The sequence below is a fragment of the Callithrix jacchus genome, chromosome 9 (genome assembly GCF_049354715.1).
Source record: "Callithrix jacchus isolate 240 chromosome 9, calJac240_pri, whole genome shotgun sequence".
In the NCBI taxonomy this organism is placed as follows: domain Eukaryota; kingdom Metazoa; phylum Chordata; class Mammalia; order Primates; family Cebidae; genus Callithrix; species Callithrix jacchus.
In genome coordinates, this window is record NC_133510.1 from 78640474 (window position 1) to 78784652 (window position 144179).

Genomic DNA, 144179 nt, shown 5'->3' on the forward strand with positions numbered 1-144179 from the left:
AACACAAAGCGAGTGCATTACATTGGAAAAATGGTGCACACTGGCTTGACACAGCATTGCACAAACCTTCAATTTGCACAAAATTTAATATCTGCAAAGAACAATAACACTAGGTATGCCTGTGTTGTTTAAAAGAGGGATTGGAAAAGGGAAGGGGTAATGGCAAGGAAGTCCTAAGACGCTACTGAGACATTCCAAACACAAGGCAGGAAGGGCCCACCGGCTTTTATCCAGGTGCTACTAACAAGCAACTGATTAAAAAAACATTATTCGGTTTTTTTTTTTTTTTGGATGCAGAGTCTCACTCTGTCACCAGCTGGAGTGCAATGGCACGACCTCGGCTCAACACAATCTCTGCCTCCCAGATTCAAGCAATTCTCCTGTCTCAGCCTCCTGAGTAGCTAGGACTACAGGCACATGCCACCATGCCCACCTATTTTTTTGTGTGTATATTTTGAATAAAGACAGTGTGTTGCCATGTTGGCCAGGATGGTCTCATTCTCTTCACCTCATCATGATCTGCCCATCTCAGCCTCCCAAAGTGCTGGGATTACAGGCATGAGCCATCACGCCCAGCCTATTTGGCTTTCTAAAAAAGCAGATGCCTGAGTCACACACAAGACCTCTGCTGAACCAGAATCTCTGGGTGTGGGGACCAAGTATTTACATTTTAATCATTCTCTCCAGGTAATTTTTAACTCATTAACTAATTTAAATAATTACAAGTATAAGAAAATAGAAGATCAACTAAATCAGGGGTCAGCAAACTTTCTCTGTTAAAGGCCAGATAGTAAATGTATTAGGTTTTATAGGTCTAAAGAATTTTAGGCTTTGCAATCTCTGTCACCAGGACCAGTTATATAATTTGTAAGGCCCACTACAAAATAAAAATGCAGAGTCCCTTTTTAAAAATTTATCAGTATCTGCAAGATAGTTGCAGCTGAGCATTAGACCAAGCATGAGATCCTTCTAAAGGCTGGGGCTTTCTATGACTGTGCAGGTCTCACACCGGTGAAGCCCACCCTGTCTGTTACAACTATTCACCGCTGCCATTGTAGTGCAGAAGAATCCATAGACAAGTAAAATGAATGGGCAGGGGTACCAGGATTTGGCCCAGGGCTGTTGTCTGCCAACCCCAATAGAGCATCTTTTAGCATGTCAGCATGTTCATAATATTCAGAAAGCTTACAAAATGCTAACTTAGAAAATAGAAAATAGGCCAGGCACAGTGGCTCATGCCTGTAATTCCAACACTTTGGAAGGCCGAGGCAGCTGGATCATTTGAGCGCAAGAGTTCAAGAACAGCCTGGCCAACATGGTGAAACCCTGGAGACCACCCTGGCCAACACGGCAAAACCTCATCTCTACTAAAAAATACAAAAATTAGCTGGGTGTGGTGGCATGCACCTATAATCCCAGCTACTCAGGAGGCTGAAGCAGGAGAATTGCTTGAACCCAGGAGGTGGAGGCTGCAGTGACCTGAGATCATGCCACTGCACTCCAGCCTAGGCAACAGAGCTGACTGTCTCAAAAAAATAAAATGAAAAGAAAATAGAAAATAATACAAATAAAATTGTATATTTACTGAATAAATACAAATTCAAACCGGGGTTAATTTAGCTAGGTAGATCTGCAAGTGAGTTTTAGTTGTACTGATAGTTTTAGTTAATGCAAGAGAATGAACAAATTGCACTGAACAGAGAAAGAAACAGGGATGCTTAGATACCAAAGAACACCTGTGGTTCAGGACTTCTCTGCTGCTGCCTTGTTCCGGGTTTATCTCCCATCTATACATCATAACTCAGTTCAAATTTACTTCAAAGAAATCTATAATCTGTTCAATTCTACGAGATTATTCAAAAAGTAAAGACAGTTTTTTTTATTTGACTCAGAAATCAAATTATGGCAATAAGGAATTTTCTATCAGAGTAATCTAAGAATGATTTAGAATTCAATTGAAATTGGAAAAAAATAGGAACTTCCAACAAGCAATATCTAATCAGCTTTTCCCTGAGTAACATTCCTGCTATAACACTATATGTTCTACTGTGGCTGATATGGTATTACTGTCTCCTACCAAAAGGCCTTAGCTGTTCTTTCCACTAATAAAATTAAACCATTAAAAAAAAACCCAAGATAGCATATTTAAATGTAATAACATTTATGAAAAGCAACTAGCTCAAACACATAGCCGGTGTGCAAAAAAAAAATTTTTTTTTAAGTTTGCTTTACTGTCTTTAATGATAAAACCATTCAAAACAAGAATTAAAACAAAAACATTATCAGATTATCAGAAGAAGAAAAAAATGCTTCTTGGCATTTTTTCCAGTCTTAATTGTTCTGGTGCCCATGGCCATGACTGTTTTAGAAAAACAGATGCTGCACAGCTGCAAATGCAAACCTGATTACCTCTAAATTAACAACATGTAGGAGGCAACACTTGCAGCTGTGAGAGAGAACCCCGGTGCAACACAATCTCCCTCACATTAGCAACTGTTTATATTGTTATAAATATCTTTACATAATCATAATAAAAATCCCTAAAGAGAAATGAAACACAACAAAAGCAATAGGACTCACCATTGCCACTTCTTTGTTCTTGACCAACCACTTGGGGTCGTTATTATCTGAGGCCAAGCTGTTTCTCGTTAACTCTCTGGCACTGAAGACATGGTACCTTTCAGCAGCTAAAAGGATCACAAAGGAGAGACTGCAGAGTACCTTTCAGCAGCCAGGGAGATGACATTTCCAGCCTATACACCTCACATCAAACACGGGAAGTTAGAGAAGAAAAATCACAGCTGGGTATTTCTGCTTAAGTTTGCTTTTTCAAGAGCAAACAAAGGTGCCACGTAATGAGAGGTCAGAAACCAGTCTCGGGGCTGGGGGCTCATTTCCTCAAGACATAGCATGTCTTTCAATAAGCACCAAAAACGAGAAGAAAGAAGGTTGTAGGTGACTTAGGGTCTGAACTATTTTGGTTTGGCCTGAACAAAGACTAACACCTGAGTTGTGAAGAACAATTAGTAAATTCATCAACCAGAATTTTGCTGAGCTCATGTTCAATGAATCTTATGTATCAGTGGTGTTCTCCACACTGTGTAAGAATCTTCAAGAGACCCAGAAAACTACAGCCATGCACCAAATAATAGATATTTCAGTCAATGACGGAAAGGGAATATCGTATTTTTATTGTACCTTTTTTTGTTTAGATACACCAGTACATACCATTGTGTTCCAGTTGCCTACAATATTCAGTACAGTAACATGCTGTATAGGTTGCAGCCTAGGAGCATACAGCCTAGGCTGTACCATATAGCCTAAGTGTGCAGCAGGCCATGCCATCTAGGTTTGTGTATGTACATTCTGTGATGTTCACATGATGAAATCTCCTAATGGAGCATTGCTCAGAGCATATCTCCATCATTTAGTGATGGAGCATTGCTCAGAGCATATCTCCATCATTTAGTGATGGAGATATGCTCTCCATAAGCATAGAACTCTTTATAAAGGTTCTATGCTTGACCTAGAAGCTTTAACTCTATTGTGGTTGAAGAGGCAGGACATATTCTTACAAAACCATGGAGAACTGAGTACTAACTGATTTGGTGAAGACCCTAAGTGCTGTGGAATTGGAAGAAAGAGGAGAGTAGCAGGCAAGTTATGACTGTAAGTGAATTCCTTAACCTCTCTGAGTTCAGATTCTTATGAGGACTCTTAGTCCCAGATGAGTATTATAATGCACACCTCATAGATTGTTGTGAAGATTACATAGGGTTATAGAAGTGACTGGCACATAGTAGGCCTGCAAAATTTTAGCTGAATCTGAAGCAAATGTCTAGAGAATCTGGAAGTGGAAAACATGAGTATGCAAACACGGTATTTTTATTCAGCAGCAAGGAAACTGGGCAAAGGATTTGTGTTGGACTGTACCATGAGGTTCAAGGGCCCCAGTGGTGGTAGGGCCAGGTAAAGTGATAGACTGTTGATCATGAAGTCAGGAGAACTTACTGCTGGTGTGTGACTTAATAAGGCAAAGGCTGCCAGCTTTTCTCCGGACTTCATGGTCTCATCATGTACCTGGGCATAGGTGGATCACATGCCCAGACTCCCTTGCAGCTAAGTGTGACCATGTGATTGAGAACCAGGCAACAAACATGGGTAGAAATAATGTGTTCTGGCCTGGCACGGTGGCTCACACCCATAATCCCAGCACTTAGGGATGCCAAAATGGGCAGATCACCTGAGGTTAGGAGTTCGAGACCAGCCTGGCCAACATAGTGAAACCCCATTTCTACTAAAAAAATAAAAATAAAAAAAATTAGCTCAGCATGGTGGTGAGTGCCTGTAATCCCAGCTACTCAGGAGACTGAGGCAGGAGAATTGCTTGAACCCGGGAGGCAGAGATTGCAGTGAGCCAAGATTGTGCCATTATACTCCAGCCTGGGAAAAAAGGGCAAAACTCCAACTCAAAAAATAAATAATAATAACAATAACATATAATTCTTACTATGTACCAGGAACTGTTGCATTTACTTTATGAATATTAACTAATGTTAGTTCTCTGAACTCTATTAGGTGGGTACTATCATTGTCCACATTTCACAGATGAATAAACAGAGGTAGAAAGTGTTGAAATAACTTGCCCAAGACCACACAGCCATATATAAAACCTCATTTGGTTCTTCCATCAACTAACTCTATGAGGTAGGTGTTGCCATCCCTATTTTGAAGATGAGAAAACCAAGACTAAGGAACCCTGAGTACACTTAAGGACATACCGCTAGGAAGTTGCAGCCATGGTGGTTGGACCCCAGAATTCCGGAGCCTGTGTCCTCTCACCCTGCCACGCTCCCTCGGAGTCTGCAGCTCAGGAGCTCAACCTGGAGGCTTCTTGGGAACTAAAGAGGCAGCGGGAAGATGCGATTTACCCTTTATTGTCAGAGCTAATTATTCAGTGGGTTAATCTTCCTCTCCATCTTTCATTAGATTTATTGCTGCTTTCCAGCAGAATAAATAACGAGCTTGAATTTCACCAATCTGTGAGAACATCTAACATTTCCTGAGGGGATTCAAGGCTTTTTTTCAGCGTTTCTCCTATGAGAGTGGCTCAAACTGAGACAGGGGACCTCCTAAGGCATTAAATTAATAGAGTGGGTTCATGAACAAACATTTAAGAAGCTACTTTATAATAAATTGCCTTTTCTATTTTAAAGAAAAGCAGCAGCAGCAACAACACAAAAAGACACTGCAGGCAGGCCCCCCACAGCTGTCCTTTGTTGAGGGTGGAAGAGGGAGTACTAGGCACAGCTGGCAGGCTTGTCTTCTGCTCTGGCCTCCTCTCCACACCTGTGCCTCCTCCTGGCAGCTGTCACTCTCCACCTGTGTCCCTGCCCCTTGTCCCATCCAAATCAGGATGGATTTAAGTAAGTCATTTTCAGCCACATTGTTTGATTATACAGTAACATGAATGCATTTTAATCCATTTCTTCAACAGTATTTGTATTTTAAGGCTTTCATTTATGTTTGATTTGGGGGTAAAATCCATAGTTCCCTATTAACTGAGATTTATGTAGTCCCCTGACAGGTAGAGAGCTAATTATCTGAAAAGCCTCTACTAGACTCCCGAAGTCACATTGATTGACTGAGTGATGTGCTGGTGATTTCATTCAGAGCACAGATTGTGTCTTACTCAAGTTTTTACCACAGACCTTATCACAGTTCCTGGCAAGCAGGAAATATCCAATGAATGTTTATTGAAGGAAATTAAAAAGGGGAGCATGATGATGAACTAGAACGACACAACAGTGGTTTCCTGCCCCTCAAATACTCTCTCACACACATGCACACACACACAAGTACATGCACATGTAGGCATCACACACACAACACACACATGAACACACAAGTGCATTGATACACACAGACACCATACACATCACACCACCAACATACAAGTAAATGCATATAGACACCACACATAAACACACATCACAAACACACAGGGCCTCCATACAGACACCACACACACAAACACACATGCACACACATGCAGACACACATACAAGTACATGTATACACACAGTACATTTACACAGACATCACACAGACATTACACACATACCATAAGTGCATGCTAAACACAGACACCATACACATCACACACACACATAAACACAACACACACATTACCAAGACACACATATGCACACACACAAGTGCATGCATACACAGACATCACACATACATATCACCCACACACATACACACATGCACACACCACACACACACTTGGTTTTCTAAGGACTGGCTCAGGAATGGCTACAAGGGACCCCTGCTTGGAATAGGAGGTGACAAGTGATACTAGCCCTTGTCACTAAATTCCTTCAGAATAGGAATCCACCACTCTCCTTCCTTCCCTGGCAGGAATAGGGCAGGGCTCCTTCCTAATCTCCCCAAACCAAAGGTCAGTCCAACTTCCTGTTGCTCAAGACACTGAGGCATATATTTTGTGCTTCTACAGCACATAAATTCCCTCCAGTCAGTACTGACTGTTTTGCTACCCCTTACTCTGTCATTCTCAATTAAACACTGTTACCTCTTCTCTTATCTTCACCTCTGGTAATGGAGTCTCTAACAAGATGTTGTGAAAAAGCGCTGTGTAATTAACAGAGGCACTGTGGTATCCTTGACCATAAATCTAGTGACGTACCAGGTAAATAAAAACCGAATAACAACAGCTGATAGATTTTCAGCTTTACTATGCCCTACACTCACTTCCTTGTTTAATCCTCCCAACAAGTTATTAAGGTATGTATTATTATTGTTGTTCTTTTTTATAGATGAGAAACTGAGTCTTGGAGGCATTAAATGGCCTACACTCACCCAATGGGCAAACGGGAACTAAAATTCAAAAAACCTGACAACAAAGTAAATGTTCTTACTACCAGTATGCCCACTATCCTCAATATGCCAGCTATTATCTGGTGTAGCGGAGAGAATATTGGCTTGGAGTCCAAAGACCATGGTTTAAATCCTGATTTTGCCACAGGCTATTTTGGGCAAGTTCCTTAACCTCTTTATTTCCTCATCTATAAAGTTCAGATAACAATAATTCATTTATAGATTTATTGTAGGCATTACAAGAGGTAATATATGAGCTGGTCATGGTGGCATGCACCTATAGTGTCAGCTTCTCGGGAGGCTGAGGTGGGAAGATCACTTGAGCCTGGGAAACCCAGAAACACCCTCTTAAAACAAAACAAAAAAGAGATTTAAGCACTTTGGCAGGCTGAGGTGGGCGGATCACTTGAGGTTAGGAGTTGGAGTCCAGCCTGGCCAACATGGCAAAATCCCGTCTCTACTGAAAATACAAACAATTAGTCAGGCATTGTGGCATATGCTTATAATCCCAGCTGCTTTCGAGGCTGAGGCACAAGAATCATTCGAACCCGGGAGGCAGTGGTTGCAGTGAGCCAAAATTACACCATCGCACTCCAGCCTGGGTAACAGAGCGAGACTCTGCCTCAAAAACAAAAGGTAACACCAAAGCATCTTGTTACCATAGTGTCAGACACCAGGAAGGGGTCAGTTACAGTTAGTCTTCTTCATTTTCCCCACCCCACTGTTTATAGCCCTCATCCATTGGCCAGATGTCAGAAAAAAATTGCACTAAACTCTGCGTCCCAAAAAAACTAGATCGCTTTAACCTGTTGACCAGATTGAACCATTTTAAAACAAAAGCAATCTTTCTATCCCATAGGCAACACAGGCAGATAGTCTTCAGCAGACACTGCAGGAAAGCAGGGAGAGCGATGTGGCATTTGTCCTGCACAGACCTACCCTTCTTACTGGTTGGTGACACCTCACCTAGAGAATTTACACACCCAGTCACTCTTCCTCTTCTCACTTAGATTTGAGGCACTCTTCATGAGAATCATCATAGCTACTAATTCCTCCAGTTACTGGCACATGATGTATTGAAAGCTAATGATTCTTGACTTCTTACAGATATGGACAAGAACAGCAAATGTTTCCTTTCTGCTTATTAAGAGCACAGAAATTTTGGATAAATGTGAAGTGGCATAAGAAAGTTGCATCTATATAGAATGATTGTATCAGATGGTAAAATAACAGTCGATATCCATACATGGGTTTCAAGCACCTGAGTGTTTACTTAAAAGCAGGTTTTTAATCTAGCTGATAGAGCAAACTGTTCCAATTCTTAATATTCATTTAGAATTTAGACACAGGATTAATCTGCTGAAATGTGATATTGTTTCTCATCTCAAGAATAGATTGCTTGTCAAATATAATGACTGAATTTCAGGTAAGCAAAATCAAACAGAAATGTTGGTCTATTCAAACTTCCTTTCCTTGGCTTAAGATTTATTAATTTAATTGGCATAAAGTAATACTCCATTGTATTAAAAATCATGGTTTAAAAAAAGTAGTTTTATAAGAGAGGTAGAGACCATAAAATGTGTTTGTGCACAGTATTTAACCGAATATCCAACATACGGTAAGTAGTCACTAACCAGAAGCTACTTGCAGAAGCGCTAGAAGTGGTAACAGTTGTATCTCTCACTTATGTGCCTGGCACTAAATATATTTATTTATATACATTTATCATTTCAAAATAAGGCCTATTCACAGATCAACAGTTATCATTACCATTTTACAAACCAGAAAACGGGTTCAATAAAATATAAGTCCTCTAAGCAGTAGAGCTGAGATGCGGTCTAGGACTAATTCCACAGCTCGCATAGGCCTTGCTCTGTGCCACCAGGCTGTGCTGAGCTGGAATAACTGGTCAATGAGCAAGGCTGTCTCAGGACCTTAACCACTGGAAACCCACCCTGTTTGGACATCAAAGAAGACCCAATACCTTGGCCATCGGCCTCTGCATCCCCTTTCCTCACATCCTTGCCATCTCCCTTCTTTCCCACCCTGGGAAAATCTGGCTGAGAGATGGCAAACACTGGGGCTGAGGAGAGGGCTTGGGAGGCTGGAGGTGGGTTTGGAAGTGGCTCTGGGTAATCACACATGTGTGTTTCTTGGTTAGAGTCAGAATGCTCTGGCAGAAAGGATGCTGTGAGTTGCCAAAAGCCAGGAGGGTATTTTCCTGTTTGCTGAGTGGCTGATGCTCGTACACAGTTCAGTATTCTTTGATGCTGGTCTGCTTTGTTTACAGTTATGCCCTAGTCATTAGCCAAAGGGGACTTTGGGATCAGCTAGTTCTGGGAATACTTCCTGTCAGGTTTTTCCCAGCCTGTCTTTGGAATGCCTCTTTAATCTGCTTCATGACTCCAGGGGTGGTCCAATGTGCCCAAAGGGACTCTGCCTTTGTGCTCAAAAGGATTCCCAGCACTCAACCTCAAAAATAGCTTGGGGCTTATTAAAACCTCCTTGAAAAAGTCCCTGCTTTTGCTTAAAAACACAAGTCTAGCCTGGTCTCTACAAGTCACTCATAAAAAATTATTTTGCTACTTGCTTTTTCAATTATATGTCACTGTCAGGTGCTAACCTGTATGCTTATTTTGGAAATTGAGAAATGGCTACTAGGGTTTCTCTATCTGTGTGAGGAACCCCCAAGCCTCCAAGGAGAAACAGCAACAGGACTTTGGCCTTGACAATCAGACACCTGGGAGACTGGGCTTAGCGCTCCTGAGCTAAGAGGAGACGCAAGGCTGCCCTGCTTTTCTGGAAGAGCAGAGGAGGAGGAAAGAAAGAAGACACACTGCTTATTAGGAACCACCCTGAGGGAAAGGCAGCCAAGGGCAGGGCCTGCCGGGAGATCCAAACTGATGGACACCTGTGAATCAATAACACACTTGATGAGGCTCCAAATGGTACCTGGCCCAGGCCCAGGGCAGCCTTTCTAAGTTCCTCAGGGGATGACACTATGAACTGGAAAAGACAGGCTCACCTGCGATGGAGGCCGCAGCAGCTGTGGTGGATAATAGCTTTGTCCATTAAGGGTCCACACCAGGTATTCAACAAGCTGCCTAGACCTTGTGGGGAAGGAGATGAGGATAACAATGAGAGGGTGGGGAGATCAAACCAAATACTATTGTCACTGTTGCCCAAGCCGCATCGATCTCCGTGGTCAGGGGCTGGGATCTGGGACACTTCGATTTCATACTATGCTATCAGTGAGGACTAGGTCAGCTCCTTTCCTTTTCGTGCCACCTGCACTTAACCCCACTCAGCTCCCCATGAGGCCTCTGTCTTCTCAGCCGTGAGTCTGACTCTCCACTGAACTCCATTTTCATCTCCAAGTCCATTCCTTTGCTGATGATGTGCCATCACATGCTCCAACTATACTTGCCACCACGGAAATTGGAGCTGCTCTGTTCCTGGAATGCTAGCGCTCTTAAGCCCCAGGCATTCCATGAGACGAGCCTCCTTTTGGAAAGTCCCATACGCACCTCATGCTGGGTGGTCAGACGTGCACCAAGAGCTGATTGTGAGAAGTGGCGTGGGCAAGGGCAGGCACAGGCCCTAGGCAGGAATCACAGATAAAGCTTCTATCCACATAACAGGCAGATTTTCCAGATGTCCTGAGCAAGGTCCTTGAAGAGATGACGTTGCAGGCAGACCAAAGAGAAGGTGGAGGAGGGGAGAGGAGGAAGTACTGACACAGAGCTTTTAGAAAGATGCTCACTGGCCAAGCACGGTGGCTCACGCCTATAATCCCAGCACTTTGGGAAGCCAAGGCGGGTGGATCACGAGGTCAAGAGATCCAGACCATCCTGGTCAACATGTTGAAACCCCGTCTCTACTAAAAATACAAAAATTAGCTGGGCATGGTGGCGCATGCCTATAGTCCCAGCTACTCAGGAGGCTGAGGCAAGAGAATTGCTTGAACCCAGGAGGTGGAGGTTGCGGTGAGCCAAGACCGGTGAGCCATTGCACTCCAACCTGGGTATCAAGAGTGAAACTCTATCTCAAAAAAAAGAAAGAAAGAGAAGAAAGGAAGGAGATAGAAAGAAGGAAGGAAGGGAGAGAGAGAAAGGAAGAAAAAAGAAAGAAAGAAAGAAAGAAAGAAAGAAAGAAAGAAAGAAAGAAAAAGAAAGAAAGAAAGAAAAGAATGAAAGAAAGAAAGAGAAAAGATGCACACTGTGGGCAACACCATCACCTCCTCTAGAAGGACCAAGTGAAAGTGTGAGAGCTTCGCCATTACTCTTCTGGGCTATTTGCTTTTAGTGTCTTTGTAACACTTAGAGTTTGCATCTGTACTCAAAATCTCTCCCCTGTCTGCTTCCCTGGCAGATTCTGTCTTGCTTTTTGCCTCTTTGCCCTCTCCTTAACTCCTACATCCCTTAGAAACCTGGTCTTCCTGGGATATGTCTTCCACACATACCCAACTGCATACACTCAAAAATTCCCCAACCCCCCACACAGGGGGTAAGTGGGATCCCTTAGGACAAAAAGGTGCCTATGCTACCTAAAGAGCAGCCTGGATTCTGCAGACTGAGGGAGGCAGCTCTGCTTCAGGGCGTTGCAGTCTCTGAGATGCAAAGCTGGGAGGAGAAGGATCAGGGTCAGCTGCCCCTTTTATGCTCCCAAGCCTAGCCTCAACACCTCTCCTGCCTGAGCGGTAGCCCTGTCTGAACGCCTAGGGCCTGGGCCCTTTAGGATTAGGCCCGAACCCAATAATCCCCAAGGAGCTGCAGAAAACCAACTTGACCAGCCTCCTGGTGATCTCATTGCAGCCAGAGAACACACACGGGGTAAAAGCAGTCAGATGAGACAGCCAGGACAGGAGGGGCGGCAGCACTTTCACAACACCGCAAAGACCCACACATGCTTATTTTAGCAGGGTGCAGTGGCTCACACATGTAATCCCAACACTTTGGGTGGCTTAGGTGGAGGATCACTTGAGTCCAGGAGTTTGAGACCAGCCTGGGCAACATAGTGAGACCCCATCTGTACAAAATATAAACTTAAAAACATTAGCTGGGCATGGTGGCATGCTCCTGTAGTTCCAGCTACGTGAGAGGCTGAGGTGGGAGGATGCTTTGAACCCAGGAGTTCGAGGCTGCAGTGAGCTATGATCGTGCCACTGCTCCACTCCAGCCTGAGCAACAGAGTGAGATCCTGTCTAAAAAAAAGAACAAAAAGATCATTTTTAAATTTTTAACATTTTTGGGTTTTGTTTTAAATAGAGATGAGTTGCGCATGCTGATCTCGAACTCTTGAGCATGAGTGATCCTCCTGCCTTGGCCTCCCAAGGTGCTAGGATTACAGGTGTAAGCCACCACACCCAGCCAGAAAGTTCTTTTTAAAAGGGGAGAAACAACAGCTCCAGAAGGGGCTTTGATAAATTATATCTCACACACACACACACACATCAAATAAAAGCAAGGAACGTCAAGAGCAGGGTGAAGGCTGGGTAAAGAGCTTGAATGTCCATCCCTTTGCTGAGATGTGATGAGCTTGCCCTCATCCCATCAGCTGAACAGCTCTCCACTGAGGCTCCCCACTCACCATGATTCTTACATTTTCCTCAGCTGGGACCTGGGTGCACTTACCACCGTGGGGGGCCTCTGGGTTGATGAGATGTTCTCATTTCTTCCTCAGACAGCAGTGTTTGCAGTTGGGAGACATGACTTCCATCCCACTCCTTACAAAGTCATCTGTTTTTCTTGAATAAATGCTAAATCAAACTAGTCTTTCTGTTTTTTCCCCTTGATTCATAACCCCACCATTCCACAAATAACACGATGCCTGCAAAGCCCACACACGGTTTTGCAGGGTGGTCTGGGGAGAGATGCCGCCTGAGCCCGCCTGTGTCTCCAAACTCCTTGCTGGAAAATCGCAGCTGCCCTCTCCCCCGCCACTCTCTTCTCAAGAGGAAAGGTGAGCCCAGCTGCCCGTCTCCCCGATGCCTGCTTACATTAAAGGGTTGAGAGCCAGCCTCCTGCCATGAAAGAAATAGGGGTTCTGAAGTCCCTCAGATCCATATCAAATCACAGCTTCGCCACATAATTGCCCTCTACTCTTGGGAACTTTCTCAAACTTCTGTAAGCTTCTGTTTTCTTATCGGTAAACAGGTGATAACAATACCTATCTCGAGGCACTGTTATGATAAATGACCTGTCATAAAATAAATGCTTAGAAAATGGAAACTATTATTGTTCACGTTTTATTATATTTCCTCAATCGTTTTCTCTCTATTTACATAACTGAAGTAAAACACTGCTTATTAGAGCGTGCAGGTAATAGAGGATTTGGCTTACATAAATGTTCTGCCTAAATCAAGTCATTCAGAACCACCTGTTTTCACTTTTAGGTCACGGTGTAGAAAATAAATCTAAATCAAGTTAGAATACATTCCGACTTTAGCGAGCAACCAGGTATTTCAATTGTTTAGCATCTTTCATTATTCTAAGAAGTAGTTCTCATTATATAAGTGGGTTGAAGGCACACTGTGTGTCAAAAGAACCAAAACCAAAACAAAATCCCATGAAACAGCAGATCTTATGTTTTCTTTCTTTTTCCTAAAGGAAGGAAGGGGAAGAGTACAACCAGATGCTTTTGTAAATTGATGGAGATGTTTGCTGCATGTGACACTAAGATACTGAAATTAAAAGGGCAGGGTGAGGTGGCTCACACCTGTAATCCCAGCACTTGTATAGCTGAAGCAAGATGATTGCTTGAGCCCAAGAGTTTGAGACTAGCCTAGGCAACATAGACCCCATCTCTACAGAAAATTTAAACCATTAGCTGGGCGTGTTGGTACATGCCTGTTGTCCCAGCTACTAGGGAGGCTGATGCAGGAGAATCACTTGAGCCCAAGTCAAGGTTGCAGTGAGCCATGTTCATGCCACTGTACCCCAGTAAGAATCTATCTCAAAAAAAGAAAAAGAAAGAAAGGAAGAAAGAAAGAGTAAAAAAGATAAAAGAAAGAAGAGAGAGCAAGAAAGAAAAAAGAGAGAGAAAAAGAAAGGAATAGGGAAGGAAGGGAGGAAGGGAAGGAAAGAGAGAGAAAGAAAGAGAAAAAAAGAAAGGAAGGAAGGGAAATGAAAGAAAGAAAAAGAAGGAAAGAGAAGAGAGAAATAGAATCATGAAATGGGGATGCTCTTTAGCAGACAGTGGAGACAAGAACTTTCTAGATGTTTTGGCTAACTGGAGACAAGCTTCTCAGCAGGGAAAGAGGTCTTCAGTGTTTTCTCTAAACTCACTAGATGAACTGAAGAGACTGTTTTTTGATTTACAGATAAAAGCTACTGTTGTAAACCCATTCCTTTCTCAACTCTTCCAATGCAGAGAGAGATTACAAAAAAAAAAAAACCCTGTCTTATTTGGATATAAAGTAGATGTTAAACATTAAGTACTAAAAAAGAAAGTGCTAGAATGGGTTAATGGCATATTTATTGATCATCTATACTGTACCAAGTGCTCTCACATCTCGTTATTTATTTTAATCCTCACACTAGCTCTATGAGGCAGGATTTATTGCTCCTATTTCACAGGTTATTAAACAAAGGTTCAAAAATGTTAGGTGACTTGTGCAACGTCACACCACTTATGAGAGTCAGCGCTAAGATTCACATCCAGGTCCTTCAAATTCAAAGTTGTAGTCTTTCCAAAGAAAGGCAAATGAGTCCAGAAATAACTAATTGTAAACTATTACAATTGAAAAGGGGCAATTGAAGAATATTTCTACTCTAAAGACAAAGAAACGAAAGTCCCGAGACACAAAATCATGTGCTTAGGGTCACACAACTCATGAACAGCAAAGCCCAGTCTAGAATCTAGGATTCTTTCTACTGTTCTTTGTTGACCCTTGAGAACATCCTGGGATAGCGTAAAAGCATGTTCCTCTTGTTGAGCATGAATGAAAAGCCGGGTTTCTTCTCCTGTTTTCTCGGTTTGGATCTTGTGATAGTCTGTGAATGGTGCTGGAATGAGGTCTCTAAGGGAGCTGGCTTCTGTAAAGTCACCTAGCACCGCTGTTGGTTTCTTTGGCTTTATTGCTCCAGTTTCTGCTAAGAACCTTCGATCTTTCTTGTATCTTTACCATGTCAGTATCACTCTGACAGGAAGGCATTGAAAGCAACTACGCATTTCTGTTTTGAAATTTAGTTTTGTTATATTTAAATTGTTCAGATGTAACAAAGGACCAAATGAAAATCACTATAACAGTACCATATTAGAAAGTATAAAACTTAGTAAGAATTATGAGAATACGTAAAATACTCTAAACTAATGTCTTTCAGAGCATTCCCAGTCGGGCATGGCGGCTCACATCTGTAATCCCAGCACTTTGGAAAGCCAAGGCAGGCAGATCACCTGAGGTCAGGAGTTCGAGATCGGCCTGACCAACATGCAGAAACCCTGTCTCTATTAAAAACACAAAATTAGCTGGGCGTGGTGGCGCATGCCTGTAATCCCAGCTACTCAGAAGGCTGAGGCAGGAGAAACACTTGAACCCGGAAGGCAGAGGTTGCTGTGAGCCAAGATCACACCATTGCACTCCAGTCTGGGCAACAAGAGCAAAACTCCGTCTAAAAAAAAAAAAAAGAAAAAAAAAGAACATTTCCATCTCTGAGAGAGGTCTGCATCATATTTTGGTGATAGCACACAGCCATAGTTGGCATAGTGTTTAAGCACAGACAGTCTAGTTAAACGCCCAGATCATAATTCTCATCCTGCTGTTTGGCAAGTTTCTTCAGTTCCCCAATCCTCAGTTTCTCATCTATTAAGTGAGGCTAATAAGAACTATAAAAGAGGCTGCTAATTTCCTTTCCAATAACCATTCACCCCTCCTTCTTTGCTAACAGAACCCTAATTTTATTTGGGATGGCAATTTGGCCAGTACATTTCTAACGCTCCCTTGCAACTCTGGATAGCAGATGAGGTGTTAAGTGGAAGTTGCCATATTGGGATGCCAAAATTTATCTAAGCCGGACAAGATGGCTCAAACTTGTAATCCCAGCACTTTAGGAGACCAGGCTGACAGAATCACTTAAGTCCAGGAGTTCGAGACAAGTCTGGGCAACATAGGGAGACCCTGTCTCTACAGAAAATTTAAAAATTAGTTGAGTGTGATGGTGCATGCCTGTGAACCTAGCTACTCAGGAGGCTGAGGCAGGAGGATCAGCTGAGCCCAGGAGGTTGAGGCTGCAGTGAGCTGCTGTTTCCCTAATTTTCTTTCTTTATGGTTGCTGGAATTCCAGCAGCCTTTTTGGATCATGATTAGAAGTCCTGTACCAAGGGTGGTAGAAAAGAAAGAAAGAAGGAACCCGGATCTGTGACAAACTAAAGTCACCTTACCTGCCCTGGGCCACCCACATCTAGACTTCTTTTACATAAAAGAAAAGTAGGCCAGGTGCAGTGGCTCATGTCTGTAATCTCAGCACTTTGTGAAGCGGAGGCAAGCAGATCATGAGGTCAGGAGTTCGAGACCAGCCTGACCAACATGGTGAAACCCCGTCTCTACTAAAAATACAAAAATTAGCCAGGCGTGGTGGCGTACGCCTGTAATCCCAGCTACTCAGGAGGCTAAGGCAGGAGAATCACCTGAACCCTGGAGATGGGGTTGCAGTGAGCCAAGATCACGCCACTGTACTCCAGCCTGGGCCACCGTACTCAGCCTAAGGTATGTTTACATAAAGCACTATTTTTTTTTTTTTTTTTTCCAGAAAAAACCTAATGTGCAAAGCAGGACAAAATTCTGGCCACTTTGACCCAAAAGCCGTCTATCATGCACCGTCACACACTTTTAGCAGTCTTCTTATTACTGTGGCTATTCTTTACTGAGCACTTCCTGTGAGCCCAGCACTAGGCTAAGCATTGTATTTGCTTTGTCTGAAGTAGTTCCTGACATCAGTCCTTGAGTATATGGGAGAGGTATGATTATCTCCATTTCTTATTGTAAGGATCTAGGAGGATATACTATAGTCTAATGAATGTTGGCTTTTCAACCTCAAGCCAAATTACAGAGACTATTTCCTAAGGGATTTGAGCCAGTAGAAAACTCTCACAAGTATTCTGGGCTTTTTGTTTCTTTTTTTCAAAGAGTCCTTTAGGGAAGAAACAAAAGTCTTCAAAACAGAAGAAAGCTTAGCTCCTTTTTCACAGTTTTTTTGAGGTATATGATAGATGTTAAAGAAAAAAAAAGATATGCTTAATGTATATAATTGATGATTTGGGAAGGAAACCATAATTCTTCACCTCCCTTTTCCTCTAAAATAATCTTCATTTCTTAAAAAAGAAAAATAAATGGTGTTCTTAATCACTTGTTAGAAACAAATGAAACCCTTAAAGATCCATAGGAAGTTTATATCTTGAGTAATGATGAGTAAAGTGAAAAGAACTTTTCACTTCCTAGGTCTGCTGGGAGCCCCTTGCCTGGCCTCATCTATCAAAAGAATGGAATCCTTCGCTGACTGTTAGAGCTCACACACTTCCGTTTCACACCTGATTCTTTTGTTGTTGTTGTTTGAGACAGAGTCTCACTCTGTCCCCCAGGCTGGAGTGCAGTGGCTTGATCTCTGCTCACTGCAATCTCTGCCTCCTGGATTCAAGAGATTATTGTGCCTCAGCCTCCCGAGTAGCTGGGATTACAGGCATACACCTCAGCTAATTTTTGTAGTTTTTAGTATATACGGGGTTTCATCATGTTGCCCAGGCTGGTCTTGAACTCCAGACCTCAAGTGATCTGCCTGCCTCGACCTCCGAGAATGCTGGGACTATGGGCGTCAGCTGTCACACTCAGCCTGATTGTTTTGTTGTTGTTGTTGTTGTTTCTGGGACTCAGACTTGCTCTGTCACCCAGGCTGGAGGGCAGTGGCCCAATCTTGGCTCACCACAACCTCCGATTCCTGGGTTCAAGCAATTCTCTTGCCTCAGCCTCCTGAGTAGCTGGGATTACAGGTGTGTGCTACCATGCCCGGCTATTGTTTGTTTGTTTGTTTTTGTATTTTTAGTAGAGATGGGGTTTCGCCAGCCTGATTGTTTCCATACTTTTAATTCACAAACACGCTTTGTCTCTCATCCTGGTTCCATATGTTCATTTCTGTGCAATGAGTTTGAAGTAAGAGTATTGATTATATATGTCAGGTTAAATGCATACAACTGAGAAGGTACCCTGATTATGACGCTGACATAGTCATAAATTTGTTTAGGGCACAGGGAACCAGCTAATTCCACAAAAGCTGCCCTGCTGGAGTGCAATGGTGTGATATCGGCTCACTGCAACCTCTGCCTCCTGGATTCAAGTGATTCTCCTGCCTCAGCCTCCCAAGTAACTGGGATTATAGGCGCCTGCCACCACACCCAGCTAATTCTTTGTATTTTTAGTAGAAACCAGGTTTCACCATTTTGGCTAGGCTGGTCTTGAACTCCTGGCCTCTGGTGATCCGTCTGCCTCAGCCTCCCAAAGTAATGGGATTATAAGCATGAGCCATCGTGCCCAGCCCGCCCTGTGGTCCTATTTTACACAGTCATTTGGTTCAACTGAATATCATTTTTTAAAGCCACATTGAAATCAAAGTGTTTTCCCAGGCTCTTAGAGTGCCCGGGTCAAGAATGCTGACAATCTGCTGTCAGAGAGAGAGGCTGTCCGTATTACCCCCTATCAGTCCTCCCAGTCATCACTTGCATCAGAACCAGCAGGCAGCCCGCTGCCTTGTGACAAGCACTGTGACTCCTGGAGGGAGCCAAGTACTATGAATGAAACCCCGTAAAAGGTCACTTTACATAAGAGGAAATACTGGCATCACCCAGAGTGCATACACAATTTTGAATTAAAAGTCAGATTGCTGGATGAAGGAGTACATCTAATTATTAGGGATCCTGCTCCTTTTTTCTCCCCATCCTTTCATTAAAAGTTATTACAATTTCTGAAATTTTCTCCAAGTTCAATCCTTAAGTAAAAGAAGCACGCAAGAAACCATTGTGTGGTTTGAAGTTCTTAATATCCTATAGGTCAAAAACTGTTATTTATGGTTTAATTTGGAGCTGTGTGAATTGCATTCACCTAGTTCCCCAGAAGGGCAGCAACACATTTTATCACCCCATGTATTAGGATCTCACCAGTGCCCACAGATCCCCTACCCTCAACATACCTTCTTCAGAAACTATTTCTCCCAACACCTACACAGGCTACAAAACTAGGCAGCTCCCTCCTCAAGTAACTGTAGAAACATTCAAATCACTTCAACATTTTTCAACTCCACAGATAATTTCAAGACCTGAGGGTGACTAGCAACAGGAAACATTCCAGGAATATCTTAAGAGTCGTAAGATAAAATCAATTCCAAATGGCTTTTTTAAAGAATATATTCTAACGACCACATTTTAAAATAAGTCCATTTCAAAATATACTTCTGGAGGAGAAGGAGGGAAAGGAGGGAAAAAAATACAAAATGTGGACACACACACACACACCACACACACACACACACACACACACACTGGTTTGCGAAATTACCTGTTTCCTGAAGTTTTGTTAATCCACGTGGATTACATTTGAAAAGGCTAAAACAAGATTAACACTTTTTTTTTTTGAGACAGGGTCTCACTCTGTTTTCTAGGCTGGAGTGCAGTGGTGCAATCAGAGCTCAGTTCGGCTTTGAACTCCCAGACTCAAGTGATCTTCCTGCCTCAGCCTCCCAGGTAGCTGGGACCAAAGGTGTGTGCCATCACTTCAAGCTACCTTTTTTTATTTTTCATAGAGATGGGGTCTCATTTTGTTGTCCAGGCTGGTCTTGAACTCCAGATCTCAAGTGATCCTCCTGCCTCTGTCTCCCAAAGTATTGATGTTACAGGCATGAGCCACTGAGCCTGGCCATGATTCCCTTTTTTAAATCTTAGAATTAAGCAGTTTACTTTCAATCTTATTTATACTTTTTGGGGAAAAGATGTAATGAATCTTGTCATCTAAATGCTGAAAAGATTATAAATGATGTCTGAATGCTTGAGTGATTATTTGCAAGAATAACACCTTGGATTGATATAAACTGTCTTTCAAGCTTTACAAAGGAGTGATACAGTATTGAAAGGGCATTAATTAAAAATCAAGGGAACTGGAATTGGGTTCTAATCATGTCTTTAACTGTCTGTGTGACCCTGGGTGGATAACTGACACCTCCTAGCTTCATTTTTTTTCCAGTGTAAAATGGGGAAGGATGGATGCTACATTATCTAAACTTCCAAAATGCCATTATCAACTCTGATTCCAAACTCAGTATTTCTGCAGGTAGGAGAGAGAGCCTAACATTTTATAGAAAACAAATTCAAACCAGGATCCAGCAGCCATTAAGATAGCCACAAAGCTCAGGTCTTCCAGTAGCTACCTGGCACTACTTACAGGCATCAGAGATTTCATTTGCACCTCTGGCAATAATTACAATTATTCTGTAGTGAGCCAGCACATTGTGGCCAGCACGTGCTTTCTCATGCCTGCAAATGCAACCCATATACAAATGCAATCCACCTCAGGACGCTCCTTTTCTGTCAGAAACTCAAAGAGTAAGTTACTGAATTGTTCTCCCACTGAGACCAGAGTCATCCCCTCCAGCAGTGGTGTTGAAATGTGGCAACAGGAAATTACAACGGGACCTGGCACCACCACAGACCACGGCTTTGTAATAGGTATTCAGGCAGGATAGGCCTAACCCCCAAAGCCGAGCGCTCAGAACTCTAAGGAAGCCACTCTGCCCAGGGCCGCTGCAAACGCTTAGAGATCAAGTTCTACACCAAAAAACTGTCCAGGCTGCCTTCATATGCCATGAAAAGTTACCAGCAACAAGAGTAAAAATAGTGATTATAATACACACACACACAAAGGCAGGTGTTTACCAACTACAGCCAACCAACTGCAGCCAAGTTTTGTTGAACATTTCTTTAACGACTAAAAACCAAAAAACAAGAGACTATGCCTAAAACTGCTACAAGTTTGGCTTCTTTATGATTAGTCACAAAGCTGGTCTGAAGTTTTGAGGTCATGAGTCAGCCCTGACGGGGTAAGTCACATTACTGGTTAGAATTTGCTACAGCAAACTTCAAAATACTTGTAAAATAAGTCAACTGTATGAACTGCCAGCTTCAGGAGAAAGTCAGTAGTTTCATAATTAATTTGAAACTCCCAAGGGTCATTTCCTGTTTCTTCCTCTCCGATACTTGCATACTCATCTATCAGTTGCTTTGGAAGCACAGGATGTCTGGTCTTAAAGGCCGGCAGCACATGTTTGCTCACTCCATTATAAATGACTTTGGCAGGCCTTAAGAGTATACAACATAACCACATTGACTATTTTTTCAAGTTTTCATTTCCGGAGTCTAACTAAACAACTAAACATCAAATGCTTCAGGTGAATGCTCTGGCAAAAAGTAAGCCATTCTCACGACTCTGTCTCAGAAGCAGCTAATTCTGACTCTGTGTCTAGGAGTGACAAAGTGGACCTCTTTATCTTCAGGTCCTAACAATCCCTTCAGGATAAAATCAGATTCTGAACAATCCTCAAACCAATTAGATTTGCCAATAGCAACAGTCTATCCCAGATCATCTATATTTCCACAGTGTTCTGGCCCCACTGGCACCATCTTTGATAACCAGACTTACTTTGTAGGCAAGTGAGGCTAGAGCTGTAGAACATTTGTGTATAACATTTCTTTGAGTATGGCCTTTCTAGGTAGCTGGTGTGGGCTTCCCATCAGTTCTTTGAGAAAAAAGCAAATAAGGACATTTTACTGAATAGATTTATGTGGCCAATGAGTTCATTATTCAGGTTTTCTTCTGTAAATAATTCTGGATAGTTGCAATGTTGTGTTGACACAACACTTTAACATAAATATAAATTTGGGTCAAATTCTATAAAAAACTAGAAATTCCTTGATACTATTTTGTTTTTATTTATAGTAAAAGCCTATTTCCTTTCTTTTTTTTTTTTAAATCTCTGTTTCTCCTTTTTTATAAGCCTTTGTCAGAATATTAAAAAAAAAAAAAATAGAGACAGGGGTCTTTCTACGCTGCCAGGCTGGTCTTGAACTCCTGGCCTCAAGTGATCCTCTTGCCTTGGCCTCTCAAAGCTCTGGGATTGCAGTCATGAGCCACCATGCTCAGCCCATTCTGTTTCTTAAAACCAGATAATTTGGATTGAGATACACATATGTATATGAATATATAATATCTAATTCCTCTTAAGATGGTATCCAGATAATAATAATGTTTGCATTTTCATGATGCTTTACTGTAAGTAAAGTGGCTAAGTGGTGCCTCTGGGACTTGAACTCATGCAGATTTTACTGCCACTTCATAGTATGTTCATAATAGCTCCTCTCAGGCAGGGCTATTATTCCCACTTAGAAATGAGCAGACTACCGCTAGTAGAGATTTAATGAGCTGCTAATGTCAGAAGACTAAGAATCAGAACTAGAATTCCAGTTAATGTTTTATTCAATATAATATATGCATGAAGATGTTTATTGCAGCTGTATTGTTAACAGCATAACAACAGAAAATCACCAGATGGCAACAGGCAAATAAGTGAAATAATATACCAACTAAATGGCATATTATGCTGTCATTAACATTATGACTCTAAACAGTAATAATAATGATGATAGCTACCACTTATTGAATGCATACTTTGCGACAGGAACAGCCACAGTCTTTTATGTGAACAAACTAATTTTGGTTTCACAACTCCACGAGGCAGGAACTATCATTGTCTGCATTACACACACTGAAAACTGAGGCTAAAATAAGCTAAATTACGTGCCCGAAGCAACTCAGCTCCTAAGAATGAGACTATCTGATTCCAAAGCAGAGTTTCTCAACCATGGTATGGCTGACATTTTGGGTTAGGAAATTCTTTGTTGTAGGTGGGGCCATCCTGTGCATAGTAGGATATTTAGCAGCATCCTTGGCCTCTCCTCACCACTTGGGATAACCAAAAATGTCTCCAAACATTGCCAACTGTCTTCTGGGGGGACAAAATTGCTCTAGATTGAGAACCACTTTACCATTACACTGTATACTCCCTTCCCAACACCACCAACCTTCCTACAGAACCTGGTGGTGGGAACATACATATATTCGCATACAGAAACAGACATGGTCACAGGCAGGATTCCCTGAGATACAGGTTCTGAGACTGAGATTTGATGGCAGGAGGTTAGGGGGAGAACAAGTGTTCACACCCCAAGTAGTGTTTTTGGGAGCCTCACCTGTGAGGAAGCACGGGAAACAGAATTGGGCAGAGTGAGAGTTGAAGTGCAATGCCCACAGGTTGTGAGAGGCCTCAGCCAATTCCACAGGCCGCTCTGCAGCTTGGATGATCCTTTACAGTTGGCCTGGCCTTCGTCCACTCCCCATAGACCCATCACTGGATATGGGCTACCCACAAAGAGGGGTGTGCTCTAGGAAACAGTGGATCCCCAGGGAAAAAACTTGCTGTGAACATGATAGCCACTGACACTTCCACATATGGTGACTGAATGCCCTCTCTGTCCTGAAGTAGCAATCTGGGAAGAGCACCACAGCTACATATATGATTATTTTTATTGAATAATTTGTTAGTAACTTAAAATACATGAGTAGGTGGACCGAGACTGGAAAGTAATAAGCAAATAAAAATGGTCATGAATATGTTAGTGCTTGCATGCATGGTGACTGATACCTGTAATCCTGGGACTTTAGGAGGCTGAGGTGGGAGGATGCTTGAGCCCAGCAGTTCTGGGCTGCAGTGAGCTATGATCACACCAGTGAACTCCAGTCTGGGCAACAAAGCAAGATCATGTCTCTAAAAAGTAATAATAATAGGCTGGGCGCGGTGGCTCACGCCTGTAATCCCAACACTTTGGGTGCCCGAGGCGGGTGGATCACCTGAGGTCAGGAGTTTGAGATCAGCCTGGCCAACATGGTGAAACCCCGTCTCTGTTAAAAACACAAAAATCAGCCAGGCATGGTGGTGCATGCCTGTAATCCCAGCTACTCGGGGGGCTGAGGTTGCAGTATTGTGCTACACTGTACTCCAGCCTGGGCGCCAGAGTGAAACTCCGCCTCAAAAGAAATAATAATAACCATAAAATTTAAAATGGTATTTGCATAATGTATTTTTCTCTTTTTTCAAAGTTGAATTCAAGGAAGTGGTCAAACATACTATTCTTACAGTTTAAAAAGAAGTGCTGAGGCCAGGCATGGTGGCTCAACCTGCAATCCCAGCACTTTGGGATGACTTGTGGTCAGGAGTTCGAGACTAGACTGGGTAACATGGTGAAACCCCGTCTCTACTACAGATACAAAAATTAGCCACTGTGATGGTACACGCCTGTAATCCCAGCTACTCAAGAGGCTGAGGTGGGAGAATCACTTGAACCCTGGAGGTAGAGGTTGTAGTGAGCCAAGATGTACTGTACTCTAGCCTGGGCAACACAGCAAGACTCTGACTCAATAAATAAATAAAGATGTGCTGAGATCTCAGAAAATACAATGCCTAGCTTCAGAATACCATATATTATATAGTATGCCTATAACAATTCTCCGTTTATCTGTCCTAATGCAAGGCTCTTTCTTTCATAGCAATGCCAGGCACTGCTCTAAGTACTTCTATGTATCCTAACATATTAAATCTCCTCAATAACCCTGAAAAAAGTACCTTCATTCACTCCACTTTACAGAAAAGGAAACTGAGCTTCCAAAGGTTTAAGTAATTCAAGATCTACACAGATAATAATTGTGGAACTGGGACTTGAACCTGTGTACTATGATTCTCAAATCCTGGCTCTTACCAATCCTGGGTTACCGCCTATTATATACATTCATTTTGCACAGTGTCCCTAAAGTCCCCTCAGCATGACAGTCATTTGTCTTCTCACATTGTTTCTTTAAAAAAAAAAAAACTTGAATAATAAAGCTGTCAATGTGAAACTATGCTAAGGGATAAAAACAGAATGTCTTCAAATCTCCTATTTTAAAGTCTTTTGAGATTTAACGGCTTTTAGATGCCAGTGAGGATTGTAAGAATAAAGTTAATGCTATTTTTCTTTAAGGAATCAAGTTCCTCTTCTGCTTTCAACACAAAATAGGAAGGGTTATGAATACCTGTTTGAAGGATGACTCAGAGTCAAAGCTCTACCCTCCCAAGAGACCTAAGAGAATTTAACTACTTCTCGGACTCAAGAGGGAATTGCTGTTGAGCTAATTCACTAGGGACTGTTTCTGGTCCTTTGAGAAACTATGGAAAATTCAACTAAACATTAGCATTCTGAAAGCTAAGTTTTTCACCAACAGACCTGAGTGAATGTTCATATTCCAAATGCCCAGTGAATTAAAAAAAAAAATGAATTCCCAACTTCAAAAACAGTCTTTTTCTTTTCAGAATGGCCAAGCGACTCAGAATCTCTGTTTCACAGGAACACACAACGAAGGTGTCAGTTGAATGAGGCCTTCAAAAGGTCCACAGGTCAGTTGTCTCAATAGATACTTTATTTGAAATGGAATGCATTTTGAAAATATGAAAAATAAATCACATCTCCCCAAAATCCTCTAAGAGATATATTTACACAAGTTCTGACCATGCTAATAAATTCATGAATGTGATGGTGTATAAAGCATCTGGTACATGGTGATACTTGCTTTCCAGAAACTGGCATTTGTATACTATGAAACGTTAAGCAGAAGACTGACCTCGGAATGTAACAGACAACAGTTTTATGTTTCTTCTCAACATACAGTGACCTGGACGGATTACCTATTGTTAAAACCTGCTTCCCCACTGCTCAGCCTGCCATCAGCCGACCAGCTGCAGAGCAGTGGAGAGTTAAGTCTCACCAGCTTTTATGCAGATGCTTCTAACCCAGAGTCCTCCTGTTTCCTTCATTGGACAATATTGCCCTTTCTAAGAAAACCCTGTTAGATCCTATACTCCATTTAGCAAATGCCCTGCCAACGAAGTCACAAATCACTTTTTTTCACCCAATCTTAGGTAAATCTGGATTGGCTGCTCAACCGTGCAAATCAAAAAGCCATCTTTGAAAACTGTGTCAAGAATTCAGGAAATAGGCCTTAAGAACCTAGCCAGCATAATTCCATAACTAATACATCTTAGGTTGTTTTAGGCAAATAGGTGTATCTCTTGAATCACTGATGGATTCAATACCAAGATCTATAATTTTCTTATTTAAAATGTATTCTGCTTAGGATATTTTATTGGCAAAGCAAAAACCAATGAGTTTGACACACAAAAGGAAAACAGATGCTCACAGATCTATCTTTATAGGATTCTGTGCTATGGGATCGCTCCAGGTTCCAGTCTTAGTCCACTCTTCTAAGCCTGCTACTGCATATAATATTGTTAACATTGGAGCCATGCTAAAACCACATGACTTGTTTCCTAGGGACAGAAAACAAGGGATGTGGTTGAACTCATACACTTGTAGCAAACTTTAGTGTCAGATTTAAAATGAGGGCTTTCTCTTAAGAGTAAGGGCTTCTTTACGAGACATACAAAGTGTTTGGTAGATGAGAGCAAAAACGGAGTTAAAGCAGGACTTTCAACTTAATCCAGACTTCCTAATAGTGTTTACATGAGAGCGAGACTCCTTAAGTAATGTGCGTTTTTTATTTTTACCACCATTGGAGACAAAAACATAAACTTTTGAAGTGAAATTATAAAGCTGCCTTGATTTCTACATGAGTACAGGATCCCAGCTTGTTCAATGAGGAAAATGTTCATTTTAAAAGGGCCCCTGATAGATATTTACTCTCTGACGTCAGCACTGCCCATAGAGCATCTATAGATCTAAATGGATTTCCACTAAGAAAGTCTGTTTAAGAAGCTCATCATGTTTAGCCTGTCCCAGAATTAACTGTTCTCAGGGAATGACATGAGAGCAAAGAGAAGAAGCACTCAGTGAGGCAAGAGACAGCACCTCCCAGATGCTGAGGAGTGACACATTTTGTCCTTCCTTTGTCCCAACAAATAGTTATTGAGCTCACTGTGTATGAGGCTTGGTGCCAACACAAGTTCAAGGACAAAAGTTCAGTTTCCAGATGAAGCATGACTCTTAATTTTCCAACGTTTTACATTTTACTTTTATTTAAGGAGTGGATCTGCCCTTTCGGTCTCCTCTTCCTTGGGTTGAAAAAGACATTTTTTACCTTTTTTCATGAAGCTTATTTGTCAGGCTTCAAAATACCTTAGGTGGTTTGTACCATTTCTTACAGGTAGAATAGAGCCACTGAAACATTACATGATATGTATTTATATTTTGTTTTGTTTAGTCTTATTGAGTGTGTTTGCTTTTTTGCTCTGGAAAAATTATTAATAATGATTTCAAAGGTGTCAATATAATAAAAGTCATTCTACTCTCTAATTTCTTAGATTTCACAGTTAAATGCTAAGAGGGGTTCAGACTAGAAAGTCATAAAGGTCAAGTCAACATAAATATCACAACAGACTAAGGAACAAGGGCTATAGAAAGACAAGATACCGTGATTCTGGTGGCCCTATCAAGAACCATAGCCACAATGGGGGAAAAAAAATCTAGCCACCAAGAGGTAGCCTGGGCATATTTTTTGAAACAATGAAATTACCTAGCCCTATATGTAAGCTAACATACAAATGCCCTTTTTAAAACCTATATCAATCTTAATTTATAAGGTATTTGGTATGGATTTTTTTTCATACAAGAATTTAAAAGATAAATTCTCCGTTGGGAAAAAACCGTGGTTCATTTGGAGTTATGATGATTTGCATGTATTAAAAGGAGTACCATGAGGCATTCCTCAAAAAGTACACCTGTAGTCCTAAGGAAGCTGAACCAAACTTGATTTGTGAAATTTTTAGATCTGGCTCTCATTTCATATACATATATACATACATGTACATATACACATATTCATATATGTATTCCTATATACATACTTATATATGTATTCATATATGCATACATATATATGTGTATATATGCACATACATGCTCTCAAATGTATACATATATACATACATATTCATATATGTGTATACATATATACATATGAAATGAGTTTTTGAATGTTGGCAGCTTTTTTTTTTCATAACTACAACCTGCACAACTACTGGAAGTGGGGGTCCACTTAAGTTTTGTTTGCCATTTGCTTTAATTTTCCCTGCAACTTTTTGGATAAGAATTACGATCTCAAAATGTCATCATTTATTGCACTAAAAAGTAATTTGACCTTGGAATTCCTTTCTAGATGAAAGGAGAATAAAGACATGTGTAGAATACAATTCTGCTTTTTATTTCTTGACTACATAACCTAGCAGTGGTCTAATACTGACCATTTCCATTTAAATGCCGGAAAAGTACTGACCAAGACTTTCTGTGAAAAAGATAATGGAAAACAAAAACCAGTTAGTAAAGTCATGCAGATAGGAAGTGCTTTTCAGCCCCAAGAGGACTTGATATCATCTATGGCTCCATTTAAACTTATGTAGCATCTGCCCTGGTGGATTTTGACCATCCTTTTGATTTAACACAGAAGAAGGTTTGTTCTACCTTTAAAAGCACATCCTCTTTTTTTCCCCCGGACTCCTCAACAAGTGGCTTCTAAGACAAGACTGGGGTTGTTTTCTTACTGAAAATCCTGTGTTTATCCAGTCTTTTCCTTTTCAATCTCTGAGTTTAACTAACCTAACAACAAAACAGAATCCTCACATTTCTCACCAAGCAATGAAAAGCAAAACAGTTGGTTTCTCTGATCTACATCATCTTCCGTATGAAAACAAAAACTTATGACTCCTAGACCTTTGAAATATCTACAAATTGTAATTTAAACAATGAGATTTTTCAGTGTGTTTCTAAAACAAAGTAAAGGGATCAAAAAATGTGGTTCAAGTCAAGTGTGCAAAGCTCTCAGAGAAAGGTCCCCCAGCCTGGACGGGAGCACAAATATTCTCCTACACAAGTTAAATCTACTCTTTTCCTCCACAACACTTTTGAAATAAAACAGCAAACGTACCTATACTCATAAATCAGTCAAAAGGCCTCGTTTCCTTATTAAGCCCTTTACACACAGATGATATAAGCTAGGTTTTCCTACAGTAGATGTGATCCTACCACATATTCAAGATATAATCATCCTACCATCAGTTAGGTTATGTTTTAAGTATTTTGAAATCAGGTATCCTTACTACTGATTTCCTTTTAGAAACTATCTCGAACGTTAGATTTTCATAATTACACATTTTGAACTTTTAGCTTTTTAAAACTTCTATACAAACTCTATGTGTACGGAAAAAAAAACCTCAAAAAAAGTAGTATCAGAGTTTAATTTCAACCATCTGGCATAACAATGAAAAGTGTCAGACCTTCTGAAAATACTATAGGAATAATGAATAGATCCTTAATGTTTTTCCCTCCACCGCCCTTTTTTATTTTCCGAGATTAGAACTTACTACGGAATAGGTTTTCGAAAATAATGTTTCCTTTTTGACAAATGGCCTACATTCAGAAATGTCTTAGAACAAGCATTTTTAAAAAACTAATAAATAACCATAAATCAAAATACATTAAAATAAAATTACAGTACATCATCCCTCCTACAAAATTCACCGTGCTAGAAGATCCTTTCAAAGGTTCATAAATAAAGTCTTCTTGACTTGAAGTTGTTTCCTGCATCGTAGAAAACTAAGAAGAATCGCAAGTTTTCAGTAGGGTAATGTCCAAACTACTTGATCTGGTGCGGGGCGGGGAGACCGTTTTGTTTTTGATCCAAGTGAAGACAATAGGAATGTGTTCGTCCCACTTCCTCAAGTCCTCAAAACCTGGAAAGAAATGACATCGAGTCAAGTAGGTGGCCAAGAATTCTCCGAGACCAGTTCTGTTCGGGCCAGTCCGGCTGAGAAAGCGGGCTCAGAAAGACACCGGGGTCTCTCCCTCAAGTGCCTAGACACACAGCCAAGCAAGGCTGGGGGCGCACCCCTGGACCAGGAAGGTCATGATGGGCGCGGGCACGGTCCGCGAGGCCTCCTTCCTGGCCCGGGTCTCCTCAGCCTCCCCTCTCTGCCCAGGCCCTTCTGGCTCCAGTTGGGTTCTGTTCTTTCCACCTCCCCAGAAACTTGGAAAGAGTTCTCATTTCTCCACACAGGATCCGAACCTGTGAACAGGCTGCCTACTCTTCCCAACATTCTGAGACCCACACCGCGGGAGTGCGAGTGCCGGGACCCTACCTTGTCTGGCCCGGGAGCTGCCCTCTTCAGGCGGAGTTGGAGGTGCTGCGGAGAAGCCGGTGTCCGTGCGGCAGCGAGTGCGGCTGCGGGTGCGGTATCTGGCGCGGATGCGGATGCGGGTGCGGGTGCGGGTGAGTGTGTGGATACGGATGCGGATGAGCGTGCGGATGTGGATGTGGATGCGGATACGCGTGGGGCTGCTGGGGCTGAGGCTTGGGTTGGGGCTGAGGCTGGGGCTGTGACTGGGGCTGGGGCTGGGGCTGGGGCTGAGGCTGGGGTTGGGGTTGGGGCTGGGGCTGGGGCTGAGGCTGGAGCTGCGGCTGCTGCTCCAGTGGGGGCTGCTGCTGGACCAGGTGCTGCTGCTTTTGCCGCGTGGACTTCACCGCCAGGATAGCCTGACGATTCTTGTACTGCACCATCTGCAGCGTAATCTCCGCGTTCCAGCCCTGGTCTTGCGGGCACCGAAAGTCGATCTCCTTGCCCTCTGCCATCACCACAGTGAAGTACATGTACTTGCCCTTGCGCTCCACACAGTCCACGGTCTTCATGTTGGAGAAGTGCAATTCCTTGAGCTTGACCGGCGGCTCGAGGGCGGTGACAGCGGGGCCGCTGGGTTGGGACGGCTCCGCCGGCCCCTGCCCGGACTGTTGCTGCTGTTGCTGCTGCTGCTGTTGCTGTTGCTGCTGTTGCTGCTGTTGCTGCTGCTGCTGCTGCAGCTGCTTGGGCGGAATGAGCAGCAGCCCCTCCTCGGTGAGAATGCAGCACTTCTTCTTCCAGAGCTGCAACAACCCGTCGCTGCGTTTCTCCAGCACGCCCTCCTTCAGCGCCTTGCAGCCGCTGCTCTCCAGCATCCTCCCAGCATAAGCGGGGCCGCCGTTAGGCTCGGCCTCTCCGCTTCCAGCCGCTCGGGCCGGGGGCAGCAGCAGCAGCCGTGCGCCGTCCTCGCCCCAGCGGCTCCCACGGCCGCCTGCCCGGAGCGCGCAGAGGAAGCTAACTCGCAGGAGGCAGAGAGACGGCGGCGGCTCTGGGTCCCGGCAGAGGGACAGCCGCGTCCTGATGCGCCACAAGGTCCCGAAGCTGCGAGCCGCCGGGCCTCTGCCGTCTTCTTGCGAGCGCTCACTGAAGGGCACTGGCTTGGCCCCCTCGCGGCGCTTTTGAATGGGCCATCTTCCCCACCCCCGAGTGACACCCAGCGGAAAAGGCGGCTCCTGGCGCCCGCACCGCGGGGGAAAGCCCAGCTCCGAGAGGCGCTCGGCAGCCGGCGCACGCCTCATTAACTTGGGGCCTTTCCAAAGCCGGCTGCGTCCACGCCCCCCGCGTCCCTCGCTCCGCCTCTCGCCGCCCACTTGCTTTCGCGCTCTTTCCCCTGGAAGGCGACCGGGACCCGAGCCCCGGAAACTCCTCTCCTCCACCCGGGGAGATCGCCCAAGGAGCCCTGGCTGCCTGGAGACTAATGCCGACGCCCACAGGGCGCTGCGAGGCCATCCCCAGCGTCCCGCTTCTCCCAGGCCGGCGAAGCTCTGTGCTAACAGCCTCGGACAGTGAGGACCCGGCTGCGCGGGCGGGGGCTGCCTTCTGGCAGTGCTGCGTCTCGGTCCTTGCGAATTAGCCCTGGGGATTTGCGCTGGGCACCGAGAGCCCGCAGAGCCAGCGTCGTGGCCTGGGCGAGCTGGGAGGCCGGGGCCGAGGTTCGCGAGTCCTGCGGGTGTGCCTCCTCCGGACGCTGGGTAAACAACTGAGCGCACAGAGGACATCGTGCTTCCCACGCATGTTCGCTCACGGTCAATAAGTAGCTCTTCTTGCAGAGGGCGATTGTGAAAGCAATAGTGCGACTGTCGGGTTTGCCACGGGTGGAGAAAGGCGGACCCACGTCAGGTCGCATCTTGCCTGCTTTTTCTCGACCCCGACCGCAGGCACCAGCCCGTCTTCGGCTTTCTTCTTGACCCGTCGGGACGGTGTGCTACATCTATTAAAACAGTAACTCAGCTTTCTAACTACAAACCGGGGAACGTCTGAGCTGAGATCCCACACTGCAAGGCCCAGTTCCAAATGCCTGATTGGCCTCCGCGGGTCTCTCTTTCCAAGCGCCTAGCCAGATCTTGGTTTTGGAATCTCATTTATCTGTGACCCCGGGAAGGCAATGTCCCCAGCACTCTCCTACTCCTACATTTTAATGCGTATAGAAGCCGCTTTCTGGGAAGTAAAGCCTAACTGAGATCTAGCCTCCCGCTAGGGAAATTCATCCCTTTGGTAAACAGCCCCAAGTATGTGCGGACCCTCACGAGGACACAAAGAATAATTAAACCAGGGCTGGACAAGTCAGAGTGGGCCAAGGTAAGAGGAAGGGCTGCTACTGTGCCCAAACTGGAACAGACAGATTAGCTCATCTGCTAGCTGTGCGGCAAGAGCAAAGAATTCAAGAGGCGAAGAGAACATAAGAGCAGCTTAGAGAGCTAAGCAAGAATCGAATCCTTTGTGTGTCATGGTAAGAAATTCGAACTTAATCCCAAGGTAATGAGAACAAAGGATAACTTTCATACACGAGGGCGTCCTGAATCTTCGTCTAAGAGACAATGTCTGATCAAACGGGACAATCCAGTCAGCAAGCCGGAGTCCCACTAAATTATGCTTGGCCAGATCTCTGGCCTTCACATTGTTAATTGATTAGTAATCTTTTCAGGAGAAAGACAGTTGTTAAAATTATGTAGACTTCTAGTAAAACTATGTCTCAAAGATTTACAATTCTGTATACCAATAACAAAAAACTACACCTAACATGTTTTCTGTCCCCTCCCCCCTTGCAGGCAAGTGAGCATTCCAGAGAATTTCTACATGACCAGCTGTTCATTCTTTTAAGAGGATGACATTCTTCAGCTCATCTGGAAAGGATACTTCCTTTGTCTGTTATTCAGAGTCTCCAAGGGCAGGTGTAGTTGGGAAAGACATTTCATATGGAAAAACACAAACTTGATAGGGTAAAAAAAAATGAGATGTAATCTGGAGGCCCAAGTCATTTTCTTAGGAGAAACTCAAGTGTATTTGGTGTTACTTAACCTTCTGCAGTTTATCAGTATGAAACAAATGCATTCTGTTCTCATTTGAAAACGTCTGAACAGCCAGTGCAATTTTCAAAATCACCCATTTAATTATAACTAGAGACTTTAAAGGCCAGCATTTCCAGTTAGGTATTTCCCAATGATTTAGTAATTTTGTGAGCAGCTCAGAGTTAAGTCTACAAGGTCTGACTAGAGTGCATTACTGAAAAATATCAGTAATATAAGAATCCCATAGATTGGTGACAACTTTGCTCTTACTTATTTCAACAGTCACCACCAACAGTTGTGACTTAACAAATTAAGAACATAGTTGAGTTGCTGTATGCTAATATTTGCCAATTTTTTAAGACAATGAGTAAACTTACAGGAAAAAAAACTACGTTGGGCCAGACGTGGTGGCTCACACCTGTAATACCAACACTCTGGGAGGCTGAGACAGGATGATTCCTTGAGCCCTGTGCTACATGGCAAGATCTCCCTCTACAAAAGTAAAAAAAGTTTGGCCGGGTGTGGTGCATATGCCTGTAGTCCCAGCTACTTGTGAGGTTGAGGTGGAGGACTGTTTGAGCCCAGAAGTTCAAGGTTGCAGGAGCTAGGTTTGCACCACTGTACAAAAACAAAAACAAAAAACAAAACTTCAGCTGTATATACAATAAAAACCTACAAATCACTTAAAAGTTATTGAAGTTTAGAAAACTAGCCAACAAAGCCATTGCTTTGGTAAGCAAATTTAAAATGGCTAATTCAAGGTGCATTTTACAGTTGGCAGTTTAAAGATTATCAGCAGCACTGGACAGTTCATTTTCTTCTCTCGGATAAAGATCATCACTTGGCTTCAAGGACATCACTTGGTTTCCCTTTACATCTCTGGTGTCTCCTCTATGAGTTTCTCTCCTCTCCAACCTTTTAATGTTGGAATGCCCCAAGTCTTAGTCTTTGGCTCTCTTCTTTATCTATACTTGCTCTCTTATTGATACCTAGTCTCGTCACTTTTAATAACATCTATATGTCAGAGTCCCAAATTCATATCCCCAACTTATATCCAACTGCTTATTGCCAAAGGATAAACCACTAAAGTTAAAAAATAATAAACATACGAGGCAAAGGAACACTAGTAAAGCCATTCACTGAATAGTTCACTAGAGGTTTAAGTCTGAAGGGATTTTAGGTTATAGAAAATTAAAAAAAAAAAAACCTGAAAAAGAACACTCTGGATAGGCCAGAGAAGTCCATAATTTATACATGACAGGTTGTAACAAATTCCTGAATGGAACTGCTCCAGTTTATAGGTTAGAATTAACTGTTGTGAAAAATAACCTTCATTTTTTATATATTCCAGGCCAGTCAGTGCTACTGTAAGTTGAAAATTCTCCATTTCCATCTCTCTACTGTATTGCTTGTGTAGTCTGAGAAATCAAACATGTAAATGAGCTCCCAAACTATTTTCCTCACTCTAATCTGTTCTACCTGCAGCCCCCTTTCTCAGTTGACAGCAATACTCTTTACAGACGCTCAAACTAAAAACCCTAGGTCAGTACTGCCGTTAGACCAGGCCAGGAAAGGCCCTTATGCAAGGCCCTGAGCTTTAGGATTGTGTGCTTTACAGTCAAGATGACATGTTACCTAGAGGGCATACTTGTTCTGCCCTCTCAGGATCCCAAATACCCTGCCCAGAATAGCCCCAGCTGTTCCAGGAAATGCATTACATCATCATTGCATGCACTGATGTGTTAGGGGGGTGGACAGTTTGACTATACTGGCTATGACATCCAAGTAAATGTGCAGGAGGCTCCTTGCCATACAGTTCAGAGCCAGGGATGGGAAGGTGGGACATAGGCTGAGGGTCAGCTCTTCCCCCAAGTTATGTTTCAGCATAAATATAAACCTGGCTTAAACATATGTCCCCACTGTACTCTTGCCCTAGGAATTTAAGTGTGTAGAAGGATGCCTGCCTTGTAGTGATTTTTTTTCTCCCAATATTCAATTTACACAGTCAGGAAATCCCATTAGTTATGCCTTCAACTACATCTGGATTCCGTCCAGTTCCTTCATTACCACCCTGATCCAAATCACCGTCATATCCCCCTTGGATTACTACAATGGGCTCCGAACTTATCTCCGATTCTACCCTCGTTACTGTTTTCAGCATAGCACTCAGGGTCATCTCCATCACTTTCTTCAAGCCTTGGTTCAGCAGGCCTATCTGATCACTCTAAATAGCATCCCCCAAATTCCCCTTAATTTGTCCCATAGCATATATTATCTTCTAACATCTACTCAATAATTTACTGTACCTATTGCTTATTTATTTCTGTTTCCCTTCCTCCTAGAATAGTATACAAACTATTTAAGAGGCCAAGAACCATTGTTTCTGTGTCTCAATCACCTAGAAAAAGTCTCGGTACAAAGTAGATGCTCAACATATGTAGAAATCTTGAATGGAATCAGAAGTCCATATCCATCAAAAAAAAGAGTATCAATTTTTTTTTAAATGCTTGACAGATTTTTCATGATACATCCTACTTTTTAAAATTTGCAAAGGACTTGAAATTTGCCATACCAATATATATTTGGTATAATTTTTAAATGGATAACCCCATGCTAAGCCTCTCTGAACCTTAAATGCTTTTATAGTCAGACATCATCTAAAATAAATTCCACAAAACTTTTCTCAAGCAACATGCAATTTAATATTGTGAAGTATTTATATAAACTGGCATCTTACTGTTTTCTATTTAGAAGCATAAGAATTACAACAATGGAACTGAGTTGGTAAGTTTCTTACTTGGCAGTTACATAGTCAAACACTTGATTAAAAGTCTCCGTTAATCAATACTGGCTTAAAGATATGTAACAGAACTTGGTAAGTTATTAAGTGTTTAATACATAATGATTACAAAATCCTGATCTATAAACTAATTTGCAACATACAGTAGAAACTCATGACAACAGTCATCATTATTAAAGATGTGGATAAACCAAAGGTCAAACATCTTTCAAGAAATAGTTAAAAGCCAGTAAATTATGAGCATGTCACTTTACCCTCATCAGTGTATAAAGATAACCAAATAGTCCCACAGAGTGCAGTTTAGACTTCCTAGTCATTTAGAAGTACTATTCAGAAGAAATATTTCATAGATACTAGTTTCCAAAGGCCTTGAGTTGAAAATGTTAAATATTAACAGAGAACTATCCAGAAGTATTAGGTAAGTGTCCAGCTGCCTTCCTTTTCACCTTACTAGTTGATAAACTGATGCCTCCTAGTGATCAATCTGTGTAACAGCTTAGAGGACGTGCTTTAATAAGAGTGCTTAGTGCTTGTTTTTTAAACTGCAGTACAACCTACTTGTGAATCAAGCACTGTCCATCAGTTGTCTCCATCCTGTCTGTTCTGCCAGCAGTCTAGTTCAGTTCTCATTTCTCTCATATAAGCTCTTGGGTGGTCCAACCACCTGATCCATACTATCATATACACAGCCTTCAGCTGTTCTCCTATAACGTGACAGAAAACTTCTATTCACCTTCCAATGTACAAATCATTCCAATTTCTTACCCTTGCCCTCCACAGAATGGGTCCTACTTGCCTTATTTTGACCCTCCTTCCACACAACCTTGAGTGAGTGCCAGTCATACATCTACTTGTCCTCGCTGCCTCCAATTTACTTTCCCAAATCCTCTGTAACCTTTCATTCTTCAAAGCCCAATTTAAATCCCACCTCTTAGATTTCCTAATTCCTTCCCAATCACGTCAAACTCTGATGAATAGTTATCAGATTTTAGTATATGTCTACTTCACTAAATATCTAAGATCCTGGACGCGTGTTTTCACCATTTTACCTAATGGAGAGCTGATTGACAGCACTTAAACCGAGGGGAGATGACTCACGTTTTGTCTAGAAATTGATATTATCCAAAATGGGACAAGCAGGCTATCTTACTGAGTATCATTAACAAGTAACCAGGGATTCTGATGATTTGTACACTTGTTACCATAATATTAGCTTTGAAATGACAAATTAAAATACAGAACTGGATGAAATGTAGCAGTTCAACTCTCCTTTTTGCCCTAAACTCAAAACATGGATTATAAAGGAGCAGAGGAAGGTAATCCAATCAAGGTGACTTAGAGAACTAGTATTATGTTGTCACAAAACTGCAATCACTCAAAAGTGTTGATACTCTGGCTCTGGGGCTTTGGGGTGACAGGATACCCCAGTAACTAACAGCGGAAACACTGCTCTGTCTGAACAGCAATCAATCCTGTCCGCCATTAAGAGCCCAAGAACACCTACCACCTTTCGTAAGTCTGCTTCAATTCTGAAACCAGGTAAATGCATCTGTTGTGTGCAACTCAAATACCTGATTGACAGTCACTTGGGCAGCTACCTCCATTTAAGGGACTAGATTCCACAGATATTTCCCTCTTACGCTGTCATTTTTTCCACTGCCACAGAACACACAGCCTGAGAGGACATAGGCTGTTCAATTTGATTACTATTGATCTCTAAGAAAAAAAAAATCCAGTAATGGACAAATACCTTCCTTAGGCGATAGAGGACATGTAGCAGTGAGTGTAGACAATTTCCCCAAAAAATATGAGAATAAAGAAAAAAGGTGGTAGTGGTGTTACTTTAGAAGAGGAACTCAGGCTTCAGAGAGGGTAGACGTTTCATTACAGACAAGGTAACTAAAGGTGGATCTAAGAATAAAGGGGATAAAAGAATTCTGTGGGGTAGCCAGACTCAGAAAGGTGGAGGAACACTTTTACAGAAGATAAAACCCAGGAAATGTTTATGGCAAGCTTGTACGCTGCCACTAAACCTACCAGAAAAAGCAGATCCCATTAGAACCCCCCTGCCCCCACCACCACCACAGTTTATAACTATCTGATTTAAGTAAATCACTGTTGAGTAACATTGAGCATCCCTTAAACAGGTCAGAAACCAGAAAACACACAATAGTTTTTGTTTCTAGTGATATTTCATTTACACCTTTAAGTCACTGTCTCAACCTCATTTATGCATGCATGCTTCTGAGAAAGGTTATCATGCAAAATGAAATAAAAAGCCTTGGGCAAAGTAGGACTCCAATCATAATTAATCCTTTTTTGAGATGTATTGAAAGAAAATTACTATTCTCAGCCCTGTTCACTTATTTCTGAAATGTAGGTTCTTTCCATTATGTTCCAGGATATCCTTGATCAAATATCAACATTATGTGACCAATGTGGCTGTCATCCTAACCTCCGTTAGCATTTCATGCCCAGCTCTACCTTATTTACTACCTGATTTTGACACTGTAGGCATAAACCATAGGTGTTTTTTTTTTTACAAGAGATGATGGATGTCAGTAGCCTTTAGCCTCCTTCAGCTCATCCTATACCTTGAACCTGGATATGATGTATGGTGCCCAGCATCCACTTGATAATAAAGCAACTTGCCAAGGACAAAAAGTAGAATGAAAGTTTGCCTGAGAACCATGAAGCTCCCTTAATGGTCCCAGAGTCTATGTCAAAGCCTAAGAGAAAAACCTATGTAGGCCACATTGTATTAGGGCTGTGTTACACATTATAATAAATACAAACTCTTCAGGGCAGAGGAGAAAGAAGGCAAAGAATATCTGAATGTTGTTTAAAATGAAGTCTAGTTTAACTCTACTCTAAAATATTTCATATTCTGAAAGCTCTAGCCTAAAGAAGATGCTTATTCAACCACTAGTTGTATGATAGAAAAATCTACAAGGCAGTGCCAAGTGTAGGCCCATCCAACTGCTGGCTCCAACACAAATCAACTGTGTTCTTGTTAGATACTTGTAACTTTATGCATAAAAAGGGGATTAACATACCTAATCATGTATGATTAAATAAGGCATTATTTTTATTATTCATTTAATTAAATGAACATTTAGTTCTCCCAAAATTGCTAATGCTGTAAACGGAAATCTCACTAGTTTAAAAATACACATGGAACAGCAATGAAGTTTTTCTTTAAATCCCTCAGTCTAGTTTTATTATGCCCAACTTTTGAAAACACATGTGTATTTCATGATCACTTTATACATACCACTTGAGATTCCTTTACTAGCTTAACTTAAATACTATGTGTTTATCTGGAAATCTAAACTGTCCAGATATAATTCAAGTAAAAGATTCCAATATGATGGGAAAAGTATGTGTTTTTCTCCCTAAAAGAGGCATTTAATGTTTTGGGTCGTTTTGGAAAATGATGACAACAAACAGCCCAGTCAGCAAAATAAATTTTGCTTGTTTTAAGCCATTAAGTTTAGAGCTTGTTTTGTTTTGCAGTACTAGGAAATTACAACTACTGATATGCCTTCCCTTGACTTTAAAAACAGTTGACCCTTGAATATCAAATTTGAACTAACGGTCCACTTACACGTTTGTCTCTACCACCCCTGCAGCAGCAAGATCCTTCTCCTTCTCAGCTACTCATGAAGGCAGCGAAGATTGAGACCTTTATGATAATCCAGTTCCACCTGATAGTAAATACACACACACACACACACACACACAGACACTTTCATTCTGTTGCCAAGGCTTGAGTGCAGTGACACCATCACAGCTCATTGCAACCTCTTCCTCCTGAATTCAAGCAATTCTCATGCCTCAGCCTCCCGAGTAGCTCGAATTATAGGCATGTACCACTACGATGTGGGTACAGCTAAGTTTTGTATTTTTAGTAGAGACAGAGTTTTGCCACGTTGGCCAGGCTGGTCTTGGACTCCTAACCTCAAGTGATATCCCGGCCTCAGCTTCCCAAAGTGCTGGGATTACAGGCATGAGCCACCACACCTGGCCATGATAGTAAATATATTTTTGATTCTTTGATTTTAACATTTTCTCTAGCTTACTTCTACAGTATATAATACACATAACATACAAAGTTTGTGTTAAATGACTTATTGGTAAGGACTCACTAATAGCTATCAGTCAAGTTTGTGAGGAATCAGCTTTACAGATTTGACTGTGAGGGAAGCTGGAGCTCCCAGCCCCTGCATTATTTAAGGGCCAACTGTATGCATAATCCAGCTTTGTTTCACTGCTTTTCTCAATCTGCAGGAATATGACAACTACAAAAGACCTTAGGAGACTAAACTACTGAGACTCAATCATTATATTTGCTACATAGTCCCATACAGAATTATGGTTGGTATATTGAATGAGTCTAGATAAATCCTATACATACAAAACTATGCTGTACACTTACCATATTCCAAGCCCCGTGCCGGAAACTGGGAAACCCATTAGTGAGCAAGTATTTCTAACACACTACCAGTTCAGAACTATAGAACCAAAGAGTAGGTACTGATGAAAAGGAGATCCTCTACTGAACTAATAAAACACATGCACAAAAGTCCAGTTGCAGAAGTAAAGAAAAAGCAGCCAAGCAGAGCTGAAACAGTACAAATGCAGGTAAAATAGGCAGGGCTATCAAGCTGCTGTGAAGTGGCTAAGTGCACTCACCAAGCCAAATGAATAGCAAAGACAACAGTTCCAGCCCTTAGTTTTGAAATCTGTAGCTAGGTGTGGCAACTCCCATTTGTAATCACAGCACCTCAGGAGGTTGAGGTGAGTGGACCACTTGAGCCCAGGAGTTAGACACTAGCCTGGACAGCATAGTGAGAATCCATCTCAAAAATAGTACAAATAACTGACTGGCCTAATCCAAGTATAAAATCACATCTGATCTTAAGACAGACACCCATGTCACATCCACACCGAGAAAATGCCAGTGTCCTGGGCTCAAGGTAAATGTTGGAGATAGAAAGCGTAGCCTGAAAAATGACAATTTGGGTGTCCTGAAGCATGAGAAATCCAAATATAGTGAGACTTCATTTCATTTATAGATCATTTCTGGATTCTGCCAAAGGCCAATGAAAATAAATCAGCACATAAAAACACAAACAAGAAAGGAATAAAACGAGATTTTCTAACCCAGCTGACTTTAGGTTAAGGTCAAATTTTCTGTTTACAACAAACAAAAAATTTCAAAACGAGGCATGCTTAAATGTATTATCCAGTGTTAAGTCTCAGTGTTTATGTATACTGAGTAAGGTATCTCTTACCTAGGAGTAATTTTGCCTTTGAACTGAGAAAACCCCAACTAGTTCAGAAATTAAGTTCTAAAACCAATTTAAAAAGTAATCTCTGTAATCCCAGCACTTTGGCAGGTCAAGGCGGGTGAATCACAATGTCAGGAATTTGAGATCAACCCAACCACCATGGTGAAATCCCTCTCTACTAAAAATACAAAAATTAGCTGGGCATGGTGGCACGTGCCTGTAATCCCAGTTTGGGATTACAGGGATCTCAGCTTCTCAGGAGGCTGAGGCAGGAGAATCACTTGAACCTGGGAGGCAGATGCTGCAGTGAGCGAAGACTGAGCCACTGCACTCCAGCATGGGCAACAGAGACTCCGTCTCAAAAAAGAGTAATCCCAACCACAAACTTTACGTTTTCTTATGTTTAGGAAGCATATCTACTAAGTACTCAAGAGGTTCTAAGTACTTTTGTTTCCTTATTAATGTACACCACAATCTTTCACAATAGATGAAAACATTGATGCTGAACCAACAGGTGGTACACAGACTCTAAAGCCTGTGCTTAATGACATTACTACCCAGGCACTACTTGTATTCTCATACATAGTCATTAAAATTTGACGGTAGACATTTGTTTAGGGGCTGAAAACTTTTAGTCTAAAATTAGATCTCCATTTTTATTCATGGATTGTTATTCCCATAGAGCAACCTCATCTACTTTCCTAGTTGGATCAACTGATTCCACTTATCTGAAGATAGTTACAAGTGTAGACTGGAGTAGTACTAGGAAAAATAACATTGTTTGATTCAACTTCAAAGTATCCACTGTGCATTTAGTTTTCATTATGATACATGTACAGATTTTCTTTCACCTGAAAGATCCTAGAAATACCCTGTAATGAACACATTCAGAACCTGGACTTCAGTTTGTAAGTAATATTCCCTATTCTAAGAAGCCAGCAATCCTTGGAGGAATGGCCCATTCCAGGGCTGAAAGAGAAAACGTCTATAAGCCTAGGAAACTTTATGAGCCAAAAAGTAGTTGATCAGAGGAAAGAATATACTGGAATTCTTTCAACTATTTTAATTTTGGAGTTGAAGAAAAGCTGTAATATTGATAAGTTACCCAAAAACATCAATCTGAAGTTTGACTAAGGAGATTCACTGCAGATAAAACTTTATTCAGCATTTTTTTTAAATAAATAAAGCTTCTGTTCTTGGCTAAGTAAATTATCGTAACAGGTCTCAGACCAGCATCTTATTCACTGCTGCTGCCTTACTCCATCATTTAATTTACTTTTCAGTTTTCAGTAAAGGCCTATGATATATATAACATATCAGAGGCCTTTACTAGCCTCTAAATAGCCCCTGGGGCCCACTTACCTCAAATGTTCTTACCTTCAAATGGCTGACTCACTCTCTCAATCATGTCTTACTTTAAAAATTATCTTCCAGCCAGGCACAATGGCTCATGTCTGTAATCCCAGCACTTTGGGAGGCCAAGGTGGGTGGATCACCTGAGTCAAGGCCAGCCTGGCCAACATGGCAAAACCCCTCTCCTCAAAAAATACAAAAATTAGCTGGGGGTGGTGGCACACACCTGTGATCCCAGCTACTTGAGAGGCTGAGTGAGGTGGGAGATCACCCGAGCCAGGAAGGTCAAGGTTGCAGTGAACCAAGATTGCGCCAGTGCACTCCAGCCTGGGCAAATGGAGTAAGACCCTGTCTCAAACAAGTAACAAAAAAATCTTCCATGGAAACATCATCCTCATCCTCACTTGAAATATTCTTAACAGGTGGTTTTCAGTGTTCCAAACCCATTAAAAGGACTTTCACAGCTAACCTTTCTATGGACTGGCCACTGTATTTCTAGTTATTTCAATTCCTTGAATGTGCCCTGAATTGTTCTGTTCTGGGACCTTTGCCTGTATTGCCTCCTGTTCCTCCGCCTGAACTGCTCACTGCTCAGAGGCCTTTCCCCTCACTTCACAAATTTCTACAGATTCTTGCAATCTCAGCTAAAAGCTCTCATACAAATTTTGAGCATTCTGGTAGAAACTATTTTACAACCTCATTAAGTTTTTCAGAGCTGCAATTGCCTAATACATCAGAATGACAAAATTATGAATACTATCAACTCTGGATATGAGATCTGTCAACTTCTGGCACTTACATATTTAATCATACATTTCCAGTTCCTACTTTTTGGCTTTAAGTTAAAAATATGTAAGAAACTGGCCACGTGTGATGGCTCACGCCGTAATCCCAACACTTTGGGAGGCCAAGGTGGGAGGATCACTTGAGGTCAGGAGTTTTGAGACCAGCCTGGTCAACAAAAACCCCATCTCTACTAAAAATACAAAATCAGCTGGGCTTGGTGGTACATGCCTGTAATCCCAACTACTTGGGAGGCTGAAGCACGAGAATCACTTGAACCTGGGAGGTGGCGGTTGCAGTGAGCCAAGATCATGTCACTGCACTCCAGCCTGGGCAACAGAGCAAGACTCTGTCTCAAAAATAAAAATAAAACACATAAGAAACTAAAAAGCATTGCTTCTATTTTATGCAATGTTTTATCCTGGGTTTCAAAATAATAAAACTCAGTTTGTCCACAAAACCTACCAATGCTCAATTTCCAATACAAAAATTAAACAACCAAATTGACTTATTTCACGCCAGCAATCTATTTCTAAATTAACATACCCCATTTCTTCTTTTATTCAGACTCTTGAGAATGACATGATCGTGCCTCAATAACCCACTCTAAGTCAAAAATATTGTAAGTAGAAGATGCGTTTAATAATCCAGTAAATTCATAAAAGCTGAAATCTTAACATAAACCACTGTAAGTCAGAGACTGTCGGTACTAAGGATTTTAGTGAATAATTTCTGTAAACTGGAAAACCTGATAGTTTGATGTCAAAAGGAAGAAACACAAGATACAAGGCATACTGTATTTTTGGAAATATAATACACCGATCAAAATTTCTTATGGATAAACACTTATCCTTAAGTAAAATAATTTCATATACCAACAAGGATATTTCCATTTCTGTAAAGTCATGTAAGTGATCCTTAATCAGGCAAGAACTTGGCTCTTTATCCAGGTTGTATTTTAATATCTGGAGTTTTAATCTAGCATACAAAAATCACCAGTATACATCTCTTAATTGCAGTATTATTTCACCATCACCATTTACATTTACTTTTCAGGTATCAGAGACTTAGTGCTTTAAGTTGCAAATTACCTAAATTATGAACACATATTTTCAAAAACAAAACCAAGCTCATAATTATGTGTATACAGTGCAGAAGATTAAAAAAAAACTGAATTAGCATATATTTTTTTCTAAAGCTCCTATGCAGAACTTATGGTCTTCTGCACTATCAATCTATTCTGTACATTTAAAATAACATTTGTTTTGATTTAAAGTCAAAAATATAAAGGCTTAAATTATTGTAAGACTAACCCATAAAAAGGACTCCAATTTTAAACCAATCCCTGAAACCAAAGCATTCAAATATTTGAACATTAGTTCAATATTTCTACATAGCACGATAAGATTTTCACAAACAGTTACAAGTTTTGTCTTTATTTTTAATAGTGGGAATGGCCTATAATTCAGATAAACCTACAAATTCATACTGTTTATAAACAGCAGTAATATTAATATAAAGTTAATTCCGCTATCTTAGGAGCCTTACCATATCATTAACCTATTCACAGAACAAAAATATTTCTATGAAAGCTAATATATTCTTTCATGTTTGTTTAAGTATGCTAAAACAGAAAATGAGGTAGAATCCCATTTTTCTTTAGTTCCATTCCATAAGCCAATTCCACACAATTATTTTTGCAATCTAAAATAGTGATGCTAATACTGCTTCAGTAAGCTAGATTTACTAATTTAAGAATCCTAAGAAATTATGTGGCTTTCAGACATCTATGTCAAACTATCAACTCATCAATTTGTGGAACACTTACCATTCTTGAATGACCATAAAGCAAACAGTGTTAATTTTTTCTAATCAAAGTTTTCTTTGGAAGTGACTATTATTTCATCATATCTAACAGGCAAAAATGAAACCTACTTGGCAGTCTGCATGGGCTGGTGGAAACTACAACCAAGAGTATGAAGACAAATCTTCAAGTGTCTCAAAAATGTTTGTAGATAACTCAGAATACAATCTATCAGGAACTATAGAATTCCATCTTAGTTTTCAAGTAACAAACTCCATTTAGCAGGGGTAGTAAGGTTGCTCTTAAAATTGTAGATTTAGAGAACATAGTGGCCTCAGCACAAAATAGCTTACTCTTGACATCACTACTCTCCTCTCTTCAAAAAAAGTATACATATTCATTAAAAAAAAAAACACCCAAAATATCACCAGAACATTTTATAAAATTAAATCCAAATTTTATTAAGGATTTCAAGTTACATACTTCAAATTTCTAGAATGGAATGGAATCATTTTGGAACTGGAAAAATGGCATAAACACTGATATCCCCTGAAACGTCAATATTATAAAGAAAATTCCGCAAACCACATCTCCATTATATAACAAGACTAGGTATTATCTACACCGTCACTTTGGCAATAGCTATTTCCTAAAAGAATGAAAAAGATGATTTTGCTACTTCAGTTCATTAAAAATGGGATTCTATCTTTAAAGTTCAGAAAAAGCTGTGTTTAGATGAACTACGGTTACAAAAAAAAAAAAAGCAAGAGTCTCTATCAAAGCAAAGGAAATCATTTAAAATAAAGAGAAAAAAGCTATTATTATTGGTTAAGGATTTCCAGTAGTAAGTTAAAATCTCAGGAGAGGAATGGATAGCACTACATACAATGTGTTCACATTCCAAGACCTTAACACTAACTTCTCAAAAATGAAGTTTTCATTACCTCAAAATAAATTCAATGTAATTTTATTAAGAGCAGGAAATCTAGACCTTCCTCTAACAACAATCCAATAGTCCACCCTTGCTGTCAACAAAAAAAAACTTCAACTCCAAAATTAACAGTAATTAGCCTGAGGTATTGTAAATGTGGCTCTACAGTCTGAAATTTAATGGCATCTTTTGTCAAAAAGTCTTATTTCCACTTTAGTCTCATGACAATACTGTATAGTGCTATCCCTGTAGTATTTACTACAACAGTCATCAAAAATATCTGAAAAAAAATTCTTGGACCTTATGAAATAGTGCATCCAACCACTTCTATAAAAATAGGAGCCACACAAAGATCTAAGAGAGTGCTACCTGCCCAGATCCAGAACAGAGGTACTTAACCTTTGTTTTCCAGTTTAGTTGTCAAAGAGTAATGTGAACAAAATGCTGAGTGTCACACTGGCATTACAAATAGGCCCAAAATTTTGAGCTTGTAATGAGACTGAGAAACATTTTAAGAGATTTAACTCAATATGCCTTAACACATCTATGAGGTAGTTAGGTAAACAGTACTACCCATTTTAATATATAGTAAGCAGAACCATGGGTAAGTGACATACTCATATTTTAAGCAGTAAGAATTAGAAGAAACCACAGAAGCTTTGGGCCTTCTCTCTAGCTCTAACCCAAAGAAAATGAATTTTTTTTAAAGCATCAAATCATTTAAGATTTTCTTCTTTTTTTTATACTTGCTTATTAGTATAGTATCTCTTTCCAAAGCTGGTACCTTTTCTTCAATAATGTGATAAAAACTGAGTATAACCCTTAATTCAAGCTAGGCCTTTGCTTCTACCTGAATTGGTACAAAATTAAGACATTATCTTATAAGAACTAAAATTGTATTTGAAATTTTTATTTTAGGCTGTAAAAACAAGCAAACAAACAACAAATAACTTGAAAATAGGCTTGTCAAATGATGTAAATTCATCCTTTCCAGGGAAGCAGAAAGTAGACCCTACCACAAAGAAAAGATGCTTAGTTAATGGAGGTTAAATTTAAAAGAACAGTTAAATTCAGGCTAACTTCTGAAAATCCTGTTTTATTCACCTCACTGTGGTACCAATAACTATACTGAATCAGGTTACTTTACAATTAACTATGTCACCCATGTAACACAATAATCCATTAACAATCTAATACAGTTATTGGGTGTGGTCATACTGGAAATTCTTAACCATATAGCTGTCTTGCCAATTTTTTTTTAAAATGATGAATTGTCTTAGTATAAGTCACTGCATTTCTGTAACAAAGTAATGAAAGGCACAGCTAATCCAAGCGGACTTAACCCTATCCAACAACCAGCTGAAAAAATACTTTGGTTCTTCAAGGAAAAAATTACGAAAAAAGTATTTCCTTTAACAGCTGTTAATTTTCATAGCTATACGCCAAGAGCTACATAAAAATATTCCAGAAGAACCAAATTATGTAGCAATGAATGAACATGCGTGACAGAATCTGTGCATTCAACATACCTGGCAGAAAAACTAGTTAAAATGCTAGGTAGAACAAATTGGTCTTTAAAATATCAGGTTCCTGTCCTTAAAAAAAAAAAAAAAATTACCTAGTCTACCAAGAAAATACAAAAACATAAGGCTGTAAGTAAATAAGAGTTGTGTTTAGGCTATTACAGTGCAGGTTATCCTCAAGGCCACATACATCCTGCTTCACTGCTGCTTGCACTCTGCTGGGTTTTGATCCTTCTGTTAAAGGAAAACAACAAGTCAATCTATCTTCTTCTACCTGCTTCAGTGAATTTCTCAATAGTAATTACTGCCTTAATTATAACAGTAGCTCACTGTTGTCAAAAAAAAAGGGGGTATAGGACAATGAATAACAAAATTATTCATTTTATTAGCAAGTCACTGAAATGCTAAAATCAAGCTCAAACTTTACACTGTAGAATTAACTCCATAAAATGTGACATATACTAAACCATAATCTTAAAAGATAAAATTACCAAGCAATTAATGTTAGTTATATTAGCAATCAGCTTTGCTTTTGCCTCAGGAATAACTAGGACTCTCAGGGACTGAATAAGAGTAGCTGGAAGGATTTAACAAACTCCACTGCTCCCCAGTTCCGGAACACTCCTGCAATCAGATCTTTCAAAACCCTTTGTTTAAAAAACTTTCCTTAGGAAAAAATCTAAAATAACATGCAATCATTTTTTCTAATGCATAAAAACTGTTATAATTCGTCTCATTAAAATAGAATCCTAGAGTTCGCTGTGCCTGAAACTACAGAAAGTACAAAGCCCAAGCCAAAAACAATGTTTTTTAGAAAAACGTCCACTGAAATTATGTGTACTGTTCAAAATGCCAGTGGGACTGAAAAAAGAAAAAGTTATCCAGCCAATAGGCTTTATTTACTAAAGACTTTAACAGAGAGAAATAAACTTGATATTCAGAAATACCAACTCTTACTTTAGTCTGTCTTAAATTTAATAGAAAGCAGCACTAATTTTGCTCACCTTCGGGTCATAGTCTGGATCATTTTCCTCATCTCCTTCTTCTTCCCCTTCCTATATTAAAGTTCAAAATGCATCCATGAAGTATGTACATAGTAGGTAAATTGGCTCATAATGTAGGGAAAATTTAATACAAGTTACTCTACGGGTCAACAGATTTTCATGATTACAGAGTCTGATGATAATACAATTTAATCTGAAAGCTTCTAATATGAAAAATTTCCCAACACAACTTGAGACATCCAGACAGCTTTTATTGAAAATAGTTACTGCAGCCAACGTTGAAAAAGTTTACTGCAGCTTTTGACTTCTTCAAAGAGCTGATAACCCTGCAGCAGAACAAAATTATTTGAAATAAAAAAATGTTGCTGAGTTTTGCAATTTATTTATTGAAACCTTATACATACATTGTTTGGCTGTAGAATTCTAAAATCATATTTTCCAAAATGTTTTTTATCCCAAATCACAGAATGATTATAGCAAAGGAATACATAAGTCATTCAATTTGCTTCTCAATGTGTTAAACATATTTGCTCATTTGGTAAACATTACCTCATCCGCTTCTTCACCTTCTTCATCATACTGAAAAGGAAAAACAGCGTTTGAGTGAAAGTAACACACATTTCAGAGTAGCATTAGTAACATTCATCACTGTGTAAACTAGTATCTCAAAAGAAAAAACCTACTTTCCTATCAAGGGGTTGATTATAAATTAAAACACATACTAGATGCAAGAATCACTCAGCTGACTGCCAATTTATAAAACTAAAGAACAGAGTACAATCGTGGATAAAGTATGATCAGACAACTATTACTGCATATATTACTCACCCACACCTAAGTGTGGAATGCACTGTACAAAAAGGACCTAAACCCTACTCTTAACAACTGCCACTGAGCAATAAACATATCCAAAACATCTACATGCAGCCTAATCTTAACCTACTCATCACTCAATATTACCTTGAATGAAAATCTATGCCTCCCAGTAAACATTTTCTTGTACACTAAAAAAAGTCCTAGTTCTGTGAAGTCAAGGCAAGAGCACAGATATATAGCACTAACCAAACATAAAAGTTTCACAAACTCAGAACAATCTTATTAGCAGAAAATTAAAAGCTAAGATAAATGAATCCAAAAATCCTAAGGAGACATACTTAAAATCCAGAAAAGCTACATACAGAACATCAGTAATTAGCCTAATTTTGAATTATATTACGTCTTGCTTCTTAAAAATTAAATTTTATCTATTTCCCATTCTGACCACTATACTCTCACTCAATTATTTCTTTGCAGGATTCAAATTCACTTACATCATCATCATCATCTTCAATAGCTTCTCCAGTAAAGTATAACACTGATCTTGGGATTATACGCTCACGTAAAAAGTGACCAATTTCGAAGTCTGCAGCAAGGATAGCTTCAGCATCATCATCCTATTTTTAAAGGAAAACAAAAGAAGAAAATTTAGGAATAACTTAATTTGTTACTTAATTTGGCACATGTAAGACTCTTAGAGGCTGGGTGTGGTGACTCGTACCTATAGTACCAACACTTCAGGAAGCCAAAATGGGAGGATCATTTGAGCCCAGAAGTTCAAGACCAGCCTAGACAATGTAGTGAGACCCCTATCTCTACAAAAAATAACAATTAGCTGGGCATGGTGGCACAAGCCTGTAGTCTCAGCTACTTGAGAGGCTGAGGTAGGGGAATTGCTGGAGCCCAGCAGCTTGAGGCTGAAATAAGCTGTGATCACATCACTACACTCTAGAGCCTGGGCAACCAAAAAAAAAAAAAACCGATGATGAAAGGAAGAAATCCTCAACTTTACTTTTTACTTTCCATTATTTTTCTCACACCATGTTTAACAAATGATTTGCCATTTCTAAATTTCCTTAATAATTTTTCCAAGTTTTTAACAAAAACAAAATTAAGTTAGCAGACCAGTATGAATACTAAGGAAATTGTGAAGAATAAAAATTAGAACTGCTTACTTAGTTCTTGCCGGTTTAAACAAAAATATGTAAAAGCAACTGTTACATATGTCTGAAATTTTCCTTTTAAAATATTGAAAACATCAAATAGATAAACACACAAAAAAAACCCTCAGGTTATTGTAGGTAACATTGTTAAGTACATAGCAAATAGAAAGACAATAACCACAGAGGATCACTTATACTTCCTAAAAGACAGTACCCAAAGAGCTGTACAGTTTTAAGTCTAGTAATCCCAAATGAGATAGAGTACTAGTTCAGAAAGACAATATACTAACTAAATCAGATATCCCTAGCACTTTTCTTTTTTAGAGACAGGATCTCACTGTGTTGCCCAGGCTGGCCTCAAATGATCCTTCCACCTCTGCCACCACAGCAGCTGGGATTACAGGTGCCTGAAGCTTAGGATTTCTATTTAATGACAAAGCACAGGGCACAAGTGGGTCTGACATTATTCACAATTAAAACAATCCCACTTTGGGCCGGGTGTGGTGGCTCACGCCTGTAAACCCAGCACTTTTGGAGGCTGAGATGGGTGGATCACAAGGTCAGAAGTTCAAGACCAGCCTGGCCAACGTGGTGAAACCCCATTTCTACTAAAAATACAAAAATTAGCTGGGCATGGTGAGGGCACCTATAATCCCAAGCTACTCAGGAGACTGAAGCAGGAGAATTGCTTGAAACAGGAAGGCAGAGGTTGCAGTGAGCCAAGATCATGCCACTGTACTCCAGCTTAAGCAAAAGAGCAAAACTCCACTTCAAAAAAATAAATAAAAATTTTAAAATCCCACTTTAAGTTCTATGATACTAAACAATGAACACACCCTCTGTGAATTTTATGAATCTTTGAGCCAAAAATATAATCTAATAAATAAAAAAGTCCAAAAGGGCGGGGGCGGGGAGGGATTCAAATCACAGGTGGAAGTTTTCTATCTATAACTAACACTGTTTTGTCATCAATATTTAGTAACAAAAAAAAAAACTTGAACACAAACTCCAACCCATCCATTGATATGAAAACAGTGTGACGCTCTATCTTAATACTTAAAGTAGTTCTTCTCGCCTAAAATTCATACTGCTTTGTATTTCCTTTCATTGCCCTACAAGCCAAGCCAGAAATACTTGCTTTTGCCTTTTGCAGATTTATTCTAAGCCTTTGCCAAGATTCCAATTCAAAAGTATTGTTTAATTTCTAATTCCACATGTAAAAACTATTTAAACTATCTCAGTTAATTTAAATTCAAACCCTGTCCAAAAGAAAATCAAATTGAAAATATACCTGCCCTACCTTGTATGTACAGACTTTCTTTAAGGTTGTTCCTCAGTTCAGGCTATATGGCAGCAACGTTTCATAGTTCTTTGCCATATGCAATATACATGAACATACACAGTCACGATATGAAACCGTATTTACATTGGAATAACAAATACAGGAATGAATTCTAACCATAGTGTAGCTAGGAATGTAAGAGTATAAATGACCTAATACATTCTGGTTTTACTAAGGAAGACATAGTTTTGAAAAGTTAAATCCCTCACATCAATATTTGTAAGTCTCAAAAGAAAGAAAACCTTAAGCTTTTTAATCTCAGTGTTTCTCAGCAGAGGCACTGATATCATTTTGAATGGAACAATTTTTGAGATCGAAAAAGCTTGCTTCATGCATTGTAGGCCTCAGAACTCAATGTAACAACCACCCCACTCTCTACTTTTGAAATTCAGTGCTTTAATTTCAAATATAGTAAACAATTCAATAAACAAATAACAATTCAACTTACCAGATCTCCACTCTCGGGAACTGCAAAATTGAGAAAAGAAATTAAAATAAATAAGATGCTGAACAATGCTTACTATAAAACCACCATTAATACTTAGGCAAAAATATTATTTACCTTCAGGAGGGGCAAAAAAATTAAAGAAAGAGTCATTGGAAACTGTTTTAGTCACAGTACGAACTGTCCCGCGTCCCTTGTGTTTCTGCTTCTTCTTAATGGTTTTCAAAGTGACATTCTTTCCTTTTTTCCAATCTATCTGACACCTTGCAAAACAAACAAAAATCTATCACAACTGACAATCTTTCAATTGCTAAACTTTTAGAAGTAAATATTACATTTAGATTTCAAATTTTAGAAGGGTGAATTGCTTCAAGTGTTTTCTATAGCAGTATGAAGGGAAAAATTTTATTCCTAAGCAAATATTTAAAATAAACATATTTACAATTATCATAAACACACAGTATGATTTAAAGAAGCATTCCTCTGCAGAAATATATGTGAGACAGTCACGGGCCCAAGGAGGATTATAGGAAAATTGATAAGCACTTCTCAGAAAACATCTTACCAAAATGTTCAGAGACAGACTATGTACATACATATGTAACTGGAAATAAGTATACAAATAAAGTATAACAAAAATAAAAAACATTTTATTAAGGTAGTAAAATTAAACTCACCCTGTACAACCCATAATTTCTGGTCCATCAAAAGAAAAGGGATCAGAATCATCTGGTTCTGACCTCATCCTATATGTCTTTGTCAGCACTTCATTTGTAAAATACTCATTGGGTTCAAAGTGAAATTCTAAGACAAAACTCTGGGGGGAAGAGGAATAAAAATCAGTTAATTACCCACTTCATAAATTTCACCACTTTAGTAAATGCAGCTAAATCTGTGTTTTTTATAAACATACATAATATTCTAAGTGATAGTGTTTTTTCTACTCTGAAATACAATTTTTTTTTTTTTGAGACAGAGTTTTGCATTGTTTAAAGACAGTTTTACATTTCCAGGCTGGAGTGCAGTGACACAATTTCAGCTCACTGCAACCATTGCCTCTCAGATTCAAGTGATTCTTGTGCCTCAGCCTCCCAATTACCTGGGATTACAGGTGTGTGCCATCATACTCAGCTCATTTTTGTATTTTTAGTAGAGATGGGGTTTTACTATGTTGGACACAGTCGTCTTGAACTCCTGACCTCAAGTGATCTGCCCACTCAGCCTCCCAAAGTGCTGGGATTACAGGAGTGAGCCACCGAGCCTGGCAGTGAAATATTTTATGGGACAGACTGTCAGATAAGCCCTGGATTATTTTTAAATCAAAACGAGGTACAAATTAAACTGAATAAAGCTTAGTTTCAATTTACAACTACTAAATAATTAACATGTTTACACAATAGGCTAGGCACACCTAAATATTGTCTCCCTTACTCCTTCCAACTACCCCAGGAATTAGGCTTTTAAATACAGACTAAACGTGAACTTGACACAGAAAAAGCCCAACCATAGGCTATATAGGAATAATAGCCTATATTCCTATTAGTTTTGCCCACAGTTGACATTAATACTGTGGTTTGGTGGACACACCATTGGCTGATTTTTCCTTATAGGGAGTGGGCATCCTCTAACATCATCAGTTTTATGTAATTCCTCTAAGCTCATGCCTTTTAATACAGAAAAAGTACTTATTCATGTTCGCTTGGCATTATTTTTATCTACTTATCCAGGAACAAGGATAGTCTGTGTTTCAAACAGTTTATGTTCAGAGGGAGGAAAAGGAATAAATACTGCCTCACAATTAGCAACATCCAAATATTTATTCACTACAACAAAGAGCACCAACCTTCCGCTTGAATGTTATCTTTTCAAAAGTTTCTATTTATCTACCTGTAAGCATGTTACAAAACTATAAATATTTCAAAGTTCTTTTACCATAGGCTGGCCAGCATCTGAGAACTTCACTTTAATATCTTTCAAGTGCTTCAGAATAGGTTCATCATGTTCCTTCAAATTAAAAATAAAAAAATGAGTATCTAACATGGCATTTGAGAGCTGTGTTCTGTTACTACACAGATACAAGCTTACTGAGATGTATTTTAAAGTAGTTTTGTATAGTAATTATGAACCTTAAGACTTACTCTCCAGGTTATGGCTAATACTAAAGCTAATTTATACTGCAGTTCTATTGCCACTGGTAGAGAAAAAGTGTCCAAATAGACAACTAAATCATTAAATAGGACAAAAAAAAAATCAAAATCAAGTCTAAATAAGGCATATTTGCTTTAAAAATGTTTCCTGATTATAACTGCTGCCTTTTCCAGCTGCCTGTTCCCTTCTTCCTGCTTGATCCTCTTCTACTTTGCTAAGTAGAACTGTACTAAGCAGTAATTGTGTGGAGATCATTTCTTTTTCTCCATGTAACTTCCAACAAGGACAAGACAGGGCAACATGTACTACTACAACGTACACGGCAGTGGCTCACTGAAGAAATGCTTAAAGCAGTTTCCCAAAGAAGGTGACAACCATCATGGTTTGCTAGAGAATGTAACCATTGTGAATGAGTTTAACATCTTTATAGCATTCTTTCAAAATGCAAATTTCTCCTGGAAGAGTTGTTTCAGATTGAAAAAGGTTGTTTGGGGTAAGTGGGGGGGGGGGTTAGTTGCATTAATTGCAGCTGTAAGATTAACTTTCCCACCATACTTCCACACTAAACTGGTAAAGACAGAAGCCACAGGGTTATGAGAAAACAGTTGATAATGAGCAATTATCAATGGGACCATTTCATTATCTCATTTTTTAAAATAAACTGTAATTTATTTGATTACATTAATCAAAGCTGTAATTTCCCTTCAACAGATATTAGCTGTTTCAAAAGTAAGCAACCATTCTAGAAAGATCAACACTGAGGAGAACAGTCATCACGCCATTTAAACTTCACAGGTTTACCCTTGAAAGTAAACTGGTACATTTATGAATAAAATTACCTGAACCATATCACTGAGCAAGTCAACATTCTTAAAAACCGTTAACCAAAATTCAGGAATTCCTTTGGGGTCTTCTTTTTCTTCATCCTTTTTCTCATCTTCAATCTTGGCCTTTTCTTTCAATTCCTCCTTGATAAGTGACAGCATATATTATTTAATACACAGATTAGGCCTCTTGATAAAGTAGCAAACGTATAAAAACTAAAAAGCATACAGTCACCAGATTATTACCTTCAAAGTTCTAGTCTACCTGTGTAAACGTGTATAACACTGCTGTTACCCATAACAAACCTTAATCCCATGAAAATGACTGCTACCACACCCCTCTGAAGAGAACCACTAAGATGACCAAGATCTGTAGGAAAAACCCTTTCAGTGAAAAAAAAAAATTTTTAACTCATTAAAAATCAAAACTTAAGCATAGTAAACAAGAAAAGCAATATTAACTTGGTCCAATGCCTCATGCCATGGTGTTCTTAATCAAAATATTACATTCTCTTTACCAAACAACATAAAATAGCAATGCTAGAGAGGTGGAACACTTCACAGCACTGAATGTGAATCACAGCTTTGCCATTATTCATTGTGGGGAAGTCACTTAGAAGCCTCCATTTCTTCACTTGAAAACGGCAACAATCCTCAGCCTATCATGAAGTTAAAAAAGAAAAGCATATAATGAACCTACAAACTAAAAACTATAGGCCAGGTGTGGTGGCTCATGCCTGTAATCCCAGCATTTGGGAGGCTAAGGCGGGCAAATCACTTAAGGTCAGGAGTTCGAGACCAGCCTGACCAACATGACGAAACCCCATCTCTACTAAAAATACAAAAAATTGACTAGTCATGGTGGTGCACACCTGTCATCCCAGTTACTGGGAGGCTGAGGCAGGAGAATTGCTTGAACCCAGGAGGTGGAGGTTGCAGTGAGCCGAGATCACATCACTGCACTCCAGCCTGGACAACTGAGTGAGACTCAAAAAACTATAAAAACAGGCTGAGCACAGTGGCTCAATGGTTCAAGTCCATAATTCCAACACTTTAGGAGTCTGAGGTAGGAAGACTGCTTGAAGCCAGGAGTCCAAGACTAGCCTAGGCAAGAAGACTCTGCCTCTACAAAAAAATGTAGAGATTAAACTGGGCATGGTAGCATCAGACAGTCCTAGCTACTAGGAAGGCTGAGGTGGGAGGATAGCTTGAGTCCAGGAGTTTAAGGCTGCAGTGAGCTATGATCATGCCAGTGCACTCCAGCCTGGGCAAAACCCTGTCTCTTAAACAAAAAAACTATAAAATGCAAGGAAATAATGACTTTTTGAGCACAGATGGTGGTGCCACGTTGAATAATAGCTCATCTGCACTATCATTCTTAAAAAAAGGAAAAATATTTCCTAGGTATAAAAATATAACTGATTATGTAATATTGTAGTCCATCATTAAATGCTAAAATTTCTGACAAGTTGTAAGATTTCATCATCTAAAAAATACACTAAAATAAAAGATGATACTAACCGAAATCTCATCTTCTTCATCTGGTTTCCATTCACATTCTTCTTCCGTAGGTTCATAAATTGCATTAATGATCTCAAATCGCTAAAATGATTTAAAAAAAGGCTGAATAACAACACTGGCATCCAAGCTAAAACCAGTGGTTTCTCACTAAGTAGTCTTATAAATTTAACAAATGCATACCACAACCTTAAGTGCTATTATTGATAGATCCTCCAAGTGCCCCTAATAACAATTTCAATGAGAGTTCTAAAGACCAAGCTCTTCCAAGTCTGCTTATATTTCCAGAATTTGTATTCTAGAATGTTAGATAAATTAAACTAATTAGGAGAAAGCATTACCTTATCAAATAGAGGCTGATAGAGAACAGCATACTTCCTTTCAAGATCGTGAACTTCCTCATAGAATTTGGCTTCTATCTGTGCACATTTAACTTGCAGGTTTTTGAGAGCATTCACTCGTCTTTTAACTACCCTAGGCAGGCTGAAAGGTTAGAAACCAGTTACATAGCATCATAGTAAAATGGAAGTCACACTTCTTTTGTCATACTGAAACTGAAGCATCAGAGTTAGTAAATGACAGGTTTTTTTTTATCTGAGGCAAAAGAAAGATTCAAAGCAAATAAAAACCAAATAAATATGAATATAGTGACCCATTGGCTACAAAATATTTCAAAAGTAGCAATGAACTAGGTAAATTAATAAAGATGATGCAAATCATACTGCCAACCCTAAATCTTTAACCAAGTGTTGGACTTGTCATTGCTGAAGTCATGGCCTGACCATCTTGGTTCTAAGAACAATGATTACTCGGATTTTTCTTTTACATATATCTCACCTATACAAGTTATTAGGAAAAGGAAGGGAGCATAAGTATATTAGGAAAAAGGACAAGATCCCACACACCATTATTTTATTTTAGTCTCCATATTTCATCAGGAATTAGTAATTACATTATTAAATAAGAGTATAACATACCATAAAGAGGAGACATGTATTTTTTAAATAACAGCTTTAGGCCATGTGCTATGGCTCAGACCTTGTAGTCCTAGCACCTTGAGAAGTTGAGGAGGGTGGACAGCTTGAGCCCAAAAGTTCAAGATGAGCCTGGGCAAAACCCTGTCTCTATAAAAAATACAAAAATTAGCTGGGTGTGATGGTGCATGCCTGTGGTCCCAGCTACCTGGAAGGCTAAGATTATAGGATCACCTGAGCCTGGGATGTTGAGGCTGAATGGAGTGAGACTGCACCATCACTGCACTCCAGCCTGGCTAAGAGAATGAGACTGTCAAAAATAAGTAACAGCTTTGATGAGATAAAATTAACACACCATACAATGCACTGTGAAGCACTGTTTTTTTTTTTTTTTTTTTAACTTTTATTTTAGGTTTAGGGGTATATGTGAAGGTTTGCTGTACAGATTATTTTATCACCCAGGCATTAAGCCCAGTACCCAATACTTATCTTTTTTACTCATTTCCTTCCTCCCACACTCCATTCTCAAGTACCTACAGTGTCTGTTGTTTCCTTCTTTGTGCTCACGAGTTCTCATCATTTAGCTCCTACTTATAAATAAGAATGGGCAGTATTTGGTTCTCTGTTCATGTGTTAGTTTGCTAAGGATAATAGCCTCTAGCTTCATCAATGATCCCACATAATCTCCTTCTTTTTATGGCTGCAGAGTATTACCTGGTGTATATGTACCACATTTTCTGTATCACCATCTGTCACTGATGGGCATTTAGGTTGATTTCATGTCTGCTACTGTGAATGGGGGGACTGATTTTTTAAAATTATAAACACTAAGTTATGAATCTCCTAAAGAATGATTAAACCTCTCTAACAATAAATGTTCACACTTAAAATGTATGTAACTTCAGGTAAACTATGCAACAGATACAAAATCCAGGTTAAAATTTCTTGCCACAAACTTCTGTAAATCAAGTAATTTATTTACTTAGCCACTACTTTAAGACTATCAGAAATAAAAAACAAACACTTAAAGATATCAACTTTCTATTTCTGTTAATTATAAGCAAAAAGCATGATTCTGCCAAGGCAGTGAACTAGCATGGGCTTCTGGCTTTTTTTGCCCCCTCAAAAAGCTATCCCTAACAACTTCAGAACCGAGAATGAAGCAACTTACTTCAGGCACATACACACCATAAGCAATTTCAGGTAAGACTGGAGGTTGTGTTTAACTGGTACAGGGTAACCAACAACATAGAGAGGGAATGGCCACAGCAGGCAGCAGTGCAGACAGACTGGAAGATAGCATTTCTGCAAGAAAGTTTCTTAAGTTCTGCTCCTGCCTTGCAACAATCATTGCCTGCCACCTTCACCCTTCACAAGAGCCCAATGCCAGGGTTCCTGAAATAACATGAAGAGTTGATGAAAGCTGTACCAGTTCAAAGCCCTCAAACATGCATTTAATCCAATCTAGGAATAATAAATCAGACAACCAAAGGAGACTGGTACCCATCCCTACCAAGCACACCATAAAAATTGCCTGGATTGGCAGCAAACTTGGTCTAAGGCAACTAGTGCTCTACTACTTAGGTTCACCCTGCGCCCTTCTCCGTGTCAGACCTTCATTTCTCTCTAAAAATCAATTAAGGTCACTGATATTGCCTAATGTGCCGGAGCTCAAAGGCAAAAATAACTAGACATTTCAAGAGTACAATTTCTATGAAAGAGTCAAATTGTCATCTGAAGCAGCATTATTAGGCAGAGAATTTAAACAAGAATGCAAATATAGAGATGAGGAAGAACATGCAACAAGACCAAGAAATCTAAAACAGAGTGGGAATGTTAAGTAAGAAAAATACAGTAACTAAAATAAGCAACAAATAAGAGAAACAGGATAGATTCAACTGAAGGTAAGTCCATGATGTTGAAAAGTTCTACTAGAAGGCAGCATGAAAGACAGATGGAAAATAGAAAAGCTGAGATACGGATGACAAAAGTAGCAACAGCTAACAAACAGAGAAAGGGTACAATACTTAATAAATGAGAATGATAAATTTCTCAAAATTAAAGCAATATAAAAATCCTTACTCTGCTTCCTAGACGTGTTAATGAGATTTATGAGTATCAAAGACAAAAGAAAATCCTAAAGGTGTCCACTGAAAAAGAATAACCTACAAAGAAAAAGGAATCAGACTAACAGGCATTAAAAGAAACACTGAAATACAGAAAAAAAAAGTGTACTTTATAAGAATTTTGAATTTACTATTTCATAGCCAAACTATTATTCAGATATAAAAGCAAGACGAAAATTTTATCAGGTATACCAGGCTTTAGGTTTGCTACAGATACTCACTATATATTACTAAAAGCAACTTTTGAGGAAGTTTTAAAAAAAAAATCCAGGAGATTCTATTTAAGGTATGGGTGGGGTCAAATATCTTGGTAAATTTCTTGCCTTGAAGGGAAAATAGAAAATAGAGGGCCGGAGAAAGCACATTTGTAAATATAGATATTGGTAAATTTAAGAAACCAATAGGAGCAAATAAACTTAGATATTAGGTTATAAGCCACTACCATATTAACAAAAACCAACACATTAACTTTGGAACCAGCAGGAGACGACTTGGTCTATCCAATGGGAAGCAGAAAAGAAGGAAGAAAGACCCGAAGTAAAATAAATTAAAAAACAGAGCAAGACGGCAGCATACATCCAAAAATACAACTTTTAAGAAATGTAAAGTTAGACTTACTAATAATAAAGAAGCAAATATTGAGGCCGAGTGCAGTGGCTCATGCCTGTAATCCCAGTACTCTGGGAGGCCCAGGCAGGTGAATCGCCTTAACGCAGGAGTTCAAGACCAGCCTGGGCAACATGGCGAAACCCCATCTCTACAAAAATATAAAAATTAGCCAGGCACAGTGGTGCATGCCTGTAGTCCCAGCTACTTGGGAGTCTGAGGCAGGATAACTGCTTGAGCCCAAGGCTGAGGCTGCAGCAAGCCATCATCGTGCCACTGCACTCTAGCCTGGATGACAAAGCAAGACACTGTATCCAAAAAAATAAAAGCAAATATTGATACTAGAGAAAAACACAAAGACAGAAAAAGACATACTAGGTTAAAGGTTAAAAAAAAAAAGGCTGGAGTAATGGTTCATGCCTGTATTGCCAGCACTTGGAAGACCAACATGGGAATTATCATTTGAGCTGAGCCCAAGAGTTTAAGACCAGTCTGGGCAACACAGTGAGAACCCATCTCTACAAAAATAATAGCCAGGCATGGTGGTTATGTACCTGTGGGTCCCAGCTACTTGGGAGGCAGAGGTGGGACTATCACAGTTAGCCATGACTGTGCCACCACACTCCAGTGTGGGTCATAGAGCAAGACCTTGTCAAAAAAGCTAGGGATAGTTATTGAAATATCAAATAGAAATTATGGCCAAAAAAAAAAGATAAAATACAAAGGAAGACATATATCAGTAAAATGACACAAGAGAACAAGAAATGTTCTCATAAATATCATACACCTAATATGGCTTCAAAATATTTCAATCTACAAGTGACAGAAAAACTGCCAGTCAAGTAAACAACGAATAAGCAGAAATAGAGAGAAGCTGAAGAATATAATAAGCTTGAGCTATTAATTTCAGCATGCAGATCTTCAATCAACATTTACAAAAATAAGAGTATTAATTAAGGCCATAAAAAACACAAATGAACAAATAAAAATCAAATAAATTAAGCATTCAATTTTAAAAACTGGAAAGAGTAACATAGAGCAAACCTAAAAAAGAGTAACATTAATGCCAGAAACCAGACAGCAGCAATAACAAAAGACAAAATGGAAAGGGAAAAGCAAAATTAATATTTTAAGAAATTAATAAGATTAAGACAACAACTAGCAGAATTAAGATGCAAAATACAGATTATAAAAACCAGATTTTTAAGACTATTGTAAACGATGTACTAATCAATTTTAAAACTAGATAAGTGCGTACATGTTTAAAATATAAAACTCCAAAACTGATGAGAGAACTTGAATAAATTAGTATGTTTAAAAAAAAAAAATTCTCCAAAACTCCTCAGGACCTCTACTTCCCAAACTCTAAAGGCCCAAAGTTAATTGTTTCAGGAAAGAAAAGTTGTTTCTTTCCTGAAGCAACTTGTATTAGATAAGAATTAACTGTTTTTGGGGTAGGACTCTTCTAAAAATTTACTTTGGGCCTTTGGAGTTTGGGAAGTAGAGGTCCTGGGGAGTTTTGGAGAATTTTTTTTCAAAACATACTAATTTATTCAAGTTCTCTCATCAATTTTGGAGTTTAAAAGGAAAGAAAATAAAGGAAAAATAAAAAATAAAGTAGCTCCATTCATTTCATTAGGCAATTGTATTTCTGATTCCAAAAACCAGTTAAATGTTACCACTTCCTGAAAGTTTCTTCATCCACATACATACATGCATGCACACAACAAAAGTTTATTTCACTAACAAGTAAGAATCATAAAATTCAATTACTCAACAATGTAACGATAACACGTCATGATTCAATTTACTACAAGAATGCAAGGCTAGTTTGATATCCAAAATCAGTATTTCCAAAACAAAAACATACATTTACTATTTACTTACTATAGGGAAGGGAAAAGTTCGATAGAGCATCTTAATTGATATATTTTTTAAAAAAAGTTCAGAATAAAAAAACAATAAATAGGCACTGAATTTAATGGAGATTTTATATTCATTCCCAATACGAATGGAAATAAGACTAACACAGTAGTAAAAGTCCTGGTAATATTGTAAAGAAAATTATGTGGCATAATGTAATGTGGAAGAACAGAGCTAAAACTGCCATTATTTGCAGATAAAATCTTCTGACGGGGGCCAAAACAGAACGCATTACTACAATAAGTTTAGCAAGGTTACTGGATACAAGAGCAACTCAAATAAAAAAAAAAGCAACAATCCTCTGTACATCAAGAACAGCCAAACAAACAATAAAAAAGATGCTATTCACAACAGCCACACAAAATATACAGAAATTAACTTAACCAACAGACTCTATGAAGATAACTTTGAAACTAAAGACACAGAATGTGACCTGAAGAACTATGTGGATGAGACAATATTTTAAAAATGTAATTCTGTCAATCTATAAATCCAATGTAATTCCTAACAAAGTTTTAAGGTTTTTTGCTTGTTGACAACCCTGATAAACTGTCAAAAATGTGAATAATTGTGTTGGGGGAGAAGTGTAAAAGGATGCAACCTGCCCTGCTAAATATTAAGACATGCTTGCTATAAAGTTATAGTAATCAAGTGTGACAATGACAAGAGACAAAAAGACCAACACAACAGAAGAATGCTGCTCAAAGACAAACACAGGTGTTTACAACTTGACAAACACAGGTGTTCACAACTTGATATGCAATGAAGGTAGGTGGTACCCTAAATGGGGGAAAAGAATGGATTGTTTAGTGAATAGTGTTATAAAAACTAGCTCATGTCATTGGAGGAGGACCCCCCCACCCAAATTAAGCCAACCTAGCTCATTAAAAAAATGAAGCAGAAGAAAAGGGAATAGGAAGCTTACATATATCAAATATAAAAGTAGACTCTAGAGGGATTTAAGACCTAAATATAAAAGGTAAAACTATTCAATAGGAAAAGTAGCAGGACCAGGAGGGACTTCTCAAAACAGTTTCAAAAGCACAAGTCTTAGGGCAAAGTATTTTACTAAAATAAAACTTGTTTACCAGAGAACTCCATGGATAAAATTAGTAGAAATGACACATTATTTAGAATGCCTAAAAACAGATCAGGCAGTAATATTTAGAATACAAAGACTTTTGCAAAGCATTAAAAAAGTAGTAATCCGAACAGGATGGGAAAAGGGTACCAATGAGCAACCGAAAAGGCTCACAAGCATTATGAAGAAAAGCTGCTCATTAGGAATCATAAAATACAAATAAGACAAAATGAGTCTGCATCTCTTAGACTGATTTAAAAATAAAAACAAAAAGACCACAAAGCTGGATGGTACTAATTGTTGGCAGACATAAAGATAAATCCATCTTCTTGCACTGGGTATACAGTATTTCTGGAAATCATGCTAGAAGTATAATACTTAAAGGCTTACATACTCTATGTAGAAAGTGGCAATCGCACTGCTGAATACACATCTCAAAGAAATTCTTACACAGTTCCTTTACAGGACATGTATAAAGATGTCCATCACAATTCATGTTGATAAAGAAGTCCATCATAGGAAAAGCAAATAAAACAGTGAATACACACCACAGAGAACTAGGCAACATTTAGATGCTACTAACTATAATTAACATATATATAGTAACCTGAATGGATCTTAAAAATCACAAAAAAAGTTTCTTAAGTGTATAAGCTAAGATATTCATATTATGAATGATTTATGTCACCAGTGAAATAAGAAATCGATATTTCTTCTAATTCTGTGCACTTCTAACACACCTATAAACAAATCTGAGAAATACTTAAGATCAGTGTACTTCCTATAAACTTGAACCAAAATAAACAAACTTTAAAAGATCAATGTAAACAGGTGGTACTAAGCACAATTTTAAACTTCCAATAATCCTATACTGGATACTAACAGACAACAGGTTTCTACCACTGCATACCTAAATCCCAGATGGTCTTAAAAATAGATATGCCTGCAATGTTGATTGATTATAGAAAGATAAATAAGGACCATGGAAAAGGAGAACTTGTACCTTTCAATGTATCCTGTTGGTGTTTCTACCAGACCATCAAGTCTTTCTTGAAGGGCTGCAAGAATCTGAGGATTTTGCATCATCTGAACAGTTAGCTGACGTGCTTTAAAACAAAACAAAACAAAACAAAAGGGCATCGAAAGAAGGATTTTATGAAAATGTATTATGCTTTTAAAACAGGACAATCCAATCTCATGAAGTTTTCCTAACTGGCCCATAAATTGCTGGTATATAATGAGTAGAGATGGGCAGGGCAAGTTAAAGAGAATGTATTCTAAGAAAACCCAATGTTCAGGAATAATTCAGATTCCTAATGATTTATCACTAGTCAAGACATTTCTCAAAGCCACTGCCACAAGTACTAAGAACAATATCCTTTCTCTTCCTAGTATCTTCTGTTTCACCCACCTTGCATTTTAGGAAGCTCAAAGCTTCATTCAGATGCCTATCTATGGCTCTTGACAGTCCTTTGAATGCAGACAACATATATCAGAAAAGTGCAAATATACTGACAGTTTTAGGCCCAGGAGAAAGGCGAAGTTCCTGATTGAATGTTTATGTTTAATGCTTGTGTAATGTATTTCTATGTGTATGAATAAAGTTAGTAGTTGAGACAGTCAAAGGTTGTAACTGAAGCCAAAACAAAATGTGGTTATCAATAGCTTTTTAAAAACATACTCAATCCAAATTTAGGCCAATTTATACAAAACAAATTACATTACTAATCTTCTCTTCATCAATACAGTTACTACACAAAGTGCCATTAACTATTAATGATATTTCAATTATTAGATGATGTACAGCCAGGATAACCAATACAGATTTAAAAATATCAATATTGGTCACTGAGGATACAGTTCTGTATCTGTTAAGAAAAATGTTACAAAATGAAAGCTGAAGCTATTAATACAAGTTCTGAAGTCTTTTCACAATTAACTTCCATCTGGTTTAAAAATGAAAAGCTGAGTCATCCGGCACCTTAATATTCTTGGCCCAGATCTATAGAACATAACCTAAGCGATACAATCCCCCACCACCACTCCTTTCAAAAATTATCTGCTAAAATAAATTGTAAATATTACCTACACTTAATAAATGGCTTGTTTCAAGGAGTGGATTTTTAAAAAGACACACACTACATGTTCTCTATATATTAAACACTAAACATACTACCATAAGCACCACATCAAACCTGAAACATTTCTAAATTCAGGCAGAACTCATGGGCAGCTGTTTGACACCGCTACATCAAGTCATTCCAACAGTGGAGGATGCAAAAATAATGACTTCTGACTTGCTATATCTATACCTACCCTTCCTTTTTCTCTCTCTCTCTCTCTCTCTCACACACACACACACACACACACACACACACACACACACAGTTACTAGAGGAATGGACCAGTAGGTAAAATGAACAATGAGCAAGAGTCCAAAAAAAACAGACTGGCACTTATAACTACCCTCTAGTAGACATGTGCCAGCAATCACCGGCTCCTGAAGTAATTTAAAGTAATACCTTTGATTTTTGTTTCTTCACCAGTTTCTTCTTCTTCTACTTCTTCAACATCATCCAAATCTTGATCAAGTTCAGACTGTTCTTTGCTATAATATCACAGTATCACACCAAGGTTCAAATGTACCAATTACCAAAAAAAATTATAGAAAAAATTCATTTTCAAAATTAGCATCTCTTTCAAAGACATAAAATAGGAAATTCAAAAGGTAATTCAGTTTTCTAACTTCATATGTAAACAAGTACAAACTGGAAGTTCTTAAACTTTCATTAATGGCATCTGGTCACATGTAAAGTTTATACTTTTCAAGATATAAAAAACTGGTTTGCAGGTTTTTGAGGGACGTGATGTCAACAAGCACGTGCATTCAACCAAATATCCATTGACTTTACTTTTCCTTCTTAGCAATAACATCCTTATTTTATATGGAATGGCAACAAACCAAGCTAAAAGTCTACATTTCCTAGCCTACATTTAGCTAGACTATTTTGGCAGCAAGGTAAAAAAGCAGAAATACTGTATTTCTTTGAGGGAGTATCCTTAACAAGATGGTAGACAGCTGGGAAGCCTTTATCTTAATCCCTTCTCCCCCTCCCACTTAGAATATGAGTATGATGGATAGAGCTCCAGCAGCCACACTGGACTGGGAGGCATCCTAGAGAATGAAAGCCACCAGCTAAAGAAAAAGAAATCAGGAAAAACAGAAGAATCCTGGACCCCTTATGACTGTGGAGCAACTATATCAGCCTATACTGTCTTTGGACTTTTCTTTACTTCATAGTGGATGTGAGAAAGAATAAAGACTTTGGAGTCTAATTCTTGTTTAGAACAAAGCCAAGATGATAGCATCATTGAAAGAGAAGGTAAAAAGTAGTCAGATAGCATCCTTCCCATTTCATCTTAAAAAAAATCACCAAAAATCTAATTTGTGAACGTGGGATTGCATCTAGCATTAGAAAGGAAATTAAGGACTCCTAAATCAATATAAAAGGTCATCGAACAATTCCTGTATGAATATATTAACATTTGGATTAGAAATTTAGTTGCTTTTGTGTCTAAACAGCATTTGAAAAATTATTTTTCCACAGAGACAAATAATGACTTAATTTTCATACAAATACAGAAAAGCTCAATTGTACTCTGCTGGCATAATTTAAGTTCCTGTCAACAAAAGAAAAAAATTGAGTCTTCAGAAATAATACATATTATTTCTGAAAGTCACCCAGGCTGGAGTGCAGTGGCACAATCTCGGCCCACTGCAACCTCTGCCTCCTAAGCTCAAGCAATTCTTGTGCCACAGCCTCCTGAATAGCTGAGACTACAGAAGTGTGCCACTGCACCTGGCTAATTTTTGTATTTTTAGTAGAGATGGGGTTTCACCATGTTGGCCAGGTTGGTCTCGAATTCCTGGCCTCAGGTGATCCTCCCACCTCGGCCTTCCAAAGTTCTAACATTATTACAGGTGTGGGCCATCACGCCTAACCTATTTCTGGAAGAACTCTGATTTAGTTTAAACTTAGAGTGTACACACATAAGGGCCACTGGTTACAGATAACTAGAGCAACTCCTCCTCCGGTGTCTTTCATCCTTTACTGAACATCTATATCCAAAGGCTTTAAAACAGTTGTCCACAAACTATGTCCACATGGCCAAATCCAGCCCACCCTATTATCATAAATAAAATTTTACTGGAACACAGACACACTACATTTATGTATTGTCTGCTTTCACATTACATCAGCAGAGTTGAGTACAGTCATCCCTCAGAGTTTATGGTGGACCCCCAGGAAACCACCTACCAAAAACCAGGGATGTTCAAGTCCTTTATATAAAATAACATAGTAATTGTAACTAACGTATGCACATCCTCCTGTATACTTTAAATCACCTCTAGATTACTTACAATAATACTACATACAATGTAAAAATAAACAGTTATATTAGGCTGGACCAGACAAACTGGCTCATGCCTACAATCCCAACATTCTGGGAGCCAGGGAAAGAGGATCACTTGAGGCCAGGAGTTCAAGACCAGCCTGAGTAACACAGTGAGAATTCTCTATTAAAAACAAAACAAACAAAAAACAGTAATAGTTGTTATATTCTATTGTTTATTTGTATTTATTATTGTGCTGTTATATTTTATTGTTTTTTCCCCCCTAATATTTTCTATCTGCAGTTGGTAGAATTCAGATGCAAACTCATGGATGCTGAACCCACAGATACAGAGGGCCAACTGCAGTTAGAGAATCCTATGTGGCCTAGAATGCCTAAAATGTTTACTACCAAGCCTTTTACAGAGAAAGGTTTAATGACTCTGGTTTTCAAGAACAAGAATCCCCCCTGACTTCTACATTCCCAGGGCTAACAGATATCCAAAATTAATCAATACGAGAAGAAGGATATCAAGCTGTCATACTAATTTATTGTTTTTAAAGTTTACAATGAGAGTTTCAAGGTTAAGATGGCAAATGGTACAAACTCATCTGATCTTAATCCTTCTAAATCTCCATTAAACTTATAATAAAGGGTTTGTTTGTTTGTTTAGCAGACTAAGGCTGAAATTAAAGAAACAAGAGCAGCAACATTTTGGAAGCTGGAAACCAGACAAGTGATAATTTCATTGAGAGAACTGAAATCTAAGTTAGCAGTAAGGAAAGCTGAGAACCAGCCCAATTACAGTCTTTAAAAGGATAAGAACTGCTGGTACCAGGTTCATTTCTAGAACTAGGGTAAAGGGTGGGGCAGGAGAAAAGGTGGCTAAAACAAGAAAGTAAAAACTGATAAGCAGCTAAATCATTAGATCTTCCCCCCAACCACAGCAGAACTACTCTAGATTACTCCAGTTCCTTCTTGGGAAAGGGTAAAATTCAGAACTTGAACTGGAAGACAACAGACACAGTTAACAGTATCAAAGATATAGGACTGACTATGTATACATTAGAATGCTAAATGCAGGTACTCCTCTACATTTAGAGGAACACCGGAAGCCAGATCTTTCTTTACCCAGATACTGTTCAACGATGAATCTGACTACCCCAGAAAAAATAAATAAACATTCTACAACTGGGGCTTCTAACAAACACCCACTCTGGTGACCCTACACTGAAATCCCAAATTAACAAGCTCCCTCCCCCTCCAACACTCAAATTTTCCAATCAATTTTCCTTTCTTTAAACATCTCTGAATTGTCCCTATATCCCACCCAACCCAATCTTAATGAGCAACCAAGCAAGTATTGCCTTATATTTTGAGGAAAGCCTCTTAGATTGAGACTAAAACAAGGAAAAGAAAATATAAGAGCAAACAGACTATACAGGTAAAAGAAACATCCAGAGAAAAGACATTACCATTGATGAAACAAGAACAGGATGCTATCAAAGAAAAAAAAAAGAAAGAACAAAAGAAGTCTTGGAAACTAAAACAACAGAAATTTTAAAACCCAATACACGAGTTGAAAAGATAGTCTTCAGTTCTTCCCAGAGAGAAGAGCAAAGAGACAAAGATGAAAAATAGGACAAAAGATCATTAGAAGACCAATCCAACACACAACATCTATAGTAGCTCCAGAAAGAGAAAACAGAAATGAGGCAATCGCAAAGTTAAATCAAGAATATCCCTGGAACTAAAAGCCACTGAATAGCTGCACTGAAAGGGTCCACTGCGGAATGTGTAACATTAAGAGAAAAAAATAACGTAAGAATTTCAGAACTCTAAAGCCAGATTAGCTTCCAGAAATGTATGTACTGTAAATGTATGTATTTCTTAACTATCACACACAATGGTTATGGTTAAGAATTGTGATGACTCCAAACTTCAACACAGCAACACTGGAAGTAAGGTGATAATGGAGCAGTGCCTTCAAAATTCTGAAGAAAAATGATTCCTATCTTACTATCCTACACCCAAACAAACTATCCAGCATAGAAGCATAACTATCCAGCATAAAAGGTAGAATAGTCGTTTTGAGTCATGACATGTCTTAAAATAATTTAACTCCCTTGTACTCTTCCAAGAAGGTACTAACAAAATGAGAAGGCAATGTGAGATACAGCAAACAACAAACCCAAGAGGAAAAACAAGATGAAACCTCAGAAGGTAGTAAAATAGATCCAATGACAGCCATGTCACCAAGGTTAAGCAATCCAAATCAGAATTGTGACACAGGAGACAATCACTTTACCATTATCACTAAAAATGCCTGCTTCCACTCTTCTGGTTTTTTTTAATGCTGAAGATAGAATGCATAAGAGTGGCCCAAATTCTTATATGTACTTCTTTGTGCTGACCTTGTACTAAAGTTTCCAGCCCTCCCGGTATCATTCGCTGATGCCTACCACAGCTATGCATAATTATTTAGCATCCCCTCCCTTCCAAGTGCTCTATTTTAACATGGACTACTGTCAAATCAAATAAATACTGTGCACCTCATCCCATTCTTCCTGACCCTAGTTCTATAAAACACCCATTTACAGTAGAATCCTGCCACATGCCAACTTGCTTAAACCTATGCTTCCCAGGATGCATGACCTTGCCCAATACTTCTCCAGAATAAGTCTTTCTAAAGCCTCAGGAAAGCTGAGGCCAGACTATGACCCAGATAGTCTTTTTTCCTTGTTATCCTATCTTACAGCCTTCGACTAACAGTGGTAATGTTGCTTTACTCGACTAACTTTGTGATCACTATTCAGATTTTCAAAATTAAACACTGATTGAGAATTTATAGGTGGTAAAGCTCTAAAGGAAAGCAAAGAAAAGAATTAGCAAAAGTCAGGATAGCACTTATATGTCTGCGAGGGAAAGGTGCAGCTGAGAAGGGGCACACAAGGCTTCTAATAGTAATGTTCCTTTTTTAACTTGTCTTAATATTCCTTAAGCTCTACATATAAATACATTTTATTAACACTTTGGGCATTTGGTACATTACAATGCAAGCAGTAAAATCTTTGGGAAATATATACAATAAAAATGAATTCTTCAAGTATTTATAATATATTATGCTCAGCACTTTCTTAAAAATAAATAGTGGCAAATGGTTTCGTATATTTATGATCACATATTCTATATTTTATCTTGAATACACTGCATTCAACTTTTTGTAAAAGTAGGTACTATGCATTAGTAACTACATTTTCATAATATGTAATTCATGCTACTTGCTGTTAAGACATCACAATACAAAGTGATGCCAAAAATCTCTGAAAAAGAACCAACTCTCTGCCACTTACTTGTCAATGTCTGCCATGTTGTAAGAACTCCAAATATCTATGGAGAGAAACATCAATGTTAAAAAAAAAGTATATGATTTACTTAAAACCAATAAAAACATATGAAGCCAAAACCCTTTAAATCATTATTATGTTAAAAACTACACCAAGAAATGTCTATTTCCTTTAAAATACTATCAGTGTTAAGAAGAAAACTCATGGAACATGCAAATTATTCCTTACCAGTACCAAAAATAATTTTTCATAGGGTATTATCTAAAATAAGAAAAGTTACCATTAAGCTTTTAGAATCTGTTGTGTAAAGATTGTAACAGCACCACTGGTTTAAAAAAAAAATCTAACATTTGCTAAGAATCTAAGAAAGGAACAGTACAAAAGGGTCTTCATTCATATTCTTTTAACAATCAAAAAGGTCCATTTCTGCTTAAATTTTTTGGCTATGTAGCATCTTAAAAACAAAATCCATTTCATATTTAGCAATATTCATTTTTATAATCTGATGCCTACTGTAATCACTATGGCCCTTGGTTATCTTTTTTAAAAAGACTTCATCCCTGGATCAAATATCAACCATTTAGACTATTTCAAAAGCTCTGGGTCCCAATCTTAATGTCAGGTAAGCCTTCCTTATCTCTTCAAATGTATATGTACCTCATATTAGATACCTGATAACCACCAACCTCCAACTTCCCCTAGATATGCTGTGGACATTGTCAAGACTTGTGGTTACCAGACCTGAATAAGTTTACTGTTAGGACTGAAGAGAGCATATCCTAAGTTCCTTCTCACTAAGAGATTAGTATGAACCTGGAGAACACTGCTTTTAGAAAAACAAATCTTATTAAGCAGATGAGTTCTAGTCAGGCAGAAAAAAAAGGCAGAATGCCACAGGTAATCTACAGATTACATAAAAACTAAAGCACGTTTAGATAGAATCCACATTAAAATCAAGTTTATCTTAGCCAGACACAGTGGTAGGAGCCTGTAGACCCAGCTAGCTGCACAAGAGGCAGGAAGATCACTTGAGCACAGGAGTTCAAGGCCTGCCTGGAAATGTAAGACCCTATCTCTAAAAAAATAAATACATAGAATTGAGTTACCTGGTAAAAATTAAAATCATAGTACATATTTAACCCACAAAATCCTATGTGTTTGCTTTCATAGCAACGTATCTAATATACCTATGAACAAAGAGCTTTTAAAAATGGAAAAGATCCTGATTTTAGCAGTTAAGTGCTAATACTTTGGGAAAATATTATTATTGATCTAGTCTATCCTTTATAAAGAAAATATTTCTTCCTAATGTGTCTAACTCTATATATATTTTCTATTTGTTATAAATAATTCTTAATAGTACTGATGAATTTTTCTAGTGATGCTGGGTAATGAGTCAGCATTTACAAAATGTTTAACAATTATAAATACTAATTGAAAATAAGAAAAATATTGAATCTCTGACATCAGCAAGTAGGATACCAGTTTGTCTATTGCATCATCAATAATTTCCTTTTAATACAGGGAAATGTGTGCATATGCATCCTTATTTCTGGCTATTGTTGCTTTGTCTTTCTGAAGAGCAATCTGACAAGAGGAATATCAAAAGCCGGAAACATGTCCATCTTAGCCAGGCACCATGGCTCATGCCTGCAATTCCAGCACTTTGAGAGGCCGAGGCAGAAGGATCACTTGAGGCCAGGCGGTCAAGACAAGCCTTGGCAACATAGTGAGACTCTGCCATTTAAAAAAAGTAAAAAACAATTAAAAAAATAAAATGTCTACTTCCAGACTTATTCACTTATGAGATCTACCATAAAAAAGTTACAAAGAATCTTATGCCTTTGCTTTCCATGTTCACCTAGGTTCTTCCACAGCCCTGAACAAGTCCTGTACATCCTTTGGCTCTCAGCTCAAAGTTTCACTCCTCAGAAATGCTTTCTCCAACCTATACATTCTAGTTAAGTAAGATTTATTGGTACACACACCCCTATAAAGGTTTCTTTCTCTCCAACATAAGATTTCAGTCTATAATTATAAATTAGTGTGACCTATGGTCTGTCCCAACTGCTAAGAGTCATGATTACAGGAATTAAATCTGATCTTGCCAATTATAGCATTGTATTCTTCGGGGTAATACACAAAGCTTATTATAAACTTAGTACTATCATGGAATATGCATAAAATGGAATGCTTTGCAGTCACAAATGAAACAGACCTGAGTTGCTATGAAAGAATACCAAAGCAAGGCATAGGATGTAGGTCAAAATCCCATGTATGTATGTGTGTGTATACACACACACACACACACACACACACACACAATGTCACTCATATATGTACATACTTTAATGTAAATAAAATCCTCCCGAAAACATACACCAAAAACCTAACAGGAGTAACCTAATGAGAAAGAAGGGACCGGGGGTAATGAGAACTTATTTTCCATTCACCATTACAGTCATGTGTGGATTAAACATAGGAGTATATTCTGAGAAACGTGTTGTTGTTCAAACACCAGAGTGTACTTACACAAACCTAGATGGTATAGTCTACTAGGAACCTAGACTATGATACGGATTATTGCTCCCAGGCTACAAATCTATATAGCATGTGACTATACTGAATACTGTAGGCAACTTTAATATGATGGCTAAGTAGTTATGTATATGAACACAGAAAAGGTACAATAAAAACAAGGTATCACACTTTCCCCTGTTTAATAAAAAAAGGGGGGTATTATAATCTTATGGAATCATTATCACATATGCACATGGTCCATCTTTGACTGAAATGCCATTATGTGCATGACTGCATTTGGTTATCCAATACATGGATTTATACAATAATTTACAATAAAACTTTATTCTGAAATGTGCTGGGTTTAATATATAGTATCTAGTAAACCCAGCAATTGTCAAAAATAGAAGCAAAAAAACCCCAAAACTTCCAAATTTAAATTTTATAACTTTTTATTTTTTTGAGACAGTCTTGCTCTGTCGCCTAGGCTGGAGTACAGTGGTGTAATCGCGGCTCACTGCAACCTCCACCTCCTGGGTCCAAGTGACTCTCCTGCCTCATCTTCCCCAGTAGCTGGGACTACAGGCGCATGCCATCACGCCCGACTAATTTTTTGTATTTTTAGTAGAGATGGGGTTTCACTATGTTAGTCAGGATGGTCTCAAACTCCTGATCTCAAGTGATTCGCCCACCTCGGCCTCCCAAGTGCTAGGATTACAGGTGTGAGCCACCACACCTGGCCCTTTTATAACATTTTAATGTGTTTGAAGAAGAATGGCTACACTGCTAACCTCAATGTCCATTTGCAGCATTATATTTACAGTTTAAACTCTTAACAGGAGGCATTTACTCCTCCAGAGAGGGCTGCTCTAACCTGCCCATTCTGGATAAATTGTATCTCTTGGTTGTAAGACAGATCTAATTTTCTAGTCAGTCATAGTCAGATCATTTGGGCTGACATCAACTTTGTAGCAATCTACAAATTCAGGCAAACAACTTCTGGCTTTATTTCATCATCTATATGAAGCAGAAGAACAACTGAGGAAGTGGGACCCAAAAATCTGCATTCTAAACCAGAAACTCAATTTCTGAGAGGTGGTTAGTTCTCAGAGAGTTAGATCACATGGAGAACACAAGTTTAAGTTAACACCCGTATTAATTTTTTATTGCAGTTGACATTAAATAAAATCAGTGAGAAGCTTATTTGTTAGACAATAAATTTCATTCCAAGTTCTCTGTGAAAAGCTTTCATTCCTGAGAGCAACAAACTAGATTACCCAGATCAATTCTACCAGTGAAAAATATGGGCAAGCACAGTGCTCGCAACTGTAATCCTAGCACCTTCGAGGCCAAGGCGGGCGAATTGGCTGGGCTTAAAAGTTCAAGACCAGCTTGGGCAACATGGTGAAACCCAGTCTCTACTAAAATACAAAAAATTAGCTGTGCGTGGTGGTGTACACCTGTAGTCTCAGCTACTTGGGAGGCTGAGGCAGAATTGCTTGAACCCGGGAAGCAGAGGTTGCAGTGACTTGAGATCATGCCACTGCACTCCAGCCTGGGTGACAGTAAAACCCTATCTCACAAAAGAAAAAAGAAAAGAAAAGGAATTAAAAGTACAGACTTTTTTTTTAAACGAAAACATTTTGTTAAAATCTTAAAAGCACTGAAATGCTAACAAGATAGTAAGGAATTACCAGTCCAAAACTGAGGGTACAACAGGAAGCAGAAGGCACTTTTGCACTGAGGTCAATTGCCAATTACAAGCAATGTGAACTTTGGTTTTAACCAAAGTTAAAATCCTGGGCCTGGCCAAGGGGGTATCTTTACGGTAACCCTCCCAAATTAAGCAGGAACTCCAAGGTGCTATATTCCTCAAGAATAAATTCATTTTCTTGGACAAAGAGCCCAAATTTTCCTCATCTGTATTGCCCTCCAAACCCCAAGCTATGTACTTACAGTGATCTGCCCCTGGTATATTCAGATACCTGCATACCCAAATATAAATGAAAGCTTCCTTCTAGACCTCAAAAAATTCATACAAGTAATGTTCACAGCCAACAGGAGAAACACAAAAGAATACAACAGAAACCAATCCTACACAAAGACTTAAATATTGTCCAACAGACTATAAACAAATATATACCTATAGACAAAGTAAGCCAAGTTGTCTTTGATCTCAACTTGAAAATACACAATCTGCAAGGAAGTCATCGATCTAATAAAGACTCTATAAAAGTTCTAGGAGCAGGAGAACAGGACAGAATATTTGAAGAAATTAACATCCAAGATTTTTCCGTAAGTGATGAAAGACACCAATCCACAGATTCAGGTAGCCCTACAAATTAAAACCATAAAACAAAGAATCCATATATATGTATTTATCCAGCTCAGGATTTTTTATATGTATAAAAATTATAGGTATTATATATATAAATTATATATATTAAAAATCAGTATAATTTATATATATCAATAAAAAGGCAAGATAGCAAAAACAAATTCACCTCAAAAGCACACACAGAAAAGGTAGATTAATGTCAAAGGCAGAAAAGACTGACAGCTGTCTTCTCTTCAATAAGACACCAAAAGACAACAGAATATGTTGAAAAGAACTCAGTATGTTGAAAAGAACTAACAACGTTAGAATACTATACCCAACCAAAACATTTCCTAAGAATGAAGGTGAGGCCATACACGATGGCTCACACCTATAGTCTCAGCACTTTGAAAGGCTCACTTGAGGCCAGGAGTTCAAACCAGTCTGGGCAACATAGATCATCTCCACAAAAAATTAAAATGCTTGCTGTAGGTAGACCTAGCTACTCAGGAGACTGAGGCCAGGAGTTTGAGGTTACAGTGAGCTATGATTGTACCACCACACTTCAACCTATCTCCTTAAAAAAAAAAATCTGTAACGTAAAGACAGTTTCAGAATAAAACAGTAACAGAAGTTAGTATCACTGTATTAATATCAGGGGAAAAAAAGATTTCAAGGAAAAACATTACTGAGATAAAGAGGTCACTTCATAATAAAAGGTTCACATATATATGGTGTATATAAGATCTCAAAAGACACAGCTGATCCTAAAAACATATGTGAAGGCTATTTTTTTTTTTTTTTGAGACAGGGCCTTGTTCTGTTGCCCAGGCTATGGTGCTGTGGCATCATCTCAGCTCACTGCAGCCTTGACCTCACAGGTTCAAGTGATTCTCTCACCTCAGCCTCCTGAGTAGCTGGGACTACAGGTGTGCACCACCACAGTCAGCTAATTGTTTTAATTCTTTTTAAAAGACAGGTGTCTCAATATGTTGCCTAGGCTGGTCTGGAACTCTTGGGCTCAAGCAAGCCTCCCGCCTTGGCCTCCCAAAGTACTGGGATTACAGGTGAGAGCCACCACACCTGATCTCTTAATGCAAATCTTCCTTCCTAAAACAAACTCAAAACAAAATCTTCCACTGAATATGGGAGACGACTGACTGAACTGATTGGATACATAGAGCAGACATAAGGCTAAGAAACCCTTACCCAACTACAGTCACCTAACATTTCAGTTAACACAGCATTGCATGTACAACGGTGGTTCCACAAGATTATAATGGAGCTGAAACATTCCTATTGCCTAGTAATGACACAGCTCAATTCATTATTGTTTGTGGTGATGGTGGTATAAACAAACCTACTGCACAGTCATATAAAAGTATGGCACATACAATTATGTACAGTACATAAGACTTGATAAGGATAATAAACAACTTATTGGCTTATTTACTATACTATGCTTTTTGTCATTAGAGTCCACTCCAACTCATTAAAAAAAAAAAGTTAAAACTGCCTAACACAGCAATATGCTACACTGGTTTGTAGCATAGGAACAGGCTATGCCATATAGCCTAGGTATGTAGTAGGCTGTACCATCTAGGTTTGTGCAAGTACATTTCTATGACATTCACAAAAAGATGAAATGGCCTCATGATGCATTTCTCAGAACATATCCCCATCATTAATCAGGCATAACTGTATATATAAAGAAATTCTATGTTGGAAGAAGACTTCATGGCCATAACTGCTACATAGCTTTTCCCTAGAGCACACTGGCATACAAGGTGGAGTGCTTTTGAATTCTATGCTGCTATAGTTTATTTGTCCCCTCCAAAACTCATGTTGAAATTTGATCTCCTATGTGACAGCACCGAGGTGGGGTCTTTAAGAAGTGATTGAATCATGAGGGCTCTTCCCTCATAAAGGAATTAATGTATTCACAGATTCATATATTTCTTTATAAATTACCCAGTTTCCCACCAGGGTAACTGGAGATCTGAGCTACCATGTTAGCACGCTCAGCCCGCCCCCACCCCCACCACCATGTGATACCCTGCGCTGCCCTGGGAACCTTCAGAGTCCCCACAAGCAAGGTTCTCACCACATGTAGCCCTTCAATCTTGGATTTCTCAGCCTCTGTAACTGTAAGAAATAAATTCTTTTTAATAAATTACCCAGTTTCAAGTATTATAAGCAATGGAAAATGGACTAATATGCTGATTTAAAGCAGAACAGTGTCAGTCAACATTCTTTCAAAGCCAGGATAAAAATTATCTCATCCTAAGTTATCACTGCTCATGTACGTAATCATGAATGGGTTATGACCATTCTGTACCTATTTCCTTGTTAAAATGTTGATGTTATCTAAGTACATTAAATGAACTAATAATACACACAGAATTTAAAATAATGCCTGAATAATCACTTCACAAGTGCTATTACATTATTTACCTATTATGCTCTTCTGTACCCTCTTTAGAAAATAGTTCCAAGACCAAAATTGCAACTCTAGACAGGTGTGGTGGCTCACACCTGTCAACTCAGCACTTTGGAAGGACAAAGCAAGAAGATTGCTTGAGGCCAGGCATTTAAGACCAGCCAGGGCAACACGGCAAGAGCCTATCTCCACAAGGAAAAAAATATATAAAACCCTGTTTCCCAATAAAAATCAAAATGTACAAAACTTCTGAATAAGTAAAAATGTATACAAATATTTAGGAAGTAAAACGCAGAGTTGGTAACCAAAGGTATAGAAGTCACTTTCTATGGCAAGCCGAGTAATATACTCTAACGTTCTGCAGTCATTGCGTTTGGACAGGTGTAAAGCAACAACTCTCTCCTAACCTCTACACTGCCCAAAAACTTATTTAGATGAAATTAACTTGAAATGGAACTTAAAGTCATCAATCATAATAGGTTCCTTTGTGTAAATGTTGTATTACTTTATGCCCCCCTTTACCCTTTTCTTCCTTCACAGCACTCATCACAGCTTAACATTTCATATCTAAGCAACCAATTTGCCTCTTTTGCTCATGATATCTGACACGTGTCCATACAGGTGCTAGACAGTTACCCAAAGAATAAACTGATTACACAAGTAATTGCGGGTTTGATTAAACTTGAAAATCTGAATACACTGATCATTAATATGTTGATATTGATGAGGATTCATTTGTTCTAATTCTGTTTTAAATTTACAACCAAGAGTGAATAAAATACTGTATTTGACATCGTCAGACCTTTGAAGTCCAACAGATATTTCTGCTTTAGCCCCTTCTCCTACAAAAAGACCCTTTGTCTTGAACATATTTTGAGAAATTGAGAATCAATTTAGTCACCAGGAACCAACAGGGGCAAGGTTGAATAAAGTGAGGGATGGCATTTTGGATTACATTAGTTATGGTACACGTATTCTTTTCAAAAATCTCATTAAAGGCCAAGTGCAGTCATTTGCCACATTCAGTATTAGCTTTATAATTCTGCAAATTAATGGGCCTAATATAAAAATAGGTACTTTGTAGTAGGTAAAATTTAGATTTTCAAATTGATAGAGTGAAAACTTTTAAATTTCTATTTATTAAATAAACAATGTTGACCTGGAAGGAGAATGTATGTGTCAAGGTTTTTTGACAGAAGATGTCGAAGTCCACCTACCAAGGTTTAGTTCCTTAGGACAGTATTCTTAGAACTATAGTTTAGGTTTAGGCCATTTATCTAAACTTGGGCAACTTCAAACAAGCTTAAAACATGAGAGTCCCTTGAAGATAACTGTAAAATTCACTTATTTCTCGTTGATTTTTAAATGGTACCCTACACATGAAAGGTTTTCCCCTTATTCAATCAAAGGTAATGTGTATTACCTCCAAACTAAGAATAGGAGTATTAATTTAAACGAACCAAAAAAAAAAAGAGGACCCAGATACTCCTTTCCAAAGATGTTTTGAATCCACCTATTTTCAAAAAGCCAAATTTAATTTTACAGCCCTTCTGAAACCATGCAAGCAGTGTAAATTTTAAAATGCAGCCGTGAGATACCTTAAAATACAGCGGTGAGATTTTAAAATGTATTTGATTCAGAACTAACTTATCACCAGTGACCGTCTAAAATAGGGACTCCTTGAGGACATCCTGTGCCTGGTTCATCCGTTTTATACTTCAAATTCCAGCCTTCCCAGATAGGACCTCGATCGCAGCCTTTCTACACTGCCATCTCGGAGATTTTAGGGGAGTGAGGTTCATCGACAAGGTTGAAGGCTACAAACTTGGCCAAGTTTATACTCATTCCATCCATCTTAAAAAGAAAACAGGTAAGTATCTTATTCTAGTCACTTCAATAAAGGAACTAATTTGTAAGAAAGCCAAGAACAATTAAAGCTATAAAGGACCAGACTCTTTATTTTCATCCAAGAACCGTTTGCAGGGGTGGTTCGATCTTCGGCTTCCCTGGGCCACGCTAGAACTGTCTTAGGCCACACGTAAAATACACTAACTAGCTGATGAGCTTTAAAAAAAAAAGAAGAAAGAAAGAAAAACAATGCTTCAAGGCTTAGCTCATTTCAGAAAAAAAAAAAAGAAAGAAAGAAAGAAAATCGCAAAAAAAAAAACCTCATGTTTTAAGAAAGCTTATGAATTTGTGTTGGGCCACATTTAAAGCCGTCCTGGGCCGCAGTTGGACAAGCTTGGTTTAGGAGTTTAAATCGATTAGGATCAACACTCCCCAAAGAAAAAGCCCTGATGAAGACACCCATCTAAGTGTACTTAGGATACACAATAACAAGCTTTTGCTACTAACAGTTAACATAAACGCTATATACGCGTTAACTTTTTATAGCACTAGCAGTGGATGCCCTTCCTCACCATCAGCTAACATCCACACTCTCCTCGGGTATCAATAAAAAGATCAAGACCAAAGAGAAGCAGGGAAGTTTGAAACCCAGGGACAGGGCTTACTAACACACTCTTCCTTTTCACGTTCCACTGTCTCAGCGACTTTCAAAGTAAGGATAGCCCGAGGGCAAGGGTCTCCAACCAGGCCCAGCCACCCGCCACGGAGCGCATTCCCACGTGTGGATAGAAGCCGCCGGGGGTTTCCCCTCCCCGCGTGGCCGCCCCCAGTGGGCGGAGAGCCCAGGAGCTTCGCAGCCTCCCCTGCCCCCTCCCCGCCTCAGGGCCTAGTCCCTCCGCAGCCCCTCCCTCCCGTCGGAATTCGCAGCCTCCGCCTTTCTTTTCATCTCCCAGCAGCCTCCCTCCCCGTATTATTTTTTAGCGAAAACCAGGGGGGCGTCGAAGACGCAGCCGGCTCTGCACTCGGCCCGGCCAGTACGCCAGGGGCCTGCCGATCCCTCGCGCCGCGGCCCACTCTCAGAGCACCCGGGCGTCGCCACGGCCTCGCTCCGGTCCACGCGGAGAAAACGGTGGGGCTCAGAGAACCTCGGAACACGCCAACCCCCACGTCGCCTCCGCCGGCCAGGACAAAAGCGCTGATCGGCCCTGGGGCGGCGGAGTCAGAACTCCGCGGTCCACTCCGACCTCACTGGACGGCCCCAGAGGCCTTAGGCGGCCAGCGGCCCCGACTCCAGGCTCCCAGTCCCTCCATCCCTCCGGCCCTCCGATTTGCGCAGGCCGCCCAGCCAACTCCAAGTTCCCCCATCCCTTCCAGGGCCCTCTCCGTTACCGGCGGCTAGTATGGGGAGCCAGGCGGCCGGAGCTGCGCAAGCAGTGACTCAGGGCGGCAGCGGCGGCGGGAGGAGCAGGAGGCGGCGGGAGGAGCAGGAGGCGGCGCCGCGAGCAGATGGCGCTAAAAAAGACCCAAGAGCCCGCCGCTTGCGCTCATATACAATTAGCGTCAGCACGTAGGGCCCTCTCGCCGCCCTCCCCCTGGCCTCCTCGTCTCCCAGCAACGCGAGCGAGAGGCGGGTCCAGGCTGGGTTGCCTAGCAACTGAACCGTCCTTCTTCCCGGGCGACCTCCACACCGCAGCTGAGGGCTCCAGCCGCCCCGAGACTCAGGCTCCCCGCTTGGGATTCCCTAGTTTCCCCCGGTGTCTAACCTCTTCTGCTAAGCATCCCACCGTCTCATTTCTACCCTCTGAGTCGGAAAGGAAATCTCATTCCCATCAGTTGTGGGGAAGGCCTGACCCGCGTGCCCGGCGCCCGGCCTGGCCCACCCGCTTCGGCGTTCTGCCGCGAGCGCGGACGGCGGGCGCCAGTTGCCTGGTCCCTAGCTCCCCGCAGCCAAGGCGCCGGGCGCTCCTTGTCAGGGCCTAATTCCAGCAATACGCCGGCCCCCCGTAACCATTTTACCTCCCCGCCTAAGAAAAACAGTTTTTTCCTCTAGACTGCTTCGGCGGCCGCTTCTGTCGGTTTTGCTTGTACCAGCGGGTCTCCGCGCCTTTAGAGGGTGCTCGTCATCCCTACCCCCACCCCCACATCCTTTTACCTGACACTGTCTCCTCAGCTCGGCTTCAGTTCATTTGACGGATGAAAATGGCATATTTGTGCATTCTCTGGATGTGTTATAATGAGGACACTCAAGTGTGTCCGTTGTTTCATCTTTCTGAAAAAATAATTCCCATTAAATCCTCTGGTTTGTGAAACCTCATAGCTAATTTTCAAGTGATGATGAATTGACTAACTCAAAAAGTTGTGCTCAAAGTGTGGTCTGAGGGTCCCCAGACCCTTTCAAGGGGCAGGCCAAAACTATTTCCATGTTAATGTCAAGACTGCCTTTTGCATTCTCATTCTCTCACAAGTGTACAGTGGGGTTTTCCAGAGGCTACATGACATGTGATAAGAAAACAGACTGAAAATAGAAGCAGATAGGAGAATCCGGTCATCTGCGGTTAAACCAGATGTTAAAGAGATTCGCAAAATTTGGGGGCAAGAGGGGTAGTTATTTTTCATATAAAAATTATCTTAACATTTGATTGCTTTGTTGTTTTTAAATGAAATACTCAAAATTTCTCAGGTTTTTGTTTTTATTTTTTGTTTGTTTTGTTTTTGTTTTTTTGAGACAGAGTTTCACTCTTGTTGCCCAGGCTGAAGTGCAATGGCGCGATCTCGGCTAACTGCAACCTCCGCCTCTTGGGTTCAAGCGATTCTCTTGCCTCAGCCTCCCGAGTAGCTGGGATTACAGGCGCCCGCCATCACAGTAAAAATACATATTTTTAATACAAAAATGTATTGGGCTGGTATTGAACTGCTGACCTCAGGTGATCCACCTGCCTTGACTTCCCAAAGTGCTGGGATAACAGGTATGAGCCAACGCTCCCAGCCAATTTCTCAGTTTTAATTTCTAACATAAATACCAGTATCAATAATCCACATAAATGTTCTTTGGGGTCGGGATTACAGGTGTAAGCCACTGCGCCTGGCCAATTTCTCAATTTTAATTCCTAACATAAATATCAGTATTAATAATGCACATAAAAGTTCCTTGAGGTCTTCAATTTTTAAAGGAGTATAAAGGAATCCTAAGACCAAAAAGTTTAAGAACCTCTAAATCTTGAATTTTTTAACTTCAAACTGCTTAGAATCCTCTATTTTAATCCACACATTCAGTGACTGTATCTTACATTTTAGGGGGGACAGTGTTTTCTTTGGCCCTCCAGAATCCCATTGGCATTAATTGCCTTTCCCACTCTACACTGCAGATGCCTCTGTTTATTCGTTCATTTTCTTTTTTCATATGTGATTCTTTTGTTGTTCTCAGCCTATTCCTATACACGCTCCTCAACACTGATGTGATGCTAACAAGAAGTATCATAGCACCAATAATGAATCTTCAGGGAGAACCCAATATACATAAACAAGGTAGACCAGTGCTCAGTTTGAACATAAATTTGACACACATTAATTTCAATAAGAACTTCAGGAATGTTGGATTCTAATCAAAGCTATGTACAATGCAAAGTCATTAGCATATTAAAATGAACTACATAACTTTCACTTTCTTTTCATAAATGTTTATGGTAGTAGAATTTCTGAGACAAAATTGAGAAGTTAGTTTTTGTGATGATTTTTATCCTACACCAGGAAGCCTCATCAATTTTTGGCACTTCAGGCACTAAGGCTCTGGATTTTTTAGGTTTCACCCCACCCACTACTCCCTGACCCCTATAACTTAGGGCTTATCATTACCAGTGCATATGCTCTTTCCCCCTCTTCTTTTTTTAGTGTGTCCTAGCCAATCTAAGAAACTAAACAATGAAATTTGCTAATAATATATTCATTTGTAATACAGTCTTTTGAACCAGTTTGTTAATCTAAGTCTTTGCTGTTAAAGTCCAGGGAAGGCCAGACATTTATGCATTCATTCAACAAATATTTATGTTAGGCACATCTTCAGAAATACAGCATTTAATAAGAAAGACAAGGTTCTTAATTTTATTGAAGTTATGGTCTAGTGAGGTGAGGCGAATGATTAGTAATAAAATAATTTTACTAGTAAAATATTTTATTAATAATAAAATAATGCTACTAATAAAATTATTAGTAATAAAACAATTTTACTTATCAATAGTAAATAATTGGGAAGCGAAAGCTATAAAGAAGAGAAAATGAGAAAAGGGATAGAAGGTGACTGACCTGAAGATATCTTTGAGCTTTTCTCCTTTTTTTTTTTTTTCAGACAGAGTCTCACTCTGTTGCCCAGGCTGGAGCGCAGTGGCGCTATCTCAGCTCACTGCAACCTCCACCTCCTGCTTTCAAGCGATTCTCCTGCCTCAGCCTCCAGATTAGCTGGGACTACAGGCATGTGCCACCACTCCTGGCTAATTTTTCTGTATTTTTAGTAGAGATAGGGTTTCACCATGTTGGTCAGGCTGGTCTCAAGCTCCTGACCTCAAATGATCCACCTGCCTCAGCCTCCCAAAGTGCTGGGATTACAGGTGTGAGCCACCCCACCCGGCCACCTTTGAACTTTTCACATTTGCCCCTCTTATATTCCAAAGTCATACAATATAGTTAACTCATCTAATTTAATTGCAATAGATAGTGACCCTGGTCACTGATCTTGGACCATGCCAAACTTTCTGTTGCAGCATCTTTTCTTGTGCTCCCTTTGGCAGCAAATATGCTAAAAATGAAAGGTCCTTTTTTCTCTATCTCCCATGATTTTCATTTGATAGATTTTTATAGCATTGTAGCCTAGAGGCTTAGAGGTGTGGCTTTGGAGTCAGCCTGTTCTGTCCCCATTCTACTACTTAATGACTGTGCAACTTTGGATAAGTCACTTAGCCATCCCATGTTTCAGTTTCCACATCTGTAAAATGAGGACAATAAGTATGTATTCCTCATAGGGCTGTTGTGAAACTTAAAAAAATTTTTTTTTTTTAATCAAGAGGGGGTCTCACTGTATTATCCAGGCTACTCTAACTCCTAGACTCAAGAGATCCTCCCACTTCAGCCTCCCAAAGTGCTCGGCGTGAGCCACCTTGCCCAGCTGTGAAACTGTTGGAGACAGAGTCTCACTTTGTCACCCAGGCTGAGGTGCAGTGATGCAATCTCAGTTCACTGCAACCTCTGCCTCCTGGGTTCAAGCAATTCTCGTGCCTCAGCTGCCCAAGTAGCTAAGACTGCAGGTGCACATCACCACAGCCCCCTAATTTTTTGTATTTTAATAGAGATGGTGTTTCACGATGTAGCCCAGGCTGGTCTGTTGCTCCTGAACTCAGTGCACCACTTGACCTCCTACAGTGCTAGGATTACAGTCGTGAGCTGCTGTACCTGGCCTAGCTGTGAAACTTTAAATAACACATTTAAGTTGCTTTAACATAATGCCTGAGGTATATAGTGAACGTTCAATAAAAGATAACCATTTTTAACCTTCACCGAAGTTTTGTTTTTATTTTATTCAAAGGTTTAAGGAACTACCCTGAAGTCTTCTGATAGTATCTGACACTTTTTGTGAAATATTTTATTAAAAGCTATCTAGTCACAACTTTTAAAAGACGTTTTCCTAAGCTGAAGTAATCCACACCAATTACCATAAAAATATTATAGTCAACATTTCTCAATATTGGATAAGAACTACAGAGATCAAAAAGTAAGCTGATGACAAAGAAGTTATTTTAACTGTGCTCGTGTCTGTATTTCAGCCCCTATGTTGTAGAAAAAAAAGCATAGGCTTTAACATCAGACAGGTATAGGCTCCTTCCAACACTTTGTGTCCTTGCAGAAGTACCTACCCACTCTGATCTTCAATTTTCCCCATGTGAAAAATGCATTAACAGTTATAATAAAACCTGTCTCTTTATTAGTATGAAATAGAGAAATGCATGGAAGCTCCCGGAGCAATGACTTGCGCTTTAGTATTCAGTATTTTCTTCCCACTGAATGAATCTGTAGGTTAAATCTCTAAGGGAGCTAATAATAATTATCATCTAAAAACTGCCCAAGATACATTTAAATAACAGTTACCTTAGTTTCAGATCTGGATTGGTTTTTTTTCTACTTTTCCCCAAATTAATTTATAACAGCAATGTAAAGTGGAAAATTATGGACAAGATGCCTTATATTTTTCTCTCCACATCCAAAAAAAAAAAAAGTTTTTTAAACAAAAAAACTATTAATCCTTTTTTTTTTCTTTTTCCAGACACAGTTTTGCTCTTGTTCCGCAGCTGGAGTGCAATGGCGCCATCTCAGCTCACCGCAACCTCCGCCTCCAAGGTTCAAGCAATTCTTCTGCCTCAGCCTCCCGAGTAGCTAGGATTACCAAGCCCAGCTAATTTTGAATTTTCAGTAGAGATGTGGTTTCTCCATGTTGGTCAGGCTGATCTCAAACTCCCGGCCTCAGGTGATCTGCCCGCTTCAACCTCCCAAAGTGCTGGGATTACAGGCGTGAGCCACTGCGCCCCACTTTTTTTTTTTTTTTTTTGAGACAGGGTCTCACTCTGTCACCCAGGCTGGAGTGCAGTGGTACAACCACAGCTTGACCTCCCTGTCTTAAGTAATCCTCCCACTTCAGCCTCCAAGGTAGCTGGGACTACAGATGTATGCCACCATGCCTGGCTAATTTTTTTTATTTTGGGGGATCTCACTATGTTGCCTGGGCTGCTCTGCAACTCCTGCGCTCAAGCGGTCCTCTCACCTCAGCCTCCCAAAATGCTCGGATTACAGGCATGAGCCACTATGGCTGCCTTGCTTAAGAATATCTTAATTTTGTTGTCATTACTTAACCGAAGTTATTATTGAAATGATTATAGATTCACACAAAGTTTTGAGAAATAACACAGGGAGATCCGTGAAAACTTTCTCCAGTTTACCATAATGGTAACAATCTATGATCTTACTTAGATTTTCTGTTTCACTTGGATACATTTGTGTGTTTATGGATTTAGTTCTACACAATATTATCATGTTTGGGTTTTTGCACCTATCACCACTGTGAAGATACAGATCAGCTATATCACCCCAAGGCTCCCATATGTTGCCTTTTTATTCATTCATTTATTTTTAAATTTTAATTCTTTTCCCTAGGCAGGATTATTGCATTATATGTTGACCTTTTATTATGCATGGGTTTTTTTTTGTTTTTTTTTATATGTCAAATAATATTCTGCATTCCCAGGTTTTATCTTATTTTGTTTCTCACTCATAGACAGACCACTTGGGCAGAAAATATACCATTGTTTTGTGCGGTCCTTCAATATTTCTTACCTAAACCATTTGCTATAGCCTCACAGTTGGTCTCCCTATTACCAATCTCTTACTCCACTTCAATCTACCAAAGTTATTGCTGTAAAATACAAGTCTAGTCAAGTTGGAGAAGGTTCTCTGACACATCAAGACAAAGCTGGCTGTAAACCCTTCTTTGTTTGCAGACAACACTTGTATGTGGGTATTTATGTAGGTATGTAAGTATTCATTCATTCACCCATGTTTCCTTCTCCCACAACACACACTACACTAGACAGTCAACTGCTGCAGTACAGTGTCCTTGTTTGTTACAAACCCTTGGTTTGAACAGTGACTAGTGGTGAAGGGCTTTCAGTAAATATTTATTTGCTTGAAAGAATGAAATGAAAGGAAGGAAATGAAGAAGAAAGGAAGGTAGGGGTGGAGAAAGGAAATAAAAAGTCTATCGAAAACAAACAGGAAGTTACAACACTTTAAATAATTTTTTTTTGAAGTCTATTACATCAGTTCTACATTTACCATAGAGTCTATATGGGACAAATTTGACAATCTAATCTGCACAAGAAGATTTTGGATATGGTTTGGACATTGGGTTTCTGTTTGAATATTATTTGGATATTGTTTGGATATTATTTTCCCTCATCCATCAAACAACTTGCTGGTAAAAAGAAGCAAATATGATTTTACATCATAATGAATAAGAAAACAAATAACACAGTATAATTTGGAGATGATCAGAGTGTCTATTACTAAGACAATTGAGAGAAAAATGTCATATATGTACAAAATGAAGTATTATATAGCAGAATATTGAATAAAATATGGCAGTATTGAATCCTCAAAATGTAGTGCTTGAAAAATAAAGCCACAATGAGATATCATTACACACCTATTAGAATTGCTCACATTTAAAAAAATATATAATAGTACAAAATGCTGACAAAGACCTCAAACAACAGGAACTCTTAACTCTGCTGGTGGGAATGCAAAATGGTCCAATCACTTCAGAAGACTGTTTGGCAGTTTCTTTAGTGGCTCACGCCTGTAATCCTAGCACTGTGGGAGGCTGGGGTGGGAATTTTGCTTGAGCTCAGGAGTTTGAGACCACCCTGGGCAACGCAGCAACATCTTGTCTCTACAAAAAAATTAAAAATTAGCCAGGCATGGTAGTATATGCCTGTAGTCCCAGCTACTCAGGAGACTGAGGTGGGATGTTCACTTGAGCCACAGGGGTTGAGGCTGCAGTGAGCAGTCGTTGTGCCACTGTTCTACAGCTTGGGTGACAAAGCGTGAGCCCGTCTCAAAAAATTTTTAAAAATAGGCCAGTGGGACCGGGCATGGTGGTTCACACCTGTAATCCCAGCACTTTGGGAGACCAAGGCAGGCGGATCACAAGGTCAGGAGTTTGAGACTATCCTGGCCAACATGGTGAAACCCCATCTCTACCCCTGTAATCCAAGCTACTCAGGAAGCTGAGAGGCAAGAGAATCGCTTGCACCTGGGAGACAGAAGTTGCACTGACCTGAGATCACTCCATTGCACTGCAGCCTGGGTGACAGAATGAAACTCCATCTAAAAAACAAAAACAACAAAAAGAATTTTACATAAATAATAAATGATTACCAGGTGAGTGGCTCACACCTATAATCCCAGCACTTTGGGAGATCAAGGCAGGTGAATCACCTGAGGTCAGGAGTTCAAGACCAGCCTGACCAACATGGAGAGACACCCCCATCTCTACTACTAAAAATACAAAATTAGCTGGGAGTGGTGGCACATGCCTGTAATCTCAGCTACTCTACTCTGGAGTCTGAGGCAAGAGAATAGCTCGAACCCAGGAGGCAGAGGTTGTGGTGAGCCAAAATTGCGCCTTTGCACTCCAGACTGGGCAACATGTGGGAAACTCTATCTTAAAATAATAATAATAATAAATGAAATAAAGTTTAATATACATTTACTATATGACACAGTAATCTTTCTACTGAGTATTTACCCAAGTGAATTGAAAACTTATACACACACACACACACACACACACACACACTTAAACAACTTTATTTCTAAATGGCAAAACCAGGAAACAACCAAGACCTCTCTCTGCAGGTGGGTAGATAAACAAGTAGTGGTGCATTCATACAATGGAAATAAAAAGAAAGGAGCTACTGATTCTGAGGTAGGAGGCAGGACTTGGTTCCAGCGGCGGGACTTGGACTCCTCATCAAATTGAAGACTCGCTAAAACAGGTCTGGGGTGGAAGCACCTCTCCATAAGACATGCTCACCAGTGTGCTTGTCAGTTTAACATTGCCATGGCAATACCTGGACATTACCAACCCTTTCCTTGGCAATGTCCTGGAAGTTACCACCTCATTCTAGAAACTTCTGCATAACCACCCCCTAATTTACATATAATTAAAAGTGGGTATAAATAGGACTGCAGAAGTGCCTCTGAGATGCTCCTCTGGGCACACTGCCTGTAGGTTAAATCTGCTCTGCCAGGAGGAGTACCTCTGCTGTTGCTGTGCACTGCCTCTTCAACAAAAGTTACTATTTATTGCTGGGTGCAGTGGCTCATGCCTGTAATTCCAGCACTTTGGGAGGCCGAGGCGGGCAGATCACCTGAGGTGGAGAGTTCAAGACCAACCTGACCAACATGGAGAAATGCCATCTCTACTAAAATTATAAAAATTGGCTGGGCGTGATGGCACATGCTAGTAATCCCAGCTTGTCAGGAGGCTGAGGAAGGAGAATCGCTTGAACCCAGGAGGTAGAGGTTGCTGTGAGTGGAGATCGTGCCATTGCACTCCAGCCAGGGCAACAAGAGCAAGATTCTGTCTCAAAAAATAATAAATAAGTTACTATTTAACACTGCCACTCACTCTTTAATTCTTTCCTGGGCAAAGCCAAGAACCCTTCCAGGGCTAAGCCTCAATTTTGGGGCTTGCCTGTCCTGCATTAATTCACTCAACAACATGGATGAAACTCAAATACACTTTTGCTAAGCGAAATAAGTCAGCCTCAAAAGCCTACATATTACAATTCCATTTCTACAACATATGTGAAAGACAAAACTATGAAGATCATCAGTGATTGCCAGGGGTTGGGGAGAGGTGCAGAGTTAACTCCAAAGGGGTTGTAGAAGGGATTTTTTAAAAAGATAATGGAATTGTTCTGTATCCTATAGGTAGTAGATATATGACTATATACATTGAGTGAAATCCATTTGCTATATTCAATTTTTCAAAAAATCAACCAGATGTTGGGGGATCCTAGGATGAAATGCAGACTACAACAAATTAATGTAACTGAATTGTAAACATACAATCTCATCAAGGGGGTAAGTAAAAAGGGAGTGGACTTTGGAAAACAGTATTTTGACTAGACACTATAAGGCTAAAAGCAAAAAGAACTACACATAAACATTGTACTAAGTTGATAAATGTATTTCGTGAAGGGATAGCATTAGCAATTTGGAAACTAATTTTCCTGTATACTAGAAAATCTGTATTCATTTGCTACCATAACAAACTGAGTGGCTTAAGCCACACTGTTAGATACAATGAATCCCAAATTTCTCTTCAAAGAATAAGTATTCCAGTATGTTCACCTCTGTTATTCTTTAATTCTCTGTTTTAAAGTTTAATATCCTTGTAGTTTCAGTGAACAACCTTTTCCACCCATTCTAATCAGAAGTTCACATCTGTCCCCCAAGTCCCCTGCCCCATCCTGACTCATCCTGGTCACCTGCTTTGACCCCTGCTTACCTGCTCTGAACTGCCTGTAACTGTCCTTCCCACCAAACTACCGACTCCTCCACTCTGGCTCGTACCCCTGCTGCCTTAAAATAGCCAATCGGAATTAGACTAGACTGTGTGGTCTAACCCTAGCCAATAGGGGAATGACACAGCAGTAGGGGCAACCTCCATTAGGCATAAGTATCCCTTCCCCTCCTTGTCCAGGTGTGTGTTCACCATTGTTCCATCTGTGAGCAGCACCCTTCTATAGAAGTAAATTGCCTTGCTGAGGAAATGTATCTTTAAGTGCTACTTTTTTTGTGTCATCGCAAATGCTACTTACAACAACATGATGTATTTTCTCATAGCTCTGGAGGATAGAAATCCAAAATCAAGTTGTTGGCAGAGTTGGTCCCTTCTGAGGGCTGTGAGGGAAGGATCTGTTTCAGATCTCTCTCACTGGCTTGTAAGTAGCCATCTTCTTTCCATGCCTCCCTCTGTGTGTCTGTTTGAATTTTCCTTCTATATAAGGACATCCGTCAGATTAGGGCCCACTCTAATGACCTCATTTTAACTTGATTATCTCTGTAAAAATGCTATCTCCAAATAAGGCCACATGAGGTACTGTGGATTAAGACTTCAACATACGTATTTTAGGATAACACAATTCCCGTCCTAATACTAGAGTTTGGCAAATACCTAAATAATTGTAGATAATGGGAGCCAGGTCTCTTGCTATCAGAGAAATAGTCACAAATAAGCAAGGAGAGAAGGCTAGAATGAACCATGTGGTGCTGGATTGGAGTCAGAGATAACAGAATGAATGAATTCGTGTTTCTAGATAGATGATAGATGAATGATAAATAGATGGACAATAAAGATGTACATATACATAGGTTAATATATTTCCTAGCTTTGCCTAATGAGGAAGCCTAGAAGCAGTGTGATATAGTTTGGATATTTGTCCTTGCTCAAATCTCATGTTGAAATAGAATTCCCAATGTTGGAGGTGGGGCAGGGTAGGAGACAGTTGGGTCATGGGATAGAATCCTTCATGGCTTGAGGCCATCCTCATGATAGTGAGTGAGTTCTCATGAGATCTGATTGTTATAAAGCGTGGCACCTCCCCACTCCACTCTGCCAACGTTATGCTTCCTATACAGTCTGCAGAACCATGGGGCAATTAAACCCCTTCTCTTTATAAGTTACCCAGCCTCAGATGTTTATTGATAGCAATGCAAGAGCAGCCTAACATACAGTGACACCATAGTAACAAGCATGCCCAGTTCACAAAAATTGTTTTCTAAATACCATTTTCAATTAAAGGAGGGAAAGGCAAAATGAGTCTGAAATGTCTTGTAGTGTGAAGAAGAAGAAGAAGAAGAAGAAGAAGAAGAAGAAGAAGAAGAAGAAGAAGAAGAAGAAATAAAGAAAGAAATAAGAAAGAAGAGGAGGAGAAGAAGAAGAAAATTATAAAAGTAGGAGAGAGGTCAAAAGGACACCAGAAGAGGCAATCTGAAAGAACTCCTGAATGGCCAAAGCTGGAACAATTTCAGAAACAAAACAGTGATAGTATTGAATTATAATTCAGACAGTAAAATAAATATCCATCAGTCCACAATGATATAAGTATTATTGAATAAATACTTAAGTGATGAAGGGAGAAATTTCCCTTATAGAAGAATTCTAGGCCAGGCACAGTGGTTCACACCTGTAATCCAGCACTTTGGGAGGCCAAAGTGGGCAGATCACCTGAGGTCAGGAGTTCAAAACCAACCTGGCCAACATGGTAAAATCCCATCTCTAATAAAAATACAAAAATTATCCAGGCATGGTGGGTGGCGCCTGTAATTCCAGCTACTCAGAAGGCTGAGGCATGGGAATCACTTGAACACAGGAGGTGGAGGTTGCAGTAAGCTGAGATCGTGCCACTGCACTCCAACCTGGGCAACAGAGGAAGACTCTGTCTCAAAAAAAAAAAAAACCCAAAGAATATATGTAGACACTCTTCTCTCTAGGGGTTGGTGATTAATTCTGTCCTCTTGGTTGTGGTACAAAATTACGATGACTTATTTTCAAAGAAAAGAGTATGGAAATGGAAAAGTATTAACTTTATAGTGAAGAAACCTGGCAAACACTACCTTAACTAAATGATCAAGGTTAACATTATGAGTTATAAGCCATGTTGGCATCAAGAACACCATGATATAATGGGGTGAGATGAACATCTTTCCTAATTAAATACAAACACATACATATTATTCACATTATAATGGGAGTAGAAGCGAATGGGAGTGAAGTACAGAAATGAAAGGGAATCAATTTATTGATCAAGGAGGGACTTATCAGGGAATGGGAAGAATTATAGGATAAGTTATAAAAAGTGGAAGGGATTTTAAAAAATAATAACAAAATAAAATAAATAAAAAATCCAGGCAGTAGGCACCCTATAATTTAAAAAATAAAAATAAATAAAATAAATAAAAAAGTGGAAGGGGCTGAGTGCAGTGGCTCATGCATGTAATCCTAACACTTTGGGAGGCCAAGGTGGGTGGATTGTCTGAGCTCAGGAGTTTGAGACCAGCCTGGGCAACATAGTGAAACTCCATCTTTACTAAAATACAAAAAAAATTAGCCGGGCATAGTGGCATGCACCTATAGTCCCAGCTACTTGGGAAGCTGAGGCAGGAGAATTGCTTGAACTCTGGGGGTGGGATTGCAGTGAGCCGAGATCACACCACTGCTCTCCAGCCTGGGCAACAGAGAGAGACTCAGTCTCTAAAAAAAAAAAACAACAACAAGTGGAAGGTGGTTATGCACCTTTGGCCAATAATAGATGCTCCATACTTTATTTCTCAATATTTATCTCTGCAGGATCAAATTGTGATTCTTATATTTTGAAAGATTAGTTCTTGAAGCCAGAAGCAAAAAGCAGTAAAATTAGATTTGTCATTAATTGTAATGCTAAGTAACTTTGAGCAATTAGAGCAAACTAGAAATAAAATCTGGAAATAAAGAAAAATCAAGTCAATGGCAACAGTAGTAACCACTGACCCTCGAATACCTTCTCTGTGCCAGAAACTATTCTAAAGAATTTTACAAATAATCACTCATAGAATCCTCACAACAACCTATGATATACTATTATTATCTTTGTATCACAGATGAAGTAATTGAGACTCGAAGAGATCCAGCACCTGTCTCCACACCACATTAGCCACTAGTGGCAGAGTTAGGATCAGAATACCGGCAGCTTAGCATCAGATCAGATCCTGAGCCTGTGACTACATCCTCTCCAGTTACACACATAAGAGGGAGTCCCAGAATTCAAGGAAATCACTGTAATATAAACAGACAAGTAAACTTATCACTCAATGTAAGTGTAACAATAGAAGAGAGGGCATCAGAGCCAACTTCACAGAAGTGGCAGTGAAAACAAATCTTGACAGGGAAGTAAGAACTTGGTTTGTGACAGGATACGATTCCTGGCAAGAGAACAGCCTCATGAAAGAAGATTTGGACTGATTGTTCAAGGTCATGTGGAAAATCCATTGTAGAATACAACACTGCTCAATTGATGACTTCTACCTTTGGCTGGGCATGTCTTTCACACACACAAAAACTCTAGTAAAGCCATCATTAAATGTATTGGTATCAAGTGTTTGTCAGTTTCATTTGGGCCTATTCATTCTCACTACTTTCAGGAGTTAAAACTGAACCTCTATTAGAAATATCACTTCTAGGCCAGGGGGCAGGTGGCTCACACCTGTAATCCCAACACTTTGGGACACTGAGGCGGGTGGATCACCTGAGGTTAGAAGTTCAAGACTAGCCTGGCCTAGGTCAACATGATGAAACCCTGCCTCTACTAAAAATACCAAATTTAGCCAGCACAGTGGTGCACGCCTGTGGTCCCAGCTAACCAGGAGGCTGAGGCAGGAGAATCACTTGAACCCAGGAGGTGGAGGTTACAGTCAGCCAAGATTACACCACTGCACTCCAGCCTGGGCAACAAAGTAAGACAGTGTCTCAAAAAAAAAGAAAGAAAGAAAAAGAAATATCACTTCTTAGTCATGAAAAAAATACAATACAGAGTTTCCTGCAATCAGTGTAGTATTATGTATATAGGTCATGAGCCAGTTTAAACCTATTCTAAAATTGTATGAAAAATTTTTGCAGTGGCTCATGCCTGTAATCCCAGCACTTAGGTAGACCAAGGGGGGCAGATCACTTGTGCCTAGGAGTTCAAGACCTGCCTGGGCAATATTGTGAAACCTCGTCTGTACTAAAAATACAAAAACTAGCTGGGCGTGGTGGTGCATGCCTGTGGTCCTAGCTACTCTGGAGGCTGAGGTGGGAGAATCACCTGAGCCCAGGAGACCGAGGCTGCAGTGGGCTGTGAGCAAGCCTCTGCACTCTAGCCTGGGTGACAGAGTGAGATGCTGTCTCAAAAAAAATTAAAAATAAAATAAATAAAAAATTGTTTAGAAACATTTTTGAAAAATATGTTACAAAAATCCAGAAGAGAGTAACCAAAACAGTAGGTGGTGAGGCAGCAAATGCTATCCTACCGTTAACTATGTGTTGGGCATTGTTCTAAATTGCTTGTGTGCTTTATCTTTTTAACTCTCACAACAACCCTGTGAAGTAACTCCTACAGAAACCATCCCCTTGTCTTCGGGGGAAATCTTCCAAGACCTTCAGTGGATGCCTAAAGCCATGAATAGTACCGAACCCTATATATACTATGTTTTTTTCTATGTGTACATACCTGTGATAAAGTTTAATTTATAAATTAGAGTAAGGGATTAATAATAATAAGTAACGGCTGGATACAGTGGCTCATGCCTGTAATCGCAGCACTTTGGGAGGCTGAGGTGGGCAGATTACCTGAGGTCACAGGTTCAAGACCAGCCTGACCAACATGGTGAAACCCCGTCTCCACTGAAAATACAAAAAATTAGCCAGGCGTGGTGGCCCACACCTGTAATCCCAGCTACTCAGGAGTCTGAGGCAAGACAGCCACTTGAACCAGGAAGGTGGAGGTTACAGTGAGCCGAGGTCATGGCCCCTGCACTCCAACCTGAGCAACAGAGCGAGACTGTCTCAAAAAACAAACAAAAAGCAAGAACTAATAATAAAATGGAACAAGTTTAACATTATACTGTAATACAAGTTATGTGACTGTGGTCTCTCTCAAAAAATATGTTATTGTACTCTACTGCCCTTCTTGTAATGTTACACTGATACAGTGCCAATATGATAATACAATGCCTATATGATGACAGAGATGACGTCAGGTGAATATCTCAGACATTGTAACATAGACTGAAGCTATTACTTCCCTTCTGTATTTCTGTGTATTAATAACTATTCCTTACAGTCGGATGCAGTGGCTCAAGACTGTAATCCCAGCACTTTGGGAGGCCTAGGTGGGTGGATCACCTGAGGTCAGGAGTTCAAGACCAGCCTGATCAACACGGTGAAACCCCGTCTCTACTAAAAATATGAAAATTAGCCAAGTGTGGTGACAGGCGCCTGTAATCCCAGATAGGAGGCTAAAGTTGAACCCTACAGGTGGAGGGGGCAGTGAGCTGAGATCACGCCACTGCACTCCAGCTTGGGCAACAGAGCGAGACTCCATCTAAAAAAACAAAAACAAAAAAAACGATGCATTACTTACAGTAAATGACTTCATGTCACTTGTTTCATGGGATCCTGTGCTAAAGTCTTCATATGCCTCAAAGCTCACTGGCACAACAGTTTTCTGTTCATGTCGTCAACCCATACATTTAATATTTAATGCCTTCTGCATCTTAACTAAGCAGTTTTGAATTGTGACAAACTTTGTAATTTGAGGTGTGACAACAAAACTAGCCCAAATTCTTTCCTTCTTCTTCAGAATTTCACATTTAGAGTCATTCTTACCATACTAAATGTTTTTCTTTGAGATGGAGTTTTGCTCTTGTTGCCCCGGCTGGAGGGCAATGGCACGATCTCAGCTCACTGCAACCTCCACCTCCCGGGTTCAAACAATTCTGCCTCAGCCTCCTGAGTAGCTGGAATTACAGGCATGCACCACTTGGCTCATTTTTTGTGTTCAGTAGAGATGGGGGTTCCACCATGTTGGCCAGGCTGGCCTCAAACTCCTGACCTCAGGTTATCCACCTGCGTCAGTCTCCCAAAGTGCTAGGATTACAGGCGTGAGCCAACAAACATTTTTTAAAACATGTGATTCTTTTACTCATTAATTTGAAAATTTCTACCTTTTCATTTTATAACTTCTCTTCAGCATGTCTGAATTGCATCACTATTCTTGAACCTTGGGGCCATATTTAAGTCAAATAGGGTTACTGGAACAAAAGCACTGCAACACCGCAAACAATCTGCCTTCAGCTACTGACTAGTGGGGAGGGTAGACTCCACAGTATGGATTTGCTTCTTGGGTGGGACAGAGTGAAGCAGCATGAGATTTCATCCCTCTATTCAGAATGATGCACAATTTAAAATTTATAAGTTGCTTCTTTCTGGAATTTTCTATTTAATATTTCAGACTGCGATTGACCACAAGTAACTGAAATCACAGATGAAGGGAGACTACTGTATTGGTCTCACTATTTTATAGATGAGGCAACAGAGGTATAGAGAAGCTGAGTAACCCACACAAAGTTGCAATTAGTTTAGTACTTGTTGGATCCAGGGTTCAATGACATCAGGTAATTCCAGTTTCTTTTCTTTTCTCTCTCTCCGATATGGAGTCTCACTCTGTCACCCAGGCTGGAATACAGTAACACAATCTCAGCTCACTGCAACCTCCGCCTCCTGGGTTCAAGCAATTCTCCTGCCTCAGCTTCCCCAGTAGCTGGAATTACATGCATCTGCCACATTGCCTGGCTAATTTTGTGTTTTTAGTAGAGATGAGGATTCGCCATGTTGGCCAGGCTGGTCCACAAACTTGTGACTTCAGGTGATCTACCCACCTTGGCCTCCCAAAGTGTTGGGATTATAGGTATGAGAGACCAAGCCCTGCCAAATTCCAGCTTTCACAGAAAAGAGTGATGCTATTTGTACTTTAATTTCTTAATTTAACAGATGTCTATTATGGCCTAGATAAGTGATTACAGACTCAAATACCTATAGGGGTCATTTCAGAAACATATTGCATGAAGTCAAACAAGACTGTGCAAAGCAATAAGGATTATGAATAACAGGCGACCATAGGTCTCATTTAAATGCGGAAGCTGGGCAGGGCACAGGTGGTAGTTGCTATTGTTATCATTCCCATTTTACAGATGAGGAAGCTGAGGTTAAATTGTTTGCCCAAGGTTGCACAGCTACTAAGTGTGAGAGTCTAGCTCAAGATATCAAAAAGTGGCTCATATGTAGGGTGCACTATTATTATTTTCTCTAGTGGAAAGACTGTAGAGTATGGTGAACAGTATACAGGGCTTTGGAATTAGATATAAGAAGGTTTAAATACCTATTATCCCCTGACCAGCCGAATGATTTGAAATAAGTTAATTCATCACTGTAAACTTTACTTTTCTCATCTGCATTTTGAAAATAATAATGCCTTCCTCATGGAACTATTGAATAGATTTAATAAGACAACCTATAAAGTATTTCATAGAGTGCCTGGTAACATAGCACTACTGTTTTTTTTGTTTTTTGTTTTTTGTTTTTTGTTTTGAGGCGGAGTTTCGCTCTTGTTACCCGGGCTGGAGTGCAATGGTGCGATCTCGGCTCACCGCAACCTCCGCCTCCTGGGTCTTGCTGTGTTGCCCAGACTGGTCTTGAATTCTGGGCTCAAGTGATCCTCCCACCTCAGGTTCCCAGTTTTGGATTGGGATTATAAGATTATAGGTGTGAGCCCTCATGCCTGGCCTCTGTTTTTTTTTGAGAAGAGCATCTCGTTCTGTCACCCAAGCTGGAGTACAGTGGCATGATCTTGGCTCCCTGCAACCTCCATCTGCCGGGTTCAAGCAACTCTTCTGCCTTAGCCTCCCAAGTAGCTGGGACTACAGGCATGCACCACTATGCCCAGATATTATTTGTATTTTTAGTAGCAACGGGGTTTCACCATATTGACCAGGCTGGCCTCGAACTCCTGACCTCATGATCCGCCCACCTCAGCCTCCCAAAATGCTGGGATTACAAGCATGAGGCACCGTGCCAGGCCTTTTTTTTTTTTTTTTTTTTTTTTTTAAGTGTAGTGATGCTGTCATAGTTTACTGCAGCCCTTGACTTCCCAGGTTCAAACGACCCTCCTGCTTCAGCCTTACAAGTAGCTGAGACCACAGGCAAGCACCACCGTTATCTGTTGGTTTTTTTCCCTTTTAGTAGAGATGAGATTTTATTATGCTGCCCAAGCTGGTCTCAAACTTCTGAGCTCCATTGATCCTCCTGCCTCTTTCCACAGTGCTAGGATTATAGGTGTAAGCCACTGTCCAAGTGTCTCTGGTTTCTTATAGCGAAAGCTGTCCTAAGAAACACTCAAACCTGTTAAGTGGTTGCTGACAAATGTCTTGCTGCTCATTACTCCCAAACTTGAAGAGTTGTAGTTTGCAACATTTTTTTCTCTAAGACAGAGTTTCACTCTTTGTTGCTCAGGCTGGAGTGCAGTGGCACAATCTCAGCTCATTGCAACCTCTGCCTCCTGGGTTCAAGTGATTCTCCTGCCTCAGCCTCCTGAGTAGCTGGGACTACAGGCGCATGCCACCATGCCTGGCTAATTTTTGTATTTTTAGTAGAGACAGAGTTTCACCATGTTGGGCAGGCTAATCTCAAACTCCTGACCTCAGGTGATCTGCCCACCTCAGCCTCCCAAAGTGCTGGGATTACAGGCCTGAGCCACCATGCCCCACCATTTTTTTTTTTTGAGATGGAGTTTTGATCTTGTTGCCCAGACTGGAGTGCAATGGTGCAATCTCGGCTCACTGCAACCTCCACCTCTAGGGTTCAAGCGATTCTCCTATCTCAGTCTCCCAAATAGCTGGGATTACAGGCATGTACCACCATGCCCAGTTAATTTTGTGTTTTTAGTAGAGACAGAGTTTTACTTTGTTGGTCAGACTGGTCTTAAACTCCTGACCTCAGGTGATCCACCCACCTTGGCCTCTCAAACTGTTGGGATTATAGGCATGAGCCAGTGTGTCTAGCCAAGTTTGCCACATTTCAACAGAGCCCGTAAGCAGATTTGAAAGGTACCTCAATTCATTCACCATCTTGGGAGGTGCATTTTTTAGTTGACTCATCTGGCAGTCCATCTAGATGACATAGTTTTCTGCTGCTCTTTGTTAGGTGGCACTTGGAACCTCAATCAAGTACTTATTTAAGTTTCTCCCCGCTCCCCAGGCTGGAGTCTTGCTTCGTTGCCCAGGCTAGAGTAGAGTGGCGAGATCTTGGCTCCTTTTAACCTCTGCCTCCCAGGTTCAAGCAATTCTCCTGCCCAGTACCTAGGAGAATTACACCAAGCTTGGCTTATTTTTGTAATTTTAGTAGAGACGGGGTTTTACCATGTTGGCCAGGCTGGTCTCAAAGTGGCTGGTCTTGAACTCCTCACCTCGTGATCCACCCACCTCAGGCTCCCAAAGTGCTGGGATTACAGGTGTGAGTCTCTGCTCCTGGCCTTATTTAAATTTTGATGAAAGAGTTTGATTATATCCCCAAGCACTCTTGCTGTCTGTACTTCTGATCAATTGAGTGAAAATCCTGTTCAGATAAAAAGATAAGTCTGGATATTTTTCTTTCCTAGTAGAACAAATTTGCTCCCTACTACCTGGTATCTAAAACATACACTCCCCTTAGCTATCAACAGAAAATGTCTCCATTTCCCAGACTAACCAGAAAAATTTAGTTCAGAATTGACTGAGAGATGCCACTTGCATAATGCTTACTTAAGGTCTTGAGACTGGGAAAAAGCTGATTTATCATTATGATCATTATTGATTCTTTCAAATCCCTCTAGTTTTCCTTCAGTATTGCTGGTGAATAATACTTGAGCATTTATTGAGCATTTACTTATTGTTAGGAGGATAACATAAATTATCTCATTAATTCATACATTCATAACTAGGAAATAGCATCACAGTTGACAGGCTCAGAGGGAGTGATTAATTGGCCAGATCACACAGCTTGTAAATGGTACTGCCAGGATGCAAACCCAGATCTTTCTGACTCAAAGCTTAAGCAATTAAACATGAAATGGTCTTGATAAACTATCAAGAGCTGGTGCTATCAATGCACCAGCATCATATCATTTGTTATCTGCGGCAACGTTCTTATTAGTTAAACGTAATATAAACTTTTATGGAGAGTCTATAAAATAATTCATTTGAATAGCCATTTGGTTGTTTTGTAAAACCACAGATACGGTCATTTCTGTTACTTAATGTCTTTGAGTTTAGTTCAAGAAAAACTGTGCATGCTGTTTTTAGCTAGAAGAAAAGTTAAATAGCCCAGTGTTTTTTCTTAATCCTTAACTGCTTAGAAACCTTGCCAAATTCATTGTTCAGATATCACAATAAACTTATCTCAGGTGCTGAGTGATATCATTTGTTTACCTAATATACTATTATTACATTTATGAGGTCTATTGTATGCCAGGGGTATAAAGATTCTGGGGATATAGAATTTGGTGAACATGATAGAAATTTCCTCAGGTAGCCCACGGTCTAACAGGGGAGAGGAAAAAGTACATAAATAACAACAGGAATGATTGATTATAATGTGACAAGAGCCACATATGGTAAATAAATCTTACCATGATAGGCTCAGGCAATAGGCTTGGTTTAATGAACTGGTTAATAAAAAGAACCTCTGGAAGCAAATTTTGTGATTCAATCGGCAATTCTATTATATGCTTATATCTCATTGTATATAATTTCGTAGTAAGTACATTAGAAAAAAACATTAAAATAGGCTGGGTGCGGTGGTTCAGGCCTGTAATCCCAGCACTTTTGGAGGCCGAGGTGGGTGGATCATGAGGTCAGGAGTTCGAGACCAATCTGACCAACATAGTGAAACCCCATCTCTACTAAAAATACAAAAAATTAGGCTGGTGTGTTAGTGTGCACCTGTAATCCTAGCTACTAGGGAGGCTGAGGCAGGAGAATCATGTGAACCTGGGAGGTGGAGGCTGCAGTAAGCTGAGATGGTACAATTGCACTCCAGCCAGGCAACAGTGAGAGACTGTCTCATAAAAAAAAAAATTAAAATAAATAAAAGGCACAAACATCCCTTTTACTTATAAGGGACCACCTAATACGTATTCTTGCATTAATTTTTTTCTTTCAGTGTAACTGTAATTAAAAAAATTTATCTCTTAAATATATAAAGCAGTTTTGCTACAATAAAAATGAAAACTGAGTTGAAAAGATGTCATTTCTTTTGGGCCAGGTGCGGTAACTCATGCCTATAATCCCAACACTTTGGGAGGCTGAGGTGGGCAGATCACCTGAGGTCGGGAGTTCAAGAACAGCCTGACCAACACAGGGAAACCCCATCTCTACTAGTAATACAAAAATTAGCTGGGCATGGTAACACATGCCTGTAATAATTTCTTTTGGCATCTGCATTATTAATTTGGAAATAATAAAGACTAATAGAGTCTTAATTTTCTGTGTAGAAGATTGACAAGCAAAGATTTGTGAAATAATTAATTCTTACATCAGAAAGTTATACTCAGAAGATGATGAAGATAAACCAGAAGCTCCTGCCTTTGAATGCCTTAGTTATGATTAAAAACTGAGATAAAAAAAGTACTATCAGGGGCTAAGAATTTGTTGAAATTAATTTTAAGATTTCCTTTTCCGGCTGGCTGTGGTGGCTCACCACTGTAATCCCAGCAATTTGGGAGGCTGAGGCAGGTGGATCACTTGAGGTTAGGAGTTTGAGACCAGCCTAGTCAACATGATGAAACCCCATCTCTACTAAAAATACAAATCTTAGCCATGGTGGTGGAAATTGCAGTGAGCCAAGATCTCGCCATTGCATTGCAGCCTGGGCGACAGAGTGAGAGCCCATCTCAAAAAAAAAAAAGATTTTCTTTACCACTAAGAGGTCCCCTGAAACGGGGTAAAGGTGAGTTAATTTTCATATGGGTCAGTCAGTAATTAGCAGATACAATTGTTAGCACATTAATAACAATAGGAAACTGGTCACAAAGACGACTTCCATCTCCTTCATGCTGTCTTCACTGCCCCTGCCTTGCTGTGTTCTACAGAATTTAAGAGAAGCCAAGGGTGCTAATTTACCTTTGCGGATACTTCCCCGCTGTGCTTCTTTCACATTCAGAAGTGGAGAAGGGAAGAGGCTATGAAAACAGAAATGGCTCTGAGGTGTGGCCTCCAAGGACTGACTGTTTTTGTTAGAGACAAGGTCTGGCTCTGTCACCCAGGCTGCAATGCAATGGTGCAATCACAGCTCACTGGAGCCTGCCTTCCAGGCTCAAGCGATCCTTCTGCCTCAGCCTACTGAGTAGCTGGAATTATAGGTGCATGTCACCACACCTGGCCAGGACTGATTCTTAAGAAGGACCATTCCTTCCACCCAGTAACCAGGACCCCCTTGCCAAACCTTCACTGCCAGATCCATCTGCCCAAATACCACCAGAAATACATTTGATGCTGGGTGGGGTGGCTCTTTCCTATAGTCCCAGTACTCTGGGAGGCTGATGTGGGAGGATTGCTTGAGGCCAGGAGTTCAATATCAACCTGGGCAACATAGTGAGATTCTGTCTCTGCAACAAGTTTTAAAAATAAAATTTAGCCGGGCATGGTGGCACATGCTTGTCGTCCCAGCTACTAGGGGTGCTGAGGCAAGAAGACTGAGCTTAGGAGTTAACGGCTATAGTGAGCTGTGATTGTGTCACTGCACTGTGCTACAGAGTGAGACCCTGTCTCAAAAAAAAAAAAAGAATTGCATTTGATTTCTGAGGTATCCTCTTTAAAAATAAAAGCATCTCGGCTGGGCACAGTTGCTCACGTCTGTAATCCCAGCACTTTGGGAGGCCAAGGCAGGTGGAGCCTCCCAAAGGCTCTGAGGTCAGGAGCTCAAGACCGCCTCATCCACATGGTGAAACCCCGTCTCTACTAAAAAAATACAAAAAATTAGCTGGATGTGATGGCAGTTGCCTGCAATCCCAGCTACTCTGGAGGCTGAGGCAGGAGAATTGCTTGAGCCCGGGAGGTGGAGTGCAGTGAGTCAAGATCACGCCATTGCACTCCAGCCTGGGCGACAGAGCGAGACTCTGTCTCAAAATAAATAAATAAAATAAAATAAATACAAGCATCTCTGGAAAGTTTCTTCCTAGCACCTTAGATTAGCTACACTGAGGAAGTGCGGATTTTGATGCGTAGAGGTTGGAGACTTGGACATTAAGAGTGTGGAACAGTTCAGTGGGTAGAACTGGCCAGGGCAAGAGTCAGAGGAAGTGCACAGGTCCACAGGTGTGCCCTGCACCTTGGAGAGAGGCACCCAAAGAGTAGAGAAGGGGTACAGAAGGAAGATGAATGACAACAAAAACCAAAACATATGCTTAATATGCTTAAACAGCTGCATGTGTAAACCATTTAGAATGGCAACTAGGCCCAAATAATAAGTATTTACGAATCATTGGTCCTAGGGCTAGTCAGCTGCCACAACAGGGAGAGAAAGTTCTATTCTTTCTCTTTCTTCTCCCTCCTTTCTTATTGCCTGGCCTGCTGTTTCCAAGACTCAAAGATATTCCTTGCCAGCAGGGGTGGGGAGGGCATGTTGGCATGGGGATTGGTGGTAATGAGGTAGGAAATCACACCTGTAGTCCCAGCTACTCTGGAGGCTGAGGTTGGAGAATCACTTAAGCCCTGAAGGTCAAGGCTGTCGTGAACTGTGATTGCACCACTGCATTCCAGCCTAGGTGACAGAGTGAGACCCTGCCTCAAAACAAGAAAAGAAATGAAATGACTATGGCATAGATTAATTCCATGTTAGGTAAAAAGGCTTTAATGAGCTGGCCCTGGAACCCAATAATACACATTCTATTGTTTTGATGAAAAAAGTGACTAGCACACATTAGGCTCTGAAATCTTTGTTTAAACAAAAGCTGTCTGGCATTCTAAACAACCAATGTATACTTGGGAATGGATCCTATTTATAGGAGTGCTCCTTATGTATTGAAGGCATTTTTATTTAGCTCTTCAGAATTGTATAAGGAAGGTTTGTGAGCACTTGCAAGTGGTAATTGTGTTAAAGTTTGTGATTTTATCTGACTTGCTATTTTCTATTGAAAGTTAAAGAGGCCAGGCATCATGGTTCACACCTGTAATCCCAGCACTTTGGGAGGCCAAGGTGGGCGAATCAGAAGGTCAAGAGATTGAGAACATCCTGGCCTACATGGTGAAAACTTGTCTCTACTAAAAATACAAAAATTAGCCAGGCGTGGTGGCACTTGCCTGTAGTCCCCGCTACTCGGGAGGCTGAGGCAGGAGAATTGCTTGAACCCGGGAGGTGGAGGTTGCAGTGAACTGAGATTTCGCCACTCACTGCACTCCAGCCTGGTGACAGAATGAGACTCTGTCTCAAAAAAAAAAAAAGAAAGAGAAAAGAAAGTTAAAGAATTGGACACTCTCACCTCAGACAGCCTGGAGAAAAATACCCCTTGTCTAAAAACTGAATTAAACAGACTTTTGTGAGCCACACTGGGGTCCTAGAGCAGACTTTGGGAGCAGACCTGGAGACTTAAGTGAGTTCAATGTTTCAGTGGAGGAAAATGAGAAGTACCTATAGGTTTGGTTATTACTACTTTCAAGGGAGCAGAGAAGAGAGGGGGTGAATATGAAAGTATGAGCTGAGCAACAGGACTTGACTTCAAACTATAAAAAGTCCCCAACACCTTTTTATGATCCACCTAGGCAGCAAACAGGTGGTATCAGGAAGACTTATGGTAATGAACAGGTTGAGAGTGGCACCTGAGGTACAAATGACCAACACCTAGAGAGCCAGGGACAATTAAAAATCTCACGGGGCATAGTGGTGTATGCCTGTAATCACACCACTTTGGGAGGCCAAAGCTGGCAGATCACTTGAGGCCAGGAGGTCAAGACCAGCCTGGACAACATGGCAAAACCCCATCTCTACAAAAAAATGTTCACAAAAGAGTTAATCAGGCGTGGTGGCATGCAAATGTAGTCCCTGTAGTCCCAGCTACTTGGGAGGCTGAGGTGGGAGGATCACTTGGGCCTGGGAGGTCGAGCATGCAGTAAGCCGTGTTTGTGCTGCTGCACTCCAGCCTGTGCGACACAGTGAGACTCTGCCTCAAAGGAAAGGAAAGGAAGGAAGGCAAAGAAGGGGAAGGGGAAAGAAAGAGAGCAGGCTGGGTGCAGTGCTTACGCCTATAATCCCAGCACTCTGGGAGGGCGGATCACCTGAGGTCTGGAGTTTGAGACCAGCCTGACCAACATTGCAAAACCCCATCTCTACTAAAAATACAAAAATTAGCCGGGCATGGTGACAGGTGCTTGTAATCTCAGCTACTTAGGAGGCTGAGGCAGGAGAATTGCTTGAACCCGGGAGGTGGAGGTTGCAGTGAGCCAAGATCTCACCATTGCAGTCCAGCCTAGGTGACAGAGCAAGAGGGAGGGATCGAGAGAAGAATCTCACAGATGGAACACGTTCTTGGCTTTTTAACTGGTCACCGAACCAAGATCATCAGAATGTGGTGAAAGTTGAGTATCAAAAACAAAGGTAAAATCAGTCTCAGCTAAGACAAATTCAGAAAGTCTAATAATCTAATAATCACTCATTGATTAAACCAGAGGAGAGTTAGATGCCTGGGAAGGTTAACCAGTGAGTGCTTTTTTTTTTTTTTTTTTTTTGAGACGGAGTCTCACTCTATCATCCAAGCTGGAATGTAGTGGTATGATCTTGGCTCACTGCAGCCTCCACCTTTCAGGTTCCAGCGATTCTCCTGCCTCAGCCTCTCGGGCAGCTATTACAGGCACATACCACCATGCGTAGCTAATTTTTGTAGTTTTAGTAGAGACAGAGTTTCACCATGTTGGCCAGGCTGGTCTCGAACTCCTGACCTTAGGGGATCTGCCCGCGTTGGCCTCCCAAAGTGCTGGGATTTCAGGTGTGAGCCACCACACCCAGCTGAGTGCTTTTGTAATCTAAAATTAAGTGAGAGAAATGTGTTTTCAAGAATACTAGAAGCAAAGTATGGAACTAACTGTTAAAAACAGATTAGCTTTCCTCAATAGAATAAAGGAGGAAAAAACAACCAAAAAAAACTACAGATGAGCTATTTTTTCCTCTTTTCAAAATAGTCAAAATTCTTTCATTAATAGGACTCAGAGTTCTCAGGGCAAAAAGATTTCCAGCCATTATTTTCGTGGTGTTTTTTTTTGCTTGTTTGTTTTGAGATAGTCTTGCTCTGTCGCCCAGGTTGGAGTGCAGTGGCAGCATCTCAGCTCACTGCAACCTCCACCTCCGGGGTTCAAGCAATTCTCCTGCCTCAGCCTCCCAAGCAGCTAGGACTGCAGGTATATGCCACCACGCCTGGCTAATTTTTTTTATTTTTAGTAGAGATGGGGTTTCACTGTGTTAGCCAGGATGGTCTCAATCTCCTGACCTCATGATCTGCCCCCTTTAGCCTTTCAAATTGCTGGAATTACAGTTGTGAGCCACTGTGCCCAGCTGAGCCATTATTTTCAAAGCACAGTCTGAATTAGTTGCTGCTTTTCTCATAAGGTCAATTAATAACTCCTCACAGCATACCTATGGAGCATTCACATTCACTCCCTGGGCACAGTGGCTCATGCCTATAATTACAGCACTTTGGGAGGCCGAGGTGGGCAGATCACTTGAACCCAGGAGTTCCAGACCATCCTGGGCAAATGGGAGATCCCCTCATCTCTATGAAAATTACAAAAATCAGCTGGACATGGTGGTATGCACCTGTAGTCCCAGCTGCTTGGGAGGTTGAGACAGGAGGATCACTCGAACCTGGAAAGTGGAGGTTACAATGAACTGAGCTCACGGCACTGCACTTCAGCCTGGGTGACAGAGCAAGACTTTGTTTAAAAAAAAAAAAGTCAAGTACCTCCTGTGCCTTTGAGTATTGTCCACCAGAACCACTTCTCAATAGTTTCTCCTCTGTCATCTTGAGAGGTCAGTCTATCCAATTATTCCCATTGCACTTATTTGCAAACATTTCATTTTGGCTCATGTCTTCATTGTTTTCATCAGCAATACCCCCGGCCCCTACCTCCCAAGCTGGTTAAAAGAAAATGACCTCAAAATGTTTAAATTCTGCAAACAGCAACCAACCATGGCAAAAGCATCCAAGGAGCCTTAGACTTGGATGATAGACTGTTTATAGTGATTAATATATTGGCATCACCTCAATGAGAAAATTTACTGCTTACAGCTGGTGTTTAATGTTGTCTGTCTTCCTGTCTCTGAAAGAATTCCTCCCTTATGCTTAGCCCAATAATTCAAGCCCTGCTCCTGCCAGAATTAGGGTCTTGTTCTCCTCTCTTCCTGGCCATCTTTTCACTTGCAAAAAATCATTTTACTTAATGCTAACAAGATTCCACATAAGAAAGAAAAAAGAAATGATGCTATGCAAAGAACAAGCAACTTGGACATGTAGAATGAGCTGCCACGAATTGCATGTTCTCATGAAACACAGTGGAACAACTCTTTTTTTTTTTTTTTGAGATGGAGTTTCGCTCTGTCATCCAGGCTGGAGTGCAGTGGCAGCATCTTGGCTCACTACAACCTCCACCTCCGGGTTCAAGCGATTCTCCTACCTCAACCTCCTGAGTAGCTGGGCCTACAGGCAAGTGCCACCACACCCGGCTAATTTTTGTATTTTTGTAGAGATCGGGTTTCCCTATGTTGGCTAGGCTGGTCTTGAACTCCTGACCTCAGGCGATCTGCCCGCCTCAACCTCCTAAAGTGCTGGGATTACAATTATGAGTGGCCCAAACAACTCTTTAATAAGGGCACCAGCACTTAGACTAAGAATTAGAGACTTGCATGTCTAAATGGAAACAGCTATATCCAGCAATAAAAAAAAAAATCACTACCTAAAAAGGTTTTCATTCAGAGCATCAACACTTAACAATTTATGTTCCCCAAAAAATTCACTGTGGCTACAAAGAGTTTTTCCTCTTAGATTCTGAATGGAACCAAAGAGAAATGATGACTCTGCCCACATAATAAGAGCCCAAGGCACCACTAAGCCATTTGTGTTGGTGGCTACTAGTTTGGTTCATGACACAGTTGATTCAACTTCAGCAATTGCCTTCAACACTGAAGAGAGCAGAAATGAAGAGATCAATCATGCCCTCCTAGCCACAGGACTCTAAAAATAAAAATGTCCCTGTGGACAGCCTTAGAAATATTATCTGCTAAAAGGGATACATTAGCCTGTGTGTTTTTCCAAAGTCATTACTGAGTGACTAGGGCAATTAGTATATCTCAAAACTGAACTATTTGTGTTTTGAGACCTCAGCGATATTTGGCTTTAGTATTTTTTTTTAGAAGGAAGGGATAGGGGTATGAGGTGGTGGCTCACTCTTGTAATCCCAACACTTTGGGAGGCTGAGACCGGAGGATCACTTGAGTTTGAGACAAGCCTGAGCAACGTAAGAATACTCCATCTTCACACAAAAAAAATTTAAAAATAGCCAGGTGTGGTGCACACCTGTAGTCCTAGCTCCTCGGGAGACTAAGGTTGTGAGGAATCCCTCGAGCCTGGGAGTTCAAGGTTACTATGAGCTATGATCACCCCACTGCGTACCAGCCTGGGGATGGAATAAGATACTGTCTCTAAAACAATAAAATAAAATAAAAATAAAAGAAGCGGGGGATAGGAAGCATCTTATTTCAGAGTTTCCGAAAGCATGCATGCTTATCAGCTATATGCAGGAGGATGAGCATTACATTCTTGCAAGTAGGGCAGGGAAGGGCCTCAGGCTAAGCTTGCAGAGTGTGTCCTTCAAACTTACTTAATAAGCAGCCTTCACTGTTTAGAAGGATTGAGGCAGAGGGGGAAATGGGAGTTGACCATCAGAGACAGAAAAGTCATTTAAAAATCACGCTGGGGCTGGGCACAGTGACTCACACTCACAGTCCTAGCACTTTGGGAGGCTGAAGTGAGAAGATCACTTGAGCCCTGGAGTTCAAGGATACAATGAGCTATGATAGTGCCATTCCAGTCCAACCTGGAGGACAGAGCAAGACCCTGTCTCTAAAAGAATAAATCATACCGGAGTAGAAACAGCCTCAGGATGAGCTGGAAGACACGCATTTTGCCCATGGAGAATTTTATAGTCACTTTCTATTTTTGACCATCAATACTGGATTTCCACTTACGGTAGTAATATAAAATTTCTTTTAAAAATGTTTTCAGTTTGCAAAGTGAATTGCTTTAATGTCACGTGCTAATTAGTATGGTATTCAGGTATAATGTGAATGAGTGATGTTTAGGAGCTGCTGACTTGGAGGTGAGCACTTGGTTTTGGGGCCACTCCACTTCTGCCCCTGAAAGCTTGAGCAATTTACATGCTTGCTTACTTTTTCTGAGCTTCCTGATCCTCAACTAACTACGAAATATTTGGATGAGAAACACCAGCCTCTAAGGGTGATTGTGATGAATAAATACTGCATACTTAGTTAATGGTTAGTCTTTTTCCTTTCCTTAATGAGAAACAGCAAAACTCTCTCTCCTCACGGAATCTCCCTACCCAGCCTTGAGTTGATAAAGTGTAGGTAGAGAATGTTCAAATTACTAAATAATATTGTATGCAGTCCAACAGAAGCCATATTTGTAGCCCGATTTATTGCATTTGCAAACAGACAAGGCAGAAGAGCTAAGTATCAGCACGGCACTATCTTGTCACCAACCAGTATATTTCAGGGCCCTGCACTATAGTGACTGGTCTGCAGGCCAGTTTGGGGCATCTTTTTTTTAAAATAGAGACAGGAGTCTCACTATGTTGCCCAGACTAGTCTCAAACTCCTGAGCTCAAGCGGTGCTTCCACCTCAGCCTCCCAAAGTGCTGGGATTACAGGTATTCACCACCACGCCTGACTAGGGTCATTCCTGAGGTTTGGACCAGGTCACCCAGCCCGGCTGGGAAGAGCCAGCGCTGAGTAACCTCAGCTTCCCCTTCAGCAGCTTGGACCACTCTAAAGCCCGCTACTATCACTATGATGAGCAGCTGAGCCTGTGGCCGGAGTGGCTGAGTTCTGGCAAAGACAGCGTCCTGCAGAACAAGTATGTCCGATGTTCTGTTAGAACTGAGATGCGCCATCTCCAGAGGGTCCTGTGTCACCGTTTGATGCTAAATCCTCAGCATGTGCATCTCATTTTTGACAATGAAGTTCTCCCTGATCATATGACAATGAAGCAGCTGTGGCTTTCCTGTTAGTTCGGCAAGCTATCCCCTTTGCTTTTATGATACAGTGTGTGAGAGAGAAGAGGAGGTAGGGGCCAAGCCCTCACCCCATCTCACTCTACTTCCTTCCTGATATTTATGTGAAATTAATGCAGCTTTATTTTTTTAAATAAAAACTCAAAAGAAGCCAAAAAAGGGGGGTTGCAACAGCATATACATATATGTGTATGTACACACACACACACACACACACACACACACACACACACACACATATTCCCACCCCAGGGTAAAGTTTCAAGAGGAAACTTCTAAAGAAACGTCATTTTTTTTTTGGCCAGGCCCGGTGGCTCATGCCTGTAATCCCAGCAACTTGGGAGGCTGAGACAAGAGAATCGCTTGAACCAGGGAGCCAGAGGTTGTGGTGAGCTGAGATCATGCCATTACACTCCAGCCTGGGCAACAGAGCAAGACTCCATCTCAAAAAAGAAAGAAAAGAAAAGAAAAGAAAAGAAAGAAGGAAGGAAGGAAGGAAGGGAGAAAAGGTCATTTTGAGATGAAAAGACAGTTCCTGTGCCATCATTTTTTCTTCCTCCTTTTCTTCTTCTTTCCTTTCTTTTTTTCTACATGTAAAAGTTCACCTAAAAGTATGTCGAATATTCTCTCTTTTTTTTTTTTGAGACGGAGTCTCACTCTGTTGCCCAGGCTGGAGTGCAATGGCATGATCTTGGCTCACTGCAGCCTCTGTCCCCTGAATCCAAGCAATTCTCCTGCCTCAGATTCCAAAGTAGCTACTATTACAGCTGCCTGCCACCATGCCCAGCTAATTTTTGTATTTTTAGTAGAGACAGGGTTTCACCCTGTCAGGCTGATCTCAAACTCCTGACCTCAAGTGATCCACCTGCCTTGGCCTCCCAAAGTGCTGTGATTACAGGCATGAGCCACTGCTCCTGGCCTGAATATTCTCTTCTAATTTAAGGTTTGTTATCTTTTTGTCCTCCACACATTAAAGGCCAGTAAATTTTTTAAAAAGTAATTTAAAAAAATAAATACAAATGGCCAAGAAATAAAGGAAAGCATATCTAACCTCACTAATGACAGCCAAACACAGGCGAAAAATCAACATACCAACATTCACTTATAAAAACTGTTTTATTAGCTGAGCATAGTGGTGTATGCCTATAGTCCCAGCTACCTAGAAAGGCTGAGGCGGGAGGATTTTGGAAGCACAGGATTTCTAGGTTAGAGTGAGCTATGACCACACCACTGCACTCACTCCAGCCTGGGTGACAGTGCAAGAACGTTTCACACACACACACAAGTTTTCACATAACAATGCCCACTGTTAAAACAGACGTGGGCAAACACTTCTGCCCTCCTAGTGGGAGTATAAATGGGCACAACCTTGTGGAGAATACAATGTAGTGTTATTAAAAACTTGAAAACTATGTTTCTCGACCCCCTCTGGGGTCTTTATTTTAAGAAAATAATAGGCCGGGTGCAGTGGCTCACGCCTGTAATCCCAGCACTTTTGGGGGCTGAGGTGGGCGGATCACGAGATCAAGAGACACCACCATGGCCAACATGGTGAAACCCCATCTCTACTAAAAATACAAAAATTAGCCAGGCGTGGTGGCACGTGCCTGTGGTCCCAGCCACTTGGGAGGCTGAGGAGGAAGAATTGCTTGAACCTAGGAGGTGGAGGTTGCAGTGAGCTGAGATTGCGCCACTGAACTCTAGCCTGGTGACAGAGCAAGACTCCATCTCAAAAAAGATTTAAAAAAAGAAAACAATAGTTGTGCTCAAAACTGTAGTAAGAAGGATGTTTACTGTATCATAATTAGTGACAGCACAAAACAAAACAGCCTAAAAGTTCCACATTAGCAAGATCCTAAAATCAAATACGATAGAACCACGTGATAAAAAGTGTACAGTGTTTAAAATGGTTGTGATGAAGAAGAGAAAAATAAAGTGGTTTCAAATGGAAAAGAGAAGAAAGAAATATTTACAGAGTGAATATTCCCGAAAGTAATTGAGCACAGTCACAATGGACTGTAGTCACATCCATACGTTGCTCATAAGAGCGGGCCTTGCCGGCCTGCCCACAAAATGAGGTCATGCTTGATTTTGCTGTTCATAGGGTGGCCTGAGCCCCTCTCCAACCATCTGCTCTCCCTTCTCACTGAAATCGCCTTTGCAAAATTAAGACAGTAAGAGAAGTCAGACATAGTTGACTTCATCTTGCGCCTGACCTTCAAGCTCTTCTTAGTTATTCCTGGATATAGGCCAAGCTAACTTAAGGAGGAATTTATAGTTTAGCTTGAAAGGAAGGGTAATAGCTCCTCCCTAAAACTAACTCCCTTCTTGCTCAGGGACCAAAACCGCCTTTGTTAGACTAACGAACGGCCACAGGAATAGGATTATGGGAGGGGCCTGAACTCTGCTAAAATGTAGGTTGTAGTTTCCATAATCCGTTACAGCTCAGGAATCATGTGGCCAGAGATTGCAAGATTTGTGACTTTCTCTATTGCTCCAATTGATAACATCACTAAATTTGGTTTTTGAGATATTTTTCAGACTGACTCCCAGCTGGACTCTTGACTCAACTGGTCCCGGGGCCCCACCCAGAGGTGAACTCAGTACACGGGGACTGTTTTCCACATAACTGTGATATCATCCCCAACCTATCCATTCCCTAGCCCCCTGCCCACCAAATTATCCATGAAAACCCTAACCTTTGAGCCTTGGAGGTGGGGGAGACTGACTTGAGTGACAACTCCCAGTTCTCCTGGGTGGGCCAGCCTTTCTTCAATTAAACTCTCCTTCTTTGCTGCAGTGCCTTGGTCTCAGAGAATTTATTTTGTCTGTACAGTGGGCAGGAAGAACTTGTTAGGTGATTATACCACATCCCTGCCCACCTGACCTAACAAGAAAGCAGTCCTTCCCAGACTGTCCCCGAGATATTTCTGGGGTTCCCAAAAGTCGGTGGGGGCTGTTGGCTATGGTCACATAGTACCTGCCTGTTTGGCCTCTCCTCCTCCATCTCCCATCTGATACCACGTGCAGAAGCCTCTCCACTGGTACTCCTGACAGTGTGTGTAGTGAGAAGGCCAAGGTCAGTGTTTGGTGTGGCCTCCACCAATTTGTTACAGGTAGTTAGAAGGCATGAGTGGGGCAGGGGAGGGCTCTCCCCTACCCAGGAGGAGGAAAATTATCACATTGCCTCTCTAAAAATGATAAATTGGCAGCCGGTGCCAGGAAGAGGTCTTTTCCTGATGGCCCACACCTGTTACACTAAAGTGTTAATTGAGGCCAGGTGTGGTGGCTCATCCCTGTAATTCCCAGTACTTTGGGAGGCTGAGGCAGGTTGCTCATCCGAAGTCAGGAGTTCAAGACCAGCCTGGCCAACATGGAGAAACTCTATGTTAGTCAGTTACTTAGTTAGAAAGGTTAGTTCTGTCAGTCTAGGCCCTCAGATCTTGCTGAGAATCTTACCAAATGTCATGAAATCACTTTTATCAGCTTTTGGTTTTCTCTTCTTTTATCCCAATGGCTCAAACCCAGATGAGAACAGATATCAAGCCATCTCTGTTTATTGTCCTTCTGGCCTCTGAGCTGAAAATAAGTAAAAGAATAAATGCCCCATGCCCTCCAAAAGAAATCTAACCTATTCAGATACAACTCGTATCCTTTCTTCCTTCTCATCCCCAAATCTTCCCACTCACCTCCAATATTTTTAAGTTTCTGGAAGTCCCAGCCCCACAAGCATCTCCTTCAGAGACTGCAAGACCTATGCACTAAAAGCCTTCATGAGGTCATTTTGCTTTAACCGATTTGAAAATATAAGCTTTTTTCTTCTATTCTCCTTCCCTTTCTTGTGTGTGTGTGTGTGTGTGTATTTTTTGTTTGTTTGTTTGTTTGAGATGAGGTCCTGCTATGTTGTCCAGACTGGTCTTGAACTCTGGAGCTTAAGCAATCCTCCTACCTTTGCCTTTGAAAGTACTGGGATTATAGGCATGAGCCACCATGCCTAGCCAGCCCTTTCATAATTTTAAAGCTAAAATTTTGGCAAATTTTATTCTTATTGTAGCCATTAGCCATTTGTTTACAAACGTATCTCTCCCAATCATGTGTCTAGGACGAAAATAAGAATTTATACCAAAAGTTATACTTTCTCATCCAGTTCCCAGACTCACTACTTCTATTCTAAAATATTCAAAAGACCATGATTTTAGGTACACCTACTCTGGGATTAACCAGATGGCTTTAACAAACATTTGTCCTATCAAAATTTAAAAAATATATATTAGTTACATGTTTTTCTATAAAAATAATATCCATGGTGAGAATATACATTGATATAACTATTTTGGAGAACTTTAGCAATATTATCTATGAAAATAAAAAGATTGGTAACTTCAGAGTTGAAATGGTCACTGATTTTTATTTTCTTATTTTTGCTTACTTTGTTTTTTTCCTATGTTGAGCAGGTATTGCTTATGTAACTAAAGATATTGCAAAATGTTTTTAGAACTATAGAAAAGAAAAAGACATCTATCTAAAACCCCCAGCTGGGTGAGGTTAAAGTCTTTTTAAATTACTATCTAAAGTTACTTAATTTGTGTGATTAGATTTGCTATTACAAAATGTTGCTGAATTTACAACTCACCCTTCGCAGTGCTGGAAATCACACGGTGGGAATGTTTTATTCATACTGGGAATGGCATCGACATGTTTCCCTCTTAATCTGTGACTTTGTGACAACTCTTTCTTTGAAACTCAAACCTAGTCCTTCTCATCCATAAATCCAGCTTCCAGATCCTCTCCTCTGAGCCTTGACCACCTGCTCATATGTCACTCTGATGATACCACAGCCATTGTTAACCATCTCTTTACCTGCCTGCCCTATCTTGCCCAGGATCTGAGAGCTTCTGTTGTACCTGGACTGCACCTCCCAATTCTTTGCATCCTCAATGAGGAACACAGTGTAGCAGATGCTCAAACACTGTTTGAAGATAAAATAAAATGATCTCAATGTTACTAATTTCTGTGTATTACTGCTGCACACTATATTCAAGATCTTATTACAAAAGGCTTCAAGATTTTCCATAGGTGGATTTAAGGTGACCGCATGGAGGAATGAAACAATGCTTGTGAATATGATGAAACTGCTCTAAGAAAACAACAAAACAAAACAATCCCTGGCTACAGTAGGCACTACAGCCTTGAACTCCTGGGCTCAAGTGATCCTCCCACCTCTTGAGTAGTTGGGATTACAGGCATCACACTTTTAAGTGGCATTTTAGGCAACTTAAAAGTCTGATGCTGAGCAATTTCCTTCTTAACATTTTTCTAGAAGGATTCATTTCCCTGAACAATTAGTCATCTCTGAGAATTCCCTTTTCCTCTGTTTAACAAAACTACAAAGACTGGAAAATACGCAGATGTTGGAAAGTCAGGATAAATATTTTTACAAAATATTTAAATCTTAAGTCTACAGTAACTTTTATTTTGAATTTGTGAATTTATGTGTTTATTACTTATTTACAATCTTTGGCTGTTTCCTTATAAGTGATAAAAACTTAGGGAGAAATAGTTATAAGTATAAATATTTTTAAAATATTATAGTAATTATTATCATAAGCAGACTATTCAAACAGCTCTTCACTTGATACTATCAAATTGTATTTACTTGTCCTTCCTTTATAACCTTCCTTACTTCCTTCTTCTTTATATTCTTTATAACCTTCTCTCTCTCTCTCTCTCTCTCTCTCTCTCTCTCTCTCTCTCTCTGTCTCTCTCTCTCTCTCTCTCTCTGTCTCCCCTGTTTTTGAGACAGGGACTGGCTCTGTTGCCCAGGCTGTAGTGCATTAGTGCAATCTTGGCTTACTGCAACTTCCACCTCCTGGGCTCAAGCAATCATCCTACCTCAGCCTCCCAGGTAGCTGGGACTATATACACACGTACCACACTCAGCTAGTTTTTGTGTTTTTTGTAGAGTCGGGGTTTTGTCGTATTGCCCAGGCTGGTCTCAAACTCCCCAGCTAAAGCGATCCACCCACCATAGCCTCCCAAAGTGCTGGGATTACAGGTGTGAGCCACTGTTCCTGGCCAATCTTTTATCTTTATCAAATTCTTTTCAACCTGAGGTCTTTTCTCTAAGAGTAAAAAAAGTTTTTACTCCCATACATTTTTCCAATCCCCCAGTATTGGGTATTATCCGATTTAGATTCTATAATTTTTTTTTCTTTTTCTTTTTTTTTTTTTTAGAGATGGGGGTCTCACTATGTCACCAAGAATGAAGTGGCTGTTCACAACGATAGTGCACTACAGCCTTGAACTCCTGGGCTCAAGTGATCCTCCCACCTCAGCCTCTTGAGTAGTTGGGATTACAGGCATGCACTACCACACCCAGTTTTCTCCTATTTTTAAATAGTCATCTTTTTAATTTTTTTAAAAGTTTACCTTTTAAAAATTTCTTGGTCTCATGAAAATTATATAATGCATGAGCACTTTAGAAAAATTAGTCAATACACATAAATTAAGGCTGAGCACGGTGGCTCATGCCTATAATCCCAGCACTTTGGGAGGCTAAGGTGGGCAGATCATCTAAGGTCAGGAGTTGGAGACCAACCTGGCCAACATGGGGAAATCCTATCTCTACTTAAAATACAAAAATTAGCTGGGCGTGGCAGCACGCACCCGTAATCCCAGCTACTCTGGAGTCTGAGGCAGGAGAATTGCTTGAATGCAGGAGGCAGAGGTTGCAGTGAGCCAGGATCACACCATTGCACTTCAGCCTGGGTGACAGAGTGAGACCGTCTGAAAAAAAAAAAGATTTAAACATAAATTTTAAACGATTAAATTTCATCATTCAGAAATAGCCAATATTTTTAATATTTTGATGTGTAGACTTCCAAATACTTAGATACAGAGACCAATATATATATTTAAATGTTTTAATAAATATAAGGCCATACCGTATATTCTTTGCTGTCAACTATTAACACAACAATATATTCTGAACTTTTTTTTATGTCCATAGCTATATTTATGCAAGATAATTTTTAAGGAATTCCTGTAGACATTTATATAACATACTGAAAAGTTTGTAAAAAAATTAAAATAAAAACAAGGAATAGTCAGAAAACTATTCTTTCTAATTTTGGATGTGTCATCTTTTAGAGGTGTGACATTGTTTTACTCTGTTACTCTTTTCCGCATCCATCAAAGTGAGAAAATAGTACTGTTCAAACCTACCTCGAATATTTGTCATATTCATAAATTGGAAACACCTTTATAGGTTTCAAGTATTATTCAAAGGCAAGACCTTATGATCTCTAGACAGATACATAGCTAGGATATGACATTTGCAGGGCCTAAATAATATCTTCTTGAAGATAATAACCCTCATTCATCATGCATGCCTGCAGTCATTCACTGAAAAAAGAGTGATCTCCTATATGTCAATGTGAGCAATCAAAATCAAGTTCCTGTCCTTGTTAATCAAGAGTCAGATGTCAATCAAATAGTCAAATAATTTTTTAATATTATAAATAATAATATTTTTATTTAGTTTATTATTCTAACCTCTAAAAGGCAAGATTTTTCTTTCTTTTTTTTTTTTTTTTGAGACAGAGTTTCGCTCTTGTTACCCAGGCTGGAGTGCAGTGATGCAATCTCGGCTCACCGCAACCTCCGCCTCCAGGGTTCAAGCAATTCTTGAGTAACTAGGATTACAGGCACCCGGCACCACCCCCAGCTAATATGTTTGTATTTTTAGTAGAGATGGGGTTTCGCCATGTTGGCCAGGCTGATTTCAAATTCCTGACCTCAAGTGATCCACCTGCTTTGGCTCCCAAAGTATGCTAGGTGCCATGATTAGGCGAGAGCCACTACACCTGGCCTTTTTTTTTTTTTTTTCTGGGAGAGAAGGGGATCTTGTTATGTTTCCCAGGTTGGTTTTGAACTTTTGGCCTCAAGTGATCCTCCTGCCTTGGCCTCCCAAAGTACTGGGATTACAGCTGTGAGTCACCACCCAAGGACATGATTTTTAACTGTTTTTCAAATGCATTATGCATTTGAAAATGCATAATGAACTGTATCTCTATTTTAAAAAATACAATGTAATGATTATTTTAATTCAGAATTAATAAGAAAACAAAAAGCTTACTCTGGACCAGGGAAGCTATTAATCTACATGTGTATTTCTGATTCTGGCTATAATGATTATAGATTCTAATATTCTCATCTTACATATTAACAAATTGAGGTTTAGAGTGGGTTCAGTATTTACCTAAGGTCCACAGGTAACGTACACCGGAACCTGGGATTCCCAAACCATCTTCTTACTTCTACTCCTCAGTTTCTGCCCTTTCTCATGTCTACCTACCAGCTTTATTTTTTTTATTTGATTTTTTTGAGACAGAGTCTCACTCCGTAACCCAGGCTGGAGTGCAGTGGTGGCACAATCTCAGCTCACTGCAACCTTCGCCTCCTGGGCTCAAGCACTTCTTCTGCCTCAGCCTCCCAAGTAGCTGGGTTTACAAGCGTGTGACACCACACCTGGCTAATTTTTCTATTTTCAGTAGAGACAAGGTTTCACCATGTTGGCCAGGCTGGTTTTGAACTCCTGACTTCAGGTGATCCACCTGCCTAGGCCTCCCAAAGTATTTGGATTATAGGCGTCAGCCACTGCACCTGACCATCTTTTAAAAATTATAATTTGTGCCAGGTGCAATGGCATGTGACTGTAGTCCCAGCTATTCAGAAGGCTGAGGTGGGAAGATGACCGGAGCCCAGGAATTCAAGGCTTCAGTGCACTGTACTTGCACCTGTGAATAGCCACTGTACTTTGGCCTGGGCAACATAGTGAGATCCCATGTCAAAAGAAAAAAATGTAATTTGTTATCAACATTGGGGTGAATGTTGTTGTTTGGTTGTGTTTGTTTAAACAAAGTATTGTGACTATAAATTTTTTAAAAATAGACCATTGAAACAACTCAAATACACAGGAAAACTATCAGTGAAACAAAGCAATAATGGATGTCAAAGTGAGCTGTGTGACCATAACAGTTCATTCACTGCAAAGATTCAGCATATAATGGAAAAAAGATTTGGATGACTTATCCACATTCAGGACTGTTTCCTATGCAAATTTCCAATGGTTTACATTGGAATTGTAACTTTACATTCTACTTTTTATTTTCTGAATAAAATTTTTGGTTTAAATTGCATATATTGTGTGTCTTTTTTTTTTTTTTTTAATTCTACAGGCTTGTTTCTTGTCTTTAGACTAATGTCCTTTTTTTATATTGCACTTTCGAGCCATCAAGGATCATACTGCTTTAGCATTCACCCATCCATTAAAGATGTATTATGCAGACGTTTTGCTGGGCAGTAGTACGAGGGAATAGTAATAGAGATGAGAATATAAGGATGAATAAGACACTGACATCATGAATATGATACTGCCATTGCTTTCACAGTCTGCTGGGAGAGGTTCAGTCTAGGGAGAGACATATAGTTAAATACTGTACTGTGGAAAGAAAAAGATAGAAGCTGATTAACTAGGAGTCAAGAAGACTTCCTATAGATGTTAAGATTTGAGCTAGGTCTTGAAGGATGAGAAAGAGCTTATCACTTTGAGAAAAAGAAAAGCATTTAGGGCAAAAGAAAAACCAGCGAATGCATGACCGAACATCTTATGTTGGCATAAAAGAGGTTGGATACGATGTACAAAGGAGAGATCAGGAGTGAGAATAGAGGATGGGCTGAGCCCAGATCACCAAAGACTTTACTGGAAGGTTTTCAAGTAAAATGTGACGCAACTGTATTTGTGAACCAACTTTATTTGGTTCCATGTGTCAACCAGAAATAATTCAAAACATTAAAATTTAGTTTTAAAGAGTTTATTTAAGCTAAAAGCCAGTAATTGCCATCTGGAAAATACAGATGCAAGAAAAATGGGGTCAGCGTTCTGAAATTGAAAGTTAAGTTTTTGAGGCTGGGTGCAGTGGCTCATGCCTGTAATCCCAGCACTTCGGGAGCTTTGAGGCCGGAGGATTGCTTGAGCCCAGGAGTTCAAGACCAGCTAGGGCAACATAGCAAGACCCCATCTCTACAAAAAATACATTTATTAAATTTATTTTTAAATTATATATATACATATATAATTTCATTAAATCATAAATAAGGCAATTTTTTAAAGTCATCATTGAAGATATACTTGCCCTAGAGATTAAAAAGTTAAGGAAGGCATTTGCTTTAGACAAAATTTTTTAAAAACCCACATAAATCCTGGTAAATTAATATTAAAGTATACATACATACTTATACAACAGTAGCAGGCTGAAATTAAAAATAATTCAACAATTATAATTCTTTTTTAGCCAAATTCTCAAGTCTAACCTGATTCCTTTTTTGCTTTGTCTGACTGATGTTAATTTCTGATTCATGTTAATTTATAATACAGTAAATTTGGGTCACGAAGGCAAGTTATATAAGTCACTGCTATTGTTGTATAAGTATGTATGTATACTTATATATTAATTTATCAGGATTTATGTGGGGTTTTTTGTTTGTTTTTTTGTTTTGTCTAAAGCAAATGTCTCCCTTAACTTTTTAATCTCTAGGGCAAGCATATTTTCCAAGCCAGCTGTTTCCAAGAATAGTTTTATTTTTATTTTTAAACACATTTTCTTTCCAACTTTTAGGTTCAAGGGGTACATGTGCAGGTTTGTTATATGGGTAAATTGTGTGTTGCAGGGGTTTGGTGTACACATGATTTTGTCACCCAGGTAATCTGCATAATACCCAATGGGTAGTTTTTGAATCCTTACCTTCTTGTCACGCTCCACCCTCAAGTAGGCCCCAGTGTCTATTGTTCCCCTTCTTTATGTTCATGTGGATTCAGTGTTTAGCTCTTAGTTATGATATGAGAATATGTGGTATTTGGTTTTCTGTTCCAGCTTTAATTCACTTAGGATAATGGCCTCCAGCTCCATCTATGTTTCTGCAAAGGTCATGAGCTCATTTTTCATAGCCATGTAGAATTCCATGGTATATATGTACCACATTTTCTTTATACAGTCCACCATTGATGGGCATCTAGGTTGACTTCATGTCTGTGCTATTGTGAATAGTGTTGCAATGAACATACACGTGCATGGGAAACTTCCCTTGGGTACTTTTCATATTATTGCTTTCTTCTCATGTTGAAAAATGCATTTTAGCGGCTTCTGATTGATTCTGCCTTTCCAGACTGGAATTGCCATGACTATGCAGATATTAATGAAAGTATGGGCCATCCCCAGGCTCTGGAACATGACTGAAGTCATTGCTTGTTTTTGATGCTCAGCTGTATTGCTTCCCATCTGAAGGAAAACTCGTTTCCTCTGTACTTTACTCTCAACACTCACATGACTTCACTGCTGACATCAAATGTATGTTGCTGTTGCTGTTGTTTCCCCACACCAACCGATTCTCCAACTGTCTGGACACCAACTAGGTATCCCACAATTCAAATAAACTCCAACACTACAACCTGAGCTTAGCCCAAACTCCTCAGAAGAAGGACTCAGTCCTGCATAACTGTTCCTACTTCATATGCCAATTCCAAGACCAGGTTATTATCTATGCTTCTGACTGACCAGCTATTAATTGGAAGTTCCCACAACCACCACCCCCCCTGCCAACTTAACTTTTAATAATTTGCTAGAACTGGCTGGGCACAGTGACTCATGCCTATAATCCCAGCTCTTTGGGAGGCCAAGGTGGTGGATCACCTGAGATCAGGAGTTTGAGATCAGCCTGGCCAACGTGGCAAAATCCCATCTTTACTAAAAATATAAAAACTAGCCAGGCGTGGTGGTGTTCGCCTGTAATCCCAGTTACTTGGGAGGCTGAGGTACGAGAATTGCTTGAACCCAGGAGGCAGAGGTTGCAGCGATCCAGGATCACTCCACTGCACTCCGGCCTAGGCAACAAAGCAAGACTCAAGGAAAAAAATTGCTACAACAGCTGGAAGAGCTCAGGAAAACAGTTTACTTCCTGTATTGCCAGTTTACCATAACAGTATATAACTCAGGAACAGCCAGATGGAAGAGATGCATAGGGCCACGTAGGAAGGAAAGGGTGTGCAGTTTCCATTCCCTCTTCAAGCACAGAACCCTCCCAGCACCTCCCCATGTTCCCCAACCTGGAAGCTCTCTCTGAACCCTGTCTTTTTGGGGTTTTACTGAGGCCTCATTCCGTAGGCATGATTGATTAAGTCATTGGTCATTGGTGATTAAGTCAATCTTCAATCCCTGTCTCTTATGAGATGTGGGGATTTGGGGGCTCAAAGTTCAAACTCTCTAACCACAAGTAACCACATGGTTAGTCCCCCTGGCAACCAGCTGCCATCCTGAGGCTATCCAGGAGCCCCCAGCTACCAGTCATTCATTAGCATACACAAAGACACTTATCACTTCAGTGACAAATGGTTTTAGGATTATGGATTTCTGTATTAGTTCATTCTTGCATTGCTATAAAGAAATACCTGAGTCTTGGGAATTTATAAAGAAAAGAGATTTAGGCTGGACTCAGTGGCTTATGCCTATATCTCTTGTCACTTTAGAAGGCCGAGGTGGGTGGATTGCTTGAGCTCAGGAGTTTGAGCCCAGCCTGTGTAATAAGGTGAAACCCCATCTCTACCAAAAATACAAAAATTAGCTAAGCTTGGTGGCATCTGTAGTCCCAGCTACTCAGGAGACTGAGGTGGAAGGACCTCTTGAGCCTGGGAGGTTGAGGCTGCAGTTAGCTATGATCACACTATTGCATTCCCACCTGGGTGACAGAGTGAGACCCTGTCTCCAAAAACAAAAAAGAAGAGTTTTAATTGGCTCATGGTTTCACAGGCTGTACAGGAAGCATGATACTGGCATCTGCTCAGCTTCTGGGGAGGCCTCAGAAAACTTACAATCATGGTAGAAGGTAAAAAAGCAGGAGCAGGCATGTCTTACATGACAGGGGCAGGAGCAAAAGGTCCAGAGCATATCAGACTGTGTGCCAAGGATGAAGGGATAGTGACCAAATATGCATTTCTTCTTCTTATTATTATTCTTTAAAATAGAAATGGGGTCTCATTACATTGCCCAGGCGGGTCTCAAACTCCTGGGCTCAAGCAATCCACCTGCCTTGGCCTCCCAAAGTGCTAAGATTACAGGCATGAACAACCGTGCCCCACCTATTTCTTTTTATTTTACACTATCCCATACTCAAGATTACATGAGAAAGTCCAATATGGAAATAGTTAACAGTTGCTCCTCTCTTCTTCCCAAGAAAAGTATCAAAGCCATATTATTGCACAGGGGAATTCTGCCAAATCTTTAAAATGCAGATAATTCCAGTTTCTTTGAAACTATTCTGGAGCCTAGAAAAAGAAGAAAAGCTTCCTAATTATTTTGATTCATTTTTATGAAGGGAGTATAAAATATATAACCAAGAAATACTACAAAATTTACTAAAGCTAAGGCCCTGTGTGGTGGCTCATGCCTGTAATACCAGCACTTTGAGAGGCCAAGGTGGGAGGACCACTTGAGCCTAGGAGTTCAAGAACAGCCTGGGCAATGTAGGCAGACCTTGTCTCTACAAAAATTTTTTTAATTAGCAAGACACAGTGATGCATGCCTGTAATCCCAGCTACTCGGAAGGCTGAGGTGGGATGCTCACATGTGTCCAGGAGTTGGAGGCTGCCGTGAGCTATGATCATGCCACTCCACTCCATCCCAGACAACTGTGCGAGACTCTGTCTCAAAAAACAAAAAATACAAAGCCATAGACTAGTCCTTCTATTTATATCAATACTAAATAAATTATTAACAAGCAGAATCCAATTTATGACCATGAAGGTTTTTCTCCTATGAATATATGGATAGCTGAATTCTAGAAAATCTAATAATATGTATTACCTATTACATGATCATTTCCATGGATGCTGAAAAGGAATCTGACAAAATTCAACAATGATTCTAGATAGTAAAACAAAGAAACTCTCTGGTTTGGTTTTTTTTTTTTGAGACAGAGTCTTGCTTGTTGCCCAGCCTGGAGTGCAGTGGCATGATCTTGGCTCACTGCAACCTCTACCCCCCGGATTCAAGCAATTCTCCTGCCTCAGTTTCCTGAGTAGCTGGGACTACAGGCACGTGCCATCACGCCAGCTAATTTTTTGTACTTTTAGGTCCAGTGGGGTTTCACCGTATTAGCCAGGATGGTCTTGATCTCCTGACCTGGTGATGCATCCACCTCAGCCTCCCAAAGTGCTGGGATTACATGCAAGAGCCACTGCGCCCAGCCAAATCAAAGAAACTTTTACAGTGTGGACTGGAGAATGCTTGAGTGAAGGAAGACAAGTTGGGTTGTGGAAGCCAAGGTTCCTGTTTTGTAGACGAAGCCTCCAGGTAGCAGCCTTAGAGAGAAGAGATGGTAAATATCTCACTTAATGGTGTCAGACTGTCATTTAATCTCTCCTAGATCTGGGAAAGACCTAGAAACAGAAGCAGATTCTTTACGGATGCAAATTTTCCCACAAAAGACAGGTTTGCAGGGCCATTTCAAAATATGTTAAGAAAATATATTTTGGGGTAAAATATTTTTATTGGCTTCAGGATCTGCTATCTGTTATGTAATGCTATATCAGAGTTGGGTTGGAATTTGCTATTTTATTGCCAAAGTGCCTGTTTTGTCAGTCATGCTCTGTATTTTAACAGTAATGCTGGTAACTTAAGCCCAAACATCAAAAGAAAAGAGGGTATGAGACATGTCCCACCTCCCTTCCCCTTTATCGCCTGAAATGTTGTTTTGAGACATGTTCTCACTCTGTCACCCAGGCTGGAGTGCAGTGGTGATATGACTCACGTCAGCCTCGAACTGTCAGGATCTAGTGATCCTCCTGTCTCAGCCTCTGGAGTAGCTGGGACTCCAGGAACATGCCACCACGCCCAGCTAATTTTTAAAAGGTTTTGTAGAGATGGGGTTGCCTAGCCTATGTTGCCCAGGCTGGTCTCAAACTCCTGTCAAGCTATCCTCCCACTTTGGCCTCCCAAAGTGTTGGGATTACAGGCGTGAGACACCTTATCCAGACACATATCTAAATTATTTGAAAAAAAAATTGATTATGATAAAACCACAAAAATTCTATAAGATCTTAGGGTAGAATTGTTTTGTAACCTTGGAAAAACAAAAACTTTTCACTAAAAACGTGTGGAACACTTAACTATATGATAGGGTAAATTTCTTGAAGACTATAAAATACTAAATTAATTCAAGAACAGCTAGAATCTGACTAGAGCAATAATCATTAAATAATTGAAAAGGCACTGAGCACTTATGGGGGCCAGCCTACAAGGTGCTCTCAAATAAATTTTGCTTCTACTATCAGGACCTTAGATGGTCCCCTCTCTGAGTTAGGGCTAAATCAGAGCTGGCCCAGTGACCAACAGAATAAGAAAAAAAGTGACAGTATGTGTCTTCCAAGACTAGGTTATTAAAAAGCATTGTGTCTTTTACCATGCTCTTTTTAATTGCTTACTCTAGGAAAAGCTTGCTCAGCCTGCAGCTTGTGGGCCACATGTGGCCCAGAATGGCTTTGAATATGGCCAACACAAATTTATAAACTTTCTAAAAATATTATGAGATTTATTTTTGTAATGTTTTTTAAAGCTCATCAGCTATCATTAGTGTTAGTGTATTTTATGTGTTACCTAAGACAATTCTTCTTCCACTGTGGCCCAGGGAAGCCAAAAGATGAGATACCCCTGAGTTTTAGAAAAGCCAGGCGCCATGCTGTGAGGACACTCAAGCAGTCCTGTGGAGAGACCCATGAAAAAAGGAACAGAGGTTCCTGGCTAATAGCCAGCACCGACCTGGCAGTCATGTTAGTGAGATATTTTGATCCACCAGCCCCAATAAAGCTTTCTGATCACTGCAGCCTCAGCCAATATCTAACTGCAACCTCATGAGAAAACTTCAAGCCAGAACCACTTAACTGGGCTGCTCCCAAATTCCTGACTCACAGAATCAATGAGATAATGAATGGTTATTGATGTTTTAGCCCACTGAGTTTTGGGATAATTTCTAACACAGCAATAGATAAACAATATAGAAAGCTACCTCTAAAAAAGGCACTAAACCAATATAGCTTTAATAAACTTCTTTTGGGCCTTCAATAAATGACCATATTTACACTATTTAAACTCTTCTAGGGCATAAAAAAGAAATATTTCTAATGCATTCTGTGAAATAAACATAACTCTGATATCAAAACCAGACCAGGTATAGCATCCAGCAAATAACCAAATAGAGAGATAGGCAGAAACCCAGAGAGACAAACATTCAAATGTTTACGCTATCTCAGCTATAGCCATAGGTACAGATATCCTAATTAAAATATTTGTGAATTTGATCCAGCAGGGTATCAAGATAACAAAACATTATAATTAGAGTCTGATTAAGTTAGTCACTAGAAAAAATTATCATTGTAATTCATAGCATATCAATAAAGAAAAGTGTATAATAATCTCAATAGATGCTAAAAAAAAAAAAATCACTTGATAAAATTCGGCAGCAATTACATTGACCAGATCTTAGCAAACTAGGGTTAGAAATAAACCTGGAAAAGAGTGAAAGCAGAAACGTTCAATAAGTCCAATGCATTATATAAATCATTCAAAGAATTCCCATTTAAATTAGAAGAAAATCAAAGATTTCTGCTAACAATACTATTACTGAAAAATTGTACTTGAAATTTTACCCAATTTAATGAACTCAGAAAAAGAGAAATATTAAGAAGGAAGAAACAGAACTGATTTTGAAAGCATACAGTTGAAACTATAGAACTAAGTCTATAGGTAGAATTAATCAAAAAGAGCAACTGAGAGGACAAAGGAGTCTAGTATGTCTCAATAACAGGTCAACGTACAAAAATTAAAGAAATTATCAACTTGGAAATAACATACAAAATGTCTCATTTACAACAACAGAAAAGCATAAAATATGTAGGAACAGAGACAACAATAGGTGGGTACGCTTGTATTAACAAAACTAGAGTGGCTGGGTGCAGTGGCTAACATCTATAATCTCAGTATTTTGGGAGGCCAAGGCAGGAGGATTGCTGAAGGCTAGGAGTTTAAGACCAGCCTGGGTCTTACAAATTTTTATCTCTACAGAAAATAAAAATAAATTTTAAAAATTTTTAAAAAGAAAACTAGAAAACTGTTTTCAAAGATATAAAAGACATGAGTAAGTGAAGAGAGACATGTTTCTGGAATGGACCAATAAACTATGCAAAAACTTTAAGTTTTTCAAATTAAGGTATAAATTCAATATAATTCCAAACAAAATTTTACCAATTTTTTGAAATGACAAACCAACTTGAAAGTTTATATGAAAGAGAAATTGGTTGGCAAAAGTTGCCTCCTTATTTTTATAAATTTTTAAAAAATGGAGAAGGGAAACTTGCCCTATTCAATAATAAAACATACTATAAAGCTATAGTAATTAAAACAGTGTGGTATCAGTTTAGAAGAATAATAGCAACAAATAGTATCTATGTAACAGTAAGTTCAGAATAGATTCATTTTTAAATAATAATTTTGTTTTTAATACAAGAAACATTTCAAATAAGCAAAAATGAACTATTAAATAATTGGTATTGAAATCATTGGAGATTCATCCAGAAAGAAAACTATACTAACATTCTTGCCTCAAAGTATGCTATAAATGTTAAAAACAGAACTATGAAGAAAATATAGGGAATACTGCATATTCATAACCTTGGGTAAGGAAGACCAAGAAAAAGATGTGTTCTTAACCACATGAAAATTTACAATTTTAATACTAAGAAAGAGATCATAAATGATTTTTTTTTTAAGATAGGTTCTTGCTCTGTCACCCAGGCTGGAGTGGTATAATCACAGCTCACTGCAGCCTGGACCTCCCAGGTTCAAGCTATCCTCCCACTTCAGCCTCCCGAATAACTGAAACTACAGGCATGCACCACTATGCCTGGCTCATTAGCATATTTTTTGTAGAGACAGGGTCTCACTTTGTTGCCCAGGCTGGTCTCAAACTCCTGAGTTCAAGTGATCCTCCACACATAGCCTCCCAAAATGCTAGGATCACAGGCATGAGCTACCATGCCCAGTCCTTAAATAAAATTAATACACAAGTGACATGCTAGAAAGAAAAGAATTTGCAACATATTTTACAAATATTAATATTGCTATTATACAAAAATTTCTATAAATCAAAAAGAAATATTTACCATCCTAGTTTGAAATATGGACAAAAGTGTGCTCATTTTGATAACACATATACTAAAATTGGAATGATACAGAGAAGATTAACATGGCCCCTGTACAAAAATGACCACAAATGCATGAAGTATTCTATAGTTTTTTCACTTATTTCTAAAATTCTAAAAAGCATTATAAATTGGTTAAATCTTTAAAATTGAGCCAGAGATTATATACATATATGTGTGTGTTTATATATACATGTATATATGTGTATATATGTATGTATACATACGTGTGTATATATGTATATACACATACGTATGTATATATGTATGTATACATGTGTGTGTCTACATGCGCGTGCGCATGCGCGCGCGCGCGCGCACACACACACACACACACACACACACATATTTGAGATGGAGTCTCGGTCTGTCACCCAGGCTAGAGTGCAATGGCACGATCTCGGCTCACTGCAACCTCTGCCTCCCTGGTTCAAGTGATTCTTCTGCCTCAGCCAGCCTCTTGAGTAGCTGGGATTACAAGCGCCCACCACCATATCTGGCAAATTTTTGTGTTTTTAGTAGAGACAGGGTTTCACCATGTTGATCAGGTTGGCCTCAAACTCCTGACCTCATGTGATCCACGTGCCTCAGTCTCCCAAAGTGCTGGGATTACAGGTATGAGCCACCATGCCTGGCCCATATTTTTATGTTACAAAAACATTAATAATAACAGCATACTGATGTTTAAAGGGAAAAATAAATAAAACTTAAAATGTGAAGTCATTTCCATTATCTTTTTCTCCAAATTCCCTAGAACAGTGATTTCTCCCATATCACCCCAACCTCCTGTTTTGAGCAATGAATGGAACCTTTCTTCAAACAAAAGCTTGTGCAGAATGTCTCTGTGAAATGCTGATGAGCGGCCGGGTGTGGTGGCTCACACCTGTAATCCCAGCACTTTGGGAGGCCGAGGTGGGTGGATCACCTGAGGTCAGGAGTTTGAGACCAGTCTGGCCAACACGGTGAAACTCTATCTCTACTCAAAATACAAAAATTATTCGGGTACGGTGGTGCATGCCTGTAATCCTAGCTACTAAGGAGGCTGAGGCAGAAGAATCACTTGAACTAGTAAGCCGAGATTGTGCCATTGCACTCCAGCCTGGGCAACAGAGACTCCATCTTGGAAAAAAAAAAAGAAAAAGAAAAAAAGAAAGGCTGATCTGGTTGAAGCAGGAAAGCTTCCTACCTTACTGCCTTGTAACTCCTGCAGCTCAGCTAAACATTGTTGCTAACCCTCACCAGAGAATTCCCTTGGTTCTTTCAACTACTGACACCTGGGCTTTCAACAGATTTTCATTCAAGTTTCATTTATAGGCGAACACACAATAATCCACCATCTGCTAATGTCAAGTTATTGGTATACAGTTGACCCGTGAACAGCACTGGTGGTTTGAGTTGCATAGTTCCACTTACATGCAGATTTTCTTCCCCTCTGCCATCCCTGAGACAGCTAGATAACCCTTTCTCTTCCTCCTCCCCTCCAGGCTACTCAAGGTGAAGACAACAAGATGAAGTTTTTATGATGATTCACTTCCATTTAATGAATAGTAAATGTATTTTCTCTTCCTTATGATTTTCTTAATAACATTTTCTCTAGTTTATACGGTAACAGTGCATAATCCATATAACATACAAAGTATGTGTTAACTGTGTGTGTTACCGGTACGACTTCTGGTCAACAGCAGGCCATCAGTAGTTACGTTTTGGAGGAGTTAAAAGTTCTGTTTGCTTTTTTATCCTTTTTTTCTTTTTTTTTTTTTGAGGCAGAGTCTCGCTCTGTTGCCCAGGTTGGAGTGCAGTGGCTTGATCTCGGCTCACTGCAACTTCTGCCTTCTAGGTTCAAGTGATTCTCCTGCCTCAGCCTCCCAAGTAGCTGGGATTACAGCTGTGTGCCACCACACCCAGCTAATTTTTGTTTTTTTTTTAAGTAAAGATGGGGTTTCACCATCTTGTCCAAGCTGGTCTCAAACTCCCGGCCTCAAGTGATTCGCTCACTTTGGCCTCCCAAAGTACTGGGATTACAGGTGTAAGCCACTGTACCAACCTAAAAGTTATATTTGAACTTTTGATTGTGTAGGGGGTTGGCGCCTACACACTCCCCTAGATACTTGATTGTGTATCATGTATCACAAGTATCTACTGTATCTAGTGTATTTTATAAGTATCAAAGCAGCAATACAGTTTGCTACTAATATCTATTATATTTTATAGGTATCTACTGTATTTTATAGTTATCAAAGCACAGTTTTAAGCATTTGACACTTTTGAGTTTATTAACTCTCATTAAATGGGTGAATATACATAAAGTTCTCAAATCAGGGCAGGGCACATGGCAAGCCCTTTTTAATTGTTGTGATTCTGAAAAATTGCTAAATAATAATCTGTATGATTAAACCTTTTTTCCATTCTGATGGGCAGTTAGGTTATCTCCTCATTTTCATGATTACAAATAGTGCTTTAGTAAACATCATTGCATGTATCTCCTTTGTGCATGGTAAGATTTTCCGGGAGAAGGGAGCTGGGAGTTTTCACCTTTTTTTAATGCATTATTTTTGTGTGGGGGGTACAATATCATCATTGTAATACCACCCTTATATTATTATCCTCACTGAGAGAAAAGAAAACTAGGACACGAAGAGTTTAAGCTACTTGCTCAAAGTATTTGCTTTCTTGGGGTTCAAAAGCAGACAAGAAGGCTCCAGCCCAGAAGCTTCTTCCCAGAAAGCCATCGGCCAGAAGGCAGCACCTCCTCCAAAAGCTCAAGAAGGGTTAAAAAGCTACAGCCCAGAAAAACACCGGCTTCAGAGTCACGTGGCAAGGAATTGTTAGAGGTGATTATAAAAGTAGATGAAGGTTCTTTTTGGCATGATGGCAAAAAAAGAAAGAAAGAAAGAAAAACCAAACAACCACAAAGCCATGATGGAAATCCTCGCTCTGAGATTATCATTCTCTTCCCTATGCATACTATCTCTTTACATTCTTCCTCTCTTTAGCTTTCCCATGACCAGTGATAAAGCAGAGATTTTGGATACTAGCCAAATAAACTGGACAGAAAGTCAATAAAGTTCTTCCTGCCATGGTCTCCCCAGAGAGTGAAGGGAGGAAAACACAGTGAAACCTCATTGTACAGCGTCTCCTACAGATGTGGTGAGATCAGTCCCCTCCTCACAGGCATAGCACCCCATTATAGCACAGAGCAGAGTTCCCCGGGCATTCTATCAGAGTTCAGATGGACGTAGTTTTTGGAAGGATGTCTAGGCAGCGTGACTTGGCATTCTGCCCAGGGAGTGAGGGGTGTGTGTGTGTGTGTGTGTGTGTGTGTGTGTATACATGCATTTGAAGACGTTTCCCCAGAGGATTCTGACCTCCCGCGAATACACTATAGGATCATGAAACCATAGTTTTCAAAGAGTGTAAAATCACATTTACAGAAGCATCACACTCCAGGAAAGGCATGTCATTTCTGATTTGCAAAGCTCATAGGAAAGGGGAGAAGGCTTTCATCTGTCATTCCTTCAGATTCTGAGGCAAGGGACCTTGGTACATCTGCTGAGAGAAAGCTACTTTCTTCATCTTGAATTTCCTTCACCATCACAGAGAAGCTGTAGGCCAAACTTGTTCTTTCTTTCCCCTATCATCAGGTAGAATAATCTAAATTAACACAAAAAGATTCCCAAGCCAACAGTGTAATATGATTTCTAGAAAGTGCTATTCCATATTGATCATAAGCCTCTAAGTGAGGACTGTGAGGAGGGCATGGGGTTGGGGCTGGGGTACAAGCAACAATTTTCATATCATGGAGAACTGGGAGGCCATTAATCATGTAAAACAATCATTCCAAGTGAATGTATGGTAGGCTTGCATTAGGAGTTCAAGACCAGCCTGAGCAACATAGTGAAACCCCGTATCTAATTAAAAAAAAAATATGGCTGGGCATGGTGGCTTACGGGTGTAATTCCAGCACTTTGGGAGGCTGAGGTGGGCAGATCACAATGTCAGGAGTTCGAAACCAGCCTGACCAACATGGTGAAACCCCGTCTCTACTAAAAATACAAAAATTAGCTGGGCAGGGTGGTGGGCACCTGTAATTCCAGCTACTCAGGAGGCTGAGGCAGGAGAATCACTTGAACCTAGGAGGCAGAGGTTGGAGTAAGCTGAGATCATGCCACTATACTACAGCCTGGACAACAGAGTAAGATTCCATTTCAAAAAAAAAAAAAGAAATTAGCCGGGGATGGTGGTGTGTGCATGTAGTCACAGCTACTCAGGAAGCTGGGACAGGAGAATCACTTGAACCTAGGAGCCGGGGATGGTGGTGTGTGCCTGTAGTCACAGCTACTCAGGAGGCTGGGACAGGAGAATCACTTGAACCTAGGAGCCGGGGATGGTGGTGTGTGCCTGTAGTCACAGCTACTCAGGAGGCTGGGACAGGAGAATCACTTGAACCTAGGAGCCGGGGATGGTGGTGTGTGCCTGTAGTCACAGCTACTCAAGAGGCTGGGACAGGAGAATCACTTGAACCTAGGAGCTGGGGATGGTGGTGTGTGCCTGTAGTCACAGCTACTCAGGAGGCTGGGACAGGAGAATCAACTGAGCAGTTGAATTCTGGTTTCTCCTCAGACTGCCCAGTTTTAACAGATAGAAGATACTATAGACTGTCCATTTGCCACACAGAAAAATAAAGACACTTGTACATATCATGTTTTTTTGGTCGCCATTTGAACCACTAAAATGCTGTATGAAAATTTAGTGATGATCAGAATCTTTTCGAGGGAAACCTTATAAAATATGGATTCCCAGGTATCACCCATCTCCCAGCTATGTGTTCAGACACAGTGGGAATGAAAATCCACAGCCTGTGAAGATGGGGCTGGGCTTATTCTTCAGTCTTTCTGGATGTATCATGTCTAGATTTGCTCAAGTTTTCAGCATTCTTTGGGGCACTAACCTAAAAATCTCTTGGGACTTTGGAGAGGTTATAAGGTTGAACTCAGGGCAGCTGTCCTCCAAGTTACATGCCAAAGAGAGAAAGTTACGAGGATATTAAGTCTATATAATGGCATCAGAGAAAAAAGGAAGTTGGTTATCTGGTGAACACTCCATTAACAACCATCATTAACTCCTTATTATGTGTTCTAGATTATAACAGAAACTGGGAAAAATAGAGGAAAACTCTCAGACCATTACTTAAACAAGTACAATTAGAAAATAAGATATTAAAAAATCATTTCAAGCTTCTTCTTGATTTCTGTATTGCTAAGGGTAGAAACCCACTGGAAGGATTACTTTGTTAATAAAACATCATGGAGGCTAGGCATGATGGTTCACACCTGTAATCCCAGCACTTTGGTAGGGCAAGGAGGGTGGATCACCTGAGGTCAGGAGTTTGAGACCAGTCTGACCAACATGGTGAAACCCTGTCTCTACTAAAAATACAAAAATTATCCGGGTATGGTGGTGAGTGCCTGTAGTCACAGCTACTCAGGAGGCTGAGGCAGGAGAATCACTTGAATCTGGGAGGTGGAGGTTGCAGTGGGCCAAGATAGTGCCACTGCACTCCAGCCTGAGTGACAGAGCAGGAGTTTGTCTATAAAGGAAGGAAGGAAGTGAGGGAGGGGGGCAGGGAGGGAGAGGAAAGTATCATGGAATTTTTTATAAACCCCTGAGTTACTCTTAATAGGAAAGACTGCGACAGGGGGTACAAGCTATACTGCATATTCAAATATTGGGAAGTTTTGGTTTTTCAGGATTGCCTACAGGCTGGGAAACTTAGGAATCTTGGGATTTAAAGAAGAGGTGAGAAACAGGTTCTAGGGTGCTGCTATGTATGGCACTAAAGCAAAATAACTAATGTGAATTTCAGGGACAGGAATGGCTGAAAAAATTCAAGAACTGTAGGAGCTAAAATCCGTGCGCTGTGACAGCCTGCTCTGCAACAGGCATGTATGAGTGGTGCTTAGTACCCCAGGGAGCAGGGACTGTGTCCACAATGTTGAGAAGACAGCAGCTGGGTCAGGAACAGGAGAGGAAGGGCTAGGGATTGAGCTTATTGATGTTAATATTAATATTCACTAGGACCATGAGTCCTTTTAAGTATTTCTGTTTACATTTTAGAGTGAATGACCTGATTTTTTAAAAAGGTTACCATTAAACTGACACCTAACTACGTATGTTTCTAATATGGATTTTTATAATATCAGATTATAGAATAAAACATGATATATCCAGGAGGAGAGGTAATTGAGGCCATGGATTCTAAACTGAAGGAGTCCTGGGTTCAAATCCTGGCTCTTGGCCTTTGTTTTCTCATCCATTCCCTCTTGTGAGGCTGGAATGAGAGGTACTAAGTTTCAGCACTGAGCACATGTCTGGTGTATGGTAAGCACTCAATAATGGGAATCATTATTATTATCTTTAATGAGTTTAAGAGAAATGTTCCTTTGATCCAGTTCTGAGACATTGGAAGAATTCCTTTATCAAGATGTTTATACCATCAGAAATATCATTACTTTTTCTTAAAAATATTGTTTTATATTAAAGACATAGCTATTGACAGGGCTTTTCTGTTTGCAAGTAACAGAAACCTCAATTTAAACAGGCTTAAGGGAAAAAGGGAATTTATTGATTTTAACTACTGACAACACCAAGGGCATTCAATCTCATTGGATAAATGAGTTCAAAAATGTCAAGAATTCCTTTCTCTCTGTCTCTCTCTCTCTCTCTCTCTCTCTCTCTCAGTCTACTATTTTTGGTTGGAATTTGGCATCAGACTGACCCTCCCCATACTGTGGTCACTATCACTGTCACTTCAGGCTTAGATTGCCCAAATTTGATATTTAGGAGAAAGAGACATTCTCCCATTGGTTCTCACAAAAGTTTCATAATCGAGTCTCATTGGCATTAATGAGTCATGAACCCATCACTGAACCAACCCATGGGCTAGAATAGGGGGATACTCTGACTGGATAGGCCCAGGACACATGCTCACCCTTGGAGCTAAGGGGAGGTGACTTACTCATAACACATGGATGGAGAGTGGGAAGGGAGGTGACTTCCTAAAAAAAATTTGAGAATTATCACAAGAAAAATGAGAAATAGATGCTGTGCAGACAAAAACACAGACATTCACAAAAACGTTGAATGGCACTAGTCTTAGAAGAGAAGGACAACAAAATGTACCAGGTGCACATAAAGAATAGGATTTAACCCATAATGGACCAGATCTGTGTTGTAGAAGGCATTTAATAATGGCACTTTTAGCCATCTATTTTACTATAGCCATTGTATAATACATATTTTCTCTAGATTTCTTAGTATTTCCTGTTTGCTATTGTTGTTTGTCTTAGTCTATTCTATGCTGCTATAACAGAATACAACAGACTGGGTCATTTATAAACAATGGAAGCTTATTTGGCCCATAGTTCTGGAGGCTTGGAAGTCCAAGAATTAGAGCTGCATCTGGTGAGGGCCTTCTTGCTGTGTCATAACATGGTAACAGGTACCACATGGTGAGAGAGCACATGAGAGCAAGCAAGAGAGGGCCGAACTTTTATAACAACCCATTTTTTAGAAGCCACTATTTTTTTAAATTGCATTTTAGGTTTTGGGGTACATGTGAAGAACATGCAAGATTGTTGCATAGGTACACACGTGGTAGAAGCCACTTTTATAACAAATCCGCTCCTAAAATAACAAACCCATTCCTGTGATAATGGCATTAATTTATTCATGAGAGCAGCATCCTCACGACCTAATCATCTCTTAAAGGTTCCACGTCTCAACACTGATGGATTGGGGATTAAGTTTCTAGCATATGAACTTTGGGGGACATGTTCAAATCTACCAGAGTCTTACCTTTGTATTTATTTTTACTTATGCTATTCTAGTAGGAAGATTTTTGTGTGTGTCTCTCCACATGAAGGATAAATATTTTTAGAGGCAGCTAAAAGAATTTTCTCCCCTTGAAGCACAGATTTCTTTCCTTTTAAACCTCTTTTTGCCTTCACTTTTCATATCTTCATGTATTCTCTCAAGACTCATATATTCATGTGGTAGGAAAGATACCACTAAGTAGAGGTAAACTACATCTAGTTATTATGGCTGATGAATCTATGAAATTATAGACTGTTAAGCACATTAGAGTTGAGGAAAGCCACAGGATGTTGGTAGAATTCAAGACAGGAGAGTACTGGTGTGTTTGGAATGCATATTATACTACCCTGCGATGGCATAGCTCTCTGCATTTGTTAACAATTTCCTTTTTTAAGCTCAGTGGCAAGAAGAGTTTCTTGTTATGTGGTCATAATGTTGAAAATTGTAATATATGCTGCTAGAATGCAATTGCAGTACTGTGGAAGGAATTCGTCTTTCTTTTGAAGTTTTCAGGACTCAGAGTTCAAGAACAGAGAAAGGTGAATAAGGAAGCAACCGGAGACAGTGTGATATTTCCTTCAGCCCAGGACTGGCCAGCATCGTTACTTGGTACAAAGAACAGTGCCAGATGACGATCCCACAGAGGAATTTGAAAGAAAATCTCTAGGGGAGGGTGAGATTTGAAATGTAGAGTCAGTAAGCCAATTTCTGACAGTCCAGGTGGCCGGATCAACTACAATGCCAGCAGGTGAGGTTGGGCTTCACTAATAATACCTAAGCCATCAGGATCACCTGGAGGAGCATTTAAAGTGACTCCTGGTTCTACCCTAGATACACTGAATTCAAATGGGGATGAGGTAATGAGTCTGTGCCAAGCACTGTTCTAGAAACTTTTATTATTCTGGACACTATTATAATAGTCCCTATTATTTAATTAATTCAACCATTGCTTTGTTAGGTATTGGCCCCTTTCTACAGGTGAGGAAGCTGAGGCTCAGAGAGGTTAAGTAACTGGCATCTAGTCACAGAGCTGTGATTCCAACCAAAGTCTTCTTCGTAACCCTTGTACTCTGCCAAAACTGGAAGTGAGGCAACAGAGACATACTCAAACTCGTGTTATTTTTAAAACAATAAATATTATTATTTAGTACCCAGAAACACGTATTCTTTTTATGATGCCATTTATTGCACATGTAACCTTTCTTAGAAATAAATTTTTAGAGAAGTTTGAGATTTTCAGAAAAATGGAAAAAGTTATACAGAAAGCTAGGTCTCATACATACTGCACCCAATTTCCTCATTGTTAACATCTAACAGTATATTTGTTACCATTAATAAATAAATATTGGTACATTATTTGCTGGGTGCAGTGGTACATACCTATAATCCCAGAACTTTGGGAGGCCAAGGCAGGTGGATCCGTTGAGCTCAGGAGTTCGAGACCATAGGCAACATGGCAAAATCCTATCTCTATAATAAATACAAAAATTAGCTGGGAATGATGGTGTGCACCTGTAGTCCCAGCTACTTAGGAGGCTGAGATGGGAGGATCACCTGGAAGGTTGAGGCTGCAGTGAACCAGAAATGTGCCACTGCACTCCAGCCTGGGTGACAGTGCAAGAACCTGTGTCAAAAATATATATATATAGGCACATTATTAACTAAAGTTCACATGTAGCCAGGCATGGTGGCTCATGTCTGTAATGCTAGCACTTTGAGAGGCCGAGGTGGGCGGATCACCTGAGCTCAGGAGTTTGAGACTACCCTGGCCAACATGGTGAAACCCCATCTCTACTAAAATACAAAAAATTAGCCAGGCGTGGTGGTGGACACTTGTTGTACCAGCTACTCAGGAGGCTGAGGCAGGAGTATTGCTTGAACCCAGGGGGCAGAGGTTGCAGTAAGTCAAGATCGCCCCACTGCACTACAGCCTGAGTGACACACTGAGACTCTGTCTCCAATAAATAAATAAACAAAGTTCATATGTGATTTTTTTCAACTATATTATTTAGAGTCAGCAGATCTATTTGGCTTAAGTGGTCTTGGGCAAGAAACATAATTTACTTTACGTGAATCTTAATTTACTCATCTCTAAAATAGAAGTAACAGTAATAAAGATTTTGGCCAGGTGTGGTGACTCACACCTGTAATCCCAGCACTTTGGGAGGCTCAGGTGGGTGGATTATTTGAGGTCAGGAGTTTGAGACCAGCCTGGCCAACATGGCAAAACCCAATCTTTACTCAAAATACAAAAAGTTAGCTGAGTGTGGTGGCATGCACCTGTAATCTCCTGGAAAGGCTGAGGCAGGAGAATCACTTGAACCCGGGAGGTGGAGGTGGCAGTGAGCTGAGATCCTACCACTGCACTCCAGCCTGGGCGACTACAGTGAAACTCCATGTCAAAAAAAAAAAAAAAAGAAAGAAAAGAAAAGAAGAGTTCTATGTTCCACTGGATCAGAACATCCATAAGTGAGGCTGAGGGTGCTAGAGGAATTTTTGAGAAGTGCCTTAGGAACTCTGATAATCAAAGAGTTTGGGACTCACTGGTGCAGATTGTGTGGAGGGACATTTAACATTGAACTTTGATTTTGAATGAAGAAAATATTTTTTTCCCTAAAAATCATAGTCCTGAGTTATTAAGATGTACAAAAATATTTTGGTTTTTTTGAAGCTTTTCTGACTTTGAAAGTATTTTCAAATGAGTAAAATATTTTAATCTTAGCAAAACTATTATATTCTATACTTTGGCTATTAAGTATTAGCAGACAAGCTGCTGGAAAAGTTAAATCTTTAAAAAGTTTGCAATTTGTGCTGCAAATGCTATGTTTTTATCTTCACTATATATACCTATGTTTTCATCTTCCTTCCTGAGAAGGTATACTGTTTGAACAGACAAAAATACAGATATTGCCTAGCCAACGTTAAAAATAGGAACACGTCTGAAATTCACATACTCATATGCCTCCGTGCACTTCCTGTATCCACCTACCGTTTTCTCTAGTTTCTATCCCTGGCTGAGGAACCAGCCCACCCCTTTCCTGAAGAGGTTTCTCTGTTGCTACATTTCAAGGCAGAAACCATTGACACTGTTTCTGTGTCAGCAACAATGCTCTGTCTTTCCTACCTCACTCAAGGATCCTAGGATTCTTTTTGAACAAGAAAGAAAGGTTAGTCCTCCCCACACTTGGAAGGGGCAAGGAGTCAGTATTATTTTGAATGAGGTGCAGCATGAACTCAGCAGATCCATAGAGCAGGTCAGAATGGCAGGTGAATCAAAAGTTGAGTTACAGGCCAGGTGTGGTGGCTCATGCCTGTAATCCCAGCACTTTGGGAGGCTGAGGTGGGAGGATTGCTTGAGCCCAGGAGTTTGAGACCAGCCTGGGAAACATAGTGAGAACTTGTCTCTACAAAAAAAAAAAATAATAATAAATAAATAAACTAGCATGGTGGTACTTACCTGTAGTCTTAGCTACTCAGGAGGCTGAGGGGGGAGGATTGCTTGCGCCCAGGAGGTTGAGGCTGTAGTGAGCCATGCTCATACCACTGCAGAGTGAGATTCTGTCTCAAAAAATAAATAAAATAAAAGTTGAGTTACAAGTTTGTTTGTATTGCTTTTTTTTTTTTTTTTTGAGAGAAAGTTTTGCTCTCATTGCCCATGCTAGAGTTCAATGGTGTGATCTTGGCTCACTGCAACCTCTGCCCCTTGGGTTCAAACGACTCTCCTGCCTCAGCCTCCAAAGTAGCTGGGATTACAGGCATGTGCCACCACACTTGGCTAATTTTGCATTTTTAGTAGAGATGGGGTTTCACTATGCTAGATCAGGCTGGTCTCAAGCTCCCGATCCACCCGCCTCAACCTCCCCAAAGTACTGGGATTACAGGCATGAGCCACTGTGCCCAGCCTCTATTGCTTTTTTTATTTAAATGTTTTTAATTCAAGGAGAAAAATTAGCCTTCTGTCTGCCAGTTTCTATTTAGCAAGTTTTTCTTTGCTTTGTTCTAAATATACATAATTACCTTTTCATTTTCATATTCATGAGAAATCTGAATTAAGAATTATTTATTGAGGGCTATATCAGCTAGCTGTTGCTGCATAACAAATTTAGCTGCTTAAAACAACAAGTATTTATTTCACTCATAATTCTGCAGGCTGGTTGGGTGGTTTTTCTCTAGGTTTGCTTTCCTTTTCTTTGCTGGGCTTGGCCATATTGTCTGTGGTCAGCTGGAGATTTGACTGGAAGCTGGATGGTCTATGATGGCCTCACTCACATGTCTGGCCATTGGCACGTTACTGACTAGGAGCTGGCTGGCAAGGATACTTCATACTTTCTTCTTTTATCTTTCAGCAAGCCGGTTTGGCTCCTCCACATAGAGAACTCAGGGATCTAACCACAGCAAAAGAGAACAAGGTGTAATGTGCAAGTCTCTGCTTTTTTCATATTTGCTAGGCTCATTTTCTAAACTAAGTCACACAGCCAAGCCCAGATGCAAGGTATGGTGAAATAGACTCTTCCTCTTGGTGGGTGGCGTAATTTCAGCTCACCGCAACCTCCACTTCCCAGGTTCCAGCAATTCTCCTGCCTCAGCCTTCTGAGTATCTGGGATTATATAGGTGCTCACCACCGCCACTGCACTTGGTTAATTTTTGAATTTTGAGTAGATATGGGATTTCACCATACTGGCCAGGCTGGTCTCAAACTCCTGACCTCAAGTGATTTGCCTGCTTCAGTCTACCAAAGTGCTGGGATTATAGGCGTGAACCACCACGCCTGGCCTGGATTGTGTGTTTTATTATAGCCTTACCTGCTGATTGAGTTACAAATCAGGCAAGTAGAAAAAAGTTCCCATTTGACAACACAAATCTTACTTTTCCTTTGTGATTTTAGTTTTCAGACTACACATAGACCTTGATGTCACATGGAGCAGTTGCAGTTGGCCCAAAGTGTGGGGATTATAGACGGGGTTGGGGTGAGGAAAGGCTGTCTGTGGACTGTTAGAGCTTCTCAAGCTTTAAGCTTCCGTGTCACCACCATGGACTAAAAGGTGGCAGAAACTGAAGGAAAATAGCAAACATGCTTTATTTTTCTATGTTGGCAAATAGATCTGGCGTTGTTTGGCAAAATATGTGTATGCATAATTTAGTGAATGGGCATCTCTGGTGACTGATGGAAAAGGGATTTAGCTGAGACCCAATACCTGGGTGAGAGACAGAGAGTGAGCCAAAGCCTCTAGAGAACCGTTACAAAGTGAGCTCCATGTGATAATGCCTGAGAATCCTTCAGTCTGAGGAAGGTAGTAATTCTTTTTTATTTTTCTGAGACGGGATCTGTGTTGCTCAGGCTAGTCTCAAACTCCTGGCCTCAAGGGATCCTCCTGCCTCAGCCTCCTGAGTCACTGGGACTACAGAAAGGTAGTAAGTCTACCACTGTGCCCAGAGAAGTAGTAAGTCTAATAAATCGAGACATGAATGCAACATGACCCTGTTTTTCACTTTCCTCGTTTATAATGGGGAGAATCAGGTTGTGCTAGCAATCTTCTCCCTACCTCGTCCCCTTCTCCTCACCCATGAGCAGGTTCTGTGGATTGCGATTCTTAGATAATATGCCCCACTTCCCCCAAATGGCCTGCTCATGGTTATCTCTACCCATAATGCAATGAAGTGAAAATACATTAGCTGTCAGCTGTCAATCATTTTTTATGAAGACCCCCCAGGTGGGCCCTGAAGAGATACTCCCCTTTCTGAAATACAATAATATTCAGCTTTGCCAAAACAAGGCCAAATTCAGCCAAAAAGAAGGCTTAAGTGATAAGTAAATAACAGGGTGTTGCCTGAATTTTCCATATGCCTCACATTTTGGAAAAGCCTAGGAGAGAGGAAATAACTGTTAAAACATAAACATTGAGAGGGAACTTACAGTAATGTGGATAAGCGCTCTAAGCTTACAAAGGGGCCTT

General features: G+C 40.1%; 2 protein-coding genes and 1 non-coding gene across 52 annotated transcripts; 1 reads left to right on the plus strand and 2 right to left on the minus strand.

Annotated features, from left to right (window-relative positions):
* Positions 1-25422: 25422 nt before the first annotated feature.
* Positions 25423-31450, minus strand: PHLDA1 (pleckstrin homology like domain family A member 1). The gene is made up of 2 exons (XM_003733802.6): positions 30171-31450; positions 25423-29765 (listed from the first exon to the last, which is right to left on the minus strand). Exon 1 carries the CDS (start codon positions 31442-31444, stop codon positions 30197-30199), a length of 1248 nt encoding a protein of 415 aa, XP_003733850.4. The 5' UTR covers positions 31445-31450; the 3' UTR covers positions 25423-29765; positions 30171-30196.
* A 12612-nt stretch (positions 31451-44062) lies between these two features.
* On the minus strand, positions 44063-82991 carry NAP1L1 (nucleosome assembly protein 1 like 1). 50 transcript variants are annotated; one of them, XM_078336892.1, is made up of 17 exons: positions 81929-82060; positions 78356-78396; positions 71421-71457; positions 66195-66280; positions 64676-64778; positions 57304-57445; positions 56966-57046; positions 55460-55588; positions 54405-54476; positions 53150-53289; positions 52590-52735; positions 52476-52495; positions 50017-50139; positions 49256-49285; positions 48707-48757; positions 47893-47936; positions 44063-47191 (listed from the first exon to the last, which is right to left on the minus strand). In XM_078336892.1, the coding sequence occupies exons 3-16, from the start codon at positions 71435-71437 to the stop codon at positions 47901-47903; spliced, it is 1176 nt and encodes a 391-aa protein (XP_078193018.1). In that variant the 5' UTR covers positions 71438-71457; positions 78356-78396; positions 81929-82060; the 3' UTR covers positions 44063-47191; positions 47893-47900. The 50 variants fall into 50 exon arrangements, 41 of the variants coding, with proteins under 41 accessions (XP_078193018.1, XP_078193017.1, XP_078193019.1 ...); XM_078336891.1 differs by having other exon boundaries at positions 47865-47936; XR_013521940.1 differs by having other exon boundaries at positions 44063-47936; positions 48707-49032.
* A 47350-nt stretch (positions 82992-130341) lies between these two features.
* On the plus strand, positions 130342-130447 carry LOC118144597 (U6 spliceosomal RNA). Its single transcript, XR_004729365.1, has one exon. It is a non-coding gene; the product is annotated as a U6 spliceosomal RNA (small nuclear RNA).
* The last annotated feature ends 13732 nt before the right edge of the window (positions 130448-144179 follow it).

What these genes read in the sequence shown, in the direction of transcription:
- PHLDA1 (XM_003733802.6), bottom strand. Translation starts at nt 31,444, where the DNA reads ATGAGGCGTGCGCCGGCTGCCGAGCGCCTCTCGGAGCTGGGCTTTCCC.
- NAP1L1 (XM_078336883.1), bottom strand. An exon ending in TGAAGAAACAAAAATCAAAG is followed by an intron (nt 64,779 to 66,194) that starts GTATTACTTTAA and finishes TTTGTTTTAAAG; the next exon opens with CACGTCAGCTAACTGTTCAG. An exon ending in TTGAAGATGATGATGATGAT is followed by an intron (nt 49,286 to 50,016) that starts GTAAGTGAATTT and finishes TTTCCTTTTCAG; the next exon opens with TATGATGAAGAAGGTGAAGA.